General features: G+C 41.1%; 10 protein-coding genes and 1 pseudogene across 10 annotated transcripts in view; 5 read left to right on the top strand and 6 right to left on the bottom strand.

The window, feature by feature from the left end:
• Positions 1-1,752, top strand: part of LOC141806834 (interferon-inducible GTPase 5-like) — a 4,376-nt gene extending 2,624 nt beyond the window's left edge. The window contains exon 3 of the mRNA XM_074692519.1: positions 1-1,752. This exon is cut by the window's left edge and continues 287 nt beyond it. Within this exon, the coding sequence (XP_074548620.1) occupies positions 1-351 (351 nt within the window). The 3' untranslated portion in view covers positions 352-1,752.
• Positions 1,753-8,309: 6,557 nt separating this feature from the next.
• LOC141806928 (interferon-inducible GTPase 5-like) lies at positions 8,310-11,468 on the top strand. The gene is made up of 3 exons (XM_074692645.1): positions 8,310-8,364; positions 8,970-9,552; positions 10,459-11,468. The coding sequence occupies exons 2-3, from the start codon at positions 8,985-8,987 to the stop codon at positions 11,094-11,096; spliced, it is 1,206 nt and encodes a 401-aa protein (XP_074548746.1). The 5' UTR covers positions 8,310-8,364; positions 8,970-8,984; the 3' UTR covers positions 11,097-11,468.
• A 3,979-nt stretch (positions 11,469-15,447) lies between these two features.
• Positions 15,448-17,575, bottom strand: LOC141806760 (interferon-inducible GTPase 5-like). Its single transcript, XM_074692431.1, has 2 exons — positions 17,002-17,575; positions 15,448-16,070 (listed from the first exon to the last, which is right to left on the bottom strand). Exons 1-2 carry the CDS (start codon positions 17,573-17,575, stop codon positions 15,448-15,450), a joined length of 1,197 nt encoding a protein of 398 aa, XP_074548532.1.
• Positions 17,576-23,132: 5,557 nt separating this feature from the next.
• Positions 23,133-23,918, top strand: LOC141806759 (interferon-inducible GTPase 1-like). Its single transcript, XM_074692430.1, is given in 3 exon segments — positions 23,133-23,346; positions 23,349-23,690; positions 23,911-23,918. Coding segments are annotated over 3 exon segments (564 nt in total).
• Positions 23,919-44,031: 20,113 nt separating this feature from the next.
• LOC141806758 (interferon-inducible GTPase 5-like) lies at positions 44,032-45,589 on the bottom strand. The gene is made up of 2 exons (XM_074692429.1): positions 45,019-45,589; positions 44,032-44,654 (listed from the first exon to the last, which is right to left on the bottom strand). Exons 1-2 carry the CDS (start codon positions 45,587-45,589, stop codon positions 44,032-44,034), a joined length of 1,194 nt encoding a protein of 397 aa, XP_074548530.1.
• An 18,717-nt stretch (positions 45,590-64,306) lies between these two features.
• LOC141806757 (interferon-inducible GTPase 5-like) lies at positions 64,307-66,316 on the top strand. The gene is made up of 2 exons (XM_074692428.1): positions 64,307-64,862; positions 65,685-66,316. The coding sequence occupies exons 1-2, from the start codon at positions 64,307-64,309 to the stop codon at positions 66,314-66,316; spliced, it is 1,188 nt and encodes a 395-aa protein (XP_074548529.1).
• A 4,819-nt stretch (positions 66,317-71,135) lies between these two features.
• LOC141806756 (NLR family CARD domain-containing protein 3-like) lies at positions 71,136-80,982 on the bottom strand. The gene is made up of 8 exons (XM_074692426.1): positions 80,837-80,982; positions 80,507-80,742; positions 76,735-78,589; positions 76,401-76,574; positions 74,215-74,388; positions 73,418-73,591; positions 72,601-72,774; positions 71,136-71,226 (listed from the first exon to the last, which is right to left on the bottom strand). The coding sequence occupies exons 1-8, from the start codon at positions 80,965-80,967 to the stop codon at positions 71,136-71,138; spliced, it is 3,009 nt and encodes a 1,002-aa protein (XP_074548527.1). The 5' UTR covers positions 80,968-80,982.
• Positions 80,983-86,397: 5,415 nt separating this feature from the next.
• On the top strand, positions 86,398-113,403 carry LOC141806755 (uncharacterized; annotated as a pseudogene).
• A 71-nt stretch (positions 113,404-113,474) lies between these two features.
• On the bottom strand, positions 113,475-118,707 carry LOC141806204 (uncharacterized). Its single transcript, XM_074691533.1, has 2 exons — positions 118,444-118,707; positions 113,475-115,138 (listed from the first exon to the last, which is right to left on the bottom strand). The coding sequence occupies exons 1-2, from the start codon at positions 118,610-118,612 to the stop codon at positions 114,117-114,119; spliced, it is 1,191 nt and encodes a 396-aa protein (XP_074547634.1). The 5' UTR covers positions 118,613-118,707; the 3' UTR covers positions 113,475-114,116.
• A 4,706-nt stretch (positions 118,708-123,413) lies between these two features.
• On the bottom strand, positions 123,414-128,128 carry LOC141806202 (uncharacterized). The gene is made up of 2 exons (XM_074691530.1): positions 127,865-128,128; positions 123,414-125,048 (listed from the first exon to the last, which is right to left on the bottom strand). Exons 1-2 carry the CDS (start codon positions 128,031-128,033, stop codon positions 123,514-123,516), a joined length of 1,704 nt encoding a protein of 567 aa, XP_074547631.1. The 5' UTR covers positions 128,034-128,128; the 3' UTR covers positions 123,414-123,513.
• A 3,144-nt stretch (positions 128,129-131,272) lies between these two features.
• Positions 131,273-140,112, bottom strand: LOC141806203 (uncharacterized). The gene is made up of 2 exons (XM_074691531.1): positions 139,545-140,112; positions 131,273-133,738 (listed from the first exon to the last, which is right to left on the bottom strand). The coding sequence occupies exons 1-2, from the start codon at positions 139,711-139,713 to the stop codon at positions 132,408-132,410; spliced, it is 1,500 nt and encodes a 499-aa protein (XP_074547632.1). The 5' UTR covers positions 139,714-140,112; the 3' UTR covers positions 131,273-132,407.
• Positions 140,113-142,764: the final 2,652 nt, after the last annotated feature.

Genomic DNA, 142,764 nt, shown 5'->3' with positions numbered 1-142,764 from the left:
ACTGTCATCAAATATAAATCTGGATTTGGCCTGGACACCCAATCACTGCAGAGATTATCTAACTGTACAGGGGTTCCTTTGGATGAATTGTTTGAAGTCATCAAGTCACCACTGGCTTTGAAAGAAATAACACCTAATCTCATCTTGAGGTTGCTTCCTGAGTGTGCTGGCATTGCTGCTTCAATGGCAGCTGAGGAGGCAGCCAGATTCATTCCCTTTATTGGGATACCAATATCAATTGGCCTCTCTTTCACCACAACCTACAAAGGCCTCAGCATTTTCCTGGACATGCTGGCTGCTGATGCACAGAGGGTATTTGAAAAGGCCCTGGGTCTGAACACCACAGGGTGAGAAAAGCAGTCACCTTTCAATTCTGTAAAATCTGGTGTATAGGTCCACTTTTGGAACCCTTTTTAATTTAAAAAGTGTCCTTCACACCAGTGCAACACATTTACCAGTATCAAATAGCTGATTGAGTTGTAATGCAGTATTTTATCCAGGAGATGGTGCTGCTATCTAGCTGAAGCTTTGCCGTAGTGGTGTGCAATCCTGACAGTTACAGTTGAGGCTAACCCCACAGTTATCATACTGTGCCTGGCTAGTGCTGTACAAATTCGGTCATTATGTTGAGAACAAATACTGGTCAAACTAGAAAGAGTTACACGGCAGCACAGACACTGCACATTGTGGATGTCACTTAATTCAGTGGTAATTGTCACACAAGGAGAAATCAGTACAGTTGGTATTGAAATGGTAAATGGACCAGGACTTATATTGTGCTTTTCTAGTCTCAGACCACTCAAAGTGCTTTAATGAATGCACACTTCTGTAAAATTTTGTATAATTATTTAGAAATGCTTTTTCCAACTACTCAAAAAACAGACTGCTTGTTATAAATTAGTGCTAATTATATTTCATTTTTTACGGTATATTTGAGGCTAAGGTAAAGCTAGTGAAACTGACAGTAAAGATTTAAGAAACCCGATATCATTATTTTTTTGGGGTTGATTCATGTATGTTCTTATAATTTCAAGTATAATTTAGTCAAAAAAATGCAGAAAGAGCTTTTAGCTTAAAGGGGTAATTTACGTGGTTTCTAGATCAGGCTTACAAAGTAGAATAATAGGTTCAGTTACAGAGCTCCAGGCATTACCTTTACTTTAGACCAGAGGAAAATAAATAGGGGCCATTTACTTCAGCTCCAATTGACGGCTGATTAGAAGGAGGGTGATTAGTAGCATTTTCTCAAACTCTGATGCAGAGAAATGTTGAAGCAGGGCAAACATGATGAAACGGGAGATTTCTCGCTGCCTTGCTGTAGTTTGAATCAAACATTACTGACGTTACATACAGTTCGTAATGTAAGACATAAATCAGGCAAAGTTATGGTTTCCTAATGGACAGTAGCATCCTGCCCACACGGGTAAGCGTGTGAGATAGAGCTCTGATCCAGACTCCTGTGTCATCAGCTGATGTGTGCTTCTCATAACCTTGCAAAAACTCACTTTAAGTTATACGAAGCTATTGTTCAAAGATAAATCAACCACTATCACCGCCAGACTAGCTAAAACTGAATATTTTGCCTTTTGATAGTTTTATTCTGCCTACTGTAAGCCATCATCTGTAACAACTCTACATTTCAAGGCCATTCCCTAAGTAAAATTCAGTGAACCTCTTGTACAAATGCATGTGTTCCATCGTTTTGGTACCAAAAATAATAATAATGGAATTAAGATAATAATAACAATAAATCTGCTCTAAAAAATATATTTTAAACCACTTATTTTTTTAATGGTTTTGGTGTCCTGATCAATAAATGGTTTTGATTCATTCATTCTTTTCTTCAATGCATTTTTTTTTTGAAGATCTAAAACAGTTTTGATTTTGCTATTTCAGTTTTGGCACCTGTCAGATTGTGATGAGTGTTTTCTGTCTTTCAGTAGTCATAGTGTAGAATTATACCACAATATAATCAAAAAGAGACAGTAAAGACATGAAAAATAAAGTTAATCACCATTTCATAAATATATTGCTGTTGAGTTCAATAAACATGTATCACTCATGTTGGTATAATCTGATTCATTTTACATGACACATGCTTTGATAATCAATATTAAAATGTCACTATTTCTTACATTTTCATATTATTGACTTTGAAAATAATACAAAAAATAAAAAATAAATGAAATGCAAAAATGTTAGACTTCTGTAAGGTATGCTTATTTACACACTTAATGTTGGTTGAGACCCCTTTAACATACGTCACTGCGTAATTACAGAATGGTGTGGAGGTGATCAGCTGGTCAGTTGGGTAGTTCTCATCCTCGATTGACACTCCACAGATTCCTTTAGGGGTTCAGGTTAGATGAGTTCAAATGGTAAAATTTTGACCCACAAACCCTCCAAAGGTAGTCTTGCTGCTGTGGGTAGGCACCAGATCCAGATGATATAGTAAATCAACACCTCCATGATGATTGTCAGCAGCTCCATGGTTAGCCTGCTTTTAGTAATGTCACTTTTATATAAATTAAATGGGGATGTTTTCTTTCTTATGAGATCATATATAGCAAAGTTTTCTTTCAAGATTATTCCTTAATTCTGTCTTTTCAACAAAAAATGAACATGTATGCAACAATTTATGACATTGAACAAATGTATAAACACAACACTTTTGTTTTTGTTCCTATTTTCATGAGCTGGGGTCCGGGTTAAACTATTTAGGTTAAAGACACTGATAACAACACAAGTGGCAGGCTAAAAACAGAGTTAAAGGCACTGATGATAAAAGTCACCTACAATGCCGCGTAGGATTTAAAATATTGAGCTTAGGACTCCTGTAAAATATCTGTTTCACTTTTTGGCGTGTAGATGATTGTTGTTTACACTATTACCTTTAAAAAAAAAATATATATAGATATATATATTATTAATTCCAGTGCCTGAATGAGCTCCATTAAGAGGTTAGCGTGACTGTAGTCTATTTTTCTCATGAAGTATAGCAGGTTGTAGCATTTTGGTAAATCATTTAAAAGGGTGGGAATCTCTCCATTGGAGTTTGACAAACTAGGGGCTCTCCAGAGCATGCATACTGTTTCCTGTAGATGAGAACTTCCTGTAAGTCAGCTACTCTTCACGTAGCCAGTCCGAGTTCCTTATCTAACAGGAAAACATCTCATTGGTTTCCGTCCATTGGGCTGGACTCTCTGATAAACTTTGTTAAAAAAAGACAGAAATGATTACTATGAGCATCTAGCCGTGTTCTAATTCAGGGGCGGCAGCCTATGGAGGCTGAATTTGAAGGCCGATAATGGATTTCAAGCTGTCATGGACCAAGAAGACTCAAGAGAGTGTGCCCTTCATTGGGCTCTAATTTCGTAGACCAGGCGCAAGCGCAGACGCACCCACCCTGCGCCGGCTTTCGCCGCACGGACAGGGCGTGACCAGCGCACTTTACAAGTTTCCTGCAGTGCCAAGAGAGGCGCAGTCAAGGCGCAGAGGACCGCAAAGGTGCGCCTTGACTGCGCCTCTCCACGTAAATGGCAGAGAGGGAGGAGAAAAGCCGTGAGTGGGTTTAACACAGCTGAGCGCTGTTTTCACCAATCAAATGAGCGCCTCTTCTCGCCTTTAAATGTGCTGCGGCCGAGGCGCAGCGTCTGATTGGTCTGAGTGATTCCCAGCACCGCGGTGTGCTGGAAAGACCCGATAGCGGAGACCGTCAGAGCCGCTGTCCCTGCAGCAGGAGAATGGACAGCGGAGCGCATCGGACGACACGAAGCTCGTCACCGTGTGGGCCAGTTCCCGGGACAGATTTAATCTGTTCCTTTGTCTTTAATAGGAGTACAAAATGAAGAGGCAGTTACACAGCTGGCTTATCCATTCAGAATACTTTGATCCACCTGCACTCCTGGTTTGTCATCGCTGAGCAGAGCCTTTGGTGATATACTGTATACTCTCCTGGTGTCTCCGCCTCATCCTCCTTACAATAATATACTCCATCTTTTTAGATCATGTTAAAAACAAAGACTAAAACAGAGAAATATGGGAAATCACGGGTAAATCCTGAGTGACATACATTTATTTTGTCTCTTTTTTCTTCGTCTTTTCTCTCCCTCTTTTCTTTGAATTAAATGAAATGAGAGAACCAGATATACTCAGTATCAGATGTTAAGGCTGTTTATTGTTTAATCGTAAGATGTGCATCAAACTTCCAGCTGCCGTCAGGTTAACTTTCCATTATGACAAACGGCTTTAATCTGACATCAGATGTGACAGGACAGTTAATATAGATACAAATGTATATGCTGGTTTGGACAGTTACATTAAATATAGATTGCTGTGATTGTTTACTGCATCAAAATGTGCCTGACACTCTGGAAACCTGCCTCTGAGGCTTTGATGACATGTGCGCACATGTGCGCCTGACACCAAATTACAGCTGCGGATCGTGCGCTTCGCTTTGCACCGAGGATAGACCAGGTTGGAGCTCGCGAGCTTTCAGTGCATTGTTTTGGCACGAAATTGTCACTGCGCCAACATGAATCTGCTGACACCTCCGTGTGGTGCGCCATCAACTCCCCCTGGCACGCAGTCACACCCATCACTGCGCAAACGGTCCACCAAATTGTCAAATTGGCAGCGCACGGTGGTGTGCAGCACAAAATTAACACTGCACAGGGTGCGCCAGGCTTTTAGAGCCCATAGAATAAAAAATGTTGACCCTGGGACTGTTACAACACAATAAGGAAGAACGTAGGTAATTTATAACAGGAAGTACTGAATTGTTAGTAAGCAAAGACAAGCGTGATCTTAATGGCTGGGTAACTTAAAAGGTGAAAATGCTATGTGGGATCTCTGTGTGTTTAAAAAAATAAAGATATTTTATACATTTGCATGTCTTGTCATTATTATGTGAAACACATACTCATCAACGGATTATAGCGTTGAAGTTTATCATTGGTCTACATAATCTGTATCCATGCTGATTCTTAGGAAGAAGTGACACATCAAGATTTGCACAGAAAAAGCACATGTCCAGGACAGTGGCAGCTGCTGGTCAGTCAAGGAGGGGAAGCTCATTTTTTTTCTGGCTTACAATAAATTGTTTATTTATTCAAACGTAAGTTCTACCCTCCGTTCCTTTCAAGAAAATGATCTGTGAACCTGTCATATCAACCAGGTGTTTTTTTTTCAGGGATTTTACCAGTGTTCTCTCAATGGCCAGCAGAGCTAGACTGCTTAAATGGCTTTGGCCCATTGTGTTGCGAGTGTAAGACTTGAGCCGCTTTATACAGGAGAAGCTCCTCTCTCCACTCCACTTACAGGCTGTAAGTGTGAGTGACAGGGGGAGAAGCTCCACAGCTGTAGCTGTAGCTGTAGCTGCTTATTGGTGAAAAGAGAGACAATCTTTAAACACAACGCTCAACGTTTTTAAGAAAAGTTAACTTGCTGGAGATCGATAAAGCCTCCGGATCAGTCCAGATCAACTGATTGTACAACTGAGAAGATTCTCCGGTGGAGGGTTATACTTCAAGATCGCTGACTGGCTCATTTCACTGTCAATCAAAAAGGGATTTGGCCTCAGACAGATCATCCAATCATCATACAGAAGCCCAGCATCCAGGCCAGCCCACTGCCTCATAGACCCCCAGAGACGCTGAGCATCTGATGGGCAGGACAAAGCCCAGCGTTTATCCAATGACCGTCCAGTTTCCACAGTGGAACAACCCACTCTACGCTTCCCCGCTGAAGTCAGAAGATGCTCAGCGTCTGACTGTGTTAAAGCGCTGAGACACTGCGGGATGAATGAGAAGGAGGTGGAGCCAGTTACCTGTGATAGGTAGCTGATTCTGAACAAAAGATGAAGGAATTCTAGCTCAGATTTTGTCAATAAAATGTACACACAGCAGAAAATATCACCACTTCTTTTGGAGACATTTTAGGGGAAGCTGAGCTTCCCTTGCAGTCTCAGAGCCTGTGTGGTGAGCCCATACCCGGAGTGGCTAATTGGGAGGACCGGAACAATTCCCGGTGGGCCGGACTGAAGTTTGGCCCACGAGAGCCGGTAGACATAAACAATTTTTAATATTTTTATATAATTTTTTAGTTTGGTGTTCATTCGTGGCCCTGAATGAGTATTACCTACATGCTATTACCGCTGTCCCCGTGGGCCGTCTCCATCAGCAGCTTTTTTTTTTTTTCCTCAGATGCATCCTGACGTAACAGCACGTCCGTGCAGGCTAAAAACAATTAGCTCCGCCAGTGGGAGTCTGTGCAACGAGCCAGCTCATAGTTACTGACAGCCAGGTGGATCAAGAGAGCCAGGGTGGCGCGGAGAAGCTTAGAAATGAAAATAGGAAAGCACTGAAAAATGAAGCTTCAAAATGCGCAAAAATTGCATCTTTTGTAAAAAATTAAAACGTAAACGGGCTCACAGTTTGAAACAGTAGAGGATGGCGATTAAACTGGTAAGGCAAGGTGTTGAATAAAATGCAGCTTGCACCATGTAATGAGACGACACCACATAACTGGGGAAACTTTGTCTTGTAGTCCCTCAGATGTGAGATGCAGCAGCACCAACCAGCTATGTGCCCACCACAGGTGCAGAGTGGGCAGGTAGGATTGTTCACTGAGTGGAAATTAGAATTAATATCAGAGTATAGTGTAGACCTACTCTATATGACAATTGTCCTGAGAGAATTGATGCTTGATGATTCAGCACTACAATAATGAAATTGACTTGAATTGACCAGAAGACTGACTATTGACTAATTTTTAAAATGTGATTTAATGTCAGAGGAAGACACAGGAGACAGTGATGAGGAAGAGATTGCTGCTGTCAGTTTTGGAGAAACAGGTGAGCTGTTGTAAAAGAGTGTGCAAACAAGCAATCATCAATTTTAATATAATCACTGTCTGTGCCCAAATATTACTAGTGGCCCTTTTTATCATCAAAAGTAAGTTGGTAAACAAAGCACACAATTGAAAATTAATAAGATGAGTGTTAGATGCAATAGACCTGCATATTTTGCCACTGAACAAAATCTTCTTGTTTATTTTCATTGATTCTTATTGCACAGGTTTAGGTGAGTTTATGGAACCTGGAGGAAGTGTGAAAAGGAGAGCAGAGTCTACTCCAAGACTGATTTCAGAGACAGCAGCTCAGCAGCAGCAGAGCCCTGAACCACAAGTTAGGGATGAGATAGATGAAGATGAGTCTGTTGATAGTTTTTTGACTACTTTGCTCGCCCTCAGTCACAGGATATACATATATATATATTTTTTTCTAATCAGCGCTCTTAACATGTAAAGTTATAATTACATTATTTTAATACAATAGATCATGATAAAAAGTGGGCCAGTCTGAGGTATGAAATTCCAGGGCTGAAAATGAGTCCCACTCCGCCCCTGGGTGAGCCTGTGTGAATTGTAGCCTCAGTTTCCTGTTCTTAGCTGACAGGAGGGTCACCCGGTGTGGTCTTCTGCTGCTGTAGCCCATCTGCCTCAAGGTTGGACGTGTTGCGTGTTCAGAGATACTCTTCTGCAGACCTCGGTTGTGACCAGTGGTTAGTTGAGTTACTGTTGCCTTTCTATCAGCTCCAACCAGTCTGTCCATTCTCCTCTGACCTCTGGCATCAACAAGGCATTTAGTCCCACAGAACTGCTGCTCACTGGATATTTTCTCTTTTTGGGACCATTCTCTGTAAACCCTAGAGATGGTTGTTGGTTAAAATCCCAGTAGATCAGCAGTGTCTGAAATACTCTGACCAGCCTGTCTGGCACCAATAACCATGCCACGTTCAAAGTCCCTTAAATCACCTTTCTTCTCCATTCTGATGCTTGGTTTGAACTGCAGCAGATCTTCTTGACCATGTCTTCATAACTAAATGCATCATGTTGCTGCCATGTGATTGGCTGATTAGAAATTTGCATTAACGAGCAGTTGGACAGGTGTGCCTAATAAAGTAGCCGATGTGTTCATTTATTAGTTTTAGTGCCTGAGTGGCTCAATTAGGAGGTTAGCGTGACTGTCGTCTATTTTGCTCACTAAGTATAGCAGGCTGTGGCATTTTAGTAAATCATCTAAAGGGTTAGGAATTTCTCCATTGGAGTTTGACAAACTAGGGGCTCTTCAGAGCATTCATACTGTTTCCTGTAGATGAGGGTTTCTTGTAAGACAGCTACTCTTTACGCCCGAGTTCCTTATCTAACAGGAAAACATCTAATTGGTTTCCGTCCAGGGCTGGACTCTCTGATAAACTTTGTTTATAAAGTAAAGAATAATTGCTGTGGGTGTTACTTTTGCAGTTGAACAAATAGTTCAGAGTTCTGCATTTGTCTCATCTGTGTCTCCATCAGGACTCCAGGGTGAGTAGCTTTTAATCTTTGAGTTTAATTGTGTCTGCATATTGGTACAGTGCATTTATATATATATATATATATATATATATATATATATATATATATATATATATATATATAATGTGTTTATTTTTTTATTTTAATAGATTAAGGTTTCATCCAGAAGAAGAAAACTTGATCTCAGTTGACAGTGCATGTGAATATAATGCATTATCATGTGAACTTTTTTATCTTCACATGATTCGTCAGACTGACGTTAGATTTTGTTCAAAGTGTCTCATGGTCAGTGATATGCAGACAGGTGTCAGTTTTGAGGATATCAGACCACCCTATAGGACAAGGTTTCTAGTTGGTGTTTTCGTGGTCTCCTTATGATATTTTTGAAAAGTATTTAATATGTATTTTAACAAATATCTGATAAAAGCTTGATCTGCCACCAGTGGCAGACTGGAACTGAAAAACAGCCCTGGACTTTGACCCGGCCTAGTCCACAACTACGGGACAGCGGAATTCTCCAGAATGTCCCGATAACCAGTTCGCCCCTGTCTGCCACTATACGTCTTCATATTTTCCTTTTATCTCATGACTTTTTAATTGCTCTTTCCTCCTAGTTTTCAAGATTCATCATGGAAAAGTCATATGAAGATGAAGAGTATAAAGATTTTCAAGAAGAAGTCAGAGCACATCTTCAGAACAGCAACATGGCCTCAGCTGCTGCAAAGATACAGGAGTTTTTAGAGAAGAAGAAAAACATCCATCTCAATATTGCCATCACAGGGGAGACTGGCTCTGGTAAATCCACCTTTGTTAACGCCATTAGAGGAGTAGATAACTGGGATGAGAGAGCCGCTCCCACTGGTGTTAAAGAAACCACCATGGCGGTCACACCGTACCTACATCCCAACTTCCCCAATGTAACCTTTTCCGATCTTCCTGGTGTTGGCACTATGGCATTTCCAGCTGCAAGGTACCTGAAACTGGTTGGATTTGAGAAGTTTGATTTCTTCATCATCATCTCAGCTGATCGCTTCACGGAAAATGACGTGAAGCTGGCGAAGGACATTCAGAGGATGAAGAAGAAGTTCTACTTTATTCGCTCAAAGATCGACCAGGACATAAACAATGAGAGTAGATGTCAGAGAGGGTTCAGTGAAGAAAGGACTCTGACTCAAATCAGGATCAACTGTGTTCAAGGTAGGTTAAATCTAAATAAGAGTTTACCACATACAGCCTTTGAGAAGAGAAAGAAAACCTGACACTTTTATTTCAGCTTTTCTTATGTTTCACATCCTGTCATTTAACTTTAGAGACAAACTGCAATTTCTCAGATAACATGAATAAGACAACCTTTAGTTCTTTTTGACACTTCTTCGACTTACAGCTCCAAAGTGCCTGTATGTGTGTGTCTGTGCAGGGCCGTAGCCAGGATGGAGGTCCATGATGTACTTGCAAAGCGTGTGCCGAACATTTTTTCAGTGTTTTTCTTACATTTGTATTTTATTTTTTTTTTTTTTAGGCTACAAGTCACACAAGATGTTTATTGTTTAAATATCTTTGAATGATGTGAAATCAGCATTTTCCAAGCAGAAATGTATATTTAAAAAAAAAAAATTACATTAAAGGCTAGCAAGATTACAGTGTATTCTGTTTTAATCTCTCATGTTTGCCCTGCTCTCTATAACTTGCTTTCTGTGGAATGGGTATATTAAAATTAATATGATCCTCAAGTCCTCAAGTAGTTGCATCATTGATGTGTACTTGGCCAGCTGATGAGCCAGGTGCTCATCAAAAATAAATTAATTAATTAATAAAGTACCGGGCGTGCTGTCCGCTGTGGATAAAAGTAAATAAACTGGCTTTGATCAGATATCAGATGATTTGACGGGCCGAACTAGTGCCGAATTATCTAAAAAATATATGTGCTCACCTAGGTGTAGATGAAGACAAAATCATTTATTGTAAAGCCTCAGAAAACGTCTGATCTTTGCTTTTATTATTTTGTTACTTTGACTTTTCTGTTGAGGTCTCACTACCAGTGAGAATCAACCCAGGAAGTCAGAAAACTCATTTGCATTTTGTTTCTGTCTTTTTGTGACACAGGTCTTCGGGGTCAAGGTTTTAAGGATCCTCAGGTCTTCCTGGTGTCCAGCTTTGACCTCCCTCTCTATGACTTCGCTCTCCTAGCTGAGACCCTGGAGAGAGAACTTCCTGAGCACAAGAAGGAAGCCTTCCTGTTTGCCATGCCAAACATCAGCCTGGAGGTGATCAAAAAAAAGAAAAAAGCTTTTCATTCCAACATCAAATACCTTGCTGCTCTCTCTGCAGCTGTAGCAGCTGCACCAGTTCCTGGTCTCTCTGCTTCCAGTGATGCTGTCCTGCTGGCTGCTGTTGTCACTCGATATGTAATTGGGTTTGGTCTAGACATCCCATCACTGCAGAGATTATCTAACTGTACAGGGATTCCTTTAGATGAATTGTTCAAAGTCATCAAGTCACCACTGGCAGTAGAAAAAGTAACATTTAATCTCATGCTGAAGTTGCTTGCTGAGTGTGCTAACAAAGCTGCTGCATTGGTAGGAGAGGAAGCATCCAAATTCATTCCCTTTATAGGGATCCCAGTAGCAATGACCCTCTCTTTTACCACAACGTACAAAGGCCTCAGCATTTTCCTGGACATGCTGGCTGCTGATGCACAGAGGGTATTTGAGAGGTCCCTGGGTCAGAAGACCAAAGGCTGAGAGGAGCAGTCACCGATTATTTACTAAACACCTGGTGTACAAGTCGTATGTTTAAGACCTTTTTCTGAAACATTTAAAAAGTGTGCTTCATCTTTTACACCAGTGTGAATAGCTGTGGCGGTATTGAGATGCAGTATTTTATCCAGGAGATAGCGCTCTAATCTTGCTGAAGCTTCGTCATGGTGATGCGCTGCCAAGACAGTCCATGTTGCTGCTACACTCACAGTTGCGCTACTGCTGCTTTACGTCTAATGTATGGCAAAAAAAGATACTGGTCAAAGTAGAAAGAGCTACATATCAGCACAGAAGCTGCACATTGTTGACCCCACAGAAACTTTGCAGTGGAGCTGAATGTGGTGAAATTTGTCATGCAGGGAGAAATCACTTAGTGTTGAAATTTTCTGTGCACTTTTTATTATGATGAATGACTATTTAGAAAACCTTTGTCACAGATGAAGTTTCAAACCAACTGTATGTTACATCATGGTGCTACTTTTATTTCACATTTCATGGTAAAATTAAAGCTTGTATAAAGTTTTTGAAATTAACAGGAAAGACTGAATAAAACAGATACAATGATATTTTTTGTGGTTAATTCATTCATTTTGTTATGAATGCAAGTATGATTTAGTCTAACAAACGCAGATAGAGCTTTTAGCTTAAAGGAATCGTTTTCATGTGTCTGAATCAAACTTACAAAGTAGAATAGTGGTAAAGAGCTCCAGGTATCACCTTTACTTCTGACCAGGGGAATAAAAAACAGATGCCATCTGGCTGAAAACCAGTGACTACAGACTTATTTAAAGAATAATTGCCACTGTTTGAGAGCCAGGCTTAAAAAAACAACAACAACATACTGTTCCTAATAAATCCTTTTAACCACTTATTTTATAATGGTTTTGATTTTATGACCAATAAATGGTTTCGAGCCTTTATTTCTTTCTCTTTCTGCGTTGCTTTATCTCTGAAGTTCAGAACTACCCTTGATTTTTTTTCCTGTTGGTTTTTGGCACCTATAAGGTTGTGATGGGTGATTTCTGCCACCTAGTGGTCACAGTGTAGAATTACATCACAATGTAATCATAGGATACAACAGACATTAAAAGTACAGTTTATCACCATTTCACAAATGTGTTACTGCTGTGTTCAATAAACATTTATCACTCATGTGTATAGCATTATCTGATTTATTTATCACATTGTGACAGATTACATGGAGTGACTTTTTCTTTTTGTTATTGTAGTTGGAAGGTTCTTGAGTCATAGGGGTGCCAGTCAGTTTGTTCATAAAGGAATAATCCATCAAGCTTGGCTAAGTTCAGTTAAAAGAAAAAAAAAAAAAAAACAGTTTGTTCCTTGTTCAAAAAGAAAAAAAATCCTATTTGAATCCAAAGGCGAAAAGGAGAGGGGAAAAAAAAACTACTCACAACAGAAGATGATGTTCGAAAGTCAGTCAGTCACGTCAGGTCAGCCTGTAGTGACGGTCAGAGTATCCAAAGGACGAATTACGGAGTACTTGTTCACTGGTTGGTGTCCTAATCCGGCGGAATGCTGAGGAGGTTGATTGTGGGTCTTTTGTGAATGCACATGAGGGACTAAACTACCCCGACTTCCGCATTTCTAACTCCGACGATCACACACCTCCTGGCATCTTCCCGGGACTCTTTCAAACGGCCCCAGCACTTTCTACCCACGTCACCAATAACAGCCTCCACACTCCCCGTCACAGTCTTCGGCCAATCAACACAGACAACGAGGAGCCAGAGGGCGGAACGAAGCGACTCGTCACAACATGGTACACTTGACAACCAATATTACAATGTTACTATTTCTTATTTTTTGTACATTTTCAAGATAAGGGTATATTTCTTTGCAGTACAGATACAGTGTTCCCTCAAATATAATGTCAGCTGACCTTAGGACCAACTTAGACATCCTTGTTAATTTTATTCATGTTGAGTTGAAGCTATGGTCTACCACACAACTATATCCAAAGAAGACACTTTTCTTGGTTGTGATGTGGCTTAGGGAAGGGTAAAAAAAAAAAAAAAAAAAAAAAAAAAAAAACGCCCCATCAGCCAGCCTCTAAGTATACTGTTTGACTATCTTTAAGCTTAAAATCTCACAAAACAAGGCTACATAAGGCAGGCAGAGAATTTGTTGAGCTGTATAGCTGGTGGAAAGAGCCCCATGACTAGCATACACTTGAATGAGAGCAGTCAGAAAAATCAACAGAAATGTTTTTTTTTTGTTTGCTTGTTTTTTTTCACTGTTATGCCAGGGCAATCTGGGAGAAAGTGCAGTTTTTCTGTTGAGTGCCACAGTTATTGTTTAACAGAACATGGCCAATTGAATATTCATGAGGAGGTGGTTAGCATGCTAACAATCCAGGCTGACATTGAAAGGAATCCTTGTTCTATGTTTCCCACAGCAGTAGATCAGAGAGAAGTTTTGGATATTGTTAAAAAATGTAAAAGTAAAAGATCCACTGACTGCAATGACATTGACATGAGTATTTGAGGCTTATTGAGGGGATTGTGAAACCATAAACTTACATCTTTAACTTATTCCAAACTGGTACATTTCCGTTGTCATTCCACTCTGCAAAACGGGGAACAAAAAACATTTTACGAACTACAGGCCTGTCTCCTTACTACCACAATTCTCCAAGATTGTCAAAAAACAATTCAACACCAGACTGGACAACTTTATAGACAAACACATGCTACACTCTGACTGACAGTATGGTTTCAGAGCAAACAGATCAACTAGTGAAGAATCATATCTTTATGCCTTTTTTTTGAACTGACCCATAATTAAACAAATTTTAAACACAGGTCTGTTCAAAAAAAGGCATAAAGACATGATTCTCCAAAAGTATGTCAGTGGATAAATATCACAAGGTGTTAGCTTGTTTTCAGAGCATATATATATATATATATATATATATATATATATATATATATATATATATATATATATATATATATATATATATATTTAACAGGGAATAGTAACTACATTCATTAAGAATACATCTGTATGAGTGTATTTTTCTGTATACCTGGTATGTTGTTTATCCATTGTACATGTTTAAGAAATGCCCATTCCACTAGGGGCACTTGCTGTGCTGACCCTAGGCACTTGTCTCGTCAACAATAGACAGTGTTATAATTTAATGTAACACATTTCAAAGGAGTAGGATTAAATAAGTTGATACTTCTTCCTACTCCTTTTCGCTCATGTAAACTGAGGAACTAAATCAGTGATTGTCCTGTTCTGTTTTCAAATTTATTCCTGATTACCATTTATTTGTATTACTCACTGTTTAACTTGTAATCCACATAAATGAAATTAAGCCATTCATTCATTCAACTTCCCAAGCACTAATAGAATCATTGTAGGAAATAAAAAAAAATTAATGGACCATAAAAAGTATGCAATGGAAGTATTCATTGACCTGAAAAAAAGGGATAAGACACCATCAGTTACCCCATAATAATCAATAAACTGGAACAGTATGAGATCAGTTGGGAAAGGAGCTAATTAAGGGAGGAAGAACAGTTTGTGAAATTGGATACATTTTGTTCCTTGTTTTTAGATATTTCTTGTGGTGTCCCCCAGGGGTCAGTGTTGGGCCCCAAATTCTTCATATGTATCAAGTTTGTTGAAATTGATATTATTTACTGATGATACAAGTATTTTCTGCTCTGGAAAGAACTTGGAAACATTACTAAAATACATTGCTACAGAAGTGAAAAGAATAAAATTATGGTTTGATAAAAACAAACTGTCATTGAACTCAAACAAAACTAGAATAATGTTATTTGGTAACCAAAGAAGAAACACAAATGTTAAGTGAGAGATAAGAAGAAAATATATTCTTCTTCTCTTTATTTCAATGTAAAACATGTAAAAGAGAAACCATGACACTCTTTGATATCAACATACATGTAAGTAAAATTCAAAATGCCATATTCGGCTCATTGTGACAATTTTATCTGAAGGCTTCTTCATGTATAACACATGTATTGGGAGCAAAATACAAACAGTGACAAAAAAACTTTTAGTTCATTTTTTTATTATTATTTTACCATCAGAGACAAGATAAATGTATGTTTCCATGTTCTTTGAGCTTAAGGTTGTTTAGCCATTATAAAGATATCTGTAATAAGTCATTTAAAAAAGTATTAAGAACGAAAAAAAGATGAGGAAAGCTAGAACTAAAATTATTCTTCCGTGAAGTATATATATGAAGTAATAATTATTTTATGTACATTCTGCAGCCTGGCAAACCTTGGTTAGATTGGGTTACCATCACCTGTAGAACATCAGTATCACTCTCTGCTGTTCAAACCAGCACTTTCTGGAGTACTCTTTTTGCATCCTCAGAAAGGTCATTGAGGAAAAGGTTGAGAGCCTTGTAGGTGAAGGTAAAAGAGAGGGCCATTGATAAAGGGATCCCAATTATGAGCATGAATTTGGACCCTTCCTCTGCAATCAGTAGAGCAGGGAGGATAGCAGTTTGAGACATTGTTTTTAAAACGAGTTCAGGAGTTATTTTTGTTGCTGCAAGTGGTGACACAATGACTTCCTTCAAGTCCTCAATATAAACACCGCTGTAGTTGGACAGTCTCTTTAGTGAGGAGATGCTAAGACCCAAACCTGACACATATTGAGTAACAACAGTAACTAGCAGGCCAACATCAACAACAGCAGAGAGACCAGGAACTGGTACAGCTGCGACAGCTGCAGAGAGAGTGGCAACATATTTAATTTGGGACTTAAAGGCTTTTTTTTTTCTGTCGATCATCTCCAAGCTGGTGTTGGGCATGGCTAACAGGAAGGCGTTCTTCTTGTGTTCAGGAAGTTCTCTCTCCAGGGTCCTCAAAAGGTCAGGGAAATCATAGAGGTGGGGCTTATGGCTGGAGACCAGGAAGACCTGAGGACACTGAAAACCTTGTTTCTGAAGACCTGCAAGAAAAAATACAAAATAGGCTGAAGCTTTTTCATGTGTGATCTCACTTAACAGAGAACAACTGGAAGCAAAACCTGGTTCTGGTCTGTGGTCTAGTGTCTCATCAAACCTCTCTGTTTATAATATTTATGTCATGATCTGCCCATGTGAAGCTTCTCTCTCCAACCCTCTGGCTCGTGGGCGGTGCCTTGCTGCTCTCCCCCTGCCCTACCTGCTGCTGTCTCTGGCTCACCTTCACACCTGTGGTTCAGAGCTCAGTGCCAGTGAATTCCTGTACACCCTGCGGTACTTCAGCCTACTTCTGAGTATTTCTCTGAGCTTTTTGAGATTAATCTCTGTCTGTTTTCCTGTAGTTTACCCTGCATGTCTCTGCTTCTTTTCCAGTGCCTCCTTCGAGTTCCTGCTCTGCTGCCCTGCCTCTTTCACACTGACAAGCTCTCTGCTCTCTGTCTGCTCTTGGGTCCAACTCAAAACCTTTGATGATCAAATCCTGACAATTTATGTGCACTGAAACACAGAAATGAGAACAAACATTACTTTGTCTGAATGTTAACTCTACACTGTCTCTACCTCCACACTTCATTTATTTTAGACAGAATTTTGAGCTCAGTCTTTGATTTATATTTGACTGTTCAGGATGCTTGATTATTAAGTTTATATATTGTTAAGTTCATTTTAAAATATTCCCGAGTCTGGAACATTAGGTTCTAAGTTGATAAAGTTACAAAGTGAAACACTGAGTCAGTTTAGATCAGATAAATCAGCTGTCAGTGAACAGAGAACAGAAAGTTATCTGACTTCTGTAATCGGAGAAACTGATCCTGGAAATAAAAGATTGCTAACAGTGCTGTTGTTTGTCTAACATTTAAAGGTAAAAAAAAAAGACACTTGTGTTCTTTACTGTCTTCACTAGGACTTGTCACTTACCCTGGGTGCAGTTTTCCCTGATTTGTTCAAGGATCTTTTCCTCACTGAAGTACCTTATACTTTTCTTCATTCTGCTTTTCTCATTTCTTATGTCCTGGTCAGTCTTTGAGCGAACAAAGTAGAAATTCTTCCCCATCCTCTGAATCTCCTTCCCCAGCTTCACGTCATTTTCTCTGAAGCGATCAGCTGAGATGATGATGAAGAAATCGAATCTCTCAAACCCAACCAGTTTCAGGTACTTCGCAGCAGGAAACTTCATGGTGCCAACACCAGGGAGATCCCACAGGGTGACATTGGAAAAACAAGGATGGGGGTATGCTCTGGACACCTCTGTTGTTTCTACAACACCAGTGCGAGCAGCTTCCTCCTCATCATCATCATCCACTCCTCTAATGGCGTTAACAAAGGAGGATTTACCAGAGCCAGACTCTCCTGTGATGGCAATATTGAGAGGGATGTTTTTCTCTTTGTCTAAATACTCCTGGATCTTTGCAGCAGCCAGGGCTTCTTTATTTTTTCCCAGAGCTTCTTTGACTTCATCTTCGAGTGATTTCTTTGAAATCCGATTTCCCATGATGCTTTGTGACAACAGAACAGGAAAAAAAATTGACAATTTCAATTAATTCTCATCAAATATTGAAAAAACACTGAAAATATTCAAAAACTTTTAAAGATGCTATGACAAGGTTCTGATTTAATAAAACTGCCTTGCCACCTCCTGGCTCAGAGTCTCACTCACATTGTTGTGAAGATGTGACTTTGTGTGTTTGTTTTGGTATTAGATCAACTGGAATCAAAACATATTTTGTTTGTTCAAGACAGCAGCATCCAACCCACATGCTGCAGAATAACTGCTGTGGGTTGAAATAAACACAATCACTGTTTAGCCCTTGTGTTATCTTTTAGCTTGAGCTGAATCACTCTCCTGTGTATCTTTCCTCTGCTCTCCTGTACTTTTTTCTGTCTGACAGTTAGGCTCCCGTGTCCACCATCACCACAAAATTAATCACAGAAATCTGACATAAATTCCTCCTCTCTGTAAAAAGCTGAGCTGTCAAAATAATCAGCTGATTTAAAGTCTCATGACTCCTCATCATCTCTGACCTACCTGTACCTGTTTCTCACTGTGATCAGCAGCTCATGGACTTGTGCTGAAGATTTGAAGCTCCCCCCCTGGAGTCCTGACGGAGAAACAGATCAGACCAAAGCAGAAACACTGGGCCAGTTGTTCACCAGCAAGATTAATGTCGTCTCTGTTCCTTTACTCCTCTTTTGACAGAATTTATCAGAGATTCCATCCTTCTAGAAAGGAACCAATGAGAAGTCTGTCTGTTGGTTAACCCCTTACTGTCTAAATTCATCTACACACACACACACACACATACACAGAGAGAGAGAGAGAGAGAGAGAGAGAGAGAGAGAGAGAGAGAGAGAGCCACACCGGACTAGGTATTTTGCAAATTTGCCACAACAGCCATCAAGGGGTTAAGGACCTCTGTTTTTTTTTGTCTTTTTTTAATTGAAAAAAAAAAAAACATTTGACTTCCAAGAATCTTGATTTATTTGAACAGATATGGCTGCACACAACCTCATATTTATTCTGTAAATACTTTATTCATGGCTGTTTAAAGAAATCATGTAGGGTTTTGTTTTGTATTCTTTTTTTAATTTTTTGGTTTGTTCAAAAACTTAAAGTTTTATTTTTGAGCATCCACATCTTCACTGTTTGAAGAGGACAAGACAGTGGATAAAGCAGAAAACTGGGAGAGACAGAGAGAGTGAGACAATGTCAGAGAGGGGCCTTAGCTGAAAGAGACCCCAGTCTGCTCACAATATGGGTGTAAATGTGTTGAGGATTCATTCTGAGTGGATTCATTTAGAGTGAACTACAGAGCAGCCTGCAGAGGTCCGGGGGCCTGCAGGAGCTAACCTTTGACCCTTGGACAAGTTTAGCCTAGCTGTGTACTTGAGATGACTCTTCATTTTGCCAGGATTGAAAGATTTAGTGCCCACAGCTGTCTTGACCAAGGTCTGCTCAATGACTACAGGTTACAGCAAAATGACCTACAGACAGAGAGTCCGTTGGCCATACAAGGATAGCTTGCGTGCATTCAGGGACTCCCCAGTAGTATAAAGGAGGCTAGGACATCAGGTTTAGAGAGAGGAGAGGAGGGTTGTGTCTGTGTGCCATCATTGTGTCAACTTCAAATAAAGATGTTGGAATGAAGTTGCCATTGGATCTCCTCTTCTTCATTGAACTCCGTCCCTTCTTCATGCCAGTATTAGGAAAGTAGCCCACAAATTTATTATGCAGTCAGATCAAGAGGACCAGGAGTGAACCTCACTCTAGGAAAGACACGTCAAATGCAGATTTTTTTTCACTGCGTTTTAGCGTTTTCAGATGAAATGTTGTCGTGTGAACAAGGCCTAAGTCAGTGCCACTAAAAATGCAAAGATCCCTCTCAATAGCTTTGGCTCATTTCTTGAGACTAACCCAAAATTCTAAACAGTCTTGGTGCTTTTGCTAATAATAACTTGGACTGAGCAGCATAACACCATGGTTTACCTGCAAAAAGCTCATGTCTCCCCCAAAACAATTCAGTTATGTGTCAGAATCAAATTTCTGTCTCATACAAATAACTGGTGCCTCCAAAATCTATCGTCTCTTTGGCTTTGTGTGAGCACTGCAAGTCAAACTGATAAGATGTTTTGTCACTACAGCAGAGGACCATTGAAATATTCCATTGAGGTGAAGGTGCCATTGTGAAGGGTACAGAGGCATCACTTTAAACATGTCTGTGATGTTGGCCTTTGATAACCACAATCTTCTACCTGCTTGTTTCTTGAGCTTAAAGCATCGTAGATTGAGGCGTAATACAGAGAGAACGGCTGATTTTCAGACTGTTAATACTTTGGACTTCATCATGATGGGGATCTGATAAATATATGATGAGACGCTTTTTACCAGAATACTTTCCGGGTAGCAACACCTATAGGGTTAATGCGTGACATAGGTAAAGGAGATCTATCTGGAGGTCCAATCTTGAAACCTTTCCTGACTTCTTTTTCCAACAGTGTCAACAATTTTGGGCATTTCCAGAGCAGACTTCAGATTAATACATTTATAAGATACTTTAGGCAAACACAGCAAAACAGCCATGAATCCTTGAACCAGTCCTGTTAACAAATAATTGGCAAAGCAGCAGTTGAAGCAGCTTCTTCAAAGCCTTCCCCAGCTCAGCCACGTTGACTGGGGTTGAAGGTTTTATTTTTTCTTTTCCTTCCTCACAAGGTGAGTTCATCTGAGGCACACAGATTTTGGATGACTATCCCCACAGTAGCTATGTGCAAGCATGAATATATTTACAATTTACAAATATGCATACACTTCCATTGAAATTATGGCACAGTGGAGTCCAAAAAGATGGCACCTTATCCTCATTGGTTTTTGGGCCTGCTGGCGGATTGAGCCACAGATTTGGGACACATGTTGGAGGAGTGCGAGAACGAGCTACAAATGGAGCTGGAAAGAACTTGGCGGCCAGTGCAGTGCCTTCTAATTAGAGCCAGGTCAACCACAGACCAGTCCAGTCTTTGGTTAAACCTCTGAATGTACATAGCAGCCTTGGCAGAGAATGATTTGTGGTATTCATAGAACAGAGTTCCACTGATGTCATGGTGAGATCTACACTGATGGCCAGATAGGTGTCTAGTTCAGCTCAACAGGATGGTTAGACTCCGCAGATTACATCTCTGAAAACTCCAAAAGCAACAATTAGTTCTGCTAATGTCACAGTCTTAGAAAATCCGGGGTCACTATCCTTTAACATTACGGACACATCGCCACAAAAGCATTTGCAATTTGATGAAATTAATGTTAAATTCAAATATGTTGTGAACAATTGCCAAGTAGTTTGGAGGTTTATCCGTGTTATTTTGAGAATATAATTTCTGTTTCAAGAAATGAGCCAAACTAGTGTAGAAAAACTGTAATAATACCTGTCCTCTTCCCTGTTTCTCTTCCTGCAGCCTCTGAGCCACGTCTTCAGAGGTAAACTTTTGGAAAGTCAGATAACCCCAGGATAACCTCTGTAAGAGGAAATCACTGCTCATTTTTTGGTAACATCTCATTCCAGACACCACCCTGAGGAACAGGTTAACAGAAACATGAAGCACCTGACAGATGATCAGGCCTTGATGTGTGCTTGATAAGAGTGGCTCTGCACACAGCCTCGAGTGCCGCTGATCCAATCATCTCTGAAGAGAAGATCCCTCTGATAGTTGTTCAGTTTATTGTTTTTCTCACCTATCTTTTTTCTTACATTTTTCTATTTAAGCCTCGGTCTTTTTTTTATCCTTGAAGTGTGGTCAAATAACCAAGAATGAAATATGGAGGACTTAGTTTTGTTTAACAGGGTGGGTGCCTCGAGAGAGGGTTAGTAAATTTTTGGTGTATTTTCAAACATTTTTGGTCTTTTTTTTCTCACTGGGAGATACTTGTTGTGTTTTTGTGCGACTCCTCTTTTATCAGATTTTCTTTAGTTATTTGTTTGTGGAGTTATCTGTTGTTTTCTTGGTGGCAGCTGCCACCCAGGCTGTTCAGCCAAGCATGGCAGATGGCTTGGAGACGCTTACTGCAGACATGCTGTAAAACTCTCTCCTGATGTGGGTGTTTCAGTGGAGGAATGTTGTTTGGCTGTAGGTGATATTGTGGGATATGACAGCATGAAGTCTCCCTGACAAATGAACAGTGGGGTTGTTATTTTTTTCCCAAAGGTGTTGATCATGTGAATTGTGTGGTTGAGGGTGATCCAGAAGACACTAACTCTGGTGTGTTCGCTTTTTAGCCCCGCCAAGAATTTGATCATTTCCAACGTTTCCCCTTTCATTTTATTTTATTTCATTTCATTTTTTTTAAGCTGTTAGCAAAAGAGCTGAGCCATCAGCCTTTAAACTGATCCGCCTCGATGTAAATCTCTGCACCTTAAACACACCATGTCTTTCAGAAGACAGGTGTCTATGATCCTAAAGAACAATGACAAGGAGCTGAATTTTGCCTTGTGTTTTTATACTTGTGGTTTTGAGTACACTGTGCATGTTTCCTATCACATTCTGAGGTGTTTTAGTTGTAGGGCAGAGGGACACCTGGTCCGCTCGTGCCCAGAGTGGGAGAGGACCGTCAGGCTGCTACCTCTGCAGCTGAGCCTCCTGTCAGAGTGGACAGTCAGCCAGCAGCGCAGAGTGATACACACACACACACACACACACACACATGCACTGACACACGCACCCATACATACAGCAATGCACAGATTATACAGTACATAGTGAGACAGAAAATAATGTAATAAAGACACAGAAAGATGCATCACACACAAAACACGAAGGTCAGCCCACAGAGCACACTGAGCAGTGGAGACCGGGCAGCTGGGACCTGTAGTAATGACAGTGATGCTCAGAGAGGTAAAGTTGACTTCCTTCAGAAACAGCAGGACGAGTCAAAGAAGCAGATGAAAACAATGTGATGGATGATGATGATTTGCTCTTGTTAAGAAAGAGTTCAGAAACCAAAGTTCACAATGTGAAAACCAAAAAAGTCTCAAAGAAAGCTTCTGCTTGTGCTTCCTCTCAATCAGAGGAAAACAGAGCATGCACACAATGATGGAGACTATGATAAGAACATACAGGTGGAGACAGAGTGGCTACTCTTTTCAGAGAGACAGGTCCTTCCTCAAAGAAACAAAGGGGATGAGAGCACTGTAGGTAAAAGAGTTTTTCCAGACATGATGCTTTTTCAAGCCAGACACTGCCCAGCTGACCACTGGAAGAGGAAATCACTGTTTAATTTCTTGGAAACATCACATACCAGACACCACCCCGATGAACAGATAAACACAAAAACATGAAGCACCTGACAGATGATCAGGCCCCGGTGTCTGTGGTTTTTGTGTTAAGTGGCACTGCACAAACATGCCGAAAAACACAGGATGTAGATGCTGATAGCAATTTTGTTCAACAGAAAAATATACTAATTGCAATTATGCCAGAGATAGTCAATTTAAATTTGGTAAATTTGGTCAAATCAAATAATCTTTTTAATTGCTCTTTCCTCCCAGTTTTCAAGATTCATCATGGAAAAGTCATATGAAGATGAAGAATATAAAGATTTTCAAGAAGAAGTCAGAGCACATCTTCAGAACAGCAACATGGCCTCAGCTGCTGCAAAGATGCAGGAGTTTTTAGAGAAGAAGAAAAACATCCCTCTCAATATTGCCATCACAGGAGAGACTGGCTCTGGTAAATCCACCTTTGTTAACGCCATTAGAGGAGTAGATAACTGGGATGAGAGAAAGGTGTTAAAGAAACCACCATGGCGGTCACACCATACCTACATCCCAACTTCCCCAATGTAACCTTTTCCGATCTTCCTGGTGTTGGCACTATGGCATTTCCAGCTGCAGGGTACCTGAAACTGGTTGGATTTGAGAAGTTTGACTTCTTCATCATCATCTCAGCTGATCGCTTCACGGAAAACGACGTGAAGCTGGCGAAGGACATTCAGAGGATGAAGAAGAAGTTCTACTTTATTCGCTCAAAGATCGACCAGGACATAAACAATGAGAGTAGATGTCAGAGAGAGTTCAGTGAAGAAAGGACTCTGACTCAAATAAGGATCAACTGTGTTCAAGGTAGGTTAAATCTAAATAAGAGTTTAACACATACAGCCTTTGAGAAGAGAAAGAAAACCTGACACTTTTATTTCAGCTTTTCTTATGTTTCACATCCTGTCATTTAACTTTAGAGACAAACTGCAATTTCTCAGATAACATAAATGAGACAACCTTTAGTTCTTTTTGACACTTCTTCGACTTACAGCTCCAAAGTGCCTGTAGGTGTGTGTCTGTGCAGGGCCATAGCCAGGATGGAGGTCCATGATGTACTTGCAAAGCGTGTGCCGAACATTTTTTCAGTGTTTTTCTAACATTTGTATTTTATTTTATTTTTTTAGGCTACAAGTCACACAAGATTTTTATGGTTTAAGTATCTTTTAATGATGTGAAATCAGCCTTTTCCAAGCAGAAATGTATATTTAAAAATAATAATAATAAATTTACATTAAAGGCTAGCTAGATTCCAGTATATTCTGTTTTCATCTCTTGGACATGTTTGCCCTGCTCTCTGTAACTTGCTTTCTGTGGAATGGGTATATTAAAATTAATATGACCCTCAAGTCCTCACGTAGTCGCATCATTGATGCGTACTTGGCCAGCTGATGAGCCAGGCGCTCATCAAAAATAAATAAATAAATAAGTAAAGCACCGGGCGTGCTGTCCGCTGTGGATAAAAGCAAATAAACTGGCTTTTATCAGATATCAGATGATTTGACGGGCCAAACTAGTGCCGAATTATCTAAAAAATATAATGTGGTCACCTAGGTGTAGATGAAGACAAAATAATTTATTGTAAAGCCTCAGAAAACGTCTGATCTTTGCTTTTATTATTTTGTTACTTTGACTTTTCTGTTGAGGTCTCACTACCAGTGAGAATTAACCCAGGAAGTCAGAAAGCTCATTTGCATTTTGCTGCTGAATGCAAATTTGCGGTGAAATTTGTCATGCAGGGAGAAATCACTTAAGTTGAAATTTTCTGTGCACTTTTTATTATGATAAATGAGTATTTAGAAAACCTTTGTCTCTGATGAAGTTTCAAACCAACTGTATGTTACATCCTGGTGCTACTTTTATTTCACATTTCATGTTAAAATAAAAGCTTGTATAAAGTTTTTGAAATTAACAGGAAAGATTGAATAAAACAGATATAATGATATTTTATTTATTTTTTGTGGTTAATTCATTCATTTTGTTATGAATGCAAGTATGATTTAGTCTAACAAATGCAGATAGAGCTTTTAGCTTGAAGGAATAGTTTTCATGTGTCTGAATCAAACTTACAAAGTAGAATAGTGGTAAAGAGCTCCAGGTATCACCTTTACTTCTGACCAGGGGAATAAAAAACAGACGCCATCTGGCTGAAAAACAGTGAATACAGACTTCTTTACAGAATAACTGCCACTGTTTGAGAGCCAGGCTTTAAAAAATGACATACTGCTCCCAATTAATCATTTTAACCACTTATTTTATAATGTTTTTGATTTTATGACCAACAAATGGTTTTGAGCCTTTATTTCTTTCTCTTTCTGCGTTGCTTTATCTCTGAAGTTCAGAACTACCTTTGATTTTTGTCCTTTTGGTTTTTGGCACTTGTAAGGTTGTGATGGGTGTTTTCTGCCACCTAGTGGTCACAGTGTAGAATTACGCCACAATGTAATCAAAGGATACAATACAGACATTGAATGTAAAGTTTGTTACCATTTCACAAATGTGTTACTGCTGTGTTCAATAAACATTTATCACTAATGTGTATAGCATTATCTGATTTATTTATCACATTGTGACGGATTACATGGAGTGACTTTTTCTTTCTGTTATTGTAGTTGGAAGGTTCTTGAGTCATAGGGGTGCCAGTCAGTTTGTTCATAAAGGAATAATCAATCCATCATGCTCAGCTAAGTTCAGTTAAAAGAAAAAAAAACAGTTTGTTCCTTGTTCAAAAAGAAAAAAAAATCCCGTTTGAATCCAAGGGCGAAAAGGAGAGGGGGAAAAAAAACTACTCACAACAGAAGATTATGTCCGAAAGTCAGTCAGTCACGTCAGCCAGTCGTGACGGTCAGAGTATCCTAAAGAGGAATTATGGAGTACTTGTTCACTGGTTGGTGTCCTTATCCGGCGGAATGCTGAGGAGGTTGATTGTGGGTCTTTTGTGAATGCACATGAGGGACTAAACTACACCGACTTCCGCATTTCTAACTCCGACGATCACACACCTCCTGGCATCTTCCCGGGACTCTTTCAAACGGCCCCAGCACTTTGTACCCCCGTCACCAATAACAGCCTCCACACTCCCCGTCACAGTCTTCGGCCAATCAACACAGACAACGAGGAGCCGGAGGGCGGAACGAAGCGACTCGTCACAACATGGTACACTTGTTGATAACCAATATTACAAAGTTACTATTTCTTTTTTTTTTTTTTTTACATTTTCAAGATAAGGGTATATTTCTTTGCAGTACAGATACAGTGTTCCCTCAAATATAATGTCAGTTTACCTTAGGACCAATGTAGACATCCTTGTTAATTTTATTGTGTTGAGTTGAAGTTGTGTATTATCACACAACTAGCCTATATCCAAAGAAGACAATTTTCTTGGTTGTGATGTGGCTTAGGGAAGGGTAAAAAAAAAAAAAAAAAAAAAAAAAAAAAAAACACCCCATCAGCCAGTCTATCAGTATACTGTTTGACTATCTTTAAGCTTAAAATCTCACAAAACTACATAAGGCAGGCAGAGAATTTGATGAGCTGTATAGCTGGTGGAAAAAGCCCTATGACTAGCATACACTTGAATGAGAGCAGTCAGAAAAATCAACAGAAATGTTTATTTATTTTTTATTTTTTTTCACTATTGAACCTATGCCAGGGCAATCTGGGAGAAAGTGCAGTTTTCTGTTGAGCGCCAAAGTTATTGTTTAACAGAACATGACCAATTTAATATTCATGAGGAGGTGGTTAGCATGCTAACAATCCAGGCTCACAGTGAAAGGAATCCTTGTTCTATGTTTCCCACTGCAGTAGATGAGAGAGAAGTTTTTGATACTGTTAAAAAATGTTAAAGTAAAAGATCTACTGACTGCAATGACATTGACATGAGTATTTGAGGCTTATTGAGGGGATTGTGAAACCATAAACTTACATCTTTAATATATTCCAAACAGATACCTTTCCATTCAAAGTGAGGATAACAAAAGTCATTCCAAAAACCGGGGAACAAAAAACATTTTACAAACTACAGGCCTGTCCCCTTACTACCACAATTCTCCAACGTTGTTGAAAAACTCTTCAACACCAGACTGGACAGCTTTATAGACAAACACATGCTACACTCTAACTGTCAGTATGGTTTCAGAGCAAACAGATTAACTTCTGGAGAATCCCTAGGCACTTGTCTCGTCAACAATAGACAGTGTTATAATTTAATGTAACACATTTCAAAGAAGTAGGATTAAATAAGTTGATACTTCTTCCTACTCCTTTTCGCTCATGTAAACTGTGGAACTAAATCAGTGATTGTCCTGTTCTGTTTTCAAATTTATTCCTGATTACCATTTATTTGTATTACTCACTGTTTAACTTGTGATCCACATAAATGAAATTAAGTCATTCATTCATTCAACTTCCCAAGCACTAATGGAATCATTGTAGGAAATAAAAAAAAATTAATAGACCATAAAAAGTATGCAATGGAAGTATTCATTGACCTGAAAGAAAAAGACATAAGACACCATCAGTTACCCCAAAATAATCAATAAACTAGAGAAGTTGCATTTCCTTGCAGCAAATGCGTTGAAATGCTGAAGCTGGAAAAGTTTGAATAAAAGTGGAAAAAGCTGAAAATGTAAAATAAAGGAAAGAAAAAATGTTAAGCGAAATGAGGTTTATACAATGAGTGGATTTAGAAAGTGGATACAGTGGAAATGTAAATCAGCCTTTATATGTTAAAATAAATGAATAAATAAAAAGAGAGAAACCAAACAGTGAAATCTCAAAAATGAAGAAGAAAGCAGAAATCTATGACTAATGTGTTAATGGGATGTAGAGAATAGGACCAGTTTAATGTGTGAACAGAGTCTCGAGTCAAAGTCTGCAAAAAGTAGAAGCAGTTGAAGTTGAAGGAGTTGCAGGGGATCAGAAGATTATTTCAGTCTCTGTTTTTGATGGTAAAATGTTTTAAATAAAGTTTAATCATTTAAAAGTTAAAAAGGGGGTTATGATGTGAAGTAGAGCTGAAATTGTGGAATGGAGAGAAGAAGTAGAAGAAATAGGGGAAAAAACAGTACAGAGATTAATGAAGCACTAGTAATAGAAGAAAAACCAGCAGTTTGAGAATTATAAGGTGTGGGAAAAAGTTGTATGAATAGTGGAGCATGTAGTTTAAGACAAAGGGGGAGGTATGGTATTATAAGTAACTGAAGTGTGTCTTTGTTCCTGGATGTTTTGATTACTTAGTATAAACAGCTGTGTGTGATGAAAGGTTGTCATGTTTGAATCCTCTGTCGCCTTGTCTCTGTTTTTGATGGTAAAATATTTGTGTGTGTGTGTGAGTTAATCATTCAAAAGTAAAGAGGGTAGAGATGTGAAGCCTACAGCATTTTGTGATATAAGTAGAAGAAGATGCAGTAAAAAGGAGCTGTGGATCCATACAGGGGTGAGAAGATTGATGGAGGACTTTGGAAATGGTGCCAAAGTCTTTAAAATGCCCAAACAGTGCAAACTGGTGTGTCCTGTGTGTGTGTGGTAGACTGTATCTACATGTACTGTGACACCCAGCAGAGATCAGCTGTTGCCATGGTGATCACTACTTAAATCATAACGAGTAACAGATGTTAAGAACCCTACTCCTTCAACAGAAAGCTCTGGGATTTCTGCTGGGACACCCTCTGAATCTTCTGTCACAGTTTAGTAACAGAGTGAGATTTGTAAAAAGTGAGCACATCCTATGAAAGCCAAAGCTTTGGGGAACATGTCAGTGCAATTTTTGTATAGATAGACGTAAAAGAGAGAGGACGGTGGCAATTTCAAAAAGGGCCCCGAAATGGTTCTGACCAGAAATGTTCGATCAAAGTCCCATAGTATTACATAGGAGCAAAAGCCGAGTTAGGTCGACAGTTGGCTGCATACTGTCCAAATGGTACAATCTTTTGCTTAAATGTCACCTTTGTTAGAAGCAGGAGGACTCACAGAACATTTTGATGCCTTTTTTGTTTGATTTGAGTCAAGTTTGAGAATTTTATGGCAGGTTAATCGGCAGTTTTTTTCAGTAGCAGCAGCTGCTTCTCCCACTCAATTTGAAAACATTCCGCCCTCTGAGAGCAGGAGGAGAGGTGAAAAGAGTGAAAAGTTTGTGTCGCTTAGACAGTGAAATCTCAAAAACAGTTGAAGATATTAAAAAAGTTATTACAGATATCAGTAGTGGAAAGATCAGTGAACATTTTAAAGCAAAAATGAAGTCTGTAAGTGGAAGTAAGCTGAAGTTAGAGCTTGTTGAAGTTGAAGCAGATTTTAGTCAGAGGAGCTGAAATTTCCCATCTGTTTAACATAGAGAAATTTTTTTGGAAAAAGCTGAATAAATCAAAAAGTTTAATAGTTAGAAAAGTGAAAAGATATAGCACACTATTCCTAAACAAGCTGAATAGTTTAAAAGTTGAACGGTGAAAATCGGACAAAATTTGAAGGCTGTGAAAAGAGCCAAAAAACGTACGGAAGAATAAGAAGAAGAAGAAGAAGAAGAAGAAGTGGAACTAGACAATTTCCACGGAAATCGTGAGAGGGGCTCGGGCGGCGGCCGGGCTTTTTGCATTCATTAAATAGTTTAGAAACACCGATGTGACCAGACCTTGTTTTGTACTGACGTCTGATCAAATAGGTGTCAAATTTCCTCATGCACAATGAAGCGCGCTTCGCGCGCACACTTTCATATCTTTACTGTTATAGCCCTAAAACATTATGTCACAAATATACACCTACATGTCATGAGACATGGTAGAGTGGCTGGTTGCAAAGCCTTAACCCCAAATAAGCTCTTGAGAACTTGTTAAAGTACTTGTGTGTGTGTGTGTGTGTGTGTGAGGGACAGAGGGAGAGCTGTAAAGAGAAAAGAGAGAGAGCCAGAGAGAGGGAGAGAAAGAGCGTATTGAAAGGAAAGGGGGTCCGTGTTTGTGTGTGTGTGTGTGTGTGTGTGTGTGTGTGTGTGTGTGTGTGTGTGTGTGTGTGTGTGTGTGTGTGTGTGTGTGTACACACTTTCATATCTATACTATTCTAGCTCCAAAGCAATACGTCCCAAACATAAACTGTATAGTGGACAGCGTGGCTCCGCCATTGTACAGTTCTGAAGCCAAAATACCTCTGTGAAAGGCCCAGCCATTGGTAGCAGTTGTGCAGCCAGAGTCTGCCCAGTACAGACTATGAGGAATTCTGGGAGAATCTGAGTGGCGCTAGGTAACAAAACTAATAACTTAATTTTTCTTTTGCGAGTCTAATTACTTCTTGACTCTACGCCCTGACATATTTTACAATCCCAGAAAAAAAATACACAAGAACGGCAGCTGTCAATTATCATTAAATGTGACATAATACCTTGTTTTTAACCTCTCATAAGTAATGGAAATGTAACTGTTCAGAAGAGAAAAAAAAGACTTAAATACAAGGCAGCCAAATGATATCTTCAAAATCATGCACCAGTGTGTGCGTGAGGGAGAGGGAGGGAGACAGTAAGAGAGAAAGAGACAGAGAGAATTGAGAGAGAAGAGATGGGGATTTGTGTGTGTGTGTGCGTGTTTGTGTGTGTATGTGTGTGTGTGTCTGTGTGTGTGTGTGTGTGCACATGGGTATGTATGGGTTGGCTGTATGTGTGTGTGTGTGCGTGTGTGTGTGCACATGGGTATGTATGGGTTGGCTGTATGTGTGTGTGTGTGTGTGTGTGTGTATGTGTGTGTGTGTGTGTGTTTGTGCGCGCGCGCATGCGCCTGCGTGTGTGTATGGGTTGGCTGTATGTGTGTATGTGTGTATAAGAGAGTTTGGGTTGGCTGTTTAGGCATAATAAAGAAACACCTGTGTTTCTCTGTCCCTCAATGACCTCATCAGTCAGTAGACACAGCTGTGTGGTTACCATGGTGATCATAAGGATGATGTCACAGTGAGTGTGATCTGTCAGTTACACTTTGGAACTCCTTTGTATCCACTGATCTAAGCTGGAGTTTTGGGCTAGACATAGGTCCGAACAAACTGCATTTATGCTGAAACCGTAAGGGCTAGAAGAAAAACAAAAACATTGTGAGAATCTGGAGACTCTGATGAACAAGATGATGTGCTTTACAAGATGGAAAGATTAAAATAGACCGCACGAGGGCGATTTGCAAATGTAGTTAGGAATGAAGTTGATGAGAAATATAGGTCAGATTTTAACATTACTTCAGATTACAGGGATGTGACAGTTTCACTCACACTGAGGCGTTTTTTGGCAAAACAGTACATTTTGGGGGTGAAATACTCCCTTTGTAAGAAGTAGGAGATGTCAGGGAACTTCAAAATGTAGTTTTTATTTATCTGCTGTGAAGATTTTGGAAGTTATGACAATTCATTGGAGAATGCTGCAACCTGTCATCAACTGCCTCGCTCACTCTACTTTCAGACATTCCGCACTGGAGGAGCTGAGGTTTCAGGGCAAAAACCAAAAAGTTTATGTTGCTTCAACAGTCAAATCTCAAAAACTGTAATAGATATCAAACAAGTACAGTCATACTCTTAGAGCTGAAAGATCAGTGAACATTTTAAAGCAAAAATGGTGCCTGTAAGTGGAAGTATGCCAAAGTCTTAGCATCTCAAAGTAAGTGGAAATTTTGGGCAGTGAGAGGGAGAGATTCCTAGGTTCCCCATTCATTCTCTATGTGGGATTTTTTTTGCCGTTTTTGGCCAATAAGTGGGCCAAAATTTGGCGAATTGGTGAAAAAAATAATAGCACACCATTCCCGGCCGAGCCGCACATTTTGATGTATAATTTGTGGGGGTTTTCTCAAAGCCCTTGGAGGAGTAGCGAGCCAAAGTTTTGTCCGGAAGATGAAGAAGTTGAAACTAGACAATTTCCACGGAAATCGTGAGAGGGGCTCGGGCGGCGGCCGGGCTTTTTGCATTCATTAAATAGTTATGAAACACCGATGTGACCAGACCTTGTTTTGGACTGACTTCTGATCGAATAGGTGTCAAAGTATCCCATGCACAATGAAGCGCGCTTCGCGCGCGTACTTTCATATCTTGAAAATGTTCAGAAACACAGATGTCACCAGATCTTGTTTTGGACTGACATAGCGAAACACTTCTTAACATTTCTTATTTCTGATTCAACAGGTATCAAATTACCTCATGCACAATGAAGCGCGCTTCGCGCGCACACTTTCATATCTTTACTGTTCTAGTCCCAAAACATTATGTCACAAATATACACCAAATATCACAAGACATGGGAGAGTGGCTGGTTACAAATCCTTAACCCCAAATAAGCTCTTGAGAACTTGTTAAAGTACTTGTGTGTGTGTGTGTGTGTGTGTGTGTGTGTGTGTGTGTGTGTGTGTGTGTGTGTGTGTGTGAGGGAGAGAGGGAGAGAGGGACAGAGAGGGAGAGAAAGAGCGAGGGTGAGAGAGAGAAAGAGAGTATTGAAAGGAAAGGGGGTTCGTGTGTGTGTGTGTGTGTGTGTGTGTGTGTGTGTGTGTGTGTGTACACACTTTCATATCTATACTTTTCTAGCTCCAAAGCAATATGTTACAAACATAGACTGTGTAGTGGACAGCGTGGCTCTGCCATTTACCATTGTACAGTTCTGAAGCCAAAACACCTCCGTCAAAGGCGCAGCCATTGGCAGCAGTTGTGCAGCCAGAGTCTGCGCAGTACAGACTGTGAGGGATTCTGGGAGAATATGAGGGGCGCTAGGTAACAAAACTAATAATTTTATTTTTCTTTTGGGAGTCTAATTACTTCTTGACTCTACGTCCTGACATATTTTACAATCCCAGAAAAAAAACACACAAGAACGGCAGCTGTCAATTATAATTTAATTGTGACAAAATACCTTGTTTTTAACCTCTCATAACTAATGGAAATGTAACTGTTCAAAAGAGAAAAAAAAGACTTAAATACAAGGCAGCCAAATGATATGTTCAAAATCATGCACCTGTGTGTGCGTGAGGGAGAGGGAGGGAGAGAGTAAGAGAGAAAGAGAGAAAGAGACAGAGAAAATTGAGAGAGAAGAGATGGGGGTTTATGTGTGTGTGTGTGTGTGTGTGTGTGTGTGTGTGTGTGTGTGTGTGTGTGTGTGTGTGTGCACATGGGTATGTATGGGTTGGCTGTATGTGTGTGTGTGTGTGTGTGTGTGTGTGTGTGTGTGTGTGTGTGTGTGTATGTGTGTTTGTGCGCGTGCGCATGTGCACGCGTGTGTGTATGGGTAGGCTGTATGTGTGTATGTGTGTGTATAAGAGTTTGGGTTGGCTGTTTAGGCATAGTAAACAAAACCTGTGTTTCTCTGTCCCTCAATAACCTCATCAGTCAGTAGACACAGCTGTGTGGTTACCATGGTGATCGTGATTATGATGTCACAGTGAGTGTGATCTGTCAGTTACACTTTGGAACTCCTTTGTATCCACTGATCTAAGCTGGACTTTTGGGCTAGACATAGGTCCGAACAAACTGCATTTATGCTGAAACCCTAAGAGCTAGAAGAAAAACAAAAACATTGTGAGAATCTGGAGACTCTGATGAACAAGATGATGTGCTTTACAAGATGGTAGGATTAAAATAGACCGCACGAGGACGATTTGCAAATGTAGTTAGGAAAGAAGTTGATGAGAAATATAGGTCAGATTTTAACATTACTTCAGATTACAGGGATGTGACGGTTTCACTCACACTGAGGCTTTTTTTTTGCAAAACAGTACATTTTTGGGGTAAAATACTCCCTTTGTAAGAAGTAGGAGATGTCAGGGAACGTCACAATGTACTTTTTATTTTTCTGCTGTGAAGATTTTGGAAGTTATGACAATTCATTGGAGAATGCTGCAACCTGTCATCAGCTGCCTCGCTCACTCTACTTTCAGACATTCCGCACTGGAGGAGCTAAGGTTTCAGGGCAAAAACCAAAAAGTTTATGTTGCTTCAACAGTAAAATCTCAAAAACTGTAATAGATATCAAACAAGTACAGTCATACTCATAGAGCTGAAAGATCAGTGAACATTTTAAAGCAAAAATGGTGCCTGTAAGTGGAAGTATGCCAAAGTCTTAGCATCTCATAGTAAGTGGAAATTTTGGGCAGCGAGAGGGAGAGATTCCTAGGTTCCCCATTCATTCTCTATGAGGGATTTTTTTTGCCGTTTTTGGCCAATAAGTCGGCCAAAAATTGGCGAATCGGTGAAAAAAATAATAGCCCACCATTCCCGGCCGAGCCGCACATTTTGATGTATAATTTGTGGGGGTTTTCTCAAAGCCCTTGGAGGAGTAGCGAGCCAAAGTTTTGGCCGGAAGATGAAGAAGAAAAAAAAAAAAGAGGCGAACGGAAGAGCATTAGGGGCTCGTGGCTTCGCCACGAGCCCCTCTCCTGCATAGCTTGCTATGCAGGAGAGGGGCTCGTTCGAAGCCCGAGCCCCTAAAAAGAGGCGAACGGAAGAGCATTAGGGGCTCGTGGCTTCGCCACGAGCCCCTCTCCTGCATAGCTTGCTATGCAGGAGAGGGGCTCGTTCGAAGCCCGAGCCCCTAACTAGACAATTTCCGCGGAAATCGTGAGAGGGGCTCGGGCGGCGGCCGGGCTTTTTGCAGTCATCAAACATCAGAAACACCGATGTGACCAGACCTTGTTTTGTACTGACTTCTGATTGAACAGGTGTCAAATTATCCCATGAACAATGAAGCGCGCTTCGCGCGCACACTTTCATATCTTGAAAATGTTCAGAAACACAGATGTCACCAGATCTTGTTTCGGACTGACATAGCGAAACACTCCTTAACATTTCTTATTTCTGATTCAACAGGTATTAAATTACCTCATGCACAATGAAGCGCGCTTCGCGCGCACACTTTCATATCTTTACTGTTCTAGCCCCAAAACATTATGTCACAAATATACACCTACATATCACAAGACATGTGAGAGTGGCTGGTTGCAGAGCCTTAACCACAGATAAGCTCTTGAGAACTTGTTAAATTACTTGTGTGTGTGTGTGTGTGTGTGTGTGTGTGTGTGTGTGTGAGGGACAGAGGGAGAACTGTAAAGAGAAAAGAGAGAGAGCCAGAGAGAGGGAGAGAAAGAGAGAGGGTGAGGGAGAGAAAGAGCGTATTGAAATGAAAGGGGGTCCGTGTGTGTGTGTGTGTGTGTGTGTGTGTGTGTGTGTGTGTGTACACACTTTCATATCTATACTATTGTAGCCCCAAAGCAATACGTCCCAAACATAAACTGTATAGAGTCACAGCGTGGCTCCTCCATTGTACAGTTCTGAAGCCAAAATACCTCTGTGAAAGGCCCAGCCATTGGTAGCAGTTGTGCAGCCAGAGTCTGCGCAGTACAGACTGTGAGGGATTCTGGGAGGATCTGAGTGGCGCTAGGTAACAAAACTAATAACTTCATTTTTCTTTTGCGAGTCTAATCACTTCTTGACTCTACGCCCTGATATATTTTACAATCCCAGAAAAAAAATGCACAAGAACGGCAGCCGTCAATTATCATTAAATGTGACATAACACCTTGTTTTTAACCTGTCATAACTAATGGAAATGTAACTGTTCAGAAGAAAAAAAAAAGACTTAAATACAAGGCAGCCAAATGATATCTTCAAAATCATGCACCTGTGTGTGCGTGAGGGAGAGGGAGGGAGAGGGTGGGAGGGAGTAAGAGAGAAAGAGACAGAGAGAATTGAGAGGGAAGAGATGGGGATTTATGTGTGTGTGTGTGTGTGTGTGTGTGTGTGTGTGTGTGTGTGTGTGTGTGTGTGTGTGCACGTGGGTATGAATGGGTTGGCTGTGAATGTGTGTGTGTGTGTGTGTGTGTGTGTGTGTGTGTGTGTGTGTGTGTGTGTGCGTGCACGTGCGCATGTGCATGCGCGCATGTGCATGCGTGTGTGTGTATGGGTAGGCTGTATGTGTGTATGTGTGTGTATAAGAGAGTTTGGGTTGGCTGTTTAGGCATAGTAAACAAAAACCTGTGTTTCTCTGTCCCTCAATGACCTCATCAGTCAGTAGACACAGCTGTGTGGTTACCATGGTGATCATTATGATGATGTCACAGTGAGTGTGATCTGTCAGTTACACTTTGGAACTCCTTTGAATCCACTGATCTACAGATGGAGTTTTGGTCTAGACATAGGTCCGAACAAACTGCATTTATGCTGAAACCCTAAGGGCTAGAAGAAAAACAAAAACATTGTGAGAATCTGGAGACTCTGATGAACAAGATGATGTGCTTTACAAGATGGTAGGATTTAAATAGACCGCACGAGGGCGATTTGCAAATGTAGTTAGGAATGAAGTTGATAAGAAATATAGGTCAGATTTTAACATTACTTCAGATTACAGGGATGTGACGGTTTCACTCACACTGAGGCGTTTTTTGGCAAAACAGTACATTTCTGGGGTAAAATACTCAGTTTGTAAGTAGCAGGAGAGTTCAGGGAACGTCAAAATGTAGTTTTTATTTCTCTGCTGTGAAGATTTTGGAAGTTATGACAATTCATTGAAGAATGCTGCAACCTGTCATCAGCCGCCTCTCTCACTCTACTTTCAGACATTCCGCACTGGAGGAGCTGAGGGGTCAGGGCAAAAACCAAAAAGTTTATGTTGCTTCAACAGTAAAATCTCAAAAACTGTAATAGATATCAGAAAAGGCAGGTCATACTCGTAGAGCTGAAAGATCAGTGAACATTTTAAAGCAAAAATGGTGCCTGTAAGTGGAAGTATGCCAAAGTCTTAGCGTCTCAAAGTAAGTGGAAATTTTGGGCAGTGAGAGGGAGCGATTCCTAGGTTCCCCATTCATTCTCTATGAGGGATTTTTCGCCGTTTTTGGCCAATAAGTCGGCCAAAATTTGGCGAATTGGTGAAAAAAATCATAGCCCACCATTCCCGACCGAGCCGCACATTCTGATGTATAATTTGTGTGGGTTTTCTCAAAGCCCTTGGAGGAGTAGCGAGCCAAAGTTTTGGCCGGAAGATGAAGAAGAAAAAAAAAAAAAAAGAGGCGAACGGAAGAGCATTAGGGGCTCGTGGCTTCGCCACGAGCCCCTCTCCTGCATAGCTTGCTATGCAGGAGAGGGGCTCGTTCGAAGCCCGAGCCCCTAACTAGAGAAGTTGCATTTCCTTGCAGCAAATGCGTTGAAATGCTGAAGCTGGAAAAGTTTGCATAAAAGTGGAAAAAGCTGAAAATGTAAAATAAAGGAGTGGATTAAGAACGTGGATACAGTGGAAATGTAAATCAGCCTTTAAAAGTTAAAATGAATAAATACAAAGAGAGAGAAACCAAACAGTGAAATCTCAAAAATGTAGAAGACAGCAGAAATCTATGACTAATGTGTTAATGGGATGAAGAGAATAGGAGCAGTTTAATGTGTGAACAGAGTTTCAAGTCAAAGTCTGCAAAAGGTAGAAGCAGTTGAAGTTGAAGGAGTTGCAGGGGATCAGAAGATTATTTCAGTCTCTGTTTTTGATGGTAAAATGTTTTAAATAAAGTTTAATCATTTAAAAGTTAAAAAAAGGGGTTATGATGTGAACCAGAGCTGAAAATGTGGAATGGAGAGAAGAAGTAGAAGAAATAGGGGAAAAACAGTACAGAGATTAATGCAGCACTAGTAAGAAGAAAGGAAGGAAGAAGAAGAAAAACCAGCAGTTTGTCAATTATAAGTTGTGGGACAAAGCTGTATAAATAGTGGAGCATGTAGATTAAGTCAAAGGGGGAGGTATGGTATTATAAGTAACTGAAGTACATGTGTGTCTTTGTTCCTGGATGTTTTGATTACTCAGTATAAACAGCTGTGTCTGATGAAAGGTTGTCATGTTTGAATCTTCTGCTGCCTTTTGACGGTTTTGGATGGTAAAATGTTTGTGTGTCTGTGTGTGTGTGTGTGTGTGTGTGTGTGTGTGTGTGTGTGTGTGTGTGTGTGTGTGTGTGTGTGTGTGTATGTGTGTGTGTGTTGGTCTGTGTGTGTTTGGGTTGGCTGTATGTGTTCGTGTAAGACAGTTTGGGTTGGCTGTTTAGGCATTATAAAGAAATATATGTGTTTCTCTGTCCTTCAAAGACTAATCAGTGAATATCCACAGCTGTGTGGTTACCATGGTGATCTTGCTGATGTCATAATGAGTGTGAAATGGCAGTTGAACTTTGGAACTCCTTTGTATCCACTGATCTTAAGCTGGATTTTTGGGCTAGACATAGGTCCGAACAAACTGCATTTATGCTGAAACCCTAAGGGCTAGAAGAAAAACAAAAACATTGTGAGAATCTGGAGACTCTGATGAACAAGATGATATGCTTTACAAGATGATAGGATTAAAACTGACTGCAGGAGGGTGATGTATAAAAGTTGTTAGGAATCAAGTTGATGAGAAATATTGGTCAGATTTTAACATTACTTCAGATTACAGGGATGTGACGGTTTCTCTCACACTGAGGCGTTTTTTGGCAAAACTGTACATTTTTTTTGCTAAAATACTCCCTTTGTAAGAAGCAGGAGCCTTCAGTGAACCATTTAATGTACTTTTTATTTTTCTGCTGTGAAGATTTTGGAAGTTATGACAATTCGATCGAGATTCGCACAACCTTACTGCAGCAGCCTCTTTCACTCTATTTGAAAACATTCCGCAGTCTAGCAGCCTCGATTTTAGGGCAAAGTGGGAAAAGTTTATGTTGCTTGAAGAGTGAAATCTCAAAAACAGTATAAGCTGTTTAAGAGCAGATAAAAACCTGAAGAGAGGAAAGATAGCTGAACATTTTAAAGTTTAATTGAAGTCTGTAAGTGGAAGTAAGCTGAAGTTAGAGCTTGTTGAAGTTGAAGGAGATTTAAAGGAAGGAGCTGACATTTCCCATCTGTTTAAAATAGAGAATTTTTTTTGGAAAAAGCTGAATAAATCAAAAAGTTTAATAGTTAGAAAAGTGAAAAGATATAGCACACATGTCCTAAACAAGCTGAATAGTTTAAAAGTTGAACGGTGAAAATCGGACAAAATTTGAAGGCTGTGAAAAGAGCCAAAAAACGTACGGAAGAATAAGAAGAAGAAGAAGAAGAAGAAGAACCTGGAATAACTAGAGAAGTTGCATTTCCTTGCAGCAAATGCGTTGAAATGCTGAAGCTGGAAAAGTTTGCATAAAAGTGGAAAAAGCTGAAAATGTAAAATAAAGGAGTGGATTAAGAACGTGGATACAGTGGAAATGTAAATCAGCCTTTAAAAGTTCAAATAAATAAATACAAAGAGAGAGAAACCAAACAGTGAAATCTCAAAAATGTAGAAGACAGCAGAAATCTATGACTAATGTGTTAATGGGACGAAGAGAATAGGACCAGTTTAATGTGTGAACAGAGTCTCTCGTCAAAGTCTGCAAAAGGTAGAAGCAGTTGAAGTTGAAGGAGTTGCAGGGGATCAGAAGATTATTTCAGTCTCTGTTTTTGATGGTAAAATGTTTTAAATAAAGTTTAATCATTTAAAAGTTAAAAAAAGGGGTTATGATGTGAACCAGAGCTGAAAATGTGGAATGGAGAGAAGAAGTAGAAGAAATAGGGGAAAAACAGTACAGAGATTAATGCAGCACTAGTAAGAAGAAAGGAAGGAAGAAGAAGAAAAACCAGCAGTTTGTCAATTATAAGTTGTGGGACAAAGCTGTATAAATAGTGGAGCATGTAGATTAAGTCAAAGGGGGAGGTATGGTATTATAAGTAACTGAAGTACATGTGTGTCTTTGTTCCTGGATGTTTTGATTACTCAGTATAAACAGCTGTGTGTGATGAAAGGTTGTCATGTTTGAATCTTCTGCTGCCTTTTGACGGTTTTGGATGGTAAAATGTTTGTGTGTGTGTGTGTGTGTGTGTGTGTGTGTGTGTGTGTGTGTGTGTGTGTGTGTGTGTGTGTGTGTGTGTGTGTGTATGTGTGTGTGTGTTGGTCTGTGTGTGTTTGGGTTGGCTGTATGTGTTCGTGTAAGACAGTTTGGGTTGGCTGTTTAGGCATTATAAAGAAATATATGTGTTTCTCTGTCCTTCAAAGACTAATCAGTGATTATCCACAGCTGTGTGGTTACCATGGTAATCTTGCTGATGTCATAATGAGTGTGAAATGGCAGTTGAACTTTGGAACTCCTTTGTATCCACTGATCTTAAGCTGGATTTTTGGGCTAGACATAGGTCCGAACAAACTGCATTTATGCTGAAACCCTAAGGGCTAGAAGAAAAACAAAAACATTGTGAGAATCTGGAGACTCTGATGAACAAGATGATGTGCTTTACAAGATGATAGGATTAAAACTGACCGCAGGAGGGTGATGTTTAAAAGTTGTTAGGAATCAAGTTGATGAGAAATATTGGTCAGATTTTAACATTACTTCAGATTACAGGGATGTGACGGTTTCTCTCACACTGAGGCGTTTTTTGGCAAAACTGTACATTTTTTTGCTAAAATACTCCCTTTGTAAGAAGCAGGAGCCTTCAGTGAACCATTTAATGTACTTTTTATTTTTCTGCTGTGAAGATTTTGGAAGTTATGACAATTCGATCGAGATTCGCACAACCTTACTGCAGCAGCCTCTTTCACTCTATTTGAAAACATTCCGCAGTCTAGCAGCCTCGATTTTAGGGCAAAGTGGGAAAAGTTTATGTTGCTTGAAGAGTGAAATCTCAAAAACAGTAAAAGCTGTTGAAGAGCAGATAAAAACCTGAAGAGTGGAAAGATAGCTGAACATTTTAAAGTTTAATTGAAGTCTGTAAGTGGAAGTAAGCTGAAGTTAGAGCTTGTTGAAGTTGAAGGAGATTTAAAGGAAGGAGCTGACATTTCCCATCTGTTTAAAATAGAGAATTCTTTTTGGAAAAAGCTGAATAAATCAAAAAGTTTAATAGTTAGAAAAGTGAAAAGATATAGCACACATGTCCTAAACAAGCTGAATAGTTTAAAAGTTGAACGGTGAAAATCGGACAAAATTTGAAGGCTGTGAAAAGAGCCAAAAAACGTACGGAAGAATAAGAAGAAGAAGAAGAAGAACCTGGAATAATAAAGTAGGATAACAATATGTTGAAATGCTGAATCAGCATTTCAACATAATAAAGTAGGATAACAATATGTTGAAATGCTGAATCAGCATTTCAACATAACTAGAGAAGTTGCATTTCCTTGCAGCAAATGCGTTGAAATGCTGAAGCTGGAAAAGTTTGTATAAATGTGGAAAAAGCTGAAAATGTAAAATAAAGGAAAGAAAAAATGGTAAGGGAAATGAGGCACAGACAATGAGTGGATAAAGAAAGTGGATACAGTGGAAATTTAAATCAGCCTATAAAAGTTAAAATATATAGATAAAGAGACAGAAACCAAACAGTGAAATCTTAAAAATGTAGAAGAAAGCAGAAATCTATGACTAATGTGTTAATGGGATGAAGAGAATAGAACCAGTTTAATGTGTGAACAGAGTCTCTAGTCAAAGTCTGCAAAAGGTAGAAGCAGTTGAAGTTGAAGGAGTTGCAGGGGATCAGAAGATTATTTCAGTCTCTGTTTTTGATGGTTAAATGTTTTAAATAAAGTTTAATCATTTAAAAGTTAAAAAAAGGGGTTATGATGTGAACCAGAGCTGAAAATGTGGAATGGAGAGAAGAAGTAGAAGAAATAGGGGAAAAACAGTACAGAGATTAATGCAGCACTAGTAAGAAGAAAGGAAGGAAGAAGAAGAAAAAGTAGCAGTTTGTCAATTATAAGTTGTGGGAAAAAGCTGCATAAATAGTGGAGCATGTAGATTAAGTCAAAGGGGGAGGTATGGTATTATAAGTAACTGAAGTACATGTGTGTCTTTGTTCCTGGATGTTTTGATTATTTAGTATAAACAGCTGTGTGTGATGAAAGGTTGTCATGTTTGAATCTTCTGCTGCCTTTTCACTGTTTTGGATGGTAAAATGTTTGTGTGTGTGTGTGTGTGTGTGTGTGTGTGTGTGTGTGTGTGTGTGTGTGTGTGTGTGTGTTGGTCTGTGTGTGTTGGTCTGTGTGTGTTTGGGTTGGCTGTATGTGTTCGTGTAAGACAGTTTGGGTTGGCTGTTTAGGCATCATAAAGAAACATATGTGTTTCTCTGTCCTTCAAAGACCTAATCAGTGATTACCCACAGCTGTGTGGTTACCATGGTGATCATCATGATGTCATAATGAGTGTGAAATGGCAGTTGAACTTTGGAACTCCTTTGTATCCACTGATCTTAAGCTGGATTTTTGGGCTAGACATAGGTCCGAACAAACTGCATTTATGCTGAAACCCTAAGGGCTAGAAGAAAAACAAAAACATTGTGAGAATCTGGAGACTCTGATGAACAAGATGATATGCTTTACAAGATGATAGGATTAAAACTGACCGCAGGAGGGTGATGTATAAAAGTAGTTAGGAATGAAGTTGATGAGAAATATTGGTCAGATTTTAACATTACTTCAGATTACAGGGATGTGACGGTTTCTCTCACACTGAGGTGTTTTTTGGCAATATTGTACATTTTTTTGCTAAAATACTCCCTTTGTAAGAAGCAGGAGCCTTCAGTGAACCATTTAATGTACTTTTTATTTTTCTGCTGTGAAGATTTTGGAAGTTATGACAATTCGATCGAGATTCGCACAACCTTACTGCAGCAGCCTCTTTCACTCTATTTGAAAACATTCCGCAGTCTAGCAGCCTCGATTTTAGGGCAAAGTGGGAAAAGTTTATGTTGCTTGAAGAGTGAAATCTCAAAAACAGTAAAAGCTGTTTAAGGGCAGATAAAAACCTGAAGAGAGGAAAGATAGCTGAACATTTTAAAGTTTAATTGAAGTCTGTAAGTGGAAGTAAGCTGAAGTTAGAGCTTGTTAAAGTTGAAGGAGATTTAAAGGAAGGAGCTGACATTTCCCATCTGTTTAACATAGAGAAATTTTTTTGGAAAAAGCTGAATAAATCAAAAAGTTTAATAGTTAGAAAAGTGAAAAGATATAGCACACATGTCCTAAACAAGCTGAATAGTTTAAAAGTTGAACGGTGAAAATCGGACAAAATTTGAAGGCTGTGAAAAGAGCCAAAAAACGTACGGAAGAATAAGAAGAAGAAGAAGAAGAAGAAGAAGAACCTGGAATAATAAAGTAGGATAACAATATGTTGAAATGCTGAATCAGCATTTCAACATAATAAAGTCACAGGATAACAATATGTTGAAATGCTGAGTCAGCATTTCAACATAACTAGAACAGTATGAGATTAGGGGAGTTGGGAAAGGAGCTAATTAAGGGAGGAAGAACAGTTTGTAAAATTTGATACATTTTGTTTCTTGTTTTTAGATATGTCGTGTGGTGACCCCAGGGGTCAGTGTTGGGCCCCAAATTCTTCAAATGTATCACGTTAATTGAAATTGATATTATTTGCTTATGATACACGTATTTTCTGCTCTAGAAAGAACTTGGAAACATTACTGAATTACATTGCTACAGAAGTGAAAATAATCAAATTATGGTTTGATAAAAACAAACTATCATTGAACTCAAACAAAACTAGAATAATGTTATTTGGTAACCACAGAAGAAACACAAACGTTAAGTTAGAGATAAGAAGAAAATATATTCTTCTTCTCTTTATTTCAATGTAAAACATGTAAAAGAGAAACCATGACACTCTTTGACATCAACATACATGTAAGTAAAATTCAAAATGCCATATTCAGCTCATTGTGACAATTTTATTTGAAGGCTTCTTCATGTATAACACATGTACTGGGAGCAAAAAACAAACAATGACAAAAAAAAAATATTTTAGTTCCCTTTTTTTGTTTTATAATCAAATGTTCCAAATAATCAAAAAAAAAAAAAAAAAAGTCTAGAGACAAGACAAATGTATGTTTCCATGTTATTTGAGTCTAAGGTTGTTTAGCCATTATAAACATATTTGTAATAAGTCATTTAAAAAAGTATTACAAATAAAAAAAACATGAGAAAAGCTATAACTAAAATTATTCTTCCGTGAAGTATATATATATATATATATATATATATATATATATATATATATATATATATATATATATATATATATATATATATATATATATATATATGAAGTAATAATTATTTTATGTACATTCTGCAGCCTGGCAAACCTTGGTTAGATTGGGTCACCATCACCTGTAGAACATCAGTATCACTCTCTGCTGTTCAAACCAGCACTTTCTGGAGTACTCTTTTTGCATCCTCAGAGAGGTCATTGAGGAAAAGGTTGAGAGCCTTGTAGGTAAAGGTAAAAGAGAGGGCCATTGATACTGGGATACCGAATACGGGAATGAATTTGGACCCTTCCTCTGCAATCAGTAGAGCAGGGAGGATAGCAGTTTGAGACATTGTTTTTAAAACGAGTTCAGGAGTTATTTTTGTTGCTGCAAGTGGTGACACAATGACTTCCTTCAAGTCCTCAATATAAACACCGGTGTAGTTGGACAGTCTCTTTAGTGAGGAGATGTTAAGACCAAACCCGGACACATACCGAGTAACAACACCAACCAGCAGGGCTAAATCAACAGCAACAGAAAGACCAGGAACTGCGACAGCTGCGACAGCTGCAGAGAGAGTAGCAACATATTTAATTTTGGACTTAAAGGCTTTTTTTTTTCTGTCGATCATCTCCTGGCTGGTGTTGGGCATGGCTAACAGGAAGGCGTTTTTTTTGTGTTCAGGAAGTTCTCTCTCCAGGGTCCTCAAAAGGTCAGGGAAATCATAGAGGTGAGGCTTATGGCTGGAGACCAGGAAGACCTGAGGGGACTGAAAACCTTGTTTCCGAAGACCTGCAACAAAAAATACAAAATACAGTAAAGATTATTTTACAACATAACTTTTCTTCTCTTGGAGAACTGCTAAAAGCAATACCAGGTTCTAGTCTGTGGTCTAGTGTCTCATCAAACCTCTCTGTTTATAATATTTATGTGCATTGAAACACAGAAACGAGAACAACATTAATTTGATAGAATTTAACTCTGCACTGTCTCTACCCTCACACTTCATTTAGTTTAAACAGGAACTGTGCATAGTTTTTGATTTATATTTGACTGTTCAGGATTACCAAGTGTATTTATTTTATAAATATTCTTGAGTCTGGTGCTTTAGGCTGTAAGTTCATTAAGTTACAAAGTAAAACACTGAGTCAGTTACCCTGAGTGCAGTTATCCTTGATTTGTCCAAGGGTCCCTTCTTCACTGAAGTACCTTATACTTTTCTCAGTTCTGATTTTCTCATTGCTTACATCCTGGTCGATCTTCGAGCGAACAAAGTAGAACTTCTTCTTCATCTTCCGAATCTCCTTGGCCAGCTTCACGTCATTTTCTCTGAAACGATCAGCTGAGACGATGATGAAGAAGTCAAACCTCTCAAACCCAACCTTCTTCAGATACTCTGCAGCTGGAAACTTCATGGTGCCAACACCAGGGAGATCCCACAGGGTGACATTGGAAAAGTCTGGATGGGGGTAATCTCTGACCACCTCTGTTGTTTCTACAACACCAGTAGGAGCAGCTTTCTCATCATCATCATCTACTCCTCTGATGGCGTTAACAAAGGTGGATTTACCAGAGCCAGACTCTCCTGTGATGGCAATATTGAGAGCAATGTTTTTTTCTTTGTCTAAGTAGTCCTGGATCTTTGCAGCAGCCAGGGCTTCTTTATTTTTCACGAAAGCTGCTTTAACTTCATCTTCAAGTGATTTTCTTGAAATCTGATTTCCCATGATGCTTTGTGGAAACTGTAAGTAGAAAAAAGTTTCCAGTTTATTCTCATTAATTGCGGCAAAAAGCAAAATATTTCATCAACAGATATCAGACTACTACAGAATAAAGTATTAGTAGGTGGTAGCACAGACACCCTCAGAATCCCAATCCCACCTTTTTTCAAATGATTGGTATTTTTAAACCATCTGTCCAGTCCAACAAATAAAAAAACAGCATAATCATCAGGTTCTCAAGTTTCAGAGGGTATCTAAAGGGATGTTGCAACATGTCTAACAAACCACAGAAAACAAGAGAATATCATCAACATCACTTTGATCTTCATGTCTTTTTTGAAATTCTGCAGAAAATATAAACTGTAAAAAAAATATAACAATTTAATTTGGTTTCCCTCCAGAATTGATATCTTGGATCAGATTGCTTTATGCAGACACAGTTGCCTACATTCACATAAATGGCCATTTCCCCTCTATCGTGGAACCAGACAAGGTTGCCCTCTTTCTCCCCTCCTATTTGCCTTAGCTATTGAACTTCTTGCTATCTGGTTACGTCAGGCGGGTGGGTATGAGGGCATCACCAGAGCTGGTACAGTTCAGAAGTTATCATTATATGCTGATGACCTCCTCCTGTATATGTCTAATCCAGTTGCCTCTCTCCCTGTGGTTTTAAACATATTTGACAAATTTGGGGCCAGTTCAGGTTATAAGTTTAACCTCCATAAGAGTGAACTTCTCCCCATTAATTCTTTGGCCAGAAATATACCCCCTGCTTTTTTTTTCCTTTTAGATATGCTACAGATGGATTTAAATATTTGGGGGTGCATATTTCAAATTCAATTAACCAACTTTTCTCCAAAAACTTTGCTCCTCTCTTGGAAAGATGTAAAGTAGACTTTGACAGATGGTCTGGTCTACCTTTATCCCTAGTAGGTTGTGTTACTTTAGCTAAAATGGTTATCTTACCCAAGTTTTTGTATGTGTTTTCACATATCCCCGTCCTCATTTAAAAGCCTTTTTCAGATCACTTGATCAGTTAATAAATTCCTTCCTGAGGGGCAATAAAAATCCATGCATCAGAAGATCTATCCTGCAACTCCCAAAGGCTCTTGGTGCCTTGGCGCTGCCCAATTTCTTACATTATAGTAATAATGTAAGAAATTGGATTTTTGGTCCTGTAATATTCAAAAACTTTTATTTTGGGTTACCAACCCAGCAGATGTAGAATGCCCCGCATGGGTAGTTATGGAACTGTCCTCTAAATTTTCTCTTCACTCCCTGGTTTGCTCTCAGCTCCCATTAACTCCCTCGAAATTTTCCCTAAACCCTGTGATAAACAACTGTGGCAAAATCTGGGTTCAATTTAGGAAAAACTTGGGCCTCCATAGAGTCTCAGACCTCGCGCCCATTGTGAATAATCACCGGTTTCTGCCCTCTTGCAGTGATTTGGCCTTCTGCTTTTGGTTTGATAAAGGAATAACTAAGCTGAGGGACCTTTACAATCAAGGAACATTCATGTCCTTTTCTGAGCTTTCAACAAAATTTGATCTGCCTAAATCCCACCTATTTCGTTTTTCTCAGGCAAGGCATTTGATTCTGAATCAGAACCCAAAATTCCCTAGTCGGCCCCCAGAAACTTTGATAGATTTATTATTGGCACTTGATCCAAAACAAAAACGGTTAATCTCTTGTATCTATAGCCTTATTTATTCTGCAATTGACACCCCAGCATCTGGTCCCACGGATTCCTGGGAGCTAGAGCTTGGAGCCACACTGCCTGATGATTACTGGCAACCTGTTTTACGGTTGGTTCACTCCTCTTCAATCTGTGCACGGCACGGCTTTTTACAGTGTAAAGTTATACACAGGGTTCATTACACTAATAGGAGGCTATTATGGATATATCCTAATGTAACTGACTCATGTAACCGATGCCATCAATCTCCAGCCGACCATTCCCATGTGTTTTGGTTTTGCCCCAGGCTTGCCACGTTTTGGTCTGAAATCTTTATTACTCTTAGCAGAGCTTATAACACTACTATCTCTCCTGATCCCCTGTCGGCCCTTTTTGGTTCCCCCTTGCAGCCTCATTCCTCCAAAACCATGCCAACAGTCCTTGCATTGACCAACCTGTTGGCTAGGCGACTCATACTGTTTAATTAGAAGCTCCCTCATCCCCCATCTCACAACAGATGGGTGAAAGAGGTGTTATTGTCCATTAACCTTGAAAAGCTCAGGTTTTCCCTCAAGGGTTCCTTAGGACATTTTGAAAAAACTTGGAGACCGCTCCTAAATTATATTGAAGCTTTAACGCCTCTGCCTGATTGTGATGACTGAGCCCCCCTCCCCCTTAATTTCTTTACTTTTTATTCATTTTATTATGTATATATTTATCTTTATTTGTATATTTTCGTTATAATGGTATGTCAACATTCTTTATTTCACTTGTCTGTCGACCTTGGTTAATTATTTATATTTTTTACTAATTATTTGTTACAGGTAGTTCTGTTCTTTTTGACAAGGGTGGTAATGTGGGAGGAATGAAAAATGGGGGGGGGGAAATGAATCATTGGAAGCCCTCTTGTTCATTTTGTACTGCTTTTTAACTGTGAGTTTTCCTCCAATAAAAAAAACTTATAGAAAATATATATAACAATCATTATTATTATACATCAAATCAAATCAAATGCATATATATATATATATATATATATATATATATATATATATATATATATATATATATGTGTGTGTGTGTGTGTGTGTGTGTGTGTGTGTGTGTGTGTGTGTGTGTGTGTGTGTGTGTGAGAATCTAATATTGTCAACACAGATATCCATATGTTTTCCTCTGACCATGACACATCACAATGAAATGGAAAATCTACAGACAAACCATCTTCAGAACATTTAAAATTTTTACCCTGCCATTAAAGTGTCACTGCATCATAATCAAACTCAACAGACCAATGCACAGAAACCAATGTGTGTAGGCTGACATAAATTCCTCCTCTCTGTAAAAATCTGAGCTGTCAAAATAATCAGCTGATTTAAAGTCTCATGAATTCTCATCATCTCTGACCTACCTGTACCTGTTTCTCACTGTGATCAGCAGCTCATGGACTTGTGCTGAAGATTTGAAGCTCCTCACCCTGGAGTCCTGACGGAGAAACAGATCAGACCAAAGCAGAAACACTGGACCAGTTGTTCATCATCAAGATTAAGGTTGACTCTGTTCCTTTACTCCTTTATCAACAGAATTTACCTGAGTCCAACCTTTAGGACAGGAACCAATAAGAAGTCTGTCTGTCAGTTAAGGACCTGTGATTGGTTTTTTGAAGAGCAGCTGACCTACAAGAAACATCTTGATTTATATAAACAGATGTGGTTACACACTACCTCATATTTGTCCTGTAATTTACTCTTTCTTGAGTCTGCTAAAAGAAAATATCTTTGTTTTTTCTCTCTCTCTCTCTCTCTCTCTCTCTCTCATCTATCTATCTATCTATCTATCTATCTATCTATCTATCTATCTATATATATATATATATATATATATATATATATATATATATATATATATATATATATATATATATATATATATATATATATAGGCAATGTCAGTGAGGGGGCCTTAACTGGAGGAGACCCCAGTCTGCCGTCTATATGGGTGCATAACTCAACCAATATGCCAAGCTGCACCCAGTTGTTCAAACACTTTGAAGGCTCTTTTGTTTTTAGGCTTTATGAAACACTTTGTTCGAAAATTTGTGTGACAGAGCTTCACCTTTCAACAACATCCATAAAGATGAACACATTCTGAAGTTCTGTTGTTTCTCTGCTGTTAAAGCATGGTTTCTATTTGAAGAAGCTTAAATGACTATGTTTGTTCCATCACAGGGACTCCTTGTGTTCTTTTTAGACAACATGAATTCATCAAACCTCAGCTGTTGTTGGGGAGAGTGTTTACAGGGTGTCTCGATTATACTGTTTCTTCATTGCTTTCATACCTGTACACACCCAAATGTCACCCAAAAGTTTTGATTTATGTCACTCAAATGCAATGATTGAAAAAAATCAAAACCACCAGACTGGTTCCACCAGAAAAAGCTGGAATGAAGAACCAAACCACGCTTGTGCTCAGTGAACAACTATTTCATTCCTCATTTTATTAAACAGCAGCAGTAACAACAACAAATGCTGCTGACAGAAACCTGACGCAGAACTCAAAACAGTTAACACAAACAGTCAGTGAGTGTTCAGTTAGTCTTGGCTCTAGAAATGACAAACCTGAATTTGATTTATACTTAAAACAATTTTGGCAGTTTGTATAAAAAGATTTCATTCAGATTTTTTTTAAGGGACAATAAAAATGATACCGTAATGGCGTTAAACATTCATGTCTGAAAATTACATTCCTAATTTTTTTCACCAGGAAGATCCAAAAATGTCACTTTGTGATTGTTTGGATAAGTGTACAAAGTGACATCATTGCTGGTTTCTACAGATCCAGTAGGAGCAGCTTTCTCACCCTTGTTGTCAACCCCCTGATAGCTTTGATCAAGGTGGATTTACCAGAGCCTGACTCGTCTGTGTTGGCAATATTTAGAAGTATGTAGCTTCACATTATGTAATACAATTCTTGAAGGGAAAATGCAATTAACTTTGCTGCATTATGTAATGAGTTCTTACATATTGCATCAGTCATTACAAAATGTAAGAATATGGTGCATTATGAAACTAACCACCAAATGGCTGTCTTAATTAGGAAAGAAGAAAAAAAATACATATCCCCAGAACGACATTAACCTTAAGCATACCAGCATGGATTGTAAATATGAATGAACTTTAAAAACTGTAAAAAAAACTTTAAAAAATGTTTCATTGATCAAATCAAAATCAAATATAACTGAATTAACAGAAAATGTGTTTGAAAGTTGTTGTGGAAATTTTCCTGTTTCTGGTGAAGAATGAAATAGAGACTTCTGCCGGCCAGCAAGGTTTTATTTTCCTTTGCAAAGAAAAAGGTCAGTCAACACGCGAGCGGTCAAAGTGAAGAAAGACCTCAAACATAGTTTGAGCTACACATTTATGCTTGAGAGAAACGCCCCAAAAGGTACTGGTCACACCCTTCTGTCTGCTACCGGAATCCACATTGAGATCAGGCCCAGAAGTTGAGCAGAAAGGTGTGAAAACAAAAGGCCAGGAAGCTTACAGACAAAAGGGTCTTGGAGCTTATCGGGAAATGAGGATATGAGGGGTTTTCAAATAGTGGAAACAAAAGCAATGAATTTGCATTTACACAACAGGGCTTTGAAGCTTGGTAGAAGGTGTGATAACAGAAGGGCCAGGAAGCATATGAGAAGAAAAACAGGACATAGGATGTCTCAAGTAATAAAATTACAATTACATTTCCCCCTTTTGATTATTCATAATCATTTGAACATCATAGAACAGAGAGGGGAAGAAAAAAGTGAAGAAGAAAAAAAAAAATATATATATAATAATAATAATAATAATAAAAATAAAGATAATAAAAAAAATAAAAAATAAAACAACAATAAAAATAATAATGATTACATTGTCACAACTTAAATATCCGATACATTAATTCACATGGATTTCAAAATGCATCATCATGGCAGTTGTGTGGGAAAAAAAAAAACAAAAAAAAAAAAAAAAAAAACAAAAAACAAAAAAAACAAACAAAAACAAAAACAAAAAAAAACAAAAACAGCCAAACCACGGCAACAATAACTGAAAAATAAATGAAAAGATAAAGAAATAAAAACAAGACAAGGTAAAAAGAAAAGGGCAATACAAAAAAGAACAAGACAAGAAAAACACAATTCAAAAAGCATTATTTACAGAATGTCATCATCGGAGTCAGAGTCTGAGCTGGGACAAAAATGGGGATCAGGACTGTGAAATGCAACTGAATTTTGATTGGCATTGTTTACATTTACGTGAACATACGTGGAGGATTGAATTAGCTTGTTGGTGAGTACATTAGACAGCCACTTCAACACACATGGAATCAAGGTGCTGAGTAAAAAGAACATTATAACAACTGGAATTATCATTGTTGCAACCCATGATGACCATCCTTGGCCCCAGGATTGCAGCCAAGAGAGCCATGAGTCATTTGCTACTGGGGGAGGTCGAATGGCATCTTGCATATGTTTGATGATGTCAGTGATGTTCTCATATTCGTCTGGGACATAAAAGCAACAAGAGACATTGAGTATTTTGCAAATACCTCCTTTTTCAGCTAAGATAATATCAAGAGCAAGTCTGTGTTGAATAACCGCTGTTCTAATTGCAAGCATTTCAGTGTTTATTAAGGTGAGAGCCATTTCTGTTTGGTTTGCAAGAGAAAGAACAGACCAAGCAAGTCCATTAATTTTGTTCAGGGCTGCAGCTGTTCCACCTCCTAGAAATAGGGACCAGCCAACATTAGCATTGGGAGAAGTCCAGGGGTTAGTCAGTACATAGCCATCGTATTTGGAGGGAACACCAGAAACATCTCTGTGAACACGATAATTCATAGAAGATCTGACGCTGACGGTGGGAGTTTTGTCATGGAACACTTGTGTATCAGTTGTAACAATTGATGGATGACAACAACCAGACCATTGAAATAGAGACGGCAAGTTATGATAAGCCTTTTTACCACAAGACCACATTATTCCTGGTTGAGATGAAAGTTGTTTGAATGGACAGGCAAATTTTGTCATGGTGTTATTAGTCCATCTGTGAGAACAATTGGTCGATGCGGTAGTATTCACAAATATTCTAGTTTGACAAATTGACTTGCCTAAAAAAGGGCCTGATGATGATGTTGAACAAACACAAGTCTCTGCATGTTGTAGAGGAACTTCAAAAACCATATTACTAGAGCTCGAATGGGAATCAATACAAGAGATATTAGGATGTGGAGTGACCGAGATATTGTTCCTGATTTGTTGGCCAGCAATTAGCAACATCATCATTCCCAGAGGTACAGTGCATCCGCCATGTTCGTCTTTGCCCCAAGATTCTTTTAAGTGGCCCAACAGCACATCATTTGCTGTCAGAGGCTTAGCTTGCCATCTAGCTGCTAGAGCATGGCACACCCAACAGTCACCAGGGATCTTCAACTGTCTTTTGTGTAAAAGAGCTAGAGCACATGCGTTGTTGTCATTGCATTGTCTGAGGGCTTGTTGCACTGCATTGTCCTTGTGATCAGCAAAATGTATGTCGTCGAGGTGGTTGTCTTCTGTATCAGAGGTTGGTGAGATTGTTTTAACATTTGACAGCATGTTAGGAGAGGTGTCAAATGAGCTGGGTGGCTCATTGACTATGAGTTTGAGTTGTCTATACATATCAGAGCTTGGATATTCAATTCCACACCAATATAGACCTGCATCAGTGGATTTAACCTCAGTGATGGTTATCTGGGCTCCGTTGGAGGTTGGAAGTTTTGTTATTGTGAAACGGGGGTCTCTGTTTGGAGCAAGGGTTTTGTCAGTAGCGGCCACGATCAGGTGCCAGTCGTGTGGGCCACAGGGGTCTCTGCATAGGTACTTGTCATATTTGGCATAATATGCACGAATTCGACCTGATTGCCAAAGTTCGGGATAGGCAGTACAGGTAAATGTTGCACTCTGTCCTTTTGTCACAGAGACAGTCTTGGCAGGTGTGTAGGTGTAGCCCTCTATCACTATTGTTGAAAATGATAGGGTTAAGATCAGGTGGTACATGATGTAGTTTAATAGGATGAGGTTCTGCGTTGGTAATCCAGTACGTCTGGTTGACGCCAGTTGAGTTTAAAGTTGTTCCTTATGCTGTGCTCTCATGTGCTGGTTTGTCCTTCCTCTATCTGTTCTCCTCTGGTTTGGTCTGCGTGCCTCTCCTCTGGTCTGGTCTGCGCGGCTCTCCTCTGGTCTGGTCTGCGTGGCTCTCCTCTGGTTTGGTCTGCGTGGCTCTCCTCTGGTTTGGTCTGCGTGCCTCTCCTCTGGTCTGGTCTGCGCGGCTCTCCTCTGGTCTGGTCTGCGTGTCAGGGACCTTCCTGCAGTGGCTGGCGTGTACCCACGTAGCCCTCTCAGCGATCTTCACAGCAGTGTGCGTTGTCAGGAGCACCTGGAATGGGCCTTGCCAGCGTTTGGAGTGCCAGTGTTTTCTTCTCAGGTCCTTTATCACCACCCAGTCACCAGGTTGGAAATCATGGAGCGATGTGGATGCTGGTGGTGGAAGGGCTGACTTCACCTGCTGGGAGATTTGAGAGAGAGTAGAAGATAAGTTTTTGCAATATTGTAACATGTCATCCTCACATAGGCCAGTGGAGGGGAGTGGCCTGGTTACAGGCTCCACTCCGAGTGATGGGGGTCTGCCAAAAAGGATTTCAAAGGGACTCATGTTCACTCTGGACCTTTTTCTCATTCTCATATGCATTAAAACAACAGGTAGAACCTTTGTCCATGGCAATCCTGTTTCCTCACAACACTTGGCCAGTTTTGATTTCAGAGTACCGTTTTCTCGTTCCACAGCTCCTCCACTGGCCGGGTGGTATGCGCAATGTTGTCTGAGGTTGATGGCCAGAAATTCACTGACTTGGGTTATTGCAGAATTGACAAAGTGAGAGCCATTATCGCTGCTTAATTTTGCTGGTATTCCCCATCTGGGAATAATTTCTGTTAACAGAGCCTTTGCCACCACTTGACTGCTTTGATGCTTTGCTGGAAATGCTTCAACCCATTTGGACCACATGTCAACCATTACTAAACAGTATTTCTTGCCCTCTGCTGGTGACAGTTCTATGAAATCCATCATCAAATGTTCAAACGGTCTGTCCGGTGGTGGATGAGCGGCGTGTGTGATTGTTTTGGTTTTACCTGTGTTATGAGTTGCACAAATCACACAAGATTGACAAAACTTCTGTGCATGAGTTGAAAACCCTTTGGTGAACCAGTGTTGAGTGATGGCATCCAGCATTCCCCCTTTAGACACATGGTCCAATCCATGTGCCAACTTAGCAAAGTGAGGAAAGAAATGTTTGGGCAGGCAAGGTTTGTTATCGGGTCCCCACCAAACGGCTTCTTTCTGTGTAGCACCACAGTTTGTCCACAACGTCTTTTCTTGTGGTGTGGCAAAAGTCTGCATTGCTGTAAGAGAGCTAGGAATTGAGACTGGGGTTAAAACACATGAAAGGTTAAGGAAAGTTGGTTGGAGTGCAGCTTGTTTTGCAGCGGCATCAGCTCTTGCATTTCCTAAAGAAACAGGATCTGAATTGTTAGTGTGGGCAAGACATTTACAGACCGCAATTGAGTTTGGGAGCAAAATGGCATCTAGAAGATCTGCGACTTTGTCATGATGAAGGATAGGTTTTCCGTCAGATTTTAGAAATTTTCTGTGTTTCCAAAGAGTGCCAAAATCATGCACAACGCCGAATGCATATCGAGAGTCTGTGTAAATAGTTACGGTTTTATCGGTAGCCAGTTTGCATGCCTCTGTCAATGCGATCAGTTCTGCCGCTTGCGCAGAATAGTGAGAAGGGAGTGAACCTGAGACAAGAGTTTCATGATTAGTGACAACAGCAAATCCAACTCTGTTGCGTCCAGTCTGTGGGTCACGTGACGCAGAGCCATCTACAAAAACAACCAAATCAGGATTGGTTAATGGTGTTTCTTGTAGATCTGGTCTTGGGGAGCAAACCTGTTGGAGGACAGCAACACAGTTATGTTCTTGACCATCGTCTGGTGTGGGAAAAAGTGTAGCAGGGTTTAGAACATTGCACCTTTTTACAGTGATGTTGGGCATTTCTAAAAGTACAGTGTTGTATCTCAGCCAGCGTGCTGTGGAGAGGTGAGAAGTTTTTTGTTCAAGTAAAATCATGGACACAGCATGTGGAACTAGGAGAGTTACGTCAGAATAGCCCACAATGTCTCTGGAAGCCATAACAGCTTTTTCAGCAGCAGCCACAGCTCTGAGACATCTTGGGAGGCCTGAAGCCACTGGATCCAGTTTCGATGAGAAATAAGCTACCGGGCGTAGCTTGTTTCCATGATCCTGCAACAAAACAGAAGTCATACATCCATTTTTCTCATCCACTGTTTGAGTGAAAGGTCTGGTAGGGTCAGGCAGACCCAAAGTCGGGGCAGTCTGTAAGGCAAGCTTAAGTTCTGTGAAAGATTGTTCTGCTTCAGAAGTCCATGTGATCTTATCCTGTGATTGTAGACCTTTGCCATGAATGAGGGAGGCGAGAGGAGCTTCAAGAATGGCATAGTTTGAAATGAACTGTCTGCAATAAGAGCACATGCCAAGAAACGACATCATCTGTTTTTTTGTGATAGGTTTTGGAAGATTCTGAATTGCATCTACTCTTTTTGGTGAAAGAGTCTTTCCCTCAGAAGTGATGACGTGACCCAAGAAAACAACTTTTTCCTGGACAAATTGAAGTTTGGACAAGCTGGCTTTGTGACCGCCACCAGCCAGATGTTTCAAGAGTTTGACTGTGTCGGCTTCACATTGTTCTTTGGTCGGACTGCAGATCATCAGGTCATCAACGTACTGTAATAAAGCAGAGCCTGGAGAGAGATCAAGAGATTCAAGACTTTGCCTAAGGGCTTCATTGTAAATGGTAGGACTTTCACAGTACCCTTGGCACAGACGAGTGAATGTGTAGCCTTGCCCATTAAAGTTGAAAGCAAACCAAAATTGGCTCTCTGGATGAACTGGAACACTGAAGAAAGCATTTGAAAGATCTACCACTGAAAAGAATTTTGCATTAGGTGGAACCTGAGATAAGATAGTGTAAGGGTTTGGTACATTTGGGGCCCTGGGCTGGACTGCTGCATTAACTGCTTGAAGATCCTGAACAAAACGCCATTCTGTTGGTTGATCTTTATCTCTAATTTTCTTGACAGGAAACAAAGGCGTGCGCACTGGAGAGTCATCACAGGGAACAATTACTCCTGCTGCTTTAAGAGACTCAAAAACTGGTGTTATTCCATCAATGGCTTCTTGTTTAAGTGGATACTGAGCCTTGCAAGGTCTAAAATCTGATTTTGGAGTGATGACAACAGGTTCACAACCTTTTATGAAGCCAACATCATACTTATCCACAGCCCACAGTGTCTTAGGGACCTCCTGTAGGGCTGCAATAGCCGTAGCTTGCTCTTTGGACAAAAAGGAAAACGATTTAGAAGTGCTTTTTGGGACCAGCTGGATTGTTCTTTGAGTGTGCACAACAGATGTTAAGCTTTTAGAATAGCACTGCAGTGATGGTGAAAATAAAATGGATCGATCCAATGTTTTTTTCCAATCGGTTGCGCGCTTACATGATTCAACAAATGGGCCCAGATCTTCCCAGTTGTCTGATGTGTGTTTTGCAAGTGTGATGTGTGGGACAGAATGATCAATTTTGTACATGTCATGTTGAATTGATGTGAGAGAAACAGATATAGCACATTTGTGTTGTGTCCAATAAATGTGTGTCAGTGTGAGTTTGTCAAATCTCTCTCTCTCCCAATTTTCCTCATATGGCTCATCAGGTCCTGGTGACACATGAAAGGTACAATGCAAGTCTTCCGGTGTCATGAAATCTGTTGCAACTGTTGCAACTGTTTTTCTAGCTTCTGTAAGAAGCTCAGAAGATGCAGTTAGTGATTGCAGTTTCCATTGATATGCATATCTTAGATCTGGGGTGCAGTGAACAAAGGAGTGTGAAAAATTTGGTTTTAGGTCAGAAAATCTGTGAACTTTGACACCTTCTGGAGTTGAGATCAGACAAATGCCCAATTTGCACATCAAGTCCCTGCCCATCAGGTTGATGGGACAGACTTCAGAGAGCAAGAATGCATGTTTGAAACTTGTGTTTGGCCCATCCACACACTTGAGTGGGACAGTAATGTTTTCTTTTATCGTTTGACCTGATGAACCAACAGAGTACACGTAATCTCCGCTTAATTTAGGCTTTTTAGTGAATTCTAAAGCTTTTATCACAGAGTGTGTAGCTCCTGAATCAACTAAAAATACGACATTTTGTTCTGTGATGGTCAATGTATGTTGTGGAAACCTTTTGAAATGATCAGAAGTGTACTGAACAAATGTTAGAGTGATTATATGTTTATCTAAGGTGTCAGTAAACTGTGTTTGCTCAACATGTGTGTGTGTTTGTGGTGCAGTACCTTCTTTAAACTTCACAAGTTGGTTTGGCTCGTCAGCAGGAGTCCATTCCTCTCCGACAACCCTCAACCGATTTCAGTCCGACTGGTCTGCTGGAACGGATGAAATATTCCTTTTTTTACAGTCACGTCTCCAATGTCCACGTTGTCCGCAATTAAAACAGACATCATTTGGGATATTCCTTTCCCAGTGTTTGTTTCGGCTGCCTTGTTTTCCTCTATATACATGGTGTGATTGTCTTTGTTCCTGGGCTGAGTGATACATGGTCAATGCTGCCAGGTGAAGCTCTTTCTGTGTTGTCTCTTCCTTTTTCTTTTTCTTGGTGAGGATTTGATCATAGGCATGTATGGCATGTCTACGAAGTTCTGTCAGGCGTGCATCGTTCCAACCAATGCAGGAACTCTTGACAGCTGTTGCAATGTCCGGTTTTAATCCACTCAAGAAACAATTGCAAAGGTGAGTTTCCCAAACATCTGGAGTGTTGTTTTGCTCTTCAGGCTGTTGAAGGCCACTGTACGTGTTGAATACATCTGTAAGGCGAGTGAGGTATTCGTCAGGGTTTTCATCATCTTTTTGTCTGCAGGCAGTGATCTTTTCCATGTTAACTTTTACAGGGAAAGCTTGAGTAAATGCGTTACAGAGAAGACGGACAGCATCTCTATAATGCGCATTAGATTCATTCTCCCAGGTTATGTGTTTGCAACGGATGTCAGCATCTGGGAATTTCCCTGCTACTTTTTGCCAGTCTGTGGGTTTCATTTTTGTGATCAAGAGTCTTTTCAGTTCATTTGTGGTTGGTTTGAATTCTTGACAAAATGTGAAGAATTCTTCAGAAAATTTTTTCCCAGATGTTGTGGGGTTGGGTAAATGTTGTGAGGCTGCTGTGATGTCCGCAGAAGTCCAAGCACGGAAAACCAAAGTTGTACCTTCTGGTCCTGATACTTCAACCATGGGCATGTTGAAGGCTGTATCTTGATTTGGATGACGCAGTCTGTGTGCAATTGGAGATGAGGGCCTGGTTGTAGAGCTTTGTGGTGGAGCAAGCACTCCAGGTTGAGTTGTTTCGAAGCTTGTCCGTTGTTCTGGCGTAGCAGAGGCATTCGCTCTTCTCTCGTCAGGAATTGCAGGGTTGTATGGGGGTGGAGCCGAGGGACGAGTCGATGGGTTGCCGTCGAGGTCTGGATCCAGCTTCAAAGCCGCCAACTGTGGAAACAAAGAAGAGGAAATCTGCGAGTCTGGTGTTCCTTGTATATGTGAATTTTGTTTTTCATTGGTTTCAACTTCTTTACATAGAAGAGGTAGTTGTTTCTGCAATGTTTTCCTATTTCTTGTCTCTGATTCTTCCTTCCATTTCTGTAAGCATTCTTTTTGAGCTTCCATGATTTCTAACTTTTTTACAGACACTTTTTTTTTTCTTTTCATTTTTTGTTCTTTTTCCTTCAAATTTTCTTCTAATATCGATAGGTTTTTTGAACTGAGGGATCCCCCTATTGGGAATCCAAACTCAGTTGTCCAGACATTTAAATATCTCACACTTTTTTCCCCATGTTTCCTTCTCATGATATCCACAATATGTCCCTCCGGAGGTCCAACCTCAACAGAGCTTTTACTCCCCATTCCAAATGTGGAGGCCGTATACGACTAATTCAGCACAGACGTCTCTATGCAGACCGCTTCGTGATAAGCTACAAGCGATAGAAAAGCCAAAAGCGAGAATAGCTTTTTTCACTTCTAATTTGTTTTTACAAGCAACAAGCGAGAATAGCTTTCACTTCTAATTTTTTTTACAAGCCACAAGCGAGAATAGCTTTTTCACTTCTAATTTGTTTTTACAAGCAACAAGCGAGAATAGCTTTCACTTCTGATTTTTTTTACAAGCCACAAGCGAGAATAGCTTTTTCAAAAATTGTGGATATCATGAGAAATGAAAAACTTGTTATGCCAAATTCAAAAACCCAATTTTTTGAGAGACAGAGAGACAAAAATAATAAATAAAATAAAATGGAATAAAAATAATAATAATAATTTTAAAGCCAATATTTCAGTGCTCACCAGATAAATTTAGCTGAATTGTGCTCGTAGAATCCCAGCAGCAACGATCTGGGGCGTCCACGTACAGTCCTCCCTTCTCTAAAAGGATTTGAGGTTGGAGGCTGGAAATCTTTTTTCTTCCAGGATGGCCTGTTCACTGTCCGCGCCCCGTCCCAGACGATTGCTTGAGGGATCCCACTTCTGACACCAAGTTGTTGTGGAAATTTTCCTGTTTCTGGTGAAGAATGAAATAGAGACTTCTGCCGGCCAGCAAGGTTTTATTTTCCTTTGCAAAGAAAAAGGTCAGTCAACACGCGAGCGGTCAAAGTGAAGAAAGACCTCAAACATAGTTTGAGCTACACATTTATGCTTGAGAGAAACGCCCCAAAAGGTACTGGTCACACCCTTCTGTCTGCTACCGGAATCCACATTGAGATCAGGCCCAGAAGTTGAGCAGAAAGGTGTGAAAACAAAAGGCCAGGAAGCTTACAGACAAAAGGGTCTTGGAGCTTATCGGGAAATGAGGATATGAGGGGTTTTCAAATAGTGGAAACAAAAGCAATGAATTTGCATTTACACAACAGGGCTTTGAAGCTTGGTAGAAGGTGTGATAACAGAAGGGCCAGGAAGCATATGAGAAGAAAAACAGGACATAGGATGTCTCAAGTAATAAAATTACAATTACAAAGCTCATAGAGACAAAAACTGCACTAAATTAGTGTGACTGGCACAAACAGTGCACTGATACGTGGGAAGATATACACACATGCAATCTGCATTATGTTATGTAAATATAATATGTGATAGAAAGAAGACACAACATGGAAAAATAAATGGAACAGAAAATGGAACACATTTTGCCATTCATCTGCAGTTTAAGATATGGTAAACAACCTCTCACACTACATATGAGTGAAAAGTAGTCTACACATAAGAGCTGCCAACTTTTTCTGAAAAGCAAAAACAAAAAAGTAACTTGCGCCTGCCCCCTCACCTGTACCTCCTCGTGCAGCCTCTGAGCCACACCTCCAGAGCTAAACTTTCGGGAAGTCAGAAACCGCCCAGCTAACCTCTGGAAGAGGAAATCACTGTTTAATTTCTTGGAAACATCACATTCCAGACACCACCCTGATGAACAGACAAACACAAACATTAAGCACCTGACAGATGATCAGGCCCTGAGGCCTATATCACGAAGCAGGATTAGTGTCTTAGCAAGATAACTTCAGGGTTAACTCTTGATTACCGATAGCACGAAGCCGGTTCCTTGTTTATCAGAGTAGATCACCATGGTGACCTACTCTGAACGGCTATTCTGCTCTGGAGCAGGATAAGTTGGAGGTTGACTCTGATCCTATAAAAAGACCCTCCCACTGGCCAATCAGCTTGAGCCATTGTTCCTTGGACATTGCAGCATGTCTCAGTTATGATGATCAGTAAGATATTGTTTGTTCACAGCCCATCAGAAAAAATGTTGGTCCAAAACGACAGGGGGTGGTCCTGTCCTGGAGGACTTCACTCCGGCTGAGCAAATTGGTGACTGAGCGGTCTTTCATGCCCGCCCGAGAGAACCGATTGGTCAGCGGGCGGTCTGTCACAGCCCGTGAGCTCTTATCCTGGAACTTAACCTGCTCTGGACCAGGTTTGGCGTTCAGCGTCAGTTACCGGGGCAACGTGTCTGGATAAAAAGAGATCCACATTCGTAGTACGATAAACCCGAAACTTATCCAGGAAGTTATCTCTGCTATTCCAGCTTCGTAGTACAGGCCCCTGTTCCGTTGTTGCCCTGGTTACCGGTTGTCTGTGTGTTCATTTCTTCCAGGTGCTGATTAGATACCAGGTGCACCTGGCTAGTGTACGGGTGATTTAGGCCTGCCTACCCTGGCGCTGCGTCTCTATTTCCCTGACTTCCACCTCAGCAGCTGCTCCTCTACTCTCTACTCTCTCTTTTTCTTTTCAGCTTTTTGCACAGACAACATGCACCTCACATGATCCACTGCAGCCACACACTCACACACACACTACTGATACAGACAATCACACTCCATTCTCTTTCTTACATTTGATTTAATAGAATATGCTTAGTTAAACTTTGATTTGTGCTGCACAGTTCCCCTTTTTGTTGTGGCTTTTAAACTGCTCCTTACAATTATATTTTTGTGCTTTGTCTCATAATAAGAAAAATTGAAAGTGACCTCGTGTTGGCTCTTCCACCTGTTCTTAACACGGCTGGTAGCCCACATTGTGATACATTGTCCCATTTAGAGCGCTGGTAATCTAGATATGATAATCTTGAAAACTGTTTACCTGGATCGTCCTGTGTCTTGATGGACAGTCAATTCTTTGGCTCAGTGCCTGTTATTTTTTTTTTACCACTGGCCACTTTTTTGTACCATTACCCTCAGGATCTTTGAATAAATTCATTCAGTCAAGAAAAAAAGACTGCCTTAGGGCGTCTTACCTCAGCTCAATGCCATGTTGCGAGAGGCCTTGCTTATGCAGCACAACAATCCAACCACAATCAAAGAGAGAAAACTTTTTGCCTTTGCCATCAGGAGGTCATGACAGAGTGATTGCCTGACAGAAAATGACAATGAATCCACATTTTTGCACAGATCTGGGCTTTTATAGGCTATAATTTCACACTTCTGAACAGCCTATTTCACTTCGATAGTTTTAGTAGCTTTCAAAAAATAAACAAGCCTTTTTTTTAGTCTCACTCCCATGCCTTTTTTTTCTGCATTTTTGAACTCTACCTAGAAATATCTTAAGATCCAGCAATTTGTGCAATTTGGTCCTAAGGTTTTGATCAGGAGTGTAATGCTGGTAGAGAAACACAACTATTATGCTGTAATTCTACACTGGGACCACTAGATGGCAGTGGACACCTAACATTTCAGACAGGTGCTTGCGCCTGAGAAACAAGCACCACTGTTAAATCAGATCTGTAGAAATAATCATCAAAGAGTTGCTGGTTTGATATTATCTCTTTCACCGAGCTCCAAGCTGCTACATTGTCCAGAAACGCACACAGCAGAAACATACAATCAAAATCTTCATGCTCCTGATTCTAGTGGTTTTGATATTAAACTCTATATGCTATAAAATATTATAACATCTACATAAAATTTAATGAAATGATCAGTTTCCTGTAATCACAAAGCTTTTTTAAATTAAGTAGAGAAAAGGTGGGAATGATTTCCAACAATAACTATTAGGCAAAAACTTGTCTTGTGAACCCATGAGCAAAACACAGAGACTGAGGGATTTCAACAGTGTGTGAGACACAGGTCGAATCATCACAGCAGCCTCTGTGACAAATATAAATCATGTCTAACTCCCTTCATGGACATAATTTACCCCTCCCCTTTCTATTTTACCCAAAGGCTTCAGGTATTCAAGTCAACTCTCAGTAAAGTAAAAGTCACCCCATCCACCATATTAAATGATATCAATTTAAATAAATGTAAACTAATGTTTATAGATAAATGAATAAACGAATAGAATCATCATTTGTTTGGATTGCAGCAGCACAACAAGCCACATGTTGATGAATGCTAACACACAGCCTTTTTTAATCGTTTTTGTGTTGTAGCACTACTTACAAGAGACCAGCTCTATTTGAGAGGGCATCTGCAATGTCTTTTAAAGTCCAAAAAAGATTTCAAACAGCTAAAACTTCTGCTTTCGTGGCAGCTAAGGAGCGCAACTCTAAACAGTAGATTTATGATGTTTCTTGTAAGTCTGCTGCTTTTAAAACAACCAATCAGAGGTCTCTAACAAACAGAAAGACTTCTGATTGGATACTGCTTTACGAGCTGGACTCTATGATAACCTCTGTTTATAATGATCTAAATCTCTCTGTGGGTGTTTTTCTGACAGTGTTTCTGCTTTGGTCTGATCTGTTTCATCGTCAGGACTCCAGGGTGAGGAGCTTCAAATCTTCAGCACAAGTCCACGAGCTGCTGATCACAGTGAGAAACAGGTACAGGTAGGTCAGAGATGATGAGGATTCGTGAGACTTTAAATCAGCTGTTTATTTTGACGGCTCAGCTTTTTACAGAGAAGAGGAATTTATGTCAGCCTGCACACGTTGGTACAGTGCTTTAGTCTGTTGAGTTTGATTATAAAACATCATCATGTGAAACTTTAAAGACAGGGTAAATATTACAAATGTTCTGAAGATGGTTGATTTGTTTGATGTTATTTTCTAACTGATGTCTCATGGTCAGTGGTGTTCATAAAAGCTGCTGTGTTAATATCTCTAGTCACACACGGTGCTGTGCTCAACACATTTCCTTTTTTTAAATATATTCTGCCTCCTCTTCAAATTACCTGAATCAGCAACCTTTTAAGGATTAACTAGTTAAAGTTTGATGTGTAACTGTGTGAGACCAACAACTACTATGTTGTTCTGTCTTTTTATTTTTTCTTAATTAAATAAATTATTTTGCAGTTTTTCTATATTTGATGAAAACAATCTTGACTGTGAAACTTCTCTTTTTCTCACAGTTTTCACAAAGCATCATGGGAAATCGATCAACAAAGAAATCAGTTGACGATGAAGTTAAAGAAGCTCTAGAGAGAAAAGATGAAGCCCTGGCTGCTGCAAAGATCCAGGTGTATTTGGAGGAAGAGAAGAATGTTCCTCTCAATATTGCCATTACTGGAGAGACTGGATCCGGTAAATCCACCTTTGTTAACGCCATTAGAGGAGTGGGTGATGATGATGAGGAAGCTGCTCCTACTGGTGTGGTAGAAACCACCATGGAGGCCACACCGTACCTCCATCCTAACTTTACCAATGTCAAACTGTGGGATCTTCCCGGTGTTGGCACCATGAATTTTACAGCTGCAAAGTACCTGAAGGAGGTTGGATTAGAGAAGTTTGACTTCTTCATCATCGTCTCAGCTGATCGCTTCAGAGAAAATGATGTGAAGTTGGCGAAGGAGATTCAGAAGATGAAGAAGGAGTTCTATTTTGTTTGCTCAAAGATTGATGTTGACATCGAAAATGAGAAAAGAAAAAGGGAATTCAATGAAGAAAAGACACTCAAACAAATCAGGGACAACTGCACTCAGGGTAAGATAACTTTCTGTTCTCTGTTCACTAACAGCTGATTCATCTGATCAAACTGACTCAGTGTTTCACTTTGTAACTTAATGAACTTACAGCCTAAAGCTCCAGACTCAGAAACATTTATAAAATTACCTTAAAAATACATAATCTTAATGATCAAGCATCCTGACTGGTAAAATTATGCATATTAGAGACTGTGCTCAAGTTCTATTGGTATCACTCACTTCATAATATTCATCATTGGTAAAGGGTAGGAAAGGGTACATAGTCATTTAACTATTAGTTAATAGTTATTTTCTGTTCAAAAACAAATAAAGTATAGTTGTGCATGATTATCCTGTCTGGTCTGACACAAGGACCACACCCTCTGCTGTCTGTCAGCTTCCCCTACCTCACACTTGTGATGTAGTCCTGGGGAAGGTGACAGGACGACCACACCTGCATAAGATCAGCTGAAGTCACAGCAACATCATGTGACAGTTTTGATGAAGACTGCAGCATGTCAGCGGTCAAAACATCAACAACATAAAGTTTTATAAACAGCATTCTAACTTTATAGTAAACACACATTATTTATTAACATTTTACAAAGTGTTTTCAACATCAGCTGCAACTTTGCAATAACCATCCACATAATAATTGTGGATGCAATATATATATATATATATATATATATATATATATATATATATATATATATATATATATATATATATATATTCCACCACCTGGTTTTACTGATGATCTCTGATGAGACCACACAAGAAGAGAGGAAAAGTTTAGTTGTTCAATGACCGATCAGCTTATTTTGTATTTGTGTCACAGGTCTTCAGGATCAAGGTTTTGAGTCTCCTCAGGTCTTCCTGGTCTCCAGCCGTGAGCTCCACCTCTATGATTTTCCCCTCCTAGTAGAGACCCTGGAGAGGGAACTTCCTGATCACAAGAAGAATGCTTTCCTGTTAGCCATGCCCAACACCAGCCTGGAGATGATCGACAGGAAAAAAAAAGCTTTTAAGTCCAAAATTAAATACCTTGCCACTCTTTCTGCTGCTGTAGCAGGAGTACCAGTTCCTGGTCTTTCTGTTGCTGTTGATTTAAGCCTGTTGGTTAGTGTTGTTACTCAATATGTGTTTGGGTTTAATCTTGACATCCCCTCACTAAAGAGACTGTCAAACTACACAGGTGTTCCTTATGAGGAGTTGAAGGAAGTGATCATGTCACCACTTGCAGCAACAATAATAACTCCTGATCTTCTCTTAAGGATATTAGTTCAAACAGCTGGCATGGCCCTACTGATGGCAGTAGAGGAAGGGTCCAGATTCATTCCCATACTTGGGATCCCATTTTCAATGGTCCTCTCCTTTACCTTCACCTACAAAGCTCTCAACTTAGTCCTTGACATGCTCGCTGAGGATGCAAAGAGAGTACTTCATAAAAGTTGTGGTGTGAATGGCTGACTTTGATATGGATATTCTAGTCAAGTGTAAATCATGATTTACAGTCACTTTTTCATTCCTGTTTACGTGCAGTTCTTTGCTGTTTCATGTAAGGGCTGGATAACTTTAAGTTTAAAGCACATGATTAGATTTTAAATTAGATTAGATTTAGATGTATTGGTCCCGTAGGGATATTCATTTTCACTGGCTGTACATTACAGAGACATAAAGAGACATTACACATCACAGACATCAAACATTCAAAAACATAACAGTGGGACATTGACAGAAAAACACCGGTGACAGGCTGGTCAGACAGACCAGCGGGGCCTGCTATTTAGGGCGGCTATAGCTTTGGGGATCAGGCTTTTACCGAAACGGGTTTGGTTTTTCCGACCTGTACCTGCACCCTGAGGGCAGTAGAATCATGTATTGGTGTAATGGGTGAGAGGAATCTTGGACTATTGAGTTTGCTATTCGTGTGATGGACTTGTCATTCAATTCTGTGAGGTTTGGCGTGGGGAGGCCGATGATTTTGGTGGCTATGTTTGTGATGCGTGTGAGTTTGGTCCGGTTAGTTACAGATAGCATGGTGTAAAAGCATGAGGAACAGTAGAGAAGGATGGGTTGTATAATGCTTTTGTAAAGTAACAACTGGAGGTGGGGGGCAACATTTAGTCCTTTGAGTTTGCGAATGGCTGACAGTCTTTGTTGGCTTCTTTTTTGGATGTCTGTGGTGTGCTGATTAAAGGTGAGTTTATTGTCAAGGGTTATTCCAAGATATTTAAAGGTGCCAACTGTCTCAACTGTCTGTGTGTTTATGATGATGGGATCCTGGGGTGAGGGTGGGCTGAACCATATTTCTTTTGTTTTGTTTACATTAATCTCCAAATAACTGTCTGTGCATTGTTTGGTGAAGTGGGTGACTGTGTTGTGGTAGTCCAGAATGGATTGATTGTCGGAGAGAAGTGCAAGGATGGCTGTGTCGTCTGAGTATTTGAGGTATGTTGTGGTGGGTGAGATGCTGCGGCAGTCGTTGGTGTACAGTACATAAAGGAAGGGGCTCAACACACATCCCTGTGGGACGCCAGTGTTGACGGTGAGTACAGGGGATGTGGTTGAGCCCGCCCTTACTGCTTGCAGTCTGTCGGTGAGGAAGTTGTGGATGAGATGGATCAGCTGAGGGGGGATGTTGAGATGGTGCAGTTTCCGGATGAGTAGGTGCTTCTGTAGGGAGTTGAAGGCGGAGCTGATGCCCCGCAGCCGAGGCGCAGCGTCTGATTGAGCTGACTGATCCCCACTACCGGTGATTGGTGCGTGCGCTCTGGGCTTCTGCTGCACAAAAACACTGCTGTAGGGGCAATTTCTGCCCTAAACCTTGTGATAGGACCCAACTTGTTCCATCCTGGAGTATCACTTTAAGGCCACTCAGGTTGTCTGGAACAAGTCTGCTGCCAGTCCCAAGGGTCAGAAGCAAACATGGAGAGACACATTCAGCTTCTATGCTCCAAATATCTGAAACAAACTCCCAGAGGATACCATGTCTGCTGAAAATCTGAGCTCCTTGAGATCCAGGTTAAAGACTTGCTTTTTCACAGCTGCTTTTTATTTAAGACTTTTTATGATCTTTTTAATTGTACAACTCTGCACTGTGACTTTATGCTTTTATTTAAAAATCTTTTTAACCTTATTTTTTTCCTTTTTTTTTTTGCTCTCTAAATTTTCTTTTAAAATGTTTCAATGTATATTTGTATTTCTGTAAAGCACTTCTAATTGCTTTGCTGCTGAAATGTGCCCTAAAAATAAACCTGCCTTGCCTTCCTAGGAATGCATCAATGCATTTTTTAGTTTACACATCTAGATTTTTTAAAAAATGATTTGAATTCATGAGTCTGGTAACTATCCACTGTACATGGACCACAGTATAATAGTTCATATTATAAATATGATACATTTTTATTCAATGCTGTGGGTTCATGCATGTTCAAGAAAACTATCAAAGAAAAGATGGCAACAAGTAGAAATATAATTTACAGAAAATGGAACATTCCTCATCACCATTTGATCTATTGTACATTTTTCAGGGTTAGATTTTTAACTTTGTAACCATAAAAATACTGACTTCTTATACAACAACACTTACTTAGGATTCAACATCCTTTACTCAGGTAGTAGAAACTGTGGTGTAACGGCTGTTATCTATCAATATATTACCTATTATAGCTCAAGGGTTAAAGTCAACACGCCTCGTCTCCTGTTCCCATGGGTACCAGGTGTTTATGGTGGAAATCATGTGGTGTAAAATGATAACCCTTTTATTATCTGACAGGTGACACAAATTTCTGTGACACCTTTATGTGTCCCCCTCTCTCAGACAGCATTAACACATTCACTTTATAAGTAACAACTAGGGGTGGGTGAGAAAATTAATATCAGGAATTTTTGTTTGACAACATCAAAATCGTGATTTTTTGTCAAAAATCTTTTTTTTTTTTTTGTTTGTTTTTTTTTGTTCGATTTAAATACTTCATTTCAGTCTTTGTTTATAAACTGGGTTGGAAAAACATTGCCACTTTTCTTCAGCAGAGGGTGAAATGTTCTCTCTGACTCACCTGATTCCATGGGAAAATATGGCTCCTGATAAAGCCTGTAGACATTACCATCATCATTTAACTTTTTCACATGGTCTGGTGTTGAAAAAAAAGAAAACTAAAAATTGCAAAAACTGTAAATATTGGAGAATCACAATTATAGACGAATCAGCACCCCAAAAATTGTAATAGAATCAAATCGTTAGAATAGCATATCGTCCCAGCCCCAGTAACAAGCTTTCTAGTGTCTGAGGGAAGGAAAAAAGATGAATATAGAGAATACATGAAGTGTCCCACTTGTTGCCACATTTTTTTCCAGATTCATTTTAAGGAGATGAGGTATGATAAAGTTTTTTTTTTCTTGCTTGTGGTCTGGATAAATCTGGAATCTACAAGGTATGGGGGTCCACCTGGGGGAAATATTTTTCATGAATGGTAGCAAAACCTTAACTACCAAAGAAAAGAAAGTGCAGTGTTGATGTCACTGCATACCATTAAAGCACTTTACAGTTTTTCTCCGTTGATTTGGCTCATTTCTTGAAACAGAAATTACATTCTCAAAATAACAAACAAACCTCCAAACTACTTGGCAATTGTTCACAACATTTTTCAATTTCTCATTAATTTCATCAAATTGCAGCTTTATTTACAGCACTGTAGGCTACATATGATGTTCTTTGTTTTTTGTTTATTTGTTTATATAACAGTATTTTGCGCTTTATACATTTTCTTTTTACTCTAATGCAGGGAAGCTACTCTGTGTGTGTGAATAATGAATGTTACAATTTCCTTAGCAGTATGAGTGCATTGTATGAGGCTACTCTCACCGTAAAATCTTTTTATTTTTATCCTCTTTTAAAATTCAGTTTTACATATAATTGTATTCTGTTAGCTAGACAAAAAATGAGTACAGTAACCTTTGTCAATGAAGGGCTGGGCTCAGACTGAGAGGTGGACATGAGGGATATTTCAGTGGTTGTCTGCCATTGTGACAAAACATCTTAACATTCTGACTTGCAGTGCTCACACAAAGCCAAAGGGACGATGTTTTTTGGAGGCACTGGCTATTTGTTATTTTAGCAAAAGCACCAAGAGTGTTGAGAACGTCCGGTCTGTTTCAAGAAATGAGCTAAAGCAATTGAGAAGGATCTTTTCATTGTCAGTGGCTCTGACTTTTTGTATGGGAAAGGGACTTAGCTTTGAAGCATGAGTGAACAGTTTTGGAAGAGGTATGCACTTTTGCAGGTGAGCTTTGGTGTTGTGCTGAACTGTAAGATTGTTTTGCCAAATGATCTTAGTTTTGAGAATGTAATTTCTGTTTCAAGAAATTAGCCCGACCAATGGAGAAAACTGTAATTCAAGGTGAGGTAATAGATCAAATCAAATTGATCACACCCAGAAACCATGAGGTCATTACTGTTACTCAGTGCTTTGAGAGGAAAGACAATCCCTTCACATGACATATTCCATCAAACAGAGACTGACCCCCTCAGGGGAGACTGACTCCCACAGGGGAGACTGACATAGATTATTCTTTGGGACACATCACCTGTGGTGGTTCCGCACTATTTGGGAATTAGAGGTTATAAAAGCCCCAGTTGAGTGGGGCTTGGAGCCCACTCTGTTGAGCACATTTTTCTAGCCTACCACCTACAACCCCAGAAGCCATCTGAGATTGCCTAGACTGTGGAGCCATCATGAGCTGTACTTGACCCAGTCTGACATTTCCTGAGCACACTTGCAGGCATCTTGGGCCTACTGGAGCATTATATTTGCATCCAGCCCAAACATAGCAGATAACACCACAGGCACCTTGCAGTGGTCATTAATACAGACAGAGATGGGGTCTCACCATCCAGAAGGAGGCAATAGCCCTGCCTGCTGCCTCCGCTTACTTTTCCATCAACCCAACTAGGAGCAAGGATACCTGCTGTATTTCAGCAGCCAGATCTAAGCCTCCTTCCCCCAACTGTTTTGCCAGCTGGTGCTTTTGCAGCGCAAGGATCGCCCCTGTGTTTACCAGGTGGCTCTGGATTGCCATTGCTCAATGCTTTCTTGTAAGCCTGACATTCATCTGAAGGTGAGCTGCTGACCCGCCTCTTCATCATCAAAATGGCAGACTCTCTGGCCTAGCTCCACTGGCAGTTCAACCCCCAGTGTGAGTGCATCCTGATCATGAGCTGGTGATTAAACGGAGCTGGTAGCCCCTGCTCCTCATCTCCCGGCTTGCCGGCTTGCTTGAGGCAAAATCAATACAGTGATCCGGAGAGGGGCCCATCAGCTCTCTCACCAGGCAAGCGCACAAAGCTGATGTCACACACACTGCAACCTGCACCACGACTGTGGAAATCAAGTATGAACAGGCCATGCACGTTGGTTGCCTATAACCACAGATTGCCAATCATTGCATGGCCACCACAGGTGTTGTATCTTAAAGAGAAATCCATGTCAGTTTCCTCTGTTGGACTAAGTCCCATCTGATGACAACTTCAGTTGGGGGGACTGCATTTTTTGCCTGAAGTGTTCTGCACAACTTGCACAAGACAACCAAGTACCTTTAGATGTGCCACACCTGGAGGACACTATACCCAGAGAGCCCTGGTGACCACCACCTTGGCGAGGACAGCCTTGCGTGGAGGCTGTAAGGCAGAGACAGGACCTTAACCAGTGCCTTTAATGTATACTTGCAAGTAAGACACTGAAAACACATAACTCATTTTTTCAACCCTTATTTTAAGTTTGCATTTATCCATTTCAAGGTTTCATTTATGGTCACAAGGGAACAGTTCATCTTAAAAGCAGACACATCTTTGCTGGTTGCTCCAGGACCTTCTCTGTCAGAGCCACAGGGTTGCCCAGCACAGGAGGCTGACGGGAGCCCACTCCTTTGCTGGCTCTGTGGGGCTGGCTCTCTGTCTGGTGCCTGGTGGTTAGTCATCTGGGACATTGAAATGAAAGAATCAAACTCTGCAGCTATGACATTCCCTTGTTAATGTGACATACATTTAAATGTAAGCATCACCAGGGATGTAGGATTTTGATTTACCATATCTTTTTCTGAATGTAAATGAGGCCTATTAAGTTTCACATCACAAATAGATAAATTGGTTTCAGTCTACAGCGATGTGAAGTTTCTCTTTTTTCTAGCCATAGCACATCACTCCATTCAGTAAACTCAGTGGGTGAGGCCACATGAATCCCAGCTAGAATTTGTTCTAAAAACGTTCTGAAAATGTGAAAAGATTTTTGTCATAATGTTTTCAGTGGGAAGTTTCCTTTAAATTCCTAAGACGTTGCATGGTAACTTTCTCTCAAAACTTTCTAAAGATTTTTGGTGTTATCCTTCTTAAAATGTTTGATGACATCCTTGTTAAAATGTTAAGTGACTACTTGACTGCCGCAGGGTAGGCTCTCCCCTTTTTTTTACTCTTCTTCCTCCCAGTAAAGCAGTGCAGTCATTTCCCATTTATTGTAGAAAAGAAGGAAAGAGATCCAGACAGTGACCAGGCATTAAGATTAACAAAAGAAGACTCAAAGATACCATCACAAAAAACTCCCTGCAGCTCATCATTGTTCTCTCACAGCTTTACTTAGGAAAGCAGTCGCTGGGACGCTTGGGGTCTATCAGAACAAAAACCTTCTTTGCTCTGACTAAATGTGTTTGTGTTACATTGCAGCTAAAGAAGTAAGATCTGACCTCAACACTGAACTGACCTCAGAGTCTGCAGGCTGTAGAGAGGACTCTCCACAAGTTCAGACAGGAGCTTCTTTCCTGAATCCTGAAGGTTGTTTTCACTCAGTTCCAACTCTCTCAGATGTGAGGGGTTGGACTTCAGAGCAGAGGCCAGAGAAGCACAGCCGATCTCTGAAAAACTGCAGTACCATAACCTAAATAAAAGCATAAATGAAAATAACAATTGATTTATCATCCCATCAGATGTGTTCATGTCTTAATTTATAGCTCAGATTTACAAAGTCCTGATCTGAGATCTTTGTCCTGAGATAAACACAGAGACTCTGTTGTTTTGTTTCTGGGGATCATAATGATGTCATAGAAATGTAGTTTTCCCAAAGATTTGTTTTCTCCAAAGACATCTCAGTCTCTGTGTCTGGCAGTGTGATATCACTCTGAGGCTTGTTAAGTCAAATTTGGGATCACAGGCCTCTCTGTGAGCAGAGGAACTTTCCTCCTGTTCGCATCAACACATAAATAACATGTTGCTGATCTGAGAACTTTGAACAGAATATAAACAATTATCAAAAAGTTACAATACAACAATACAAAGCTAAAATGAGTTTGGAAGACTCTCTGGGTCCAGATGTGACTATTTAAGAAAACTCTCAACATTCATTTAAATATATCCAAAAATAGTGGGGGGCGGGGGGTGTTAAACTTACTTTTACACAGTTTTCTCTGACTGCAGACTATATTAGGCATATTAAGCTAAACTTCGAAAATGCAAGGGATGTATGAACAAAGTTAACTTCCATTGTTAAACAGAGCAACATAACAGAGAGTCAGTGAACTGACCTTAGTGTTTCCAGTCTGCAGAATGGACTCTTTAGAAAACCACACAGCAGCTCCACTCCTGAATCCTGCAGCTTGTTTTTACTCAGGTCCAGCTCTCTCAGATGGGAGGGGTTTGACTTCAGAGCAGAGGCCAGAGAAGCACAGCTGATCTCTGACAACCTGCAGTCCCTCAATCTGCATCAAAAATAGATGATTTGAGTTCAGAAACCACGCAGTGTTTGATCATTTGTTCAGAATGGAGAATATTCAAAATGAGAGTCCAAACAGCTGAATCCAACATAAATGTTGTATTCACACTCACAGAACTTTTTATTATACTAAAAAAATATATATCAGGTGCTTGATGGCAGCACCTGCAGCCAAAAAACTTCTGGCACTTTGTCGCAGTAACTAGGTTTTCCTTCTGTATAAATTCTTGCTTGTGTTGTACGTCACTTTGGACAAAAGCATCAACTAAATGAAACCGTAGAACTGTAAAAGGTGCTCCAGCATTACTGTGATTTTGTGTTTTTTTACTCTGAGAGCATTTAATCATTAATAATGACTTTAATTTCTTCTTGAGTTGTGCCTTTGGGTTTTTTCATGTACACTGTGAGCCCCACTCTTTTTTATCTATTTAGTCTAATCAAGCTAACTGCAGTAAAGCTGTCGGGACTCCTTCAGACACCGACTGTCATGCATACACAACAATTGTTCAGGGTGCCTGTTGAATGTGGAGCCTGCAGCCAATCACAGTCTGTGAGGGGATATATAACTGATGAGGACATGCTCCCCTGACAGATAGTTAATGACTTTACCTCAGCGTCTCCAGTCTGCAGTGTGGACTCTCCAGGAAACCACACAGCAGCTTCACTCCTGAATCCAGCAGTATGTTGAAGCTTAGTGCCAGCTCTCTCAGATGGGAGGGGTTGGACTTCAGGGCAGAGGCCAGAGAAGCACAGCTGATCTCTGACAATCTACAGAAACTCAATCTGAATAAAAAATAAATGGTATAAGTTCAGAAGTCATTCAGTGTTTAACAATCCATTAAGAGATGAAGAAGATGAAATATGAGAGTCCAAACAGCTGAAGCCAACATTGTTCAGGTTAAAAACTCTAAAATACAAAATGTGAAAAGAAGCTCTCACAAATATTAATGTCAGCGTTGTGTTACATTCCTCCAGAGATGAGGAATGCCTGTTTTGTGTTATTGGCTGTTTAATGTGGAGCCTGCAGCCAGTCACAGCTGCTGGGCCAATATATAGATAAGGGATTTTTGAAGACCATGGGATATGCATTGGTTTTACAAAAGTAAAAACCTTATATGTTCACTATCATTTCTTATGGAAATGATTACTTCTTAAAAGAATGGCAACTAATTAAATGTTAGAGTTTAATAAAAATATTTTTCTAGCTAGCTAATCAATAATAAAATCAGTTTGTTCAAGAACCGCTTTGATTGTGTTTTTTATTTAGTTGAGGTAATCACATTAGATATTTCTTTTTGGCAATACAAGAGGTCCTCCACTTACATGGTTCTCGACTTTTTGTCATTTAGACTTACAATGCCAATAAATAGATGTACATAAGAAAATAGAGAAGGTTTGAAGTCATGCCGCTATGTTCGTACTAGTTTTTGACGTGGAGTGCGTATGAATATACAGCTACACAGTGCTACGTGGTCATCAGCATAGCCCACTTTGTCTGGAGTCCCGTCATAGTGTAGATTGTCTGTGTTTGTGCTCTGTAATTTTTGGTATCCTCACCTTTTTTTTAAATTGTTTTTTTAACTGTTTTCCTATGAATATGAAGTACAATACATATATTTGGAAAGTGATTTAGAAATTTGAGGGTATTTAGGGTAAAATTTCAACTTGCAGAATTTTGGGTTGCGACGCGTCGTAGGAACAGAACTTGTTTGTGACTCGAGGACCGCCTGTGCATCAAATTCAATATGAAAAATAGCAAATGGTATCTCTCTCTTCTTAAGGAATCACATGACCTGCTTCACATGATGTAACTTCCTCCTGAAGAAAGGACTAGCATGACTCCGTGGTATGTCCTTTTTCCTCTTTTTTATTTATTTCATATAAAGTTGTGTGTGAGTCAAGTGTGGATTTATCCCATGTCAACAGTGTGATTACAACTTTTCTAATAAATGTGCTTTAACCTGGCACTATGAACAAAAAAAACAACAAAAAAAAGATTTTGACTTCTAAGGCGGCGTGGGGGGGGGGGTCAATCAAGCCTAGCATTAGTTCAGGCAGGCCACAACGTCAAGCTCTAACAGCTTAGCTGTCACTGGTGCAGATCAGCTGATTGCTCAGCTGACTCCGGTGTCCCCCTCCTATTGGAAAATTGCATTCAGAGCAGTCTATTTAAACAGCTCTAGCCCAGCCTCCTTCCTGCTTCCTCTGATGGCATCTTGCAACCCACCTCCTCCTGTCAATGTATTTATGTTGTTTGCATTGCTCTATCTGAGTTTTCTTTTTTGCTGCTGTGTTCCCTGCTTATGCAGTTCATGATGACTCATGATGGGCAGGAAGGTGTGCTCTTCCTGCCTCAGGCTTCCCACGCAAGCACGTGGGAGAGCAGGGAGTCCCAGAACAGAACCATACTGCCAATTGACACAGTGCACGTTAATAAAGATTATTTTGGTAAAGTGGTCCTGACTGAACTGAATGTTCTCAAATGGGATGTTACTGAAATGTAGTTTCATTGCTCTGAAACGTGCAATGGCGAATAAAACCCAATATTTGACAGCTTCACAATCGTGAGTCTAGGGCAGCCTAAAAACCTGCTCAGTCCAACTCTTCATTCCTTCACTATAACTGATTCCAACAAGAATTCAGCACTCCTGCAAAATATTTATCGCACAAGATTTTTTAAATGTAATGCTAAAAAAAAAAAATCTCAAAATGTACAAAACAAAAAAGCAAAACCTCTGGAAAAGACTCAAACAAAAGCTGAACAACAAAGAAAGAGCTTCAGCCAGTGAACTGACCTCAGAGTCTCCAGTCTGCAGTGTGGACTCTCCAAACCGGCTGATAGAAGCTCCACTCCTGAATCCCTCAGCTGGTTGAAACCCAGGTCCAGCTCTCTGAGATGGGAGGGGTTGGACTTCAGAGCAGAGGCCACAACCTCACAATGAATCTCTGTGAGCCAACAGCGTGAAAGTCTGTAGAATTCATTTGAATGAGAGAGGACACTTTATAATGTGTTTGATGTAAACAAAGTTGATCAGATCTTCATAGTAATGATGATTTATAGTGTGTTTGTTTTCAGATCTAAACTATTATATCAAACTGATTCATGATGCTGATCTCAGGTAAACTTACTGAGCCTTCCTGCAGTTCCTCACAACTGGAATCAGTCTCTGTCGTCCCTCTTCTGAAGTGTTGTACTTATTCAGATCCAACTCACCCAGAACCTCCTCTGACATCTGCAGCATGTAGGCCAGAGCAGAGCACTGGATCTCAGAGAGTTCCTGCTCTGATCTGTTCTCTGACTCCAGGAACTCTTGGATCTCCTGATGGACTGAGGGGTCCTTCATCTCTGTCAGACAGTGGAAGATGTTGATGCTTCTGTCAGGAGAGACCCCACGACTGTTCATCTTCTTCAGGTTGTTGGTGACTCTTTGGATCATCTCTGGACTGTTGTCTGTGTGACCCAGCAGACCCCCCAAGAGTCTCCGGTTTGACTCCAGGGACAGTCCATGAAGGAAGCGCACAAACAGGTCCAGGTGACCAGTTTTACTTCTCAGGGACTTTTTCATGGCTTTATACAAGAAGACTGTCAAACAAGAGTCATAATCATTGTCATCCTTATCAACATCCTCACCATCTTCATCTTTGTCTTCATGTTCATGTCCCCAGTCTTGTCTCTTCAGAAAGTCCTCCAGTACTGCTGTGTTCTTGTGTGTGAAACAGTGGAACATGTAGACTGCAGCCAGAAACTCCTGAACGCTCAGATGAACGAAGCAGTAGACGGTTTTCTGGAAGATCAAACTCTCTCTTTTGAAGATCTCTGTACAAACTCCTGAGTACACTGAGGCCTCAGTGACGTCCAGACCACAGTGCTCCAGGTCTTCTTGGTAGAACATGATGTTTCCTTCCTCCAGATGTTGAAATGCCAGCCTGCCCAGCTTCAGGAGGACTTCTCCGTCAGCCTCCATCAGCTCCTGAGGACTGGTCTCATGACCCTCAGCGTACTTCTTCTTCTTCCTCTGAGTCTGAACCAGCAGGAAGTGTGAGTACAGGTCAGTCAGGGTCTTGGGCAGCTCTCCTCTCTGCTCTGTGCTCATCATGTGCTCCAGAACTGTAGCAGTGATCCAGCAGAAGACCGGGATCTGACACATGATGTGGAGGCTCCTGGAGGTCTTGATGTGTGAGATGATTCTGCTGGACACATCTTCATCCCTGAACCTCCTCCTGAAGTACTCCTCCTTCTGGGCGTCGGTGAAGCCTCGTACTTCTGTCAGCCTGTCCACACATGAAGGAGGGATCTGATTGGCCGCTGCAGGTCGAGAAGTGATCCAGACCAGAGCTGAGGGAAGCAGGTTCCCCTGTATGAGGTTAGTTAACAGCGGGTTTACAGAGCACTCCTGTGTGACGTCAGACACACGATGAGTGTTGTTAAAATCCAGAGACAGTCTGCATTCATCCAGGCCATCAAAGATGAACAACAGTTTACAGACAGCCAGCATCTCTGCTGTCAGCTTCTCTAATGTTGGATGGAAAACATGGATCAGCTTGAGGAGACTGTAGCGCTGGTCTTTGATCAGGTTCAGCTCCCTGAATGAAAGCAGAAGCAGCAGACTAAGGTCTTGGTTTTCAGAGCCCTCTGCCCAGTCCAGAGTGAACTTCTGCACTGAGAAAGTTTTTCCAATCCCAGCCACGCCGTTTGTCAGAACCACTCTGATGACTTTCTGTTGCTCAGGTAAGGCTTTAAAGGTGTCCTGGACCTTGATGGGAGTGTCCTGGAGGATCTTCTTTTTGGAGGCTGTCTCCAGCTGTCTCACCTCATGTTGGGTGTTCACCTCTTCACTTGGTCCCTCTGTGATGTAGAGCTCAGTGTAGATCCTGTGGAGGAGGGTTCTACTTCCGGTTTCATCACTTCCCTCAGTCACACGTTCATATCTCCTCCTCAGACTGACCTTGTGTTCATTTAAAACCTCCTGCAGACCAACTGGCTCTGGAAAGATATAGAAGAGTGAGAAAAATAAAGAGGATGTGAAAATGAAGTGACGTTTCCATGAACTCATCAGTATATGAAAAGATGTGCACAGAGTCCTCACAGCTCTCTGTGTCCATTTGTGCAAACCAAACTAAAAAGCAAACAGAGAAGACAGTGAATGAAGAGACAGAGGGCAATCTGTTTAAACCAAAATATGTCAACGATGAATTCTTCTGGCTTTAAGTTACAGATAATTGAAGTATGAGCAGATATCTGCTGGAGAAAAATGATGAAGTTACATTTCACTTGGCTTTTAATTGGGATGATGATCCTAAAAATCTTTGTGCTGTGAGACAGGATCATGTTAGTGTGTTCAATCCTAATGTTGTGTTTTAGACCTGTTCACAGTGTGTTGGGAATTTCTCTACGGTCTAAAGTAGAGCACAACAAACCTTGCCTGGTCTTTATTCTCTTGCAAGAGAGAGCAAACAGAACAGTGTTGCAGAGTCTGTAATGATGTTCACCAAGAGTCAGTCCCTCGCTTGCTCATACACAGCAGGACAGAAAAGAGGATGTTGTAAAGTTCATCTGACGGTCAACAGATAAAACACATTTCACAGTACACTGTAAAAATAAAAAAGTTGGGTCAACTTAAAATTTCAAGGCAACAGTCTCCACAGAATTTTTGAGTTTTGAGTCCAACTAAAAATATTAAGTTTGAACGAACAAATAAGTTTTTGTTGAGATAACTTATTAATGAGTAACGTAACTTGAAATTTTGAGTTGCACACACAAAAAAAATAAGTTGTTACAACTTCACAAGTCACCATGTATTGCCCAGAGCTGGGTTTGAACATATAACCTCCTGGACTCTGACCAAGCGCACTATCCAACTGCTCCACCGACTTAACTGTGCAACACTGATTTCAAAATTAGTAATTATTTGTGAAAGTAACGCGCTGAAAATTCTCTAAATAAAGAGTGAATGCAGACCGATATCAGATTTTTTCGGTGGGAGTCCGTTTATTTGTGTTTTTGGTCAAGTAAAAAATGGCCCCATCTGAGTGCAGAGGAGACCAGCTGACGAGCAGGGAGGGGGTGTTTGGTGTGTGCGCCCTGGGCTTCTGCCGCACAAAAACACTGCTGTAGGGGTAATTTCTGCCCTAAACCTTGTGATAGGACCCAACTTGTCCCATCCTGGAGTATCACGTTAAAAGCACCTCCTCACCCGGGTTAGTGGTTTGATGAAGCAGCACCTCATTACAGCACAGTCAACCACTAGCATGGTAGCTAATTAATGTTCAATGTGGCTAACATATCTGTATTAACCATGCCGTCTTAAACAAAAAATAAGTTTTCATCAATCGGCAATCAAGTTAAAATCACTTACCAACTACAAAGCTGGATTTTAATAAATACTCAAATAAAATACTCACCTTTATGTGGACGACATCCACCCAGTGCAAGTGCAAAGACAAAATGGCAGAACATGTGGGAACTTGAAAGTGCAGTGAAAGACCCCTGCAGTCTTGAGTTGGAAACCCCGTTCTTTCTGAGCCAACTCAAAGAATTTAGTCATAGCCTCAAACCTACAATTTTAAGTTCTGCCAACCTAAGTTTTTTATATAAGACCAACTTTACACTACAAACTTATAAAAGGTAGTTGAAATAACTGATTTTAGCTTGTTCTCAACACAACAAAACATTTCATGTTTGCCTGACTAAAAAAACATTGTCAGGCCAACAATTTTAAGTTTTCATTTTTACAGTGTACATGTCTCGAGTTTATGCTTTGTGCAGATGGACACTTCCCTTTATCAAACAATGTTATCAGTCACATAGCAGATGTCCACTAGCCAGTTCCTCTGTGAAACAAACGAATAAAACAATAAACTTTAAAATTTACAACACAAACAGACAGGCGTACAGGCTTACTTTGTTCAGGGCTGGTCTGATGGGCTGTCTGAAGTCCAGCTCCTGCTCTGGGTCTTTTTCCACACTGGGGACAAGAGGAGTCTCCTGGTGAACCAGACTGGTCCCAGTAAGAGGTGAGGCATCGTCTGCAGAACCAGTGTCCACAGCTGGTAGAGACTGGATCCCTCAGGACGTCCTGACACACAGCACAGCAGGACATCTGCTCCTTCACTGAAACACGACTCCTCTCCCTCATCCTGTGAACACACGTCCTTATATTTTCAGGATTTTTTGGCTAATATAGAAAAATATATCAGGAGCGCATGAGTGAAAACCGCTTCAGTGTCTTACCTTGAGTCTGAGGGTCCAGGTTCATTACTGAAGAGTGGAGGATGACCTTTGGAGTGGTCACTCTTTAAAGACAGACAACTGCGTCCAGGAGACTCTGCTCTGTCCTCCTTTTCCTCTGCTCTAACACTCATGTTCTGGTCTGAAGTCAGTCTGAGCGGTTAAACAGAAACTCTTACTGACAGCTCAAATCCTAAAAATGATACAAATGTTGGATTAACACTCACAACGCTTCACTTTCCTGCTTTGGTCTCGGACTCTAAATGGAGAGTGAACTTCCTGAACACCTTCACCTTCCCCGCTGTAATAAATCTGAGTCATATAATCTGTGTTACTTTGACCTCCTCTATTTACAGGAGATCACCTGGCCGTGTGTCTGTGAACTGTGTGTGTGTATGTAGTCTACTTGTGTGTGTGTGTGTGTGTGTGTGTGTGTGTGTGTGTGTGTGTGTGTGTGTGTGTGTGTGTGTGTGTGTGTGTGTGTGTGTGTGTGTGTGTGTGTGTGTGTGAGCTTATTGTCAGAATACCTGCTACTTGTTTGGAGCTTCTCACTTGCATCCACAATAAAACATATGGAGGAGCCGTATCCAAGTCTGTGAGTTGCCCTGTGAGTTGCCTGCACTCCACCCATGACTTTCTGAAACACAATAAACAAGTTTGTATAAATAAGTTTCATAGGTCACGATCAGATTTGCTCCAGATAAAGGCTAAATAACTCATAAATAATCTAACAATTACGCATTTTACTGTTAAATGATCAGTGAGCTTCTAAACAGCACACATGTGACGCTCCGAAGAACAGGATGTCCCATTGCTTTAAAAACAAATCTCCATCCTCTCTCCTCTCTTCATTTTCTCACATCTCTCCATCATCTCTGGTGGGATGGACTAAGACGCAAGTGAACGGCGCAAGTGGAGGAAGGAAGAATGGAACTCTGGAGCTTTGAGACGCACCCCAAGACAGGGACTAGAGATGTCTGAGCGCCTGACAGCCGTTATGTCAGCAAAAGACTACGCGAATGGACCAAGTTGTCCCATAGTCTCATATTACAATGGGTTTAGTATTTCAGATACTATTTCAGAAAACTACAATTTAATAATACAACCCACCGAAGTGGCTAGTTGGAGTGGCAGTGTGTCCCACAACAGCCGAAATCCACTCGCGTTTGGCGGGTTGGTGGGTATATGTCAAGCTCTGGTTGGTTCGTATTCCTGTTGAACTTAAGGGGGAGGTGAGGAGTTTGAAAGTGATCTTGAAAAAGTCTCCCTTCCTTCCAGAGGGGATATGCCTGATTGTAATCCACACTTTACAGTACATCCAAGTCTCTATGACAACACCACACCAGCTGACGAAGTTTAGTAGTGAGAAGAGAGATCTGTGTTTTTCTCTGCTAAAAATGATTTCTGTGATTAATTTTGTCGTGATAGTGGACACTGGAGCCTAACTGTCAGGAGCTGTTAGCACTATTTGTGCTAATGTTCATTCCAACCCACAGTCAGCAGTTATTCTGCAGTGATCTATTCAAACTTGAGAGTCTATCAATAAAATGAAGAGTGAGGTTACGTTAGCTCTGATTGGTAGATGACTGACAGGATATAACCAGAATTCACTTACGTTACACATTACAGACACGTCTCATAGCATCGGGCTGTCAGCGCTACATATGGACAGCTACTAAACAACAGTACGAACTGATAGTCTACTTGTTAACATGCTAGCCTATGGATATGTCTGAGCACCGGGCTGATAGTAGTGCTACATACTGTATAGCCGGCTACTGACAAACGGTAAACTTACGGTTGCCCATTGTTTGCTTTAAACAACAGCGCTATGTAACTGCACTGTTAAATACCTTACCTCATTGCATTGTATCTGGTAAGAAGTTGTCTTGAACAAAGAAAATTTGTCCCAAAACAAACACGCCTAGTTAAAAGCCACATTTTTACATCAGTGTGTGAGAGACTGGTGGGGATGCAGTCCAGTTAAAACAGATCCTCCTCAAAGCATCTTTAAAACAGATGCTGATCTGCTGTTTTTATTTATAGTACTTTACCAGGCTTTTAATTTAAAGTTATCATCTTTAAAAAACATTCAATATCTGTTTTATTTGTTGGTGTGTAGATTATTGTTGTTTACACTATCTTTTTTTAATCATTATTAGTTTCAGTGCCTGAGTGGCTCAATTAAGAGGTTAGCGTGACTGTAGTCTGTTTTGCTCATGAAGTATAGCAGATTGTGGCATTTTAGTAAATCATTTAAAGGGTTAGAAATCTAGTTTGACAAACTAGGGGCTCTCCAGAGCATACATACTGTTTCCTGTAGATGAGTTTCCTGTAAGACAGTACTCTTCACGTTGCCAGTCCAAATTCCTTATCTAACAGGAAAACATCTAAATTGGTTTCCGTCCATTGGGCTGGACTCTCTGATAAACTCTGTTTATAAAGGAAAAGAATGATTGCTATGGGTGGTACTTTTGCAGTTGAACAAATAGCCTAGTTCAGAGTTCTGCATTTGTCTCGTCTCTGTGTCCACCAGAACTCCAGGGTGAGTAGCTTTAAATCTTTGAGTTTAAACTGTGTCTGCATACTGGTACAGTGCATTTCTCTGAATGTAGGGATTCAAACAACTCTGAATAGACATTTCAATGTGTATATTTTTTATTTCAATAGATCAAGCTTTCATCCAGAAGAAGAAAAATTGATCTCAGTTGACAGTGCATGTGAATATAATGCATCGTCATGTGAACTTTTTTTCTTCACATGATTTGTCAGACTGACGTTAGATTTTGTTCAAAGTGTCATGGTCAGTGATGTGCAGACAGGTGTCAGTTTTGAGGATATCAGACCACCCTACAGGACAAGGTTTCTGTTTGGTGTTTTCGTGGTGTCCTTAAGATATTTTTGGAAAGTATTTAATATGTGTTTTTAACAAATACCTGATAAAAGCTTGATCTGCTACTGTACTTGCAACTGTCCTTCCTGAGTGTGAATGTGCGTAGATTGACAGCTAGCCAAACTCCAATTCAATGATGATGAGTCAGATCTCAGTTGAACTTGGTTTATTCATCACTACTCAATTGAGAGTGAAAACTATAACAAAGGAAACATAATGCAAGCATTAGCATGATGCTAAAATAAGTTCTCAAAGTCCATTGTACTTTTACCAGTACTTCAATGTGATATTTATGCCAAGCCATTTATGCTAACTCTGAAGCTAACGGCTAAGCTAAATACTTACTAACCTGTTGGTGTTATTTAGCTACATGCTAAGCTAAATGCTAGGCTAACGCTGAGCTACCAATCCTTAACCAACAGAGGTCGCCAACCCATCAATCGCGATTGACTGGTTGATCTTTGAAGCTTCCTTGGTAGATCTTAAAAATAATCGAAAAATGAATCACTCCTCATCACGCACGATGGAGTTCCGCCCTGAAGCTCACACAGCATAGACAAATGTGGACCGTGGCTAAAAAGTTGCTTGAGGAAATCAAATCCATGCTTCCTATGATCATTTACCAGTGTTTACAGATGCGCTATTATCTATACCTCTGAGATTTCTATGCTGTAATGATTCACGCCATGACCTAAATATCCCGCGAGTAGCGGAAAAAACTTTTGTTCTCCGCTTTGTCCAAATTTATAAGATTTAGTAGCATAAGTTCCCTCTGTCTCTGTGTGGGTTATATGCAATTTAACCTTCATCTTAATCAGTTTGTGGATACTGTAATGATGAGAGCTGCGCTTTGGCACTCGCATGTATTTCGCATCAGCTGATCGTTAATCCTTTTCGCGCTCATACAGGAGACACCTTGTTGCTCCCTTTGGGACGGAAGTTTAAGTTTGTTTGTCTTTCCTCTTTAAAAATCAACAGAGGAGTTTTCCTCCAGCTTTTGGTGATCAAACCTGAAAGCCTGTCAGCTTTCATACCACACCGTTACTGTGTGGGTCTGTGCCTGCCCTCTGCTGTTCACAAAAGAAAGGCCCCTCCTCTTCCTGATCATTTTATAGGGTGCGTCTCAAAGCTCCAAAGTTCCATCCTTCCTTCCTCCACTTGCATCTTTAACTTGCGTTTTAGTCCCTCCCACCAGAGATGCATGGGAGAGATGCGAGGAAATGAAGGGAGGAGAGGGATGGAGGAGATTCGTTTTTTGAGCAATGGGACATCCTCTCCTCTGGAGCGTCACATGAGGCGACGTGTTTCAGTGATGACAGCATCAGCTGTTCACTTCTGGATCATCTGTCAGTCAGCTCTAACAGCTGTTTGTGTGTCTGCACGTGCGCTGTAATAACTCTGATCAAACATAAACAGAGTTCTGTCTGTTCCTTTAACCTGTGTAAGAAACACATTACCATGAAGAAAATCTGCTCTCTGTTTATTCTGTGTGCTGATCATTTACCCGTGAAATGCGTTATTATTAGATTATTTATACATTTTTTAGCCTTAATCTAGAGTCAATATGATCATGGACTCTGAAATATAACCCAGTTTATCGTGTTTCGGGAAGACATGATCAATTTCTGAACGATCTTTGGTGCCTGTTTTAAGCTTGCCTTTTCTCTCATTAAACTTTGTTGTGTTCGTGAAGTTTCATGTATAGAAGTCTCAGCTGCTGCAGCGTCCAATCAGAAAGTGATATTCAATACAGGGGCGCGTCTGTAAGTGAAGAGACTTCCCCAAAGCCAGCTTTCATGTTTCCTCGATCATAGCTCCTCCGATCAGTCTCCTCCATCCTCTCTCTTCTCTCTGAGCGCAATTATAGTTTTGGGACGTGTCCTGAATCTACAGAGGTGCTGCACTTCACTTTATGGAGAGACCACAGTGAGTAAAAATATGACAGAAGCGGAAAGTGCTCGGAATTCTGAGGGCTGAATGCCATTCAGAAAGTCAAGGTTGTAAGAAACAGAGAGTTTCACCAGAGATGTGGGGTCCTGATTGTAAGGGGTAGACCAACAGAGGGGCATGTATCACACAACATAAAACAGTGTGTGTATGTGTGTGGTTACTCAGCATGTTCTGATAGGTCAAATCACTTACTTACAGAAAGTCTTGACAGGACTGGGAGGATCTGTACAGGCATGCATGTAAGATGATCACTAAGCCCAAAGTAGTTGACCAAACCCTGCCGGACCAAGAGGCCCAAGGGCAATGCCAAGCAACCATGGCACCCAAGACCCACCACAATGTCACATTGACCACCAGTCCTGCACCATCACCAAGAGGCCCTAATGGTACCCAGATGACCTCAGCAGCTGGATTGAGAAGTGGACACAGGAGTTCTGGCTGCTTTTTGTGTTTTTGTTTGTGTTTGTGAGTGTGTGTTACTGTGTGTTATCTGTGTTAGCTATGTGTCTTGAGGTTAGTGTGTCTTCAGAGTTCTGAGTGTGACTCTTGAATGAACTGGTTTCCTGATCCTTGTGTGTTGAGCTCTCAGTGAGTATTTCTGTTTAACCTCACAGACTGACTTCAGAACAGAAAATGAGTTTTAGAGCAGAGGAAGAGGGGGAACTAGAAGAGTCTCCTAGACCGTGTGACCGGTCCAAAGAGGAACCCCCATACCTCAGTAATGAACTTGGACCCTCAGACCCGAAGTAAGACACTGAAGCTGCTTTCACTCCTACACTCCTGATTGATTTTTTCAAGAGTCATCCAATTCTGACAATGTGGGAATGTGTGTTTACAGGGACAGAAAGAGGAGGCCTGTTTCAGCGGAGGAGCAGATGTCCTGCTGTGCTGTGTGTCAGTACGTCCTGAAGGACCTAGTCTCTCACAGCCATGGACACTGGTTCTGCAGACAGTGCCTCACCTCATACTGGGACGAGCCTGGTTCACCAGGAGATTGCTGTCCTAAGTGTGGAAAAAGACCTAGAACAAAAACTGAACGTCAGACCGGTCCTGGACAAAGTAAGCTTGTACACATCCTGTCTCACGACACCAAGATTTTTTAGGATCATCATCACATTTAGAAGCCAAGTGAAATTTATCTTGATTGTTTTTCTGCTCCAGCAGAAATCTCTGCTGTTTCTTCTATGATCTGTGTTTTCCTCAGAGAAAACTCAAAGCCAGAATTCATTGTTGAAGTGTTTTGGTTTAAACAGATTTCCCTCTCTCTTTATTCACTGTCTTCTCTGTTTCCTTTTAAGTTTAGTTTGCACAAATGGACACAGTGAGCTGTGAGGACTCTGTGCACATCTTTTCATCAGATTCAGATTCAGAATACTTATTGCACTTTGGGGAAAACTCGGTTTACAATGTTAAGTGCTCTCATATCTTAACACGTCAAACAAGACAAATTAACAACATTGCTTAGGCTAAGAGAGCAAAGAAGACAGCCCCAAGATAAAAATACAAGATAAGTTAAAGTCAGTAGTTAAGATAAGTTGAAATAAGGAGACAAGATGATTAGAATGTGCCATTCATAAAACAAGATAGGATAAATAGTGTAAGTCATAAAAACATTAGTTATGTTGCAGTTTGCAGATGGGCAGATATCCATTCTGCAGACCAATGGTCTAAGCTTGGGGCAAAGCCCCAGCTAGCTGCACTCCTCGTCCGTCAAAGTCATGTTTTGTCGTTGAGGGTAAACCTGGTCTGAATCCATCCCATAGACCCCTTCCACCTCAGGCCCTCCAATTGTCCAACAAGTTTTCCATCCTGGATGAGCAGGACTCTCCCCCTCTCACCGGCAGCCCCTCTCCCTCATCGCCTCTGGTGCGTGGTTCTACTGTGCCTCTATCTTCCCTCCCCACAGCAACGTTCAGGACGCCTGTCTCTCCTGCTGGTCGTCGCTCTCAAAGACTGGCCCCCTACTCAAGGATTGGCAGTGTTAAATTCACCCCTTGACCTCGAACCAGCTCTCAAGCAGGGAATCTCTCCACTGGGAAAGATGCTGCCCTCATGCTGAGGCAACCCCCAGCTTCAACCATCCACCCTGGGCCGTTGAATGTGGCTCACTCTTTGGACTTCGAGACGGTTCATTCTCCTCCTGTGGATCTTGTGACTGTCCGGCCAGTTGCCAAGTCTGTTCGGTCTCCTCCTGTTAGACCCCAGCCTACAGACCCCGGCCCTTTTCTCCCCCTCAACACTGATTATTGGTGATTCCATAATTCAGAATGTGCGTTATGTTAATGCCATCACTCACTGCTTTACTGGTGCCATAGTCTGTTAAATCCACAATAAGTACACTGGCTTCAGTGGTCTGTTTAGTTTCCCAATGCTGTGTGGTAAAACTGTTTCCATTTCAGGTCCGATTGCTGGCATCGGTAGCCCTTTTCGTTTCAGCAGACTCCTCAGCCTTCACGAATGGCTTCAGTCGGTTTGCAGATCCTACAATGTAGGTTTCAATCTGTTCAGGGAACGGGCGTCACTTTTCAGAATGGATGGTATTCACCCAAACAAACTGGGCTCAAAAATGCTAACCATTAAGATTTAGCATGCAGTACGGATGTCTCCTCAGGATTGACTGTTTACACGACACTCCCACTCCAGAGGACGTCCTTCCTCTTCTTCTTTGGTCTTTTCCCAGGTAATTGTCTGCACTGTCAAACCCGCCCCCCCCTGCTGTCCTCCGGGAATAGTTCATCCTCCGTCTTTTTTACTTATTGAGGCCCCGTTTACACGGAGACTCCCGCAACGATTCTTCCTTTGCGTTTTCAAAAGCCACCCGCGTTTACATGAGGACGGCGTGAAAACGATCCGCGTTCATACGACTCCGGGAGGAGAAGTCTCCTCTTCTGTTCTTTCTTTTTCTGCCGTTTTGTTGTGTGAGACGGTCGGCAATCCAACCATAACGCGCATTACCGCCAACTACTGGCTCAACTGGAAATGTGGCTGAGCGCGGAGCCTTCACCTAAAACTGCGAGTGTGCATGCGGTGATGTCAGCGTTTCACCCTGAGACGCTCCGCTCTGTGTTTACACGAAGCTGGATGGAGGAGCGGATTCAGATCTTTCCACTCTGGGGAGCGTTTTCAAAAGTTTGCGGTTTCACTGAAAACGCAACGTGGTCTCGTCTAAACGGAAGGCCAAAACGCAACGAAATGTTTGCGGAATCGACCGTTTTCGGCGTCGTGTAAACGGGGCCTGAGACATTGGTTACAGAAAGGCTTGCGGTTCGGCGCTCTGCTGTGCGCAGTGGCATTGACTCCCGTCACCTTCGCCCCTTGGCTCGGGCCGCGGCTGCAACCAACGGTGGGTCTGTGCTTCTCACAATGGCGCTGATAAAAGCCCATTCTATTTCTAATAAGTCTTTCATTTTAAATGACATGTTTACATCTAAATGCTTGGATTTCCTGTTCCTGACTGAGACCTGGCAGAGGAGCTTGGAGAACAGCTCTCTGATTGAAATGTGCCCATCGGACTGTACTTTTATCAGCACTCCCGGGTCCTTCCAGTCAAATCAAGAATTAGTTTCAAGGTTCTTGTCCTTGTGTACAGAGCTCTCTATGGTCAAGCCCCTGCTTATATTGCTGGCCTGCTCCACCCCTACCTCACCAGTAGGTCACTCAGGTCTTCTTACCAGGGCTTGCTGGTTGTCCCTCGAGCCCATCTAAAGACCAAAGGAGGCCGTGCCTTTGAAGTGGTAGCTCCCACTTTGTGGAAAAGTCTTTGCGTAAATATTCGTTCAGCTTCCTCTTTCACCACTTTTGAAAAATGTTTAAAAACACATATATTTAAGCAAGCCCTTGACTCTACCTCTGCTAGTTAATGGTTTTGGAAATTGTTTATTCTTGCTGTGTGACTACGTTTTTAATGTTTTCTTTGTGTGTGTGTGTGTTTGTTGTTATGACCTTCTTATTTTATATTTTTATTTTCTGTGAAGCACTTTGTGACTCCGTCCGGTGGAAGTTGCTATACTGAATAAGATTTACTTACCTACTTACTTACTTGTTAAAGCAAGGACAGCTGCTGGTACAAAGCTGTTTGTAGCAGCTGGTTTGCAAGTAAATTTATGAGCTCATGGAAATGATCACTTCATTTTTGTATTCTCTTTGTTGTTGTTTTTTTTTTTTCGTCACTTGTCTTTTTCAGAGCCAACTGGTCTGCAGGAGGTTTTAAATGAACACAAGGTCAGTCTGAGGAGGAGATGTGAACATGTGGCTGAGGGAAGTGATGAAACAGGAAGTAGAACCCTCCTCAACAGGATCTACACTGAGCTCTACATCACAGAGGGACCAAGTGAAGAGGTGAATACCCAACATGAGGTGAGACAGCTGGAGACAGCCTCTGAGAAGAAGATCCTCCAGGACACTCCCATCAAGGTCCAGGACACCTTTAAAGCCTTACCTGAGCAACAGAAAGTCATCAGAGTGGTTCTGACAAACGGCGTGGCTGGGATTGGAAAAACTTTCTCAGTGCAGAAGTTCACTCTGGACTGGGCAGAGGGCTCTGAAAACCAAGACCTCAGTCTGCTGCTTCTGCTTTCATTCAGGGAGCTGAACCTGATCAAAGACCAGCGCTATAGTCTCCTCAAGCTGATCCATGTTTTCCATCCAGCATTGGAGAATCTGAGAGCAGAGACGCTGGCTGTCTGTAAACTGTTGTTCATCTTTGATGGCCTGGATGAATGCAGACTGTCTCTGGATTTTAACAACACTCATTGTGTGTCTGACGTCACACAGGAGTGCTCTGTAAACCTGCTGTTAACTAACCTGATCCAGGGGAACCTGCTTCCCTCAGCTCTGGTCTGGATCACTTCTCGACCTGCAGCGGCCAATCAGATCCCTCCTTCATGTGTGGACAGGCTGACAGAAGTACGAGGCTTCACCGACGCCCAGAAGGAGGAGTACTTCAGGAGGAGGTTCAGGGATGAAGATGTGTCCAGCAGAATCATCTCACACATCAAGACTTCCAGGAGCCTCCACATCATGTGTCTGATCCCGGTCTTCTGCTGGATCACTGCTACAGTTCTGGAGCACATGATGAGCACAGAGCAGAGAGGAGAGCTGCCCAAGACCCTGACTGACCTGTACTCACACTTCCTGCTGGTTCAGACTCAGAGGAAGAAGAAGAAGTACGCTGAGGGTCATGAGACCAGTCCTCAGACCAGTCCTCAGGAGCTGATGGAGGCTGACGGAGAAGTTCTCCTGAAGCTGGGCAGGCTGGCATTTGAACAGCTGAAGGAAGGAAACATCATGTTCTACCAAGAAGACCTGGAGCGCTGTGGTCTGGACGTCACTGAGGCCTCAGTGTACTCAGGAGTTTGTACAGAGATCAAAAGAGAGAGTTTGATCTTCCAGAAAACCGTCTACTGCTTCGTTCATCTGAGCGTTCAGGAGTTTCTGGCTGCAGTCTACATGTTCCACTGTTTCACACACAAGAACACAGCAGTACTGGAGGACTTTCTGAAGGGACAACACAAAGTTTCAACTCTGGCAGACCTCCTGAATGGAGCTATGATGAAAGCTCTGAGAAGTAAAACTGGTCACCTGGACCTGTTTGTTCGCTTCCTTCATGGACTGTCCCTGGAGTCAAACCAGAGACTCTTGGGGGGTCTGCTGGGTCACACAGACAACAGTCCAGAGATGATCCAAAGAGTCACCAACAACCTGAAGAAGATGAACAGTCGTGGGGTCTCTCCTGACAGAAGCATCAACATCTTCCACTGTCTGACGGAGATGAAGGACCCCTCATTTCATCTGGAGATCCAAGAGTTCCTGGAGTCAGAGAACAGATCAGAGCAGGAACTCTCTGAGATCCAGTGCTCTGCTCTGGCCTACATGCTGCAGATGTCAGAGGAGGTTCTGGATGAGTTGGATCTGAAAAAGTACAACACGTCAGAAGAGGGACGGCTGAGACTGATTCCAGTTGTGAGGAACTGCAGGAAGGCTCAGTAAGTTTACCTGAGATCAGCATCATAAATCAGTTTGATATGATAGTCTTAGATCCACTTTTCTTATCATACATATTTACAGTATAAAGTGCCCTCTCTCATTTAAACAAACTTTATTACAGACTTTCAGCATGTGGACTCTCAGAGACTCACTTTGAAGTTGTGGCCTCTGCTCTGAAGTCCAACCCCTCCCATCTCAGAGAGCTGGACCTGAGTAAAAACTACAGCTTGAAGGATTCAGGAGTGGAGCTTCTATCAGCTGGTTTGGAGAGTCCACAATGCAGACTGGCGATTCTGAGGTCAGTTCACTGACTGAAGCTCTTTCTTTTGTTGTTCAGCTTTTATTCTATCTTTTTCTAAGCTTTCACTTTTTTGTTTTGTTTATTTCTGGAGATTTTCTGAACATGAAACAAAAAAAAACCTCTCAGGTAAATATTTATTTGACTGGGCAGGTTTTCAGGCTGCCTCAGACTCACGTTGAGTTCAGTCCCTCAGACTAGATGAGGTCAGAACTAACATCCACTTGACATAATTAACTCAGGCTGCAGAAGTTTCTTATAAGTTTCAAGTTTTGATTTTTTGCCTCTGCTGTTCCTGAAAAAAAAAGCTTCCATGTATCTTTGGCTCATATTTCCCCTCGATTCCTCTCCTCCTGACATGCTCTCAATCTTTGGATTTTGAGATGTTAAATCAGGCCTGTGGCTTACAGAGCTTGAGGAGCAACACAACACAACACAACACGACAACATAACACAACGCCACGCCACGCCACGCCACGCCACGCCACGCCACGCCACGCCACGCCACGCCACGCCACGCCACGCCACACCACAACACAACACAACACAACACAACACAACACAACACAATGCCATGCAACACAATGCAACGCAACTCAACGCAACACAAAGCAACTGTAAGCATCATGGACAGATACAGAGCTGGCGCGACAAAAAAATAATTTATTTTAGCTCAGGGTAAAGGGGCAGGAGAACAAAACAGAGCCCAGGTTCCTCCCAGACTTGGGGGAATGACCAGCCGAGGGCAGGGAGAGAGTCCTCCTGGGGAGACAGGAAGAGGAAAGCAGTTAGCTTTAGCCACTGGCTCAGGGTTTCCTTCTCTTTATCTCTTTCTGCTTCTCCTACTCTCTTCCCCTCTCTGTCTCCTCCTCTGCCTTTTTCTCTCCCTCTGCTCCATTGCCCCCTCTAATTTCTAATTTCCTTCAGCTGGGACCTCCCCAGCCTTGGGTAATCCTCACCGGGCAGGTACCTTTGATTAACCACCCTGCCCAGCTGGTGCCAGCTCCGCCTTGCTTTCTGGTGGCCCCCGCTGGTGGTGAAGCAACAGTGGTGGGGAGAGCCACCACATATCCCCTCTCCCAGCTCCGTGCTCTGGCAGGGAGCAGCTGCACTCCTGGACAAGGCGTCCGCTTTGCCATGGAGTCTTCCTGCTCTATGTACAACCTGAAAAACGTAGGCTTGCAACTCAAGGAACCAGCGAGTTACCTGGTCATGGTTCCCTTCGTTCGGTGCCATTCATTGCAGCAGTGCATGGTCAGTGACTAGTGTGAATTTTTCGACCCAATAGGTAATACCTAAACTTTGTAACTACCCATTTGATCGCCAAGCACTCTTTCTCCATGATGGCATACTCTTGCTCATGCTTCTGCAGCGTGCAGCTGATGTAGGTGATTGTGTGTTCCTCCCTGTTGATCTCCTGTGACAGAACCACCCCCAAGCCGGACTCTGGTGCATCGGTCAGCAAGATGAATGGCCTGTTGAAGTCCAGGGCAACCAGGACAGGTCCTGCACAGAGGGCCTGCCGCAGGGACTGGAATGCCTGGTCAACTTCAGGGGTCCACCTCACGTGATGGGGCTGCTGCTTCTGTGTCAGAGCATGGAGCATGTAGCCAGGCCCGCATAATATGGCACGAACTGCCTGTAATACCACACCAGGCCCAGAAAGTTTCGTGTTTCGTTGAACCGCTCGACAAGGCCGTCTGTCTGGGGGTGGTAGACTGAGGTGAGTGGCTCCCTCACTCTCAATTGTGTGCACCGGTTCTGCGGGACCTTTGACATAAAAGCTGTCCCCTGGTCAGTCAAGATCTCCTTGGCAATCCCGACCTTGGAAAATAGCAGGAGCAGTTCCTTTGCAATGGCCTTGGTCGAGGCCGTGCGAAGGGAGACAGCCTCTGGGAACCGGGTGGCATATTCGACCCTGACCAGAATGAAGCAGTGCCCTCGGCTTGACTTTGGCAGGGGTCCTACAATATCTTTCACCAGCTGCTGGAAGGGTACTTCAATGATGGGGAGCGGAACCAGGGGCTTCTGACATTCTGTTTTGGAGCTATAAGTTGGCACTCTCCACAGTGGCGACAGTACTCCCACACCGCTCCTCATATGCCCGGCCAAAAAAACCTTGCACTCAGCCTCCCCAGGGTTTTATCCATTCCTAGATGGGCCCCTAACATGTGGGTGTGAGCCAGGTACAGGACCTTGGGGACATAGGCTCGAGGTACAAGCAGTTGGTTCACACATGCTCCCTTTTCTTTAATGACACAGTATCACAGGCCATTTTGAATAGAAAAATGGGGATATGAAACTACGCTCACCCCTGGCTGTAGTTTCCCTTCAACGACCTGGACATCTCTTGATGCTTGGGCCAGTTTTGGGTCCTCTCTCTGGCTGGCAGGGCATCTTCGTACTCTGAGGTCTCTTATTCCTCTGGACCAGTTTCTGCGGTGAGGCTGGCACATGCCGGCTGGGGGCCCTTTCTCTTTAGGGTTCTCCTCTGAGGGGCTTTAGCACCCCGCCTTCAATACTTCACAAAGAGAGGGCAGTCTCTACCTATCAGGACCGGCACTGGCAGGTTCTCTGCCCTTAATAGGGTGGGCCCCTGGGGGGGGTCTGTATGTCCACTAAGGTGGTGGGAAAAGGTCGGAAGTTGCCGTGCACACGGGACACCTGGACAGTGTCCAGGTCTGACTCCTCAGCATACTCCGGCCTCACCGGGCTCACCAGGCTTGCAGAATCTAGCAGGGCCTCTGTGTCTTTTCCCCGGACCGGGGATGCGGTGGGGCACCACCTCTTCGTGGGCCCAACAGGACTTGACCCACAGGCAGGGTGAGCTGGTGTCTGAGGCAACAGTGGGCATGGAGGCGTCTCTTTCAGGGCACTCTTGGGCCAGATGTCCCTCCAATCCACAGGTGTAACACTGTCAACCGCCAGAGCTAACTGGGGGGGGTCACCTCTGTGGGAGGGCCGGCTTATCTTCTTGGGTTGGCGGGGCAAGGATTCTGTCTTGGCGCCCCCACCTGGGCCTTTTTTCACCTGTTGCCCCGGCTGGGGTAGATTGCATCATCTGCTGGGCAACCTGATGGTTCTCCAGTAACGCAATCAGGATTTCAACATTATTAGGGGAGGTCTGGGCAGCATACCTTTAAGCGTCGTCAGGCAGCCTGGATGCACCTGTCCAGGACCACTCCTTCCAGCAGTGGTGGCCCATTCCCTTCAGCCAGCCAGTTCCTTGTGAGGCACATGAGCTCAGCTACCTAGGGCCGTGCCAACTGGGTGGGGTCATAGTGCCAGGGGCGGGGCATGGGCCCGGGCAGGCAAACTGAAACCATACCAGGTCAAGATGGCAGCCTTCAATGTGGGGAAATCGGCCGCATGCACCGCCATTGGCTCCTGCCAGTCCTTCTGGGCTTCCCCAGTGAGAAATGGGGCCAGGATTGCTTCACAGTCTGCAGCTCTCCAGCCTTCCCACGAGGCTGTCCTCTGAAAGACCTCCAGGAGGGCTCCAACATCATCTTCAGGCATTAGCTTGGTTAACACATCTCTGGGCGCTCTGGGCCTCTCTGCCACCTGTGATGATTGCCAAGCCAACCATGCTAGTGCTGCCTGTAGATCAGCCTGGCTCTTTAGCAGTACTGCGAGGGCCTCCTCCATTTTGTGTTTTCTCTCCTCTGGTTTACTATGAACAGATCAAACTTGCCCCCTTTTATTTCTAATCTCCCACAGCTGGGGCCTCTCCAGCCTTAGGTGATCTCACTGGGCAGGTACCTTTGATAAACCACCCTGCCCAGCTGGTGACAGCTCCGCCCTGCTCTCTGGTGGCCTCTGCTGGTGGCAACAGTGGTGGGGAGAGCCACCACACAACCAAACGCAACATAACTCAATGCAACACAATAACGCAACGCAATACAACAACGCAATGCAACACAGCATAGCATAACGAAACACAACACTGCACAACAAAACAAAACACAACAACACATATAACACAACACAATGCAGTCACTCACTTATCTGACTGATTTCTTATTATTCATACTTATTTGTTTATTCATTTAGATTGAAAGACTGCAGTCTGACAGAGATTGGATGTGCTTCTCTGGCCTCTTCTCTGAAGTCCAACCCCTCCCATCTGAGAGAGCTGGACCTGAGTGTGAACAACAACTTTCAGGATTCTGGAGTGGAGCTGCTTTGTGGTTTTCTGGAGGATCCACTCTGCAGACTGGAGACTCTGAGGTCAGTTCACTAACTCTCTGTTATTAATGTTGCTCTAGCATGTTTAAAAATGGAAGTTTAATATTTTTACATTTATGCAACTGAGTTTAAGACTTAATAATTACTATCAATGGACACTTAATAAATACAAACCATGAACAAATATCTGCTCCACGAGTCTCCGTAAAGTTAATAGCTTTATAAACCACAACAAAGGTTTATAATTAATTTGGTCATCATTAAAAAAAACTTTATGAAGTGTATGGAATGTTATATGCAAGCACCGATAAATTGTTAACATAACTTCAATTTTAGCATTAAAAATCGTTGGCAAATGTTTTCAACTTTCATTTTTTTGTTAGCAGTCAATAAATATGGTTGCTGTGTTTTAAAAACTGAGACAGAGATAATTTTTTTTTTGGAACTCTTCAACCTTGATTGAGGCCCTAGTTCCAGCTGAAGAAAAACAGCCCCAAAGCGTTGTGACGCTTAGCCTTGATATTGATGTACTGTGACGTTACAAAAGGCACTAGTTTGTACCACCATTCTGTTTTGGCTTGTGTTATGTATTAACTTGTGTTATTTATTAACACACGTTTTGTTATGGTCGAAAGTTCAACCTTGATTTTATCAGACCTACACACATTTTGCCAAATTTGGCTGGATTGGATGTTTCTCTTCGTAAGAAAAGGCTTCCTTCCATCTTGCCACCCTACTCCATAACCAGGACCTATAAAGAATCCAGGAATGTCTGGAAAACCTGGCTAGAAGAGCTGAAGACCTTTTTTGGGGTTAATCAGCGGAATTTTAAATGATGGCAGGTGTGGACTGTCTGCTACATGAGTGTGAACACCTGAAAATCAAAAATAACGTAAAAAAAAAAAAATTCATTGTTTTTCATTAGCTGTATAGGTTATAGGTCATCTGAAAGGTGGAACCAGTTCTGAAATGGTTTATCTTGGTCTTACTAGTCTAACTTTCTATTGCTGACTATATAGGTGTACCATTGCTGACAAAGTTTCTCTCATGGTTGGTTCAGCGAATATTCAGACAACACTAGGTCAACCTTTTTTCGTGTTTTCTTTAAAGGAAGCATTTGTGATTCCAGGACCCACCATAAATGTGATTATTCCATTCTTAACACTATAAATGTTTAATCACATTTCAATCATGACTGTCAGTCCTCGACTGCCGCAGTATTCAAAAAGTCAGCCAAACTTAGAAAAATCTGTTCTTAAGCCGATTTCCTCCCACAGAACCTGATAAACAACATAGAAAATATGAACACATTTCAGTCACAGACTCATCTCTGGGAGAATGTAACAAGACACTGTTACATCAAATGTTGTATTTTCAGTTTTTAACCTGAGTTACTTTGGTTCCTGTTATTTGGACTCTCTTATCATGACTTAAACTCTAAATAGACTATAAACTCTGAATGATTTCTTAACTTATTGTACATCTTTTTTTTATTATTTAGATTAAGTTTCTGCAGATTGTTTGAGAGAGGCTGTGCTTCTCTGGCCTCTGCTCTGAAGTCCAACCCCTCCCGTCTAAGAAACCTGGAACTCCGGGGAAACAAGCTGCAGGATTCGGGAGTGAAGCTGCTGTGTGGTTTTCTGGAGAGTCCACTCTGCAGACTGGAGGCTCTGAGGTTGATTTGACAGTTTGATGCATGAAATTTGAAAGCCTGTGTCACAGTTTTTACATTGAGTGGTTTGATTTTTTTTAGTGCATAGAAAGAAAATTTCATTTTTTAGAAAGTTACAGACGTATCCGCTCAAGAGGACTATATATGCCTAAGCATAAATAAAAACCAGTATGAATGTAATGTCAATGTCAGGTGATTTATTCTGATTTCTTTTTTCAAGGCAAAAATAAGAAAAATATTTTTGCCTTGAAAAAAGAACATTTCACACATTTTAAATATGTGTTGGGAATAAACTTGGTCTTGCATGATGTCTACTTCATTGGACATGTAGTTGTTCATAATTTACAGCTTATTAGAAACAAAATGTTCCATGTTAAAAGAATAAAACCTTTACTTAGATTTTACTGTATATCATCAGTTTTATTTTATTATTACTATTATGTATTGTTCACCTCTGGGGTTCTCTTGGATTAGAATCTGGTGGCCATTTTGAAGTCAAATAATATTTACTTGCAGTTACAATGACTGACCACTCATTGAGTTGAGCAGCAGAGAGGACTACAGAGGTTGTTAAGCAGCTGTATGAAGTTTCATACTTTTTCTTTTTCAACTGTGAATAGATTATGAACACTGAGTGATTTCTGGATTTACATCATTTATTTTTTTATTCAGATTGAGGGACTGCAGTTTGACAGAGATTGGCTGTGCTTCTCTGGCCTCTGCTCTGAAGTCCAACCCCTCCTATCTGAGAGAGCTGGACCTGAGTGTGAACAACAACCTTCAGGATTCTGGAGTGATGCAACTGTGTGGTTTTCTGGAGAGTCCACTCTGCAGACTGGAGACTCTGAGGTCAGTTATTTGACTATCTGTTATTACTGTTGCTCTAACATGTTTAAAGTGGAAGTTAACTTTGTTTAATACACTTTTTTATATTTATGAAGTATAGTTACATTTTTTTCTTTGATTCACATTTTGATGTTTAATGTCTTGACTGTAAATTGCGGTCAGAGAAGACTGACTCTTAGTGATTTTGAAAAATACCCACTCTTTGTGGATAAATTTAAATGAATGAGTAAAATGAGTTTTCATAAATAGTCACATCTGGATCGAGAGGGTCATCTGAACTCATTCTATTTGTCTGTCAATGCTTTTCTTTGTAATGTCGAGTTACACATTTAAAACATGAACACATCTGGTTGGATAATCAATTAATTTTTATCTTCATCATTTATTTTTTTATTCAGATTGAGGTGGTGCAGTTTGTCAGAGATTAGCTGTGCTTCTCTGGCCTCTGCCTTGGAGGCCAACCCCTTGCATCTGAAAGAGCTGGACCTGAGAGAAAATGAGCTGCAGGTTTCAGGAAAGAAACTTCTGTCTGATCTTGTGGAGAGTCCTCTCTACAGCCTGTAGACTCTGAGGTCAGTTCAGTGTTGTCGGTTCTTACTACTTTCTGCTGAAATGTAATAATCACATTCAGCATCATAGCAAAGACAGTTTTCCTCCTGTTAGCCTCCAGAAACAACAATGGGCAGCAGGAAGCTTGTTGTGCTGGTGTCTCACTTCTCTGGCCTCATCTTTGCTCTGTTTTTTCAATTAATGCTAAACTGACTGGACTCCTCACTATGGTTGGAGTTGGTCCTTTATAGTCTGTGATCAGATGCTGAACTTGAACTTCTCTCAGTAGAAAATACGTCACAATGGTTTGGTCCATTATTTCTCCAGTGGGTAGTCTAAACTCTGATTTATGACCTCTGCTCTGTGTCTCCTTCTCAGGAATCACAGCAGGAGGTGACGGTCAGTGCTGCAGTCTGAACTGATCTGAGATCAGCTCCACTCTCAGACACAGTGTCAAGTCGGGGATCATTCTTTTTTTTTTTTCAGGACTAGACATTAATTAACTGTTGACAATCATAGAAATGGAGTTGGTCATGTTAAAAAAATGGTTTGATACGAAAGAGTTGTGATTAAATGAAAAGAAAACATGGTGTTTTTTGGTGTTGGCACTAACTGTCAAATAATATTCATACTAAATAGAATTGAAATTGAAAGAGTATGTGAGACTAAATTTGTGGGAGTAATTTTTGATCATAAACTTAGTTTGATGCCACATATAGAAAATATAAACCTTGAAGTATCTGATTCTATTGGTATTATTCACAAAACAAGCAATATGTTGAACAAGAAAAGTCTGTGTGTATTGTATTTCTCACTTGTTATGTCAAATATAGACCTGATCAAAATCGTAACACCAGTTGAAAAATTGCTGGAATTTACCTTTTGCACATTTGGCCCTTAATGAGGTTTTAAGTAAAGCTACAATATGCAAAAGCAAGAAAGGGGAGTGTGACAAAAAGCACTGTGAAAAAGTAATTTATGGAAAACAACAAGTAAACTGCTGTAGGCTGTTAATCAGTTGATAAAAAAGTTTAAGACCATCGCTCAAAAATGACGAAAAACTCTCTAAACCAGAGCAAAAGTTTTTCTCAGTGGGACTCAGTAATGAGTAGCTCCACTGTTCTTTTTAATCACTTCAAAAATTCTTTGGGCATGCTTGACGTGAATGTTTCCAGGAAGCTTTTGTGAACATTGCTCCAAGTGGTGAAGATGGCTTCAGGAAGGGCATCAACTGTCTGGAACTGATGGCCATTTTTATAAACTTCCCTTGTCATCCATCCCCCAAATGTTCTCTATTGGATTTAAATCAGGGGAACATGCGGGATGGTCCAGAAGAGTGAAGTTATTCTCCCTGAAGAAGTCTTTGTCAAGCCAGCATTGTGACCTGCAGCGTTGTCCTGTTGAAAAAACAGCTGTTCTCACACAGACCAGGGCCCTCAGTCATGAAGGGTGCCAGCTGCAACATCTGCAAGTAACCAGCCGCCGTTTGACGCCCCTGCACCACCTAAAGCTCTGGTTCATTCCACTGAATGAAAAAGCCCCAGATCATGATGGACCCCCTCCACTGTGCCGGGTAGAAAACATCTCAGGTCGGATCTCCTTGTCATACCAGTAACATTGAAGCCATCTGGACCGTCAAGGTGACATTTTTTCTCAACAGAGAATAAAACTTTTTTTCACCTTTTAATGTCCCATGTTTGATGCTCCCTGGCAAAGTCCAAAAGGACAGTTTTGTGGCGTTGAAGGAGATGAGGTCTTTGAATTTGTTGTTCATTTTTGAAACCCTTTTCCCGCAGATGGCGTCTGATGGTTATTGCACTGCAGTTGGCACCAGTAGGGGCCTTAATTTGGGTCAAGGACCGCCCTGTGTCTTGATGGACAGCCAATTGGATCCTCAGGCTCAGCGCGGCTCAGGCTCAGGTGTGATTTTTTTGCGTCTACCACTTGACGTTTTTGTTCCATAATGCTCAGGATCTTTCAGAAGATGTAGAATAACTGTCTTACTGTGTCTGCTGCAACAGGTCTTGCTCATGCAGCTTAACAATCAGACCATGTTCAAGAAGAGACAGCTTCTTAGCTTTAGCCATCAGGAGGGCATGACCGTATGAATGCCTGACAGAAAATGAATATGTAGAGAGGATTTTGGCTTTAATAGCCTGTGGTCTCTGGAACTTTTGATCAGGTGATAAACAACCTGTTTCACTTTTTTTTTTATTACAAATCAATGATGTTTTTTGTCACACCCCCCCCCCCCCCTTCTTGCTTTTACATATTGTAGCTCTACTTAAAACCTCATTAAGGTCCAAATGTGCAGAATGCATATTCTAGCAATTTTTCAACTGGTCTTAAGATTTTGATCAGGTCTGTATATTATATCAAGTTGAGTTTTTAGAGAATACATACAAAACATATATAAACCCTATAATTAAATTCCTGAAAAGAGTTATTAGAATAATGAATAAAGCTTCCTATAGTGAAGCCACTAGGAATTATTTATAGAGTCTCACACCTTAAAATTCTTAGATATTGTATACTTAGAAACATTAAAAATACTATTTTGAGCAAAGAGTAAAAGTCTTACCACCTGTATTTATATGGTTTTTAAATGAGGAGGAAAAGGAATAATCTAAGTGGGTTTGGTCTCTTTAGTGTGAGAACTAATGTTAAATACAGATGTGTTTCATTTTGGGGGTTTATTACTTTTGATAGGAACGAGTGGTGTAACGGCACTACTCCTCTTGGATTAGTAGTTAAACTAGAGTTACAAATGAAGTTTGTGTGAAATTGAACGGTGGCCATATGAGCAACTACTCCCCATCTCTCCCGGGTCAGGGCTGATGGAACTGTCACAGTAAAATTGGTTGCCTTATATAAATCTGTGCCCCACTGACAACACTACACTCCCTCCCACTGTAAATGCCCCTTTTAAAGGATAATTTCGGTTTATATAGCTTTTACACGTTTATAGAATGAAGTAGAACAAAATACTCACCCAGAAGGCTTTCCTGATCCAAGCAGTGCTTTGGGAGATATTTAGATCCAAAATCGTGCAGCGGACGTCCGTATAATGGGATCCATTGGGGCATAGACAGCGCCGCTCCTAAAACTGCATTAATCGTCCAAAAACTTGTGTTTTCACCAATATTCCATCATGGTCTGCTCCAAGGTAGTGCTCTGCTGCAGTCTATGTCACTCCAGACAGCGCTGTGTGGCTGTAATGACCTCTGAACTGACAAAGACTTTGTTTACCCTCAAAGAAAGGAGTCAGCGCTCCAGAAAGTAGTGTGCATGCGTGGTCGGCTCTCCGCATGCACAGTACTCTCTGCGGACGTTATATATACGGACGTTCGCTGCACGATTTTGGATGTAAATATCTCCCGAAGCACTGCTTGGATCAGGAAAGCCTTCTGGGTGAGTATTTTGTTCTACTTTATTCTATAAACGTGTAAAAGCTATATAAACCGAAATTATCCTTTAAAAGGGGCATTTACAGTGGGAGGGAGTGTAGTGTTGTCAGTGGGGCACAGATTTATATAAGGCAACCAATTTTACTGTGACAGTTCCATCAGCCCTGACCCGGGAGAGATGGGGAGTAGTTGCTCATATGGCCACCGTTCAATTTCACACAAACTTCATTTGTAACTCTAGTTTAACTACTAATCCAAGAGGAGTAGTGCCGTTACCCCACTCGTTCCTACCAAAAGTAATAAACCCCCAAAATGAAACACATCTAAACATAAACAATGTAAAAGCTGTAGGAACCGAACTTATCCTTTAAAAGGGGCACTTACAGTGGGAGCGAGTGCAGTGTTGTCAGTGGGGCACAGATTTATATAAGGCAACCAATTTTACTGTGACAGTTCATATGCATATTATTTGGATTTTGTAGAGCAGAAGGAGAAGAGCGTGACCGTAAAATGCAAGTTATGCCCAGGAAATAAGAGGCTGAATACTGCGTGGAACACAACCGCGAATCTCTTGAAGCATATAAAGATGTATCAGGGGGATAAAGTAGTGTAACGAGTAGTGTAACTTTGTTACTATTTCCATGGAGTAATCAAGTAGTGTAAGGCACTACTTTTTTCAATAGTAACGAGTAACGGGTAACTCTTGACTTTTCTGAGTAACGGACCCCAACTCTGAGGACCAGTAAGATCAAGTAAGCTAAAAATACATAAATGAATAAATAATTAAAATTAATAAATAAGATACATTACTAAATTAATAAAACAGAGGAGACAGCCATAAAACAAAATATAGATAATAAGAGAGACAGAGCAGTAACACAATTAGCTTAGAAGTCTTCAACAAAAGATTAAAAGAATGACAAAAGATGAGGCAAAGATAAACAATCTGAATAAAAATAAAAGAAAGACTGAAAAGACTAAAAAGACTAAAAATACTAATTACAATAGAAATGATTAAATTTTAATGATTATTATACAGAGTAAATCTTGTAATGTTCTATGTTGTGTTTTTTTTTTTGTTTTTTTTTTTTTTTTTTTTCTGTTATTTGTGACACTGATGTTCTGGGTTATTTTATGGATTGTATAGGAAAAGCAAAAAAACCCTCTGCCTGAGGCTACTCATTTTTCAGTTACAGAGGGGTTATTTTGTTTGTTTGTTTGTTTTTGTTTTTGTTTTTTTAAGGGGGGCTGGGGGTGGGCGTGAGAAAATGTTATGTTTAAGCATGTATGAAGTTTTTTTTTTCGTGTTTTTGTGTGTGTGTGTGTGTGTGTGTGTGTGTGTGTGTGTGTGTTTATACATTATCATCCATTTAACTTCTTTGTAAACTGATACACACAAAGGGTAATTCATATTCTGCCCTGGAGATTTTAACCTAAATAAAATACTTTTTCATTCATTCATTCAGTCAGTCATCCCTGTGTGTGTGTGTGTGTGTGTGTGTGTGTGTGTGTGTGTGTGTGTGTGTGTGTGTGTGTGTGTGTGTGTTCCAAGTTCAGCATTATCAAAACTTGTACAATGAAAACTTGTTTGTGTAGATCAGAAGAACCCAAAATCCTGAAATTAATGATTTATGTCATTCATCCTTTTAGTGAAATTTCAGCATTTTGGTGTTAAGGCTGATAAATGTTGGGTTGTGTCTCCTGAAGAATCAATAGTTCTTGCAAAACTTTAGACAGACTCAGAACAGTGCGGATTGTGGGGTGATTGTATGAGGGACTGAAGAAAAAACCAAGGTATGGAAGCTTCTTGTTTATGTCTTAAATTTTGAGGTATTGTTCAAAATTTGGGGGAACATATGGCTCCTGATATAGTCTGTAGATATCATCATCATCATTCAACTTTCTGGCATGATCTGGTGTTGAAGTCAAGGGCGTAGGTTTGCATAGGGACGGTAGGGACATAACACTACCAACTTTTCAGGGGGCACAAATTGTCACCACTAACCTTTAAGCAACTTTTTGCATTATATAACGACTTCAGTTATATAGGGAATTTAGATTGTCTTCCCACATGTTGTAAGGATAGAATCTACCCTATCGTTATTAAGTGAATTACTTTCATAAAGTTCAGACATAAATTTACCCCTTTTCACTCGTTGAATGTGCCGGTCCAATTTTTTTTTCCTCAAACGCACGTTAGATTGGCTAATGACACACACACACACACACACACACACACACACACACGCACACGCACACTCACTCAGCCCCAACAGAAATACGTGTCGACAACATGCCGCCTCCTTCGAAGAGGAGGGATCTTAGAAGTTTTTTTCGGCCAGCAGCAGCCACTGTAAGTAATGTAAAAGACGTCAGTGTTGTGGAGGTGGGGAACACGTACCACTAAATTTGATACTGAAAGTCCGACCTGCATCATCGTTAGCATACTGCGCATGCGCAGTGCTTTCTAGAGAGCTGACTCCTTTCTTTGAGGGCAAAAGTCTTTGTCAGTTCAGAGGTCACAGCGCTGTCTGGAGTGACACAGACTTCAGCAGATCATTGATATCAACCCGGAGCGGACTATGATGGAATATTGGTGAAAAACACAAGTTTTTGGATGATTAATGCAGTTTTAGGAGCGGTGCTGTCTTTGAGTTTGGCTGTGCTTGTGGACAAAAGCAGTAGTGTTTTACCTGAAGGAAGGCTCCATTTTTATTTATTTTTGTTATTCTCTGACTAAGACGTTTTTTCAGTTATATTTAATTTATTTATAAGACAGACAATGTTGAGTGGTCTTAAGACAAATGTTTATTTTTTGCATTTAGTAACAAGTTTGTATTGTGTATGTTACTATGATTTTAAGTTATGTTCAAATATTGCAATTTAAATTTGCCAATAAAATCCAGACATTTATTCTGGAAGTTTTCAAAATGTTTCTCTAGTAGTTTTTGAAAATAAAGGTTTGAATCGAATGGTGTATAACGTGAACCAATACACATGACAGTTAGTATAAGTCAATACAGATTTATTTTGCATCGATCATTTAGCCTGTCTATCCATTAGGTTCATATTAGTGAGAAATGTAGCCCTGACCCCCGTCCACCCTATCTGTTTGGTCTTATTAATGTCCAGTCCCCAGCAAAAAGTGTACATGCAGGGTATGCTGTTATATTGTCCCTACCAATGTTGAGACCAAACCTACGTCCTTGGTTGAAGTGAACTAAAAATCACAAAAATTGGAAATATTGAAGACTTGCAATTTATATGACAATTTGAGACAGTTTGTAACAATTGTGGAGGACGTCTGTGTTTTATTCTCGTGTGAATACCTGTAATATACACAGGTCCTCTCATAATACTTATCCAGTCTGAATGGACATCTCTGTAGTTTCAGGTGGTAATATTTTTTAGATGGTCTCTGCAGCTTTTCTGATTATCTTCTGCTTGAAAGGCAGCATTGGGCATTTCAAACAAAGACACAATAGACACGCGACAGAAGGAGACTCACTATGTACCACTATGTCAGTATAAAAAGGCTATAAAGAGTCTGACTTATGGATGTAAATATAACAATGAAAAAGACGCATATCCCTGGTTTGATGTCTCTCACAGGGTACTTGATAAAAACAAATAAAACAGCATACAACCAAATATTTAGACAGCTCCATAACCCAAGGGGTCTAAAAACATGGAGTAAATATAATGATATTCTAGTTATTATAATGCTGATAGTGTAATTATACCTCAGTTTTTTCATGTAAAATGAACAGAGGTATTTCTGGTATGTACGTGTTGTTGATCATGTACGCAGTAAACATAGAGGAAGTGTGCTTCATTGTATCAAGCTCTGAATCAAAGTCTTGTTTTTTCAACTCTAGAAAATGTTGTTTCAAACTTCAAAATAAAACTGCCTCAAAATGTCTTTCTGTCACTCCAAAAAGAACAAAACCCATTTGATGACAGATTTGTGCTCAAAAACAGATTCAGAAGAACTCAGGAAATGTAGCGAAGGCTAAAATTTCACTGGAGAAGGACTGTAGCTCTAAAACTGTCCCTGTTTAATCTGATCTAGGTTGGAGTTTGGTGCTAACTGAGTGATGTGTAACATCTCTGGTCAGAAATGAATATTTACTGTTTCAGAAACAGACTATTGTTTTTATTCATAAGTATTTTTTCTCAAAGAGATGTTCAAGAGTAGAGCTTATTAACCCCCCACCCCCCAACACACACACACATGTAGACCACATACGGAGACAGCCTATCGCAGAGACAAGGCCAGGGATTTCCTATGAATAGAGAAGGTTAAAGTAACACTGATTAAAGGCTGAAACAGACACGCCAGTCAAGGGTGCTCACCGTCTAACATTCTTATGAGAAAAGCTGGCTGAGTTTGGCCACCAACTTTACTGTTTGGTCACACAAGGATAAGCTCATGAATTTTTACTAAAACTTGAGAAACTTGGGGATACTCAGGCAAAATTAACTTAATTTACTTTTCTTGGAAAATAATTATAAAACCCTCCTGGTTTCCACCTTTCTGTCATTGATCCTATTATTTATATCCCCCTTCTGATGAAGTGGAACAGATTTTAATGTAAAAATGGCTTTGTGTAGGAGACCATAAAATCATGGAGTAGATTTCTATTGATATGGGTAGTCTTCACTATAAAAATGGAACAAATATGATAGTGAAGCAGTGGAAAGAACACTGGAGCAGATATGAAGAGGTTTTTTTTTCCAAAATGCTATGAGTGCCATTTTTTTTTTTTACACGAGTTCATCATGCCATTTTGCTGTGTACTGAACCTATACACTGCTCCATCATTCTTTTATGTTAATTCGCTTATTTTCCTTGTTTAAAATGTTCTATAAGATGCAGTTTTTCTCAAAACAAGCACCTAACCCGGTCCTGAAAATAATTAAAATGGATTTATAGTGTTTTGAAAAAAAAAGAACTCTTCATATGCACTCTTACTTTTGATGGCAAATGTGGGGGGGTTGAAACTGCTTATTTTTCAAGGTGAGGGGGGCATGACCCCCCCCTGATTGTATTGTGGCGACGCTCATGGATGAGCAGGAGGTTTTAAATGAACACAAGGTCAGTCTGAGGAGGAGATATGAACGTGTGACTGAGGGAAGTGATGAAACAGGAAGTAGAACCCTCCTCAACAGGATCTACACTGAGCTCTACATCACAGAGGGACCAAGTGAAGAGGTGAATACCCAACATGAGGTGAGACAGCTGGAGCCAACCTCTGAGAAGAAGATCCTCCAGGACACTCCCATCAAGGTCCAGGACACCTTTAAAGCCTTACCTGAGCAACAGAAAGTCATCAGAGTGGTTCTGACAAATGGCGTGGCTGGGATTGGAAAAACTTTCTCAGTGCAGAAGTTCACTCTGGACTGGGCAGAGGGCTCTGAAAACCAAGACCTCAGTCTGCTGCTTCTGCTTTCATTCAGGGAGCTGAACCTGATCAAAGACCAGCGCTACAGTCTCCTCAAGCTGATCCATGTTTTCCATCCAACATTAGAGAAGCTGAGAGCAGAGACGCTGGCTGACTGTAAACTGTTGTTCATCTTTGACGGCCTGGACGAAAGCAGACTGTCTCTGGATTTTAACAACACTCATCGTGTGTCTGATGTCACACAGGAGTGCTCTGTAAACCTGCTGTTAACTAACCTCATCCAGGGGAACCTGCTTCCCTCAGCTCTGGTCTGGATCACTTCTCGACCTGCAGCGGCCAATCAGATCCCTCCTTCATGTGTGGACAGGCTGACAGAAGTATGAGGCTTCACTGACGCCCAGAAAGAGGAGTACTTCAGGAGGAGGTTCAGGGATGAAGATGTGTCCAGCAGAATCATCTCACACATCAAGACTTCCAGGAGCCTCCACATCATGTGTCTGATCCCGGTCTTCTGCTGGATCACTGCTACAGTTCTGGAGCACATGATGAGCACAGAGCAGAGAGGAGAGCTGCCCAAGACCCTGACTGACCTGTACTCACACTTCCTGCTGGTTCAGACTCAGAGGAAGAAGAAGAAGTACGCTGAGGGTCATGAGACCAGTCCTCAGACCAGTCCTCAGGAGCTGATGGAGGCTGACGGAGAAGTTCTCCTGAAGCTGGTCAGGCTGGCATTTGAACAGCTGAAGGAAGGAAACATCATGTTCTACCAAGAAGACCTGGAGCGCTGTGGTCTGGACGTCACTGAGGCCTCGGTGTACTCAGGAGTTTGTACAGAGATCTTCAAAAGAGAGAGTTTGATCTTCCAGAAAACCGTCTACTGCTTCGTTCATCTGAGCGTTCAGGAGTTTCTGGCTGCAGTCTACATGTTCCACTGTTTCACACACAAGAACACAGCAGTACTGGAGGACTTTCTGAAGAGACAAGACTGGGGAGATGAACAGGAAGACAAAGATGAAGATGATGAGGATGATGATGAGGATGACAACAATTATGACTCTTGTTATGGGCTGTGTGTGTGTGGTGTTGCTCTCTCCTTCCCCCCTCCCCTCTCTGTTTCTCCTCTGCAGGTCTGTGCACAGCCTTGCTAATTACAACTTGACTCACCTGTGTAAAACAGGTGGCAGGGAGCAGAAAGGCTGTGAGCAGCAGGAGAGAGGGGGAGCTTCATTCTGCTGTGTGCTGTGGACCAGGCTGGACGTGCAGCCTGGACTCTTGCCGTCCTGATCAGTTTGTCCTCGTGTAGCTTTGTGTAGCTTGAAATTGCAAGTGTTTGCTGTCAGCGGGTTTTCTTTTTGTGTGTTAACAATAAACCCCTGTTTTTTCATCCTGACAACTGCTCCTGGTCTCCGCTCTTATTCCCTGGTTAAACACCCATCTATTGTCGTTCCCTGCATCCCCTAGTCAACAGGGAACGTAACAACTCTTGTTTGCTTGTCTTCTTGTATAAAGCCATGAAAAAGTCCCTGAGAAGTAAAACTGGTCACCTGGACCTGTTTGTTCGCTTCCTTCATGGACTGTCTCTGGAGTCAAACCAGAGACTCTTGGGGGGTCTGCTGGGTCACACAGACAACAGTCCAGAGATGATCCAAAGAGCTATCAACAACCTGAAGAAGATGAACAGTCGTGGGGTCTCTCCTGACAGAAGCATCAACATCTTCCACTGTCTGACGGAGATGAAGGACCCCTCAGTCCATCAGGAGATCCAAGAGTTCCTGGAGTCAGAGAACAGATCAGAGCAGGAACTCTCTGAGATCCAGTGCTCTGCTCTGGCCTACATGCTGCAGATGTCAGAGGAGGTTCTGGATGAGTTGGATCTGAATAAGTACACACGTCAGAAGAGGGACGACAGAGACTGATTCCAGTTGTGAGGAACTGTAGGAAGGCTCAGTAAGTTTACCTGAGATCAACATCATAAATCAGTTTGATATGATAGTTTAGATCTGAGTCTTAGATCCACTGTTCTTATCATACATATTTTCAGTACTAAGTGTCCTCTCTCATTTAAACAAACTTTATTACAGACTTTCAGCATGTGGACTCTCAGAGACTCACTTTGAAGTTGTGGCCTCTGCTCTGAAGTCCAACCCCTCCCATCTCAGAGAGCTGGACCTGAGTAAAAACTACAGCTTGAAGGATTCAGGAGTGGAGCTTCTATCAGCCGGTTTGGAGAGTCCACAATGTAGACTGGAGACTCTGAGGTCAGTTCACTGACTGAAGCTCTTTCTTTTGTTGTTCAGCTTTTGTTTAAGTCTTTTTCTGAGCTTTCACTTTTTTTGTTTTGTTTTGTTCATTTCTGAAGCTAACATTTTCCAGCATTGCTGTATTCTTGTTAGACTGGGCAGGTTTTCAGGCTGCCTCAGACTCACGTTGGGTTCCGTCCCTCAGGGTAGATTAAGTCAGAACCAACATCCACCTGACATAATGAAGTCAGGCTGCTGAAGTTTCTTACAAGTTTCAAGTTTTGATTTTCTGCCTACACTGTTACTTTGAAAAAAAAGCTTCCACCTGTCTTTAGCTCATAAAGATGATGAGATATTAAATCAGGCCTGTGGCTGACAGAGCTTGAGGAGCAACACAACACAACACAACGCAACACGCCAAGCAACAGCACGGTACGCCACGCAACGCCTCGCAACGCAACGCCTCGCAACGCAACGCATCGCAACGCAACGCATCGCAACGCAACGCATCGCAACGCATCGCAACGCAACGCAACGCCTCGCAACGCAACGCCTCGCAACGCAACGCAACGCATCGCAACGCAACGCATCGCCACGCAACGCCACGCAACGCCACGCAACGCCACGCAACGCCACGCCACGCAACGCAACGCCACGCAACGCAACGCCACGCAACGCAACGCAACGCAACGCAACGCAACGCAACGCCACGCAACGCAACGCCACGCAACGCAACGCAACGCCACGCCACGCAACGCCACGCCACGCAACGCCACGCCACGCAACGCAACGCCACGCGACGCAACGCCACGCAACGCCACGCAACGCCACGCAACGCAATGCAACGCAACGCAACGCCACGCAACCCAACGCAAGGCCACGCAACGCAATGCCACGCAACGCAACGCCAAGCCACGCCACGCAACGCCATGCAACGCAACGCAACGCCACGCAACCCAACGCCACGCAACGCAACGCCACGCAACACAACGCAACACCATGCAACGCAACGCCACGCAACGCAACTCCACGCAACGCAACGCCACGCAACGCAACGCAACGCCACTCAACGCAACGCCACGCAACGCAATGCCACGCAATGCAACGCCACGCCATGCAACGCAAGGCCATGCAACGCAACGCCACGCAACGCCACGCAACGCAATGCCACGCAACGCAACGCAACACCACGCCACGCCACGCAACGCCACGCAACGCCATGCAACGCCACGCAACGCAACGCCACGCAACGCAATGCCACGCAACGCAACGCAACACAACGCCACGCAACACAACGCCACACAACGCAACGCCACGCAACGCAACGCCACGCAACGCAACGCCACGCAACGCAACGCCACGCAACGCAACGCAACGCAACGCCACGCAACGCAACGCCACGCAACGCAACGCCACGCAACGCAACGCCACGCAACGCAATGCCACGCAACGCAATGCCACGCAACGCAACGCCAAGCAACGCAACGCAACGCCACGCCATGCAACGCAACGCCATGCAATGCAACGCCACGCAACGCCACGCAACGCCACGCAACGCCACGCAACGCCACGCAACGCAATGCCAAGCAACGCAACGCAACACCACGCCACGCCACGCAACGCCACGCAACGCAACGCCACGCAACGCAACGCCACGCAACGCCATGCAACGCAACGCCACGCAATGCAACGCAACGCAACGCAACGCCACGCAACGCAACGCCACGCAACGCAACGCCACGCAACGCAACTTCACGCAACGCAACTTCACGCAACGCAACGCCACGCAACGCAACGCCACGCAACGCCACGCAACGCAACGCAACGCCACGCAACGCAACGCCACGCAACGCAACGCCACGCAACGCAACGCCACGCAACGCAACGCCACGCCACGCAACGCAACGCCACGCAACGCAACGCAACGCCACGCAACGCAACGCCACGCAACGCCACGCAACGCAATGCCACGCAACGCAACGCAACACCACGCCACGCAACGCCACGCAACGCCACGCAACGCCACGCAACGCAACGCAACGCCACGCAACGCAACGCCACGCAACGCAACGCCACGCAACGCAACGCCACGCAACGCAACGCCACGCAACGCCACGCAACGCAACGCAACGCAACGCAACGCAACGCCACGCCACGCCACGCCACGCCACGCAACCCCACGCCACGCCACGCCACACCACGCAACACATTTAATTAATCTAATTAACACATTAAAATGATAGCCCTAATAATTACTGGTGTTATTTGTAAAAGTTAAAATGAAGTGTTTAAAAAAACAGCAGAAAAAAATAGCTCAGGACATTATTATTAATTTTCTTTTATTTCCAGATTTCAGTGACTTTTAGGATGCGGTCACATTGGCCCTCAAAAAACGTACCGTGCCTAAGCAAGATTGCCCACCTGCAGCGCCGATCCCCAGCTGGAGAGTACGGCCGGCGGTCACACTTCCCCAATATGAACCACACTTAAGCAGGTATCAGACACGCGCACAGCCCGCCATCGTGAAGCATTTGTTTACGTGAAGCGCCATCTCATCAGAGTCAGCACAATGAGACACAGAGAGCACTGCTACAACTTTAGAGACTTTTGGACTTATATTAAGTTGTTTTAGCCCGACACAGCCCTCTAACACTCCCGCTTTGTTTAAAACGATTGTCGAGAGATGTGCTTGCGGTGATTATCTAAAAGGATCGCACGTGCTGTCCGCGTGCTTGTGCTCGTGCATGAAGTAAACCGTGCCGAAGCCCACCTCTTCGAAGCGTGCCGAAGCACGGAAGAGAATTGTGCTTGTGGTACAGTTGCGGTCACACTGGCCATTCAAAACGTGCTGTACGGCTGAAGCATGCTTAGGCACGGCACGATTGGCCAGTGTGACCGCGTCCTTCATCCAAAACACAGAAATATGTTTCTCTCTCCTCTCCTCTCCTGTCCAAAATGGTAGGGTGCAGAGAACTCTGAGAAAGAAGAGTTTGGATTAAAGCTCTTCATGGTGCTGGATGGTTTCTGGTTTTTATGACAGGTGGTCTAACCCAGAGGTTCCCAAACTTTACTATACCAAGCCCCCACAAACAGCATTTGCCTCTGGCCTGGGACCCCCTTTGGAAACCAACAGATAACGTTTCAATGTATGTGAAGAAATGTCAACTTTGAGAGTGTATTTTTTTTAACTTTTATTCAAAGTGCGGTATAGTACAATTGGGAACTTGAGACCCTGATAATTATGGCACTTTACATCTTGTATGTTCAGGACAAATATAAAAACTGAAATGAAAAAATATCTACAGTAATAAGAATTAGATCCTGTTTAACCTTTACTCCAATTTTCTGAGGCCCCCACTTTATAAACAACATAAAGAGAATCCACTGCAACCAGAGTAGAAGAGGAGGTTTTCCCTTCAATTGAAACTCTAAAGTCAGCTGGAGGGGAAATCAAACACACAAAGCAGCTAAGTAAGGTCTGTTGCTTCTGACAATAGTGAGTTGTGAAAATTAATTTGTGAAGAAATCCTATTCAAATTCAGAGAAGACATTTTTTTTCTTCTAATGCAACAAACATATGTAAAGTCAAATTCCTCAAACAGACATATATTAAGTCATTCATTTGAATGACCAAGCATTTGTGTGGTTCGATATCCTTTTTGGGAAAATCTTTTCCCAAAGTCAGAGCCGCTGAGGTTTAATTTTTGAGTGAACAAGCATTTGTTTGCTCAAGTCTTTTTTAAAAGTAAATCCTATATCAAATTCAGGGCAATGAAGTGTTTTCTTTTGAGTGAACAAGCATATGTGTTTTCAAATTTGGTCTCTGTTTAAATCCTGTCCCACATCCAGATTAGCTGAAAGGTTTCTCTTTTGAGTGAACAAGCATATGTGTGGTCAAAGGTCCTTTTTGGGTAAATCTTTTCCCACATTCAGAGCAGCTGAAAGGTTTCTCACCTGAGTGAACAAGCATATGTCTGGTCAGTACGTCTTTTCGGGAAAATCTTTTCCCACATTCAGAGCAGCTGAAAGGTTTCGCTTTGGAGTGAACAAGCATATGTGTGGTCAGTATGCCTTTTCGGGAAAATCCTTTCCCACATTCAGAGCAGCTGAAAGGTTTCTCTTTTGAGTGAACAAGCATATGTGTGGTCACTTTGCCTTTTTGGGAAAATCCTTTCCCACATTCAGAGCAGCTGAAAGGTTTCTCTTTTGAATGAATGAGCATATGTGTGGTCAGATTTCCTTTTTGGGAAAATCCTTTCCCACATTCAGAGCAGCTGAAAGGTTTCTCTTTTGAGTGAACAAGCATATGTGTGGTCAGATTTCCTTTTTGGGAAAATCTGTTCCCACATTCAGAGCAGCTGAAAGGTTTGTCTTTTGAGTGAACAAGCATATGTGTGGTCAGTATGCCTTTTCGGGAAAATCTTTTTCCACATTCAGAGCAGATGAAAGGTTTTTTCATTGTCAGAGAAACCTCATGATTGGTTTTACCAGGCTTGGGATGATTGTGCAACTCTACAGTATCTTCCTTTTTGTTTGTGGCAGATGTTTCTGAATTTGAGGTCTTTGCTGGTTCTTGTCTTCCACAGTCCTCTCCACCAGCTGCTGTGTCCATATGATCAGTTCCTCTCTGATGAAGCAATGAGGACTCAGGTATCCCTTCATCATTTTCATTCTTCATATGGACTGAAGTGAACAGGACATTGGTATCAGCCTCCTCCAGACCTTGAAGCTGCTCCCTTCCCTGACCGATCCACACTTCCTCCTGCCCCTCGTTAATGAGTGGGGACTCATTATCCTCCTGGTCTGGATAGGGGCTCCTCTCCTGCTGCTCAGGGGGAAGCTCCTCTTTCTTCACCTTAAGTAGCTGAACATCTGCAGGAAACAGTGAACAAATATTAATGAGATATCAGATCATTTTACCTTTATTTAAAACGCAAACCTGTAAGAAAAAAAACTCAGGATCTTCATCATCAGCTCTGCTGTTTTCCCAATCAATGGACAGATACAGACTGAGAAATATATAATGTCTTTGAAGATTACTGTTGTTACTTATTCTAAATGTCTCTTCTGTTCACATAGCAGATTTTTAGATTTAAAACATAAATTATTTCTGGTTTTAGTTACTAATACTCTCTCCATGTCTTATTACCTAAAAAGGGCTGAACTGTGAAATAAATATATCATCTAACTGATCCTGGACTTGTTTTCTGGACTTTCTTTTTTGCCCAAATAGCTGCTTGTTGCATTCCTGTAGACAGAAACAGGTTCTGCATGTTTTCATGGGATGCTTGTTGCATTGTTTAGGGACAGGTGAGAACGGTCAGGGGTGTTGAGCTGTGAAGAATTTATTTTTAGGATGATAAGTAGAGTGTTCAAAGCCCGTGTATAAAACTTACTACCGACACACACACACACGGAGGAAACACTACAAAGATGATGAAGCGCTTCCCGTTCAGCATCCTCACCTCCTTTAAGAGCAAGAGTGACAGATTCAAACAACATGCACAAACACAAAAGTCAAACGAGTTTCAGTTACTTTGTGACAAGCAAACTAGTTCACCACTGCTTGTAGTTGATACGACATATGATCAATGTCGTAAACGCATGAGCTGTGGAGCACACGCAGCCCTGAGTCACAGAGCTGTGTGGTGTTGACACAGTTTAACTAAGTGACGAGTAGTTTTTTCACTTTAGAAACCTACAGGAGACACTAAAGTGTTGTATCTGTGAAAGAGTTTTAATAACACAGATCTAACATAGAAGACTTTTGGTATAGATGCCGAAGTATTGGTATCAACATTTTTTAGGCAGGTTTCGTATCGATTCATAATTTTGGTATCGTGACATCACTAGTTTCCTGTCATCATTATATTTTCAGTTTTGTTAACACAGTGTTTTATTATGAATAAGTGACTGAATAACCTAACATGACTGATATGTAATTACTGTTCATGATGAAGACTGTTATGGAGCAGCATAAGCACTCAACTCTAAAGCACACTACTTCATTGTTGTGTGTATTTCTTTTAGGATAAACACAGAAATTCTGCTCGCAACATTGTACCCAACAGTGGCGTCATTAGGCCTAATTTGAGGGGCTGAAGCCCCCCTAAAATATCATTAAGCCCCCTAAATAATTTGAGGTAATTCTATTTAACATACTACTCACACCTGCTGTGGTTTTCGTGGGAGATGTTAAATCCCAAACAAGTCTAGTCTTTAGAATAGCTTTTATAAATGAACAGTGAGAACTGATTCACAGTTACAGTTCAAAGCAACGCCCCCGCTCACATGCATGGGCGCCGCTGATTCGCAACTATGATTGTGAATGACTGAAAGACGGACTCAGCACATCATTTTATGTTTTGCACTACGTAGATTCATGTCTCATTTAGAGGTAAGGAAACACCAAAACGTTAAACAATCAACAAACTTGTACTTGCGACTGTCATGCTAGATTCGTCCACTTGTACCTGTGACATGATATCAGGAGTAAAGCTATAATACAAACAGTACATGTACATTTTCTCTAGGACTTACCAAATATCACAGTTTTTTTTTTGCTTGTCAGAGCCCCTGTGGTGAGAGTTTATTAGACTCTGATCTGAACTACAGCCCAGAGCCAACTACCTTATTGGGTCAGAGGGGACAGGCCCGAGGTCGAGCGAGAGGGGCAGTAATAAGAGGCAGGGGAACATAACAAGAAAAGAAAGCCTCCATCTTTCTTTTCTTGCTCTGTTTAGCTGGAGGAGCAGCAACGGGCAAACGAGGTATAGGTAGCTTCTCCGCCATTCTGCAGCACTGCTCCTTTCTTCTCAACTAAGCCACGCACACTGAATCATGTGCACGCCAGTGAAATGTACGCGCAGGAGGCAGCCAGAATGGCGAGGGGATTTGATTGGTTTTCAAACAAGGTGTCCCTGGATGACAATTGGTCGGTGTTTTCCCTTTTTCACTCCTGTTGTAGATAGCGGATATTTTCCGCTCTACTTTAAGAACACATCATGTATTTCTTGCCATTGGTACATATTGATCATTTTAACCAGCATAACAAAAAGTGTATCTAAATCAAACTACCAATTATACCTTTAACTAATGAAGTAAGAAAAACTCACAAAGGGCACACAAGACTCTTTTGAGTGCTGAAGAGTTTATCTGATGATGAGGCAGAGACAGGTTAAACTTTCATATTGACTCCCAGTGTTTGAGCTAAGCTAGGAGCGGTGGACAGGCTTTTTCTGTCTCTTCCTCCTTGTTACTGGACAGAAAGTCAAAATGATGGAGGCTATCTTCTTGTCATGGACTTGGGAGTAAAGCAAGACACAATAAGTCTTTATTTTAACCATCAATAAAGAATGGATATCAGGACGTTTTTCCAAAAAGTAAGTATTTATCTCTGATTGTAGTTAACAATTAACTCCAGCCCCCCTCTAACAGTAGTTTATGATTATTTATTATTAATATAATGATTTTAATACATTAACAGTAGTCACTTCGCCATCCCTATTGATATGTATGAGTCAGGGCAGAGGAGCACAGGGTGAGTCTAAAGATAGAGTTATTTGTCTGTAGGACATGGAAAATAAATAAAATACAATTTGAATAAGTAATATGGTAAAATGAGATAGCCTTACACTCGATGGGTAATAAAAACAGCTAAAGCTGAGCAGGTCATAAAATTAAAAGTAATAGATGCAATCTCAAGGACTTCCTTCATGTTTCAACAGCTGTTGTAAACTGAACACCCACTGACACATGCAGCTGGACTCCAGTTTACAGCTTCCAGAGTGGATTTTTTTCTGAAGAGCTGCCGACACCGTTGCCGTGTCAACAGTAAGCCGGTGTTTTCAGTAGAAATGGTGACGTCATGCTCCGCTTCGCGCCAGTACATACAACAGGACAACAGCCATTGTTACGACCGTCGTGGATAACCGTACTGTGTTCGTGTTAAAGCTTCAAATTAAACGATCACTTAGAAGAAATAATATGCTCACCAAAACACCACAAAGCTCACATCAGCCTTCTTTTTCCACACAATGAACCACAGTAGATTCCACATTTCCAGAGGTATTTATAGTGGCTTTTGCATTACCTGGTCAGAGCTTACGTCTATGAACCTTAGCTACTGGCTCGATTCCCTGAAACAATATCACACACACACATTTTCAGAAACTCACCTGCTCTGTGCAGCTTTATCTCAGGGATTAAAATCACATCCAGTAGTTTTCTTTGGCGCTGGAGCTCCTCTTCGTATCCAGATACTGTTCTTTGTTCTCCCAGGTCTCTGATAACCGCAGCGAGCAGCCGCCGCTCGAATAAATCTTTAAGTTCTTTAAATCTGAACATCTTCTGAAACCCAAGAGTCAAAGAAGAAAAAGATCACTAATCGAAGGTGTCTTTGTCTGAGCGGATTTTCAGTGTTTCCCACGAGGAGCGGCTCCTGCACGTTTTAACTGGAAAACTTCATCTTCTTCTGTGGTGTTTTATGGTAGTTGTCACACGCCCTCGTTGCATTACCGCCACCTAGTGGATGACATGACTTTGGTTCCAATCATCAGGACACAAACTCACACAACCTTAACACTTGTTTTACTCAACTTTTTTGTTTCACTGGACTGGATTTCTCAAGGTTCAAGTATGAAAAACGCCCTAAATATCATTTTAATGATGTTTAAAATATCAACATTAACAAATTATTCCTTATTCATGTGAAAAAAAACAGTAAATGAACTGAATGTTAAACATGTTATGTGTGAATCTGGTAGCACAAAAAGCAGAGCATCAGTGTTTGAAACTCTATCTGTAATAGTGTTTGAAGCTTTCTTCTTGTGTCAACGCTTGAAAATATTAAAAAACACAACATCTAACTGATCCTGGACTTTTTTTCTGCCAAAATAGCTGCTGGTTGTATTCCTGTAGACAGAAACAGGGTCTGCATGAATTCGGGGGATGCTCGTTGCATCGTTCAGGGACAGGTGAGAACGATCAGGAGTGTTGGGCTGTGAAGAGTTCTCGCTAAGGATGATAAGTACAGAGTGTGATAGGCTGTCCAGACACTATTGTGTGAATTTAGTTGAATGTGTAGAAAATGTTTTAAACCCTAAAATTTGTCACAGCACAGAAGTTAGTATTTCCAGAAATATGCAACATGTAAATTTTCCACCTGAAAAGGACCCTGCCAGGGGGCAAGGCTGCAAGCATGAGGTTATTTACATGAAGACTCGTGGACCTCATGAATGTGTGAAGCATGAACCAAGCTTAACCTTGGTATACTCTCTCTGTCACCTCTTTCAGGCTGAGTGTGTGCTGCTCCTCCATACAGGGCATAGGAGGGGCAGTTTCCACTGGTTTGACCCACCCTCAAGCTCCCAGCAGGGGTTGGGAATGTGTGTCTTTCCTCGATGATGGATCAGGGCTTAAGGCCCCACACAACAAAATTTGATCCAAAATCACTTAAAACGCAGTGAAAAAAAATCTGTGTGTACACAAAAATACTGAGGGACTGAAAACGCTGTAGTAAGCATGCAGGCTGCATGCACATTAGCTGCAGGACTCCAGCAGAGTGTAGGCAGAGTTTAGTGATCAGGGATGAGAAAGAGGAGGGGGGTAAATAGGGATGGGTACCTTTCACATTTAAAAAGAACCAGTACTCAACGGTATCAATTTTTGGTACTTTTTTGTGTCTATGTGGTACAAATATTAATTATTTTAATAATACAGTACACTTTCTTTTTCAATTTAACATATTTCCTCTTCAACATATAACTTTGCAATTCTGTGCTTATGTCCAGCATGGAAAATCACCTACCCTTCCACTCCATCACAGTCACAAGGATGCATTTGGGTACCTAAACATGGTACCTTTTGATTTCACCTGAATCGGTACCCGGTACTTTTGACAGAATTCGGTCGGTACCCATAAAAGTACCTGATTCAGTACCCATCCCTAGGGGGAAATGGGGTAATTGGGTTTTTCTTTTATCTGAATTTGTTTGGTGTTTATGTGCATTGTGTTAGTTAATTGTAAATATTGTTTATTTGTGAATTTGTTTAAAGTGGGGAGGGTGAGAGTCACTGGTGGGAGGAGACTCTGTTTTGCTGCTGATTATGGCCTCAGCTTCACCTGTGGAGCTCCTTCGTCTGTCCATGGTTTCATCTCAAAGCTCCAGAGTTCCATCCTTCCTTCCTCCACTTGCGTCGTTCACTTGATCTTAGTCCCTCCCACCAGAAATGATGGAGAGACGTGAGGAAATGAAGAGAGGAGAGAGGATGGAGGAGATTTGTCTTTAGAACAATGGGACATCCTCTCCTCCGGAGCGTCACATGAAGCCAAGTGTTTCAGTGATGACGGCATCAGCTGATCACCTCTGGATCATCTGTCAGTCAGCTCTAACAGCTGTTTGTGTGTCTGCACATGTGCGCTGTAATAACTCTGATCAAACAGAAACAGTAACAGAGTTATGTCTGTTCCTTAAACCTGTTCATGTCACCATGAAGAAAACCTGCTCTCTGTTTATTCTGTGTGCTGTTTAGAAGCTCATGGATCACTTTACTGGTAAAATGCGTGATTGTTAGATTATTTATGAATTATTTAGCCTTTATCTAGAGCCCATCTGATCATGAACTCTGAAACTAATTAATATAACCCAGTTTACTGTGTCTCAGGTAGATATTATTTATTAGATTTCAGTTTCAGCATTAATCCTCCATTATATTGATTTGATGATGGTTGTGTTCACTGTTTTGTGTTTTAAACTAACAACAAACACTTTATTACTTATTACTTACTTTATGATCCAGAAACGGTCTTTAGTGCCTGTTTTCAGCTCGTCGTTTCTCTCATTAAACCTTTTTTCTTATCAAACAGAGATGATGTTAAACAGAGGTGCTTTGGATAAAAGCACAGTTCATAAACGTGTCCTAAAACTTAGCATTAAGAGGAATCCTCTTTTAAAGGAACACTTTCATAAAGACAGAGATTAGAGGCCATGGAGCTAGATGCCACCAAATTCCACCTGACACGTGGGACGGTTTGTGAGGCTTCAAACAAAGTCCTGCCAGATCCAAAGGTTTTACATCCTGGAGGAAACAGGCTGATCAGAGTCGCTGTCATCCATCACCATGAACCAGTTCTCCACTGGTCCTCTTCCTCTGGAGGAGCCTGATGTGGATGGAGCAGAGCTCCTGTAGTCCTCTGCACCCCAAGTGGTGGTGGAGGAGTGGCGTCCTGAAGTAGAGGGAGCACTCTCCTCAGGGTTTTCCTCACAGTCCTACCTGGGCCTCTTTGTACTTACCTGCTCTGTGACGCTCTCCCCCCTGTTCAGCTGAGGCCTGGAGATAAGGGTGTAACGACACGATCCTTCTCGAGTAGAGTTAAAACACTCAAGGGGGGAAACTTTTAGGAAACTGATAAATTCTGCCAACAAAGCGTATTTAAGCAGACCCAAATAAGAGAGGTTAAACAAATGAAATCAATGAACTCTCATGAGACGGAGTTTAAATCCAACAAAAGTTGACCATTTAATAAAAAATCAAAGAACGCCTCTCCTGCACACCCGGTGTGTATTGAGACTCAAACCAAAATATTTTCTCAAATAGAACCCCAAACACAGTCTTTTCCCACTCTAAATAATGCGAGGATTCCCTTCCAGCGAAAATTAACCAGCTTGTCCTTTTAAAATGTCTTTAGCATTCCAAACGAAAGCCACAGTAAATCTTCCTAAGTCCTCCATTTATAATTTTGTCCTGTATTTTTTTTTATCTTTTAAACCATAAACCACTCACAAAACATTGTACCCCATCCTATCTTACAGGGATTTATTTTCATCGTACTAAAAATTTCCTTTAATTTCATTAATCGCACTTTCATTCATTTCATTCACAATAACACTTCCCTCATTCAATCAAACTTTAGTTTTTGGTAACACTGTCACAAGGGAGCACAGTCTTCTGATCCTGTAGATAGGGGAGGATCTTCTACCTGGAGGTGTGACGTTCAACTATGAAACCAATGCTACCTGATCACCACCTCATCAGACAATGAGAAGATTATAACTGTAACTGTAATACAAACAACAATTAGCTAGCTTCACAAAATGGCCCTTTGTAACGGTCATTTCACTGACTTTACAGCTCTGTTTGTGCCACTGTGTGCAGAGAATAACTGTATGATGCGTTTATAGAGTACCTGTGGCTGACAGCATTGTTGTTTTCACTTTTTCCAGGGAAAACATTTCTTACAAGGAAATTGATGATGTAAAAATGTTCATTTGCAGCTAGATACAAATAAAGTTTCTGAGGCCCCCACTTTAAAAACAACATAAAGAGAAGCTACTGCAACCAAAATCTAAATTATTGTTATTATTATTATTGATGTTTAGAGATCCTTAACCCTCTTTTTTGATCAGGAAAAAAACACAAAATGTGCTCCATCTGTAAAAATGAGGTACATTGTGAAATGTTTGAACCATGTCCTTAATTGATGACAAAATTGATTTTAATGCATCATTATTTATGGCACGAGGTGAATTTTAAAAACAACTTTCAATCTTTAACCATGTATCCATAAACAGTAAATATGCAACAAAACTGAACTGTGACTCACATCTTAATCTTCCAACCAAAATACAAACAGTGGTTAACTAATTCAATGTCATATCTTTGATACAAAGAATATAACTATTGGTGTTATTTATGAATGTCAAAATGAGATGTTTGAAAGAACAAAAACAGCAGAAAAATAGCTCAGGACATTTGTATTATTTTTATTTTATTTTTTTTTCTTTCCAAATTCAAAATACATTTTCTGAGGCCCCCACTTTAAAAACAACATAAAGAGAATCTACTGCAACCAGAGCTGAAGAGGAGGTTTTCCCTTCAACTGAAACTCTTAAGTCAGCTGGAGGGGAAATCAAACACACAAAGCAGCTAAGTAAGGTCTGTTGCTTCTGACAATTTGAGTTGTGAAAATTGATTTGTGATGAAATCCTTTCCAAATTCAGAGAAGACATTTTTTTTTCTTCTACTGCAACAAACATATGTAAAGTCAAGTTCCTGAAACAGACATATGTAAAGATAAATTCCTTAAACAAACATATGTAAAGTCATTCATTTGAATGACCAAGCATTTGTGTGGTTCTATATCCTTTTTGGAAAAATCTTTTCCCACAGTCAGAGCCGCTGAAAGGTTTATCTTGGAGTGAACAAGCATGTGTTTGTTCAAGTCTCTTTTAAAAGTCAATCCTATATCACATTAGGGGCAATGAAGTGTTTTCTTTTGAGTGAACAAGCATATGTGTTTTCAAATTTGGTCTCTGTTTAAATCTTTTCCCACATTCAGAGCAGCTGAAAGGTTTCTCTTTTGAGTGGACAAGCATATGTGTGGTCAGTACATCTTTCCGGGAAAATCTTTTCCCACATTCGGAACAGCTGAAAGGCTTCTCTTTTGAGTGAACAAGCATATGTGTGGTAAGTACTTTTTTTAGGGAAAATCTTTTCCCACATTCAGAGCAGCTGAAAGGTCTCTCTTTTAAGTGAACAAGCATATGTGTGGTCAGTACATCTTTCCGTGAAAATCTTATCCCACATTCAGAACAGCTGAAAGGTTTCTCTTTTGAGTGAACAAGCATATGTGTGGTAAGTACTTTTTTAAGGGAAAATCTTTTCCCACATTCAGAGCAGCTGAAAGGTTTCTCACTCGAGTGAACAAGCATATGTGTTTTCAGACTTCCTTTCCGGGAAAATCTTTTCCCACATTCAGAGCAGATGAAAGGTTTCTCTTTTGAGTGAACAAGCACATGTGTGGTCAGATTTCCTTTTTGGGAAAATCTTTTCCCACATTCAGAGCAGCTGAAAGGTTTCTCACTCGAGTGAACAAGCATATGTGTTTTCAGACTTCCTTTCCGGGAAAATCTTTTCCCACATTCAGAGCAGTTGAAAGGCTTCTCTTTTGAGTGAACAAGTATATGTGTGGTTAGATTTCCTTTTTGGGAAAATCTTTTCCCACATTCAGAGCAGCTGAAAGGTTTCTCTTTTGAGTGAACAAGCATATGTCTGGTCAGTTTTTCTTTTTGGGAAAATCTTTTCCCACATTCAGAACAGCTGAAAGGTTTCTCACTTGAGTGAACAAGCATATGTCTGGTCAGTTTGTCTTTTTGGGAAAATCTTTTCCCACATTCAGAACAGATGAAAGGTTTCTCTTTTGAGTGAACAAGCATATGTCTGGTCAGTTTTTCTTTTCGGGAGAATCTTTTCCCACATTCAGAACAGCTGAAAGGTTTCTCACTTGAGTGAACAAGCATATGTGTGGTCAGACTTCCTTTCTGGGAAAATCCTTTCCCACATTCAGAGCAGATGAAAGGTTTTTCCATTGTCAGAGAAACCTCATGATTGGTATTACCAGGCTTAGGGCGATTGGGCAACTCTACAGTATCTTCCTTATTGTTTGTGGCAGATGTTTCTGAATCTGAGGTCTTTGCTGGTTCTTGTCTTCTACAGTCCTCTCCACCAGCTGCTGTGTCCATATGGTCAGTTCCTCTCTGATGAAGCAATGAGGACTCAGGTATCTCTTCATCATTTTCATTCTTCATATGGACTGAAGTGAACAGGAACTTGGTATCAGCCTCCTCCAGACCTTGAAGCTGGTCCCTTCCCTGACCGATCCACACTTCCTCCTGCTCCTCTTTAATGAGTGGGAACTCATTATCCTCCTGGTCTGGATAGGGGCTCCTCTCCTGCTGCTCAGGGGGAAGCTCCTCTTTCTTCACCTTAAGTAGCTGAACATCTGCAGGAAACAGTGAACAAATATTTATGAGATATCAGATCATTTTACCTTTATTGAAAAGAAAACCTGTAAGAAAAGAAACTCAGGATCTTCATCATCAGCTCTGCTGTTTTCCCAATAAATGGACAGATACAGACTGAGAAATATATAATGTCTTTGAAGATTACTGTTGTTACTTATTCTAAATGTCTCTTCTGTTCACATAGCAGATTTTTAGATTTAAAACATAAATTATTTCTGGTTTTAGTTACTAATACTCTCTCCATGTCTTATTACCTAAAAAGGGCTGAACTGTGAAATAAATATATCATCTAACTGATCCTGGACTTGTTTTCTGGGCTTTCTTTTTTGCCCAAATAGCTGCTTGTTGCATTCCTGTAGACAGAAACAGGTTCTGCATGTTTTCATTGGATGCTTGTTGCATTGTTTAGGGACAGGTGAGAACGGTCAGGGGTGTTGAGCTGTGAAGCATTTATTTTTAGGATGATAAGTAGAGTGTTCAAAGCCCGTGTATAAAGCTAACTACCGACACACTCACACACACACACACACACACACACACACACACACACACACACACACACACACACACACACACATGGAGGAAACACTGCACACACACACACACACACACACACACATGGAGGAAACACTACAAACATGATGAAGCGCTTCACCGTTCAGCATCCTCACCTCCTTTAAGAGCAAGAGTGACAGATTCAAACAACATGCACAAACACAAAAGTCAAACGAGTTTCAGTTACTTTGTGACAAGCAAACTAGTTCACCACTGCTTGTAGTTGATACGACATATGATCAATGTCGTAAACGCATGAGCTGTGGAGCACACGCAGCCCTGAGTCACAGAGCTGTGTGGTGTTGACACAGTTTAACTAAGTGACGAGTAGTTTTTTAACTTTAGAAACCTACAGGAGACACTAAAGTGTTGTATCTGTGAAAGAGTTTTAATAACAGATCTAACACAGAAGACTATTGGTATAGATACTGATGTATTGGTATCAAAAATTTTTAGGCAGGTTTCGCATCGATTCATAATTTTGGTATCGTGACATCACTAGTTTCCTGTCATCATTATATTTTCAGTTATGTTAACACAGTGTTTTATTATGAATAAGTGACTGAATAACCTAACATGACTGATATGTAATTACTGTTCATTATGAAGACTGTTATGGAGCAGCATAAGCACTCAACTCTAAAGCACACTACTTCATTGTTGTGTGTATTTCTTTTAGGATAAACACAGAAATTCTGCTCGCAACATTGTACCCAACAGTGGCGTCATTAGGTCTAATTTGAGGGGCTTCAGCCCCCCTAAGATATCATTAAGCCCCCTAAATAATTTGAGGTAATTCTATTTAACATACTACTCACACCTGCTGTGGTTTTCGTGGGAGATGTTAAATCCCGAACAAGTCTAGTCTTTAGAATAGCTTTTATAAATGAACAGTGAGAACTGATTCACAGTTACAGTTCAAAGCAACGCCCCCGCTCACATGCATGGGCGCCGCTGATTCGCAACTATGATTGTGAATGACTGAAAGACAGACTCAGCACATCATTTTATGTTTTGCACTACGTAGATTCATGTCTCATTTAGAGGTAAGGAAACACCAAAACGTTAAACAATCAACAAACTTGTACCCGCGACTGCCCTGCTAGATTCGTCCACTTTTACCTGTGACATGATATCAGGAGTAAAGCTATAATACAAATAGTACATGTACATTTTCTCTAGGACTAATCAAATATCACAGTTTTTTTTTTTTTTTTTTTGCTTGTCAGAGCCCCTTATTAGACTCTGATCCGAAATACAGCCCAGAGCCAACTACCTCATCAGTTCAGAGGGGACAGGCCCGAGGTCGAGCGAAAGGGGCAGTACTTAGAGGCAGCCACGCGCACTGAATCATGTGCACGCCAGTGAAATGGATGCGCAGGAGTAGGGTTGCACGATATACCGATACTTAGAAAGTATCGATACTCCCTGTTTTCAAAAAGTAAACAATACCTCGTGTTTTAAGTATCGATACTCCAAGTCAATTTTTCGTCTGAATCAGACATTTTGACTCAGGCACCCTGTGAGTCTGCAGCCACCGAGCTGGGTCCTCTCTCCTCTCTGAGGACTGGGCGGAGACTTGCTCTCTTTCCACAGTGTGTGTGTTGTTGTGAGGTTAGACAGTGAGCCTGTATTAGCTTCACGTGTCGATGCTTGGCCGTTTTCAGTCCGACAAAGTTGTTAACGTGCATCTTAATTATCCGATCTCGCGCTGACAAACTCACTGTTTGATTTCTGAAGCTGCATGCAAAAGTACAGACAGAGTCACAGACATGGGTTCAAGTTACAGCGCTCCTGTGAACCGCCGCAGCTAGTCGGAAAAGCCGGTGCATGGGGCGAAATTTGGCATTACTCTGTGTGCGAAGCCGACAGTCGGGGCGGCTTCGTAGGCTAATACACGTATCAAAGCCCGTCTGTAAAGCTTACTACCGACACACACGGAGGAAACACTACAAACATGATGAAGCACCTCACGACCGTCGTGGACTACCGTTCTGTGTTCGTGTTAAAGCTTCAAATTAAATTATCACTTAAAAGAAATAATATGCTCACCAATACGGCAAAAAAAAACCTAACAACAGCCTTCTTTTTCCACACAATGAACCACAGTAGATTCCACATTTCCAGGGGTATTCATGGTGGTTTTTGCGTTACCTGGTCAGAGCTTACGTCTATGAACCTTAGCTACTGGCTCGATTCCCTGAAACAATATCACACACACACATTTTCAGAAACTCACCTGCTCTGTGCAGCTTTATCTCAGGGATTAAAATCACATCCAGTAGTTTTCTTTGGCGCTGGAGCTCCTCTTCGTATCCAGATACTGTTCTTTGTTCTCCCAGGTCTCTGATAACCGCAGCGAGCAGCCGCCGCTCGAATAAATCTTTAAGTTCTTTAAATCTGAACATCTTCTGAAACCCAAGAGTCAAAGAAGAAAAAGATCACTAATCGAAGGTGTCTTTGTCTGAGCGGATTTTCAGTGTTTCCCACGAGGAGCGGCTCCTGCACGTTTTGACTGGAAAACTTCATCTTCTTCTGTGGTGTTTTATAGTAGTTGTCACACGCCCTCGTTGCATTACCGCCACCTAGTGGATGACATGACTTTGGCTCCAATCATCAGGACACAAACTCACACAACCTTAACATTTGTTTTACTCAACTTTTTGTTTCACTGGACTGGATTTCTCAAGGTTCAAGTATGAAAAACGCCCTAAATATCGTTTTAATGATGTTTAAAATGTCAACATTAACAAATTATTCCTTATTCATGTGAAAAAAAAAACAGTAAATGAACTGAATGTTAAACATGTTATGTGTGAATCTGGTAGCACAAAAAGCAGAGCATCAGTGTTTGAAACTCTATCTGTAATAGTGTTTGAAGCTTTCTTCTTGTGTCAACGCTTGAAAATATTAAAAAACACAACATCTAACTGATCCTGGACTTGTTTTCTGCCAAAATAGCTGCTGGTTGTATTCCTGTAGACAGAAACAGGGTCTGCATGAATTCGGGGGATGCTCGTTGCATCGTTCAGGGACAGGTGAGAACGATCAGGAGTATTGGGCTGTGAAGAGTTCTCTTTAAGGATGATAAGTACAGAGTGTGATAGGCTGTCCAGACACTATTGTGTGAATTTAGTTGAATGTGTAGAAAATGTTTTAAAGCCTAAAATTTGTCACAGCACAGAAGTTAGTATTTCCAGAAATATGCAACATGTAAATTTTCCACCTGAAAAGGACCCTGCCAGGGAGCAAGGCTGCAAACATGAGGTTATTTACATGAAGACACGTGGACCTCATGAATGTGTGAAGCATGAACCAAGCTCAACCTTTAGATATACTCTCTCTGTCACCTCTTTCAGGCTGAGTGTGTGCTGCTCCTCCATACAGAGGATAGAAGGGGCAGTTTCCACTGGTTTGACCCACCCTCCAGCTCCCAGCAGGGGCTGGGAATATGTGTCTTTCCTTGATGACGGATCAGGGCTTAAGGCCCCACACAACAAAATTGGATCCAAAATCACTTAAAACGCAGTGAAAAAGTGAAAGCGTTATCACAAACACACTCCTCTTCTGCTGCCATAGGCGAACACTGTCCACAAGCGCACCACCAGTTCGCATTGAGTCGTGGACGTGCTCCTGTTTTTTTGTTCTCGAGACAGCTCTTCGTCTCTCTCCCTCTGCATCCTTCTTTCATGGAGCTCCTCGTCCGTGTACTCAGGCTCAAACCGGTAAGGACAACCGTCATACTCAAAGTCGTAGTCTGAAGACGGTAGATGAGCTGACTTTATGATAACACTGGCGATGGATGAAAAAATATAGCCGAAATGAGCGATTTTGCAGAGATTATGTCCCGCGCTGAAGCTCCCTTGCTGTGGCCTCGGCTAAGTGCGGCTAAAATCGGTTGGTTCTAAATAACTTCTGAAGGACTCCGAGCTGCACGATGTTTGTCTGAGTGAGTATATGAGCATGCACACACCTATAAATAAGGTCCAAGTGTCAAAAAACTGGAGTTGCCGTTTAAGTCCTCCATTTATAATTTTGTCCTTTATTTTTTTTTCTTTTAAACCATAAACCACTCACAAAACATTGTACCCCATCCTATCTTACATTTTTTCTAACAGGGATTTATTTTCATCGTACTAAAAATTTCCTTTAATTTCATTAATCGCACTTTCATTCATTTCATTCACAATAACACTTCCCTCATTCAATCAAACTTTCGTTTTTGGTGACACTGTCACAAGGGAGCACAGTCTTCTGATCCTGTGGATAGGGGAGGATCTTCTACCTGGAGGTGTGACGTTCAACTATGAAACCAATGCTACCTGATCACCACCTCATCAGACAATGAGAAGACTATAACTGTAACTGTAATACAAACAACAATTAGCTAGCTTCACAAAATGGCCCTTTGTAACGGTCATTTCACTGACTTTACAGCTCTGTTTGTGCCACTGTGTGCAGAGAATAACTGTATGATGCATTCATGGTGTACCTGTGGCTGACAGCATTGTTGTTTTCACTTTTTCCAGGGAAAACGTTTCTTACAAGGAAATTAATGATGTAGAAATGTTCATTTGTAGCTAGATACAAATAAGAATCCAACATGACACAGGCCTGTTTGACTGCATGGTTTCGATCAGCACGGCAGTGGTCTATATTATTCTTTCAATATTGTTTCATACTACTGATACAAAGTGATTTTAACAAAACCATAAATAAAGGATAAATGAGTAAATAGGATTCAGAATAACAGGAAATATAAAAATGGATCTCCATGTCAAGCTTTGAGAATGAAATGTAGCATCTCTGTATAAAAACAGTTAGCTAGCCAAGAGTTAGCTTTGTTTGAAACATGGTCTGGTTGACATCTTGATTCCCTCACATCAAAATAAAAAAGTTCTATATTTATATCTTAACTTTAAGTAAATCCTACACCTAGCCTCAGAAATTGTCCAGACAAGAATCTTAATCAAACATTTCTACACAAAGAACATGTGACGGGCATGTTAGCCAAACCTGTGTTTTCCTCACAGGCTAATTCCATTTGAAGAAGCCTCCACTTTTAGTTTATAAGGTTTCACTGACGCACATTGTGGGGAGATATTTTATATAGACAGTCTAAAATATGTTACACCTGTATGGTTATTCATCAACACACAGGCCACTTACACCCACAGGTGTTTGTTGTCCATCAGCGGTCTGCTGAGGGCCATTTCAGAGCTGCTCGAGGTCCACCAGAGAGTTTTTAGAGCAGCTCTTTCTCCTTTTTCTTTCTCTGTTGAAGATATCTATCCAGCGCGAGGTGAGTTTTAAAAACAACTTTCAATCTCTAACCATGTATCCATAAACAGTAAATATGCAACAAAACTGAACTGTGACTCACATCTTAATCTTCCAACCAAAATACAAGCAGTGGTTAACTAATTCAGTCTATGTCATATCTGTGTTACAAAGAATATAATTACTGGTGTTATTTGTGAACGTTAAAACAAAGTATTTGAAAAAACAGCAGAAAAAAAAAAGCTCAGGACATTATTATCATTTTTCTTTTATTTCCAGATTTCAGTGACTTTCAGTCCAAAACACAGAAGAACTGGAATGAAAAAAAATATTTAAAAAATTCAGATAAGCCTGTTATTCTACTAATGAAACAAACATGTAAAGTCAAAGTCCTAAACAAACATACATAAGGTCATTCATTGAAATGACCAAGCATTTGTGTGGTTTGATTTCCTTTCTGGGAAAATCTTTTCCCACAGGCAGAGAGGCTGAAAGGTTTTTCTTTTGTGTGAACAAGCATGTGTTTACTCAAATCTCTAATAAGAGTAAATTCTTTATCACATTCAAGGCAATAAAGGGTTTTCTTTTGAGTGAACAAGCATATGTTTTTCTAGATTTGGTCTCTGTATAAATACTTTCCCACATTCAGAGCAGCTGAAAGGCTTCTCTTTTGAGTGAACAAGCATATGTTTTATCAGATTTGGTCTCTGATTAAATCCTCTCCCACATTCAGAGCAGCTGAAAGGTCTTTCTTTTGAGTGAACAAGCATATGTGTGGTCAGTGTATCTTTTCGAGAAAATCTTTTCCCACATTCAGAGCAGCTTAAAGATTTCTCTTTTGAGTGAACAAGCATATGTGAGGTCAGATTTCCTTTTTGAGAAAATCTGTTCCCACATTCAGAGCAGCTGAAAGGTTTCTCTTTCGAGTGAACAAGCATATGTGTTTTCAGATATATTTTTCGGGAAAATCTCTTCCCACATTCAGAGCAGCTGAAAGGTTTCTCTTTTGAGTGAACAGCTTTATGTTTTGTCAGACCACCTTTTTGGGAAAATCTCTTCCCACATTCAGAGCAGCTGAAAGGTTTCTCTTTTGAGTGAACAAGCATATGTTTTGTCAGACTTCCTTCATGGAAAAAACTTTTTCCACATTCAGAGCAGCTGAAACGTTTCTCTTTTGAGTGAACAAGCATATGTTCTTTAAGACTTCCTTTATGGATAAAACTTTTTCCACATTCAGAACAGCTAAATGGTTTCTCACCTGAATGAACAAGCATATGTGCATTCAGATTTCCTTTTTGAGAAAATCTTTTCCCACATTCAGAGCAGCTGAATGGTTTCTCTTTTGAGTGAACAAGCATATGTGTGGTCAGTACATCTTTCCGGGAAAATCTTTTCCCACATTCAGAGCAGCTGAAGGGTTTCTCACCTGAGTGAGCAAGCACATGTGTGGTCAGATTTTGTTTTTGAGAAAATCTTTTACCACATTCAGAGCAGCTGAAAGGTTACTCTTTTGAGTGAACAAGCATATGTTGGGTAAGTTTGTCTTTTCTGGGAAATCTTTTTCCACATTCAGAGCAGCTGAAGGGTTTCTCTTTTGAGTGAACAAGCATATGTCTGGTCAGTTTTTGTTTTCGGGAGAATCTTTTCCCACATTCAGAGCAGCTGAAAGGTTTGTCTTTTGAGTGAACAAGCATATGTTTTGTCAGACTTCCTTCATGGAAAAAACTTTTTCCACATTCAGAACAGCTGAAGGGTTTCTCTTTTGAGTGAACAAGCATATGTGCATTCAGACTTCCTTTATGGATAAATCTTTTTCCACATTCAGAACAGCTAAATGGTTTCTCACCTGAGTGAACAAGCACATGTGAGGTCAGATTTCGTTTTTGAGAAAATCTTTTCCCACATTCAGAGCAGCTGAAAGGTTTCTCTTTTGAGTGAACAAGAATATGTTTGGTCAGTGTATCTTTTATGGGAAATCTTTTTCCACATTCAGAGCAGCTGAAGGGTTTCTCTTTTGAGTGAACAAGCATATGTGTGGTCTGATGTCCTTTTCGGGTAAATCCTTTCCCACATTCAGAACAGCTGAAAGGTTTCTCTTTTGAGTGAACAAGCATGTGTGTTTTCAGACTTCCTTTATGGATAAAACTTTTTCCACATTCAGAACAGCTAAATGGTTTTTCACCTGAGTGAACAAGCACATGTGAGGTCAGATTTCGTTTTTGAGAAAATCTTTTCCCACATTCAGAGCAGCTGAAAGGTTTCTCTTTTGAGTGAACAAGCATATGTTTGGTCAGTGTGTCTTTTATGGGAAATCTTTTTCCACATTCAGAACAGCTGAAGGGTTTCTCTTTTGAGTGAACAAGCATATGTGTGGTCTGATGTCCTTTTCGGGAAAATCCTTTTCCACCTTCAGAGCTGCTGAAAGGTTTTTTCAATGTCAGAGAAACCTCATGATTGGTTTTACCAGGCTTGGGATGATTGTGCAACTCTACAGTATCTTCCTTATTGTTTGAGGCAGATGCTTCTGAATCTGAGGTCTTTGCTGGTTCTGGTCTTCCACAGTCCTCTCCACCAGCTGCTGTGTCCATATGATCAGTTCCTCTCTGATGAAGCAATGAGGACTCAGGTATCTCTTCATCATTTTCATTAGTGAACAGGACATTGGTATCAGCCTCCTCCAGACCTTGAAGCTGCTCCCTTCCCTGACCGATCCACACTTCCTCCTGCCCCTCGTTAATGAGTGGGGACTCATTATCCTCCTGGTCTGGATAGGGGCTCCTCTCCTGCTGCTCAGGGGGAAGCTCCTCTTTCTTCACCTTAAGTAGCTGAACATCTGCAGGAAACAGTGAACAAATATTAATGAGATATCAGATCATTTTACCTTTGTTGAAACGCAAACCTGTAAGAAAAAAAACTCAGGATCTTCATCATCAGCTCTGCTGTTTTCCCAATAAATGGACAGATACAGACTGAGAAATATATAATGTCTTTGAAGATTACTGTTGTTACTTACTCTAAATGTCTCTTCTGTTCACATAGCAGATTTTTAGATTTAAAACATAAATTATTTCTGGTTTTAGTTACTAATACTCTCTCCATGTCTTATTACCTAAAAAGGGCTGAACTGTGAAATAAATATATCATCTAACTGATCCTGGACTTGTTTTCTGGGCTTTCTTTTTTGCCCAAATAGCTGCTTGTTGCATTCCTGTAGACAGAAACAGGTTCTGCATGTTTTCATGGGATGCTTGTTGCATTGTTTAGGGACAGGTGAGAACGGTCAGGGGTGTTGGTTTCCTGTAGGGTTGCACGATATACAGATACTAAGAAAATATTGATACTCCCTGTTTTCAAACAGTAAACATTACCATGTGTTTTAAGATTCGATACTCCAAGTCAATTTTTCGTCTGAATCAGAGACATTTTGACTCAGGCAACTTGTGAGCCTGCAGCCACTGAGCTGGGTCCTCTCCCCTCTCTGAGGAGTGGGCAGAGACTTGTTCTCTTTCCAAAGTGTGTGTGTTGTTGCAAAGTTAGACAGTGAGCCTGTATTAGCTACGTGTGTTGATGCTGGGCCGTTTTCAGTCCGACAAAGTTGTTAACGAGCATCTCAATTATCCAATCTCTTGCTGGCTAGCTCACTGTTTGATTTCTTAAGCAGCATGCGATCGTACGGATTCAGTAACAGACATAGCTTCCAGTTCCAGCGCTCCTGTGAACCGACCGCAGCTCGTCGGAAAAGCCGGTGCACGGAGCTAAATTTGGCATTACTCTGTTTGCAAAGCAGCGGCTTTAAAAGCTAATACACGTTTCAAAGCCCGTCTATAAAGCTTACTACCGACACACACACACACGGAGGAAACACTACAAACATGATGAAGCGTTTCACCGTTCAGCATCCTCACCTCCTTTAAGAGCAAGAGTGAAAGATTCAAACAACATGCACAAACACAAAAGTCAAACGAGTTTCACTTACTTTGTGACAAGCAAACTAGTTCACCACTGCTTGTAGTTGATACGACATATGATCAATGTCATAAACACATGAGCTGTGGAGCACACGCAGCCCAGAGTCACAGAGCTGTGTGGTGTTGACACAGTTTAACTAAGTGACGAGTAGTTTTTTCACTTTAGAAACCTACAGGAGACACTAAAGTGTTGTATCTGTGAAAGAGTTTTAATAACACAGATCTAACACAGAAGAGTATTCATGTTAAAAGTGTGCTATTCAGTGTCTCACCACATAGTGTAGGCTAAACTACAGTGTGCTGAGCATGAAAACAATAGATGTATGTTTAAGTGTCACGGGATTATTTTACCTGCTCTTTACTGTACAACAATTATTATTCTCTGGTTTTCTTCTTAGTTAAATTATACTTGAGAACAATAAATGAGTTCAGGTTCCCTCCAGGACTTGATTCTGCATGTAAACTATAAAACTTAATGTGTGTGTGTGTGTTTGTTTGTGAAATATTAGCACAATTTAAAAATCTCCCTTAGCCACACAGACACACAAACAGATGTCAGAAAACTCACTGGAGGCGGCCTTCCTGTCAAGCTGCTTATTTTATTCATTTTCTGATGTTTTAGGTTTTACCATGGTATCGATATCGAAGTATCTGTATCGAAATTTTTTTGGCAGGTATCGTATCGATTCCTAATTTCGGTATCGTGAAATCACTAGTTTCCTGTCATCATTATATTTTCAGTTTTGTTAACACAGTGTTTTATTATGAATAAGTGACTGAATAACCTAACATGACTGATATGTAATTACTGTTCATGATGAAGACTGTTATGGAGCAGCATAAGCACTCAACTCTAAAGCACACTACTTCATTGTTGTGTGTATTTCTTTTAGGATAAACACAGAAATTCTGCTCGCAACATTGTACCCAACAGTGGCGTCATTAGGCCTAATTTGAGGGGCTGAAGCCCCCCTAAAATATCATTAAGCCCCCTAAATAATTTGAGGTAATTCTATTTAACATACTACTCACACCTGCTGTGGTTTTCGTGGGAGATGTTAAATCCCGAACAAGTCTAGTCTTTAGAATAGCTTTTATAAATGAACAGTGAGAACTGATTCACAGTTACAGTTTGTTCTGTTTGCATTCAGTAATGGCTTGGAAACAAAGGGCTGACACAGAACAGCAAATTGGTTCTTTTTGTTTAAAAGTGCTGTTCAAAAGAGTCGACTCGTTCGAGAACGTCCCATCTCCGGTGAAAACCATTGTGGTACTAGGACAACAAAAGTTGCGAAACAAAGCCTCTGTTTAGTAGTGGAAGAAGATAATACTTTGATAGTAGAAGCTAGCTTAACTAATGAGGTAAGAACAACTCACAAAGGGCACACAAGACTGTTTGGAGGGCTGAAAAGTTTATCTGATGATGAGGCAGAGACAGGTTAAACTTTCATATTGACTCCCAGTGTTTGAGCTAAGCTAGGAGCGGTGGACAGGCTTTATCCGTCTCTTCCTCCTTGTTACTGGACAGAAAGTCAAAAGGATGGAGGCTATCTTCTTGTCATGGACTTGGGAGTAAAGCAAGACACAAGAAGTCCTTATTTAAACCATCAATAAAGAATAGATATCAGGAAGTTTTTCCAAAAAGTAAGTATTTATTACTGATGGTAGTTAACATTTAACTCTAGCCCTCGCTAACAGTAGATTATGATTATTGATTTTTAATATAACGATAATAATAAATTAACAATAGTCACTTCGCCATCCCTATTGATATGTATGAGTCAGGGCAGAGGAGCACAGGGTGAGTCTAAAGATAGAGTAATTTGTCTGTAGGACATGGAAAATAAATAAAATACAATTTGAATAAGTAATATGGTAAAATGAGATAGCCTTACACTCGATGGGTAATAAAAACAGCTGAAGCAGAGCAGGTCATTAAATTAGAAGTAATAGATCTTGTCTTCAAAGGAGAAATAAAACAGGTTAAGAGGATTTAAATGAATAAAATGAGAACAATAATTTATACTAAATACAATCAGCTAAAAGCCAGACTAAAAAGGCAGGTCTTGAGTTTACTTGAAAAAATATGAACAGTAGGAGCGACCCTCAGGTCTTAAGGTAGGCTTTTCCACAGACCGGGGCCATAATAATATAAAGAGGCTTCCCCATATGTTTTAGTTCTAACTTTAGGTACCATTAAAGACGACTACCTGCAGACCTGAGAGCCCTACTTGGTTCTCTGGCGTGCATTAGATTGGTCGAATGCACGCCAGTTGACAGTTAGTTCGGCAAGTTAAATCACCATTGTATCACTCCGCTTGTTACCATAGCAACGCATCACACACATTTCAATGCATGCTAGAGCAGCCTGCGCTCCTACTGGGCCCCGTCTCTAAAGCCTGGCTCACACTACAGGACTCTCGCCCCGATTTAACCCAGATTCGGTCCTCCCGACAATTGGGGAAGAAATCTGGTCGGGGGCTAAATCGGCCCGACTTTCAGCCAAGATTATCTTCTAGTGTGAGCGGTTGACAGATGAATCTTTAGCCCCACGATCGTCTCACAGACTCATCTGAGCCGCCACGATAATTTTCAAACATGTTTGATATTTATCTTGATGATTACGACATTCATTCTCACTGAGGATGACAACAGACAATTAGAAAGAGCCCCAGAGACCGGACATCAGACAACAAACGCAGGCTCAAAGTGCAACTGAAAGGCTCCAGGTCAGCTGACTGCGCGCTCCACTGGCCCACCCGAGCCAGTTCAATAATGCCTTTAAAAATAACACATAATCATGCCATTTTCATGCAGTGCAAACTGTTGTTTTATCAGTGATGGGTGTGAAATCATGCCATTATTGGCTGATACAGCAACAGTTTCACCTCTGTCCCTCTGCGTGCTGCAGACAGCTCCGCTTCTCTCTCCTCCTGTCCCACCAGTGCGCTAAAAACCTCAGATCAAACAACTGAGCAAATGTGGTCCATCACTCTCTCTGGTCAAATAATCTTGTTGAAATCTTGTAGTGTGTGGTGGTCAGTATTTACAAATCTTGTAGGTAGTGCGTGCTTAAGATTTAAGAGAAGATGATCTGTGAAGATTCTCCTTATGTGTGAGATACCCGATTTCAGAATCTTTGGGGATTTTTAAAATCCTGTAGTGTGAGCCAGGCTTAAATGACAGGAAGAATTGGGGCAAAATTCTGTCTACGGGCTCAGCAAATGACTCAGCAGCATCCCTGCCACAGAAAAATTCCAGCAAGGAAAACGCTCCAGTGTCTTTAAATAATTGCACAATCAGTGGGAATATTCAGTTAAACTTTGCTTTTATCTTGACAACGATCGCTAAGACGAAAGAACTTTTTTGGCTGACCAACAAAAAAACTGTTACTATATTTGAGCACATTTATCAAGTTTACAGCAATTATTCATTATTTCTTTTAAAGTTTACAGTTTGTGGAACCATGGTATAAGCTGATTGAACAACGAGGAAGCGTGCATTAGACCATTCTTAGGCACTCTGCGGAGTAACACCACTCCACGTCGTGCCTTAGAACGGTCTAATGCACGCTTCCTCGTTGTTTGATCCTTACTTGATATCAAGCAGAGGTGTGGTGTTGGATGAGCAGAAGTCAAAACTACCACCCATGGCCAGGAATAATTAATCAAAGTGTATTAATAGTATGTGGAAAATGTTGAAATATGCATTCTCCAGATAAATATATGAGACTTTGCTGTTTAATTTGTCCAGATTTCTACAGCAAAAATGCTTGATATCAAGCAGAGGTGTAGTCTTGGATGAGCAGAAGTCAAAAATACCACCCATAGCCATGAATTATTAATCCAACTGTATTTACAGTAAGAAAAAAATTGAGAAATGTGCAACATCCTGGTACAAATATGAGATTTTGCTGTTTAATTTCTTCAGATCGGTACAGAAAAAATGTTTGATTTATGTACAGGTGTAGTGTTGGATGAGTAAAAGTCAAATATACCATCCCCAGCCAGGAATTATTGATCAAACTGTATTTACAGTCAGTCAAAAATGGTGAAATATGCATTCTCCTGGTATAAATATGATACTTTGCTATTTTCTTTTTCCAGATTGGTGCAGTAAAAACTTGATGATTTAATGATCAAAAGTGTTGTGCATCACACAAAATCTAAGAAAACAAAGCCTCTGTGTTATATTTGAATCAGAACTTTATTTAGCATAGCCTGTCGAGTATCTGTCTCCTCGTTGTTGCAGTAAAAAAGGTATATGAACGACATTAATTTGTATCCCTTTATTTTGAAAAGCGGAAGTACAAACAGCGTGACGCATCTACGTAATGCTGTTAACGGTTGCGCACTCGAAATGTAAGCGTGGCTCATTTGACCGCGAACGTGGAAAGTGCGGCTGGCTTGATCGCAGTTAGACTACCGTGTTGTGTTCGTGTTAAAGCTTAAAAATAAATGATCAATTAGAAGAAATAGTACGATCACCAAAACACCACAAAGCTCACATCAGCCTTCCTTTCCCACAAAATGAATCAACAGAAGATTCCACATTTCCAGGGGTATTCATGGTGGTTTTTGCATTACCTGGTCAGAGCTTAAGTCAGTGAACCTTAGCTACTGGCTCGATTCCCTGAAACAATATCACACACACACATTTTCAGAAACTCACCTGCTCTGTGCAGCTTTATCTCAGGGATTAAAATCACATCCAGTAGTTTTCTTTGGCGCTGGAGCTCCTCTTCGTATCCAGATACTGTTCTTCGTCCTCCCAGGTCTCTGATTACCGCAGCGTGCAGCCGCCGCTCGAATAAATCTTTAAGTTCTTTAAATCTGAACATCTTCTGAAACCCAAGAGTCAAAGAAGAAAAAGATCACTAGTCGAAGGTGTCTTTGTCTGAGCGGATTTTCAGAGTTCCCCACGAGGAGCGGCTCGTTTTAAGGGAAAACTTCCTCCTTCTTCTTCTTCTGGCTTCCGGTAGGCTGTACGCGGGCGCGTAATGCTGCCCTCCACAGGCCGATGACAGCTTATATTCTTACATACAGTCCACTGGAGTGAAGATATTTCAGCACTGCTCTAGCCACTAGTTCAGTTCTGTTCCGCTCTGTACCGAAAATTGATTGGATAGAAAAGCTTGATAAACCCAGGTCAGACAAACAGCTGTTGTCGTTCTCTTTTATAGTGGCTCCATGATAAAATGACATGTTGAACTGTTTCCGGGCTGCCACGCTGACATAACCCATCCGGGTGTTTTCCAACCACCTTTTAAATCACTGCCCAAGTCTGAGTCTTGTTAAGACAATGTCACCCCTGTGACCAGAATTTAATTTCCACCTCTTGCTTTTAATTGAGGTCTGCAAAGAGAAGAAACGTCGACCTTTAAGCTCCTCTGCCCATTCTATCTGCCACTGGGCTTCAAGCTTATCCTTACACATGCTGTAACATTCACACTTTCCCAGTGGGATATTTAGTTCTATGTTTTCCCTAAGCAGAGACTCCTTAGCCAATGCATCAGCCATTTCATCGCCCTCAACACCTGAGTGTCTGGGCATCCACACAAAGCACACCAGACATCCTGATCTTTCGACTCTAGAAAGGCAGCACAAGCACTCCAGCAAAATGTCAGGACGGGCCCTGGACCTCCCATCTTTCAGAGACATGAGAGCAGCCGCAGAATCAGAACAGATTTACTATTTAACCCTTCTAAAACCACGGGATCACCGGTGACACCGCTGCACAAGTGTTTTTCAAATTACCGTAACTCCTCGCTACCTCGTGCAGTTTTTAATAATTCAAAGTGCCCCTGAAAGCGGTGAAACGGGGCTTTCTGGTGGTATTACATACATTACGGTAATGACTGAGTGCTTCGTGTGGAGGGAGTGGGAACGAGCAGGAGGAGTGGGCGGCGCTTGTGTGAGAGAGCGGAGTGCTCAAATCAACTTTCGGTTCACTTTCTTGGAGTTTAGGAGAGTTTTAGAGGTGTGATCTGTGTAAACAAATACGAATCTTGTAAATGATAGTTTGCCTCGAAGTGATTTTGTCATGTTTTTGCATGTTTTTACTTTTTTGATCGAGTTCTTCACTGTTTTTTTTCCGCATTTTTGCTAGTTTTTTGGTGTGTCGCCATGTTTTTGTAGTTTTGCCATTGTGTATTGTTATTGCCATTGTTTGTCAAGTGGGTCTCTGTCTTCAGGTGGACAGGAACTGTTTCAGAGTCTACCACTGCTAAAATAATAATAATAATAAAAATGCCCGGTTTTTTGATGACTTGGACTCAGACAGCTCCAGAAATGTGAAACTAAGTTGTTGAAAAATTGTTTTAATTAAATATTTGCAATCTCAGAAATGTTCAATCTGCACTTTTCAAGAATTTATATAAAGAAAATGGAAGAAAATTCGATTCTGTTTTCGTCCTTTTCCTTTAACACTCAGTTTTAGGTATTTTAATACATAAATAAGAATGGTAAATACTTGACAGAGTTTGAAACTTCTACTTCCCCTGGAAAAGGGGTGTAAATGATTTACACATAGGGCATTTTTTGACAAAATTATTGACAAAAATAGACAAAAAGACCAGGCGCTTTAATAAAAATAGCTATTGTCACGTAGCTGAATGCTCAATCCACTCCAGAGCACATAAGATTGCTTTTAGCTCAGCTGTGACCACAGCCACCTTGTCTGAAATACGGATGCTCCGCTGGAATTGTCCCCCGGCCACATACACCCCTAGGCCTGTCTTCCCTGATACAGGGTCCTTAGAGCCATCTGTGAAAATATGAACATGCTGATCAAAATCATTAAGGAACTCGTCCACTTGTTCATTCGAGATATTTTTACTGCTTTCAAGAGACGAATCAACCACCGGCTCACGGAGCTGCCAGAACGGCTGTGGAGACCACACACTTCCAGACACCTCAATCTGGGCTAACCCAATACTATCTGCTTTTTGCTTTACAAGGTGGAAGAAATTAGTCTTCTTATCTTCCTCTGAGAACTCCCATGAATCCTCCAAAATACATTTAACTGCTGAGCTACATATGGTGCCCCTTAACTTTGCCCAGTAATGGAACCCCAGTTTGTCTCTGCAGATTCTTCCCCCATCTCGACCAATAGAGCTGGGATAGAAGTCGTTCTGAAGGCTCCACAGCATACTCTCAAGGCCTTAGCCTGGACCTGGAGAGAGTCGTTTTGGCAGCCACCCCAACACATCCATAGTCAAAATTTGATTTTATCATGGCTTGATAAAACATTAACAATGTGTCCCTCTCAGCACCCCAATCACTCCCAGCTAGGCTACGGAGGATATTGATTACTTTTTCACATTTACTTATAACTTTACGAATGTGATAGTTCCATGTGAGCCTTACATCCATCTATAGCCCCAAAAATTTTAATTCCTTAACCCTTTCCTTAACCCTTTCCAATGGGCACCCATACACAGAGATACTTAGCTCTGGGATTTTCCTCTTGTTTCCAAATATCATGAAATTGCTCTTGGCAGTAGAAATTCTAAATCCCCATTTGTTTGCCCACAGGACAACCTGATCCACTGCCCCTTGCATCTGCTCAAAGATATAGTTAATATTTCTCCCTCTCTTCCATAAAGCCCCATCGTCCGGAAATAGAGACTTCCCAAAACTAGAGGGGACTTGTTGAAAAATGTCATTTTTCATGGTGTTGAATAAAACTGGAGAAATAACTGAGCCTTGAGGAGTACCATTCTCAATGCCCACTACCGTAGACAACTCCCCTCCAACTCTGACTTGAATTGATCTGTTATTAATAAAATCCTTTATCCAGTAGAACATTTTGCCTCTAATGCCTGCACCATGGAGCTTGATGAGCAGGCCATCCTTCCATATGAAATCATATGCTTTCTCAATGTCTAGAA

This window comes from Halichoeres trimaculatus, unplaced genomic scaffold, assembly GCF_033239565.1.
Source record: "Halichoeres trimaculatus isolate MK-OKI-2021-1 unplaced genomic scaffold, fHalTri1.1 fHalTri1_scaffold_17, whole genome shotgun sequence".
NCBI lineage: Eukaryota > Metazoa > Chordata > Actinopteri > Labriformes > Labridae > Halichoeres > Halichoeres trimaculatus.
This window is presented reverse-complemented; position numbering and strand designations above follow the sequence as displayed.

What these genes read in the sequence shown, in the direction of transcription:
- LOC141806928 (XM_074692645.1), top strand. Translation starts at nt 8,985, where the DNA reads ATGGAAAAGTCATATGAAGATGAAGAGTATAAAGATTTTCAAGAAGAA. An exon ending in CAGGATCAACTGTGTTCAAG is followed by an intron (nt 9,553 to 10,458) that starts GTAGGTTAAATC and finishes TTTGTGACACAG; the next exon opens with GTCTTCGGGGTCAAGGTTTT.
- LOC141806760 (XM_074692431.1), bottom strand. Translation starts at nt 17,575, where the DNA reads ATGGGAAATCGGATTTCAAAGAAATCACTCGAAGATGAAGTCAAAGAA. An exon ending in CAGGGAAAACTGCACCCAGG is followed by an intron (nt 16,071 to 17,001) that starts GTAAGTGACAAG and finishes TTTTTCTTGCAG; the next exon opens with GTCTTCAGAAACAAGGTTTT.
- LOC141806758 (XM_074692429.1), bottom strand. Translation starts at nt 45,589, where the DNA reads ATGGGAAATCAGATTTCAAGAAAATCACTTGAAGATGAAGTTAAAGCA. An exon ending in CAAGGATAACTGCACTCAGG is followed by an intron (nt 44,655 to 45,018) that starts GTAACTGACTCA and finishes TTTTTGTTGCAG; the next exon opens with GTCTTCGGAAACAAGGTTTT.
- LOC141806757 (XM_074692428.1), top strand. Translation starts at nt 64,307, where the DNA reads ATGGGAAATCGATCAACAAAGAAATCAGTTGACGATGAAGTTAAAGAA. An exon ending in CAGGGACAACTGCACTCAGG is followed by an intron (nt 64,863 to 65,684) that starts GTAAGATAACTT and finishes TTTGTGTCACAG; the next exon opens with GTCTTCAGGATCAAGGTTTT.
- LOC141806756 (XM_074692426.1), bottom strand. Translation starts at nt 80,967, where the DNA reads ATGAGTGTTAGAGCAGAGGAAAAGGAGGACAGAGCAGAGTCTCCTGGA. An exon ending in TCAGACCAGCCCTGAACAAA is followed by an intron (nt 78,590 to 80,506) that starts GTAAGCCTGTAC and finishes ATATCTTTCCAG; the next exon opens with AGCCAGTTGGTCTGCAGGAG. An exon ending in TGCAGACTGGAGACGCTGAG is followed by an intron (nt 73,592 to 74,214) that starts GTAAAGTCATTA and finishes TTTTTGATGCAG; the next exon opens with ATTGAGGGACTGCAGGTTGT.
- LOC141806204 (XM_074691533.1), bottom strand. Translation starts at nt 118,612, where the DNA reads ATGTTCAGATTTAAAGAACTTAAAGATTTATTCGAGCGGCGGCTGCTC. An exon ending in GATAAAGCTGCACAGAGCAG is followed by an intron (nt 115,139 to 118,443) that starts GTGAGTTTCTGA and finishes TGTTTCCTGCAG; the next exon opens with ATGTTCAGCTACTTAAGGTG.
- LOC141806202 (XM_074691530.1), bottom strand. Translation starts at nt 128,033, where the DNA reads ATGTTCAGATTTAAAGAACTTAAAGATTTATTCGAGCGGCGGCTGCTC. An exon ending in GATAAAGCTGCACAGAGCAG is followed by an intron (nt 125,049 to 127,864) that starts GTGAGTTTCTGA and finishes TGTTTCCTGCAG; the next exon opens with ATGTTCAGCTACTTAAGGTG.
- LOC141806203 (XM_074691531.1), bottom strand. Translation starts at nt 139,713, where the DNA reads ATGTTCAGATTTAAAGAACTTAAAGATTTATTCGAGCGGCGGCTGCAC. An exon ending in GATAAAGCTGCACAGAGCAG is followed by an intron (nt 133,739 to 139,544) that starts GTGAGTTTCTGA and finishes TGTTTCCTGCAG; the next exon opens with ATGTTCAGCTACTTAAGGTG.